Here is a 144179-nt window from a genome sequence, read left to right as displayed (position 1 = left end):
CAATAAGTAAGTCTTTTACTAAATCTTATAAACGAGCTCGAGGCTTTTTATTTTTAGCCAGCTTTATGTTGTTTTAAACAGTTTCCTTTGCCATATTGTTTCTAACATTTTTTACGTTTTACCGGAAATTCTGGCGTTGCCTTTGGTCAAACAAAGGTCAAATACTTTGAAATTGTGTTTGTAATTAGCGAATTTAATTTTCGTAAATGAATAAGTTCATAAATTCATTTATAATTTCTAAAATTAGATTCCAGTAGCTTGGGTACATGGAGATAAATAGTTAAACCATTTTATTGACCATAGGGTGCTTGACTGGGAGATTTGTACCTAGCGAATAATTTATAAAAAAAACTTTTCATCTTACTTATAATCTTGAAGTTTAATAAAATTAATTTCTGGCAACATCACTCTGATTAAGCCCAGCCCAAATTTTAAAGACAAAGTGATTGAGCGCTAAGCATTTTTAATTGAGATTTTGACAAAGCAAACTTCTCTGTCGACCTCATTTACATGTTTATTAGTACTCCCTGTCTTTATTTTGGCTTAACTTGTTTGAAGTTTCCTCCAATAAACACAAGCCCATTTTTCTTTAATCCCAGCTATATTCTTCAAATTTGTTAAAAAAACCTCCTCGTAGCGTCCTAAGTATTTTTATGATTTAGTAAAGTGTGACGGCTACTTCCGGGTACTTTTAAGAAATCCCTTAAGTATGGATCACACTTTGTGAAGAACGGGCCATTTTCCTTCTTTCCATCAAACAAATATGTTGCCATATTGACAAATGACGGTAAACTTGCTAAACCCACGTTGTATTTAGCACAGGACTAGGACTAATGGGATTTATGTAGTAATATGAGCCCACCTTGGCTTGTATTTTAGAAAATTTGCAAATGACGCATTAAACTAATATTATATAGAGAAAATATTTTTATAATTGATAAAATCGAGACATTACTTTACCGATTTGGATATTTTTTTCACCAATCAAATTAAATTTATTTAAAACTAGCTGACCCGACAGACTTTGTCCTGTCTTAACTATGTATGCACGCGCGCATTCTGTCGATCGCTGACAGTTATTTAAAACTACTGACAGTTATGTAAAATTAATATTGCCGTTAAGTTTCTTAAATTTCCTATTTTCTGCGCAATTATTTGAAGTTTTTTCTTTCATAAGAACCTTCTCCTGACAATAACAAACACAACAAAAATAATAATTGTGAAATCAATCCAGCCGTTCACGCGTGATGTCGTGACCAAGGGAAATAGGGATTCATTATTAACATCTCAGGATGGCGAGCGCAGTGGAATACAAAACAATGCTTTGTAATTGTAGGTGTTGGATGGTGTTTCTACTATTTATGGGCGGTCGTTTCTCTTACCATCAGGCGAAGCAAGCTCGTCTTGTCATTCAATAAAAACACGACCCATTCAACTTAAATTGGCAGTAGTTTACAGCAGAGACCAAGTGTATCCATTGATGGGATGATTGTACGTATGTAGGGCGTAGGTACGTATATATATAAACTATAGGCATACAGTATTTGCTAATAGCATCCAAAGTAAGCTTGTATCATGGACTGCGATAATATAAGTCACAACATAAGTGAGCTGCATGTAGGAAACCATTCAATTTATACAACTTAATTAACTATGAGCTGTATTTTATATTAGTAGAATTAGGTGAACAAACAAATAATAGACAGAAACACGATAATAAAATAATAAAAACTTATACAGAGTTACATTATCCCTGTCCGCTATAAACTCCTTTTGTCCTGGGATTTGACGTTAGCGTAAGGCGGAGCTGCGATTAAAAGAAAATATTGTATATATATTGCCTTTGGTTTTGTGGCCAAAGTTAAAGTTTGTTTCTAGAAGATAGTTGGTCTATAGAACCTTAGGATACAAAGTTTTCGGAGTAGTAGTTTCGAAAATTAATGCGTTAAAACAAACAAGAACTTTAACGTTTTAATATAAGTATATATTAGTAGAATTTATTTTAAGTAAAAGCATCAATATATATGTGCTACGTACTAGATTTGGCGTTCCGAACACTCACTGTGTTTCACTGATGTGTACTGCAATCCGGTTCTAGTTGCCATTTTACTTATACTCTATTAAAAAAGGACTGCATGTTCAAAAAGTTTGTTTATATGGACGTTCGTGTCTATCGGTAGAATATACGTGAATGAGTAAAAGTAAATTAATGTACCCACATTCACATACTAACGCCTGTTACGTAATTAAGTAATTATAAGTATAAACAAACTATTCAACAAACGAACGGGGTTCACATAAAAAACAACTCATATTTCGAAAAAAAATCCTTCCAAAATCCGATCTCAACAAATTGACCCATCGTTAACCCGGTAAAGAGTGTTGTAAAATAAATATTCCGGACCCACCAGTAAGGGTGGTGGGTGTTCATTAATAATACATTTCCTGGCCAAAGACTCCCCATGTCTGTTATGCAGATCATTCAATCTTCGGAACGTATCGTGATTGTATTGTTTGCCTCACGTCGCGTTTTGGAAATTACTGTTTCTTTTTTATGTTTTTAATTTGTGTCTTCCGGCAACTACTTTAAGTACTTATTTTAAAGTATTTCAGAATTTTATTTCGACGCTATTCGACTTTGTCATTATGGTTTCATGACTTTACGCGAATGATCCGTTGAAAGAAAAATAATTTCAATCCAATTTGTGTAATTTCTAGTCCTGACATTTTAAAAGCTTTTCAGCCTTCAACGTCAGGATTAAAAATGATAAAAATTGCGCTAAAATTACTTTCATTTCCACTTTCTGCTATGTTTCTATTTATATTATAAATGGTTCAGTAGTGCTTTTCAAACTACATTAGGCATCATAATAATCAAGTTGATAACCTTAATATTTGATAACTTTTAAGAAACTGCAAACACTTTCGTTTATTTCGTAGAATGTTATTATTTAATATTTGTATTTCATTATAATTTATAGTGGTTTTGAATAAGCACTGTTGCTTTTTCTTTGTTTGCTAATAAACTTTAGCTATATTTAGGAATATTTAGGAATTTCGTCATATTTAGGAATTTTAATGTATAGCCAAAGACATATAGTTAGTTATAGACCGGACATCAGGACAAAATTTGTACTGCAAAAGTTATTACCAACTGGTACTAAGTCGTCTTATTTGAAATATCCGTGTGACAAGATGTCACAGCGTCCTTAGATCTCTTTGCGTCGTATTCCTCAATAACGAGGGTCGTGATCTCCCTTCTGTATCACTTTCTCACGAACGAGCTTCGTCCATCTATTTCTGTCTCTGGCGGTGTGGAAGGCGCTGTAAACTGAACAGTCAAGAGCGGTGCGGATCTGGTCAGACCAACGCATTGGCCCACGGCCACGAGTCCTTCTCCCTTAAACATTAATACAAAAATAACATAGTTACTGAAAATATGTTAATATGCGCATTAAAAACGTACAAATTGCGATATGGAGAAAAATTTATGAGCGCAAAATTTTTGTATAACAGTCTCCGAATGTCCGTTCTATATTATCTTAGAACTCTTTGCATACAGCTGATATAAATTGGCCATTACGACTAGTCATTCATACAATCATATTTTCTATTTGCCAAATACTTTTAGTTAGGGCGAAATTTAAGTAAAATAGAGACGTAGATACTGACTATATCTCATTTTAGCTCGACACCTGGTAATCCTAAACGTTAGAGTACTACAGATATTGTATCAAACGAAGCTTTTCCATTTATCAGCACCTTTTTAGATTTATCCCTGAGCACTCTTGAAAATCTCCCTTTACAAAGTCTACGGTCCACAACCTTTTGGACTGTCAAAATGAATAAAGGCGTTCTTAATACATTTGTAAAATAACACGAAATGGTACGCGGTGACAAATTCCACAAAGCCCGTGAAGTGTGCTGAGGATCAAAGGACCCCCACCTTTGGAACTTAGTTTTGATCCGTTAATTAATTTTGACGGTTTTCACTGCTATTGGTAATTGTTTGGTATTCGTGTATCTTCGATTGTTATATCTGTTTGAGCCTCAAATTAATTTTGGTAGTTTGGTTAAAATTTAATTGGTATTGTGGAGAAATTGTTTGTATGCTGTATGATTTAAGTCATCGCAATATTTTTGTGGTTAATTATTCTTTTACAATCTTATTGCAAAAATAATTTTGACATATCTTTTAGCGTCTCAGGCATAGCAGTCCCAATTAAATTGAATTTGAGAAAATATTGCCAAAAAAATAAATTGGAAAATTATTGAAGAATTTGAACTTTCCGGGCTACGTTATACGTCGCAATCGTCAGATACAAATCAGAACCACATAAAACGCTTTCATTTATAAATGCTTTTCACATAGCCTATAAACGCTTTCATACATTAATTTTTCGTTTAACTTATAAAGTGTGAGTTAATACTGGTTGTATGAGTTATTTCGCATGACCGGTGCACGTTGTGGCAAAGTTGCAAACTTTAGTGTATGGGTCGCCGAACTTGGATGTTTGCGAATAAATTCCGGAACATATATGAGGGAAATATCCGCCATACAAGTCACTTAACAATTGGCCAGCAAGCTGGTATATTGCTTGCTGGGATTCGTTACGTATGTTATGAGTTATTAATTAGTGGAATATCAAAGGTTTCTGTACAAATTTGGATGTTCAAATTAAATTGGATATAGATTTTAAAGTTTCCTTGTGGGGATTAGATGTTCATATTTTGAATTGAACGATTAAAATAAAACAATAAAATGTTTTTATCCCCAGGGTCGACAGAGGTGCAATAAAGGCACCCACTTTTCATTAGTGTTCTGTCCCATGACGTGACAGGGGGCGGGCGTATCGCCATATCGGATACAAATTCTAGACTAGACTAATACTGAGTACAAAAACCCAATATCATTTTGCCCGACTCGGGGTTGGAACCAGGGACCTCACAACGGTATCGTATTGCACACGCAATAACACTACGTTATTAAAGCAGTCGATTAAAATAAAATAAGTGTATATTCTCGACTAAAAGATGAGATTTCACGAATGAAACTGAATACAAGCGTTAATGTCCATTTCTGTCACGAAAAAAAGCAATATTAAGTCACCAGTAAACCAGTGGGTTTATTCAGTCGAAAACCTAAGTCGAAAAAACTTGCGGGTCTGTGGTGTTTATTCAATAAGAAGCTAGAATTTCTGATATTCTTTTATTCTTCTTTCTTATTATTCTAAAGCTTATGGTGTTTTGTCCTTAGACAAAGGAAATGAGTGTTTCGTCACATTATATGAGTTCTCGATTATTTCTTGCGTATTTAATACATAAATTTAAATATAGAATAATGTCATAGTTTAAAGAAAGCGGTCAATGAACATAATTGATATAATGATTCAGATTATATGATTGATATTATTGATATTGATTATATGATTATATTGATATTATGATGAATATTTTATTAATATCAATAATATTTCTCATTAATGCGTCTCAAGCTCGAAGTTCTGGGACGCGGTCCGCATCCCGGCTAAGCTTGAGCAACCTGAACTATCATTAGCAAAGGTAACTTTTATGCTTATAAAATTAATATGACACTCTTAATACGTGGCCTTTCACTTTTTATTGTTAGGTAATGTCGGTTTTTATAAGAATAATTGGATGATTACTTTTATAAATTTGTGGATTGTGGAAGCTTTTTTCTAAATCAACAAATTTGTAACATATTTAGCTTTTCTAAAACTGAAAAAAAATAAAATAAATATGAAAAAAGTCTATATAATATCAAATAAGTATTTTACTTATACAGTTTCTGACTTGAACATACAATCTTAATTGCTGTTACATATTAAAAAATGTACAAAGCAAACATAGTCAAATATTCTATTATTTTCGCATACTACTGTGTGTCAACAGTAAACTACAAAGCATAATTCGTAAAACAAAATGTATATCGGTCTTTAAGAGGATTTAAAAGTGGTCGTGGTCGAGAGAGGAATATAGCCCGGGCTGTATTGTATCCAATTTTGAACATTTCTTTTAATGCATTCCCAGATCTTTTTAAAACGTTTCTGTTTCATGGATTTAAAAAATGTTTTGGTGGTTTATTTTTAGAATTATTTGGTTACTTATTCCTTAATATTTTGTGATTTTTGTCGTTAAGAAAAAAATTATATTTGAGATTTTACTTTGCCTAGTGTTGTAATAAATAAAATACGATTTGTAATAATAATTGTTAGTTATAATATGAAAAGACAGTTACAAAGGAAAAAGAAATTTTGACAGGCAATAGCATGAAGTTTGGTTCCACAAGGTTTATGTCTACATTCCAATATCCTCCCTTAGACATAATCCCATTTTTGAAGAACAATAATTAAGCTTCAGCTGCGGAGTGCCTTTGGTCAGTGCATCAGCGACCATCTCGCTCGTTTGGACATACTTAATAACAATCTTCTTCAAACGCACTTTATCACGAACAAAGTGATGCCGTATGTCTATATGCTTGGTCTTGGAACGATAGTTGATTGTACCTGCAAGATTAATGGCACTTTGATTATCACACAATATAGTTATAGGTTCACTGACTAATTGTGGCCAAAATTCTTCTTGCATCTGTTTAAGCCACATTGCCTCTTGAGTGCAGCTTGAAAGAGACATATATTCAGCTTCGGTCGTAGACAGCGCTACCGTCGGTTGACGACGTGAGTTCCATGTGATTGCGGCACCTTGATGAATAAAAATATAGCCGGTACATGATCTTCGCTGTATTTCGTCGCTACACCAGTCTGCGTCGCAAAACCATGTATTCCTTTATCATCTTTCTTATAGGTTAATGTATAATTCACTGTCAACTTCAAATATCGCAATATTCTTTTCAACGCCATCCAATGCTGCATATTTGGCTTTGAATTAAATTTGCTGAGTGTATTTACAGAATAGGATATGTCAGGTCGTGTACTCTGTGATAGATATAACAGAGACCCAATAAGCTCCTGATATAGATGTGAATCCACAATTGAATCCCCATTCTCGTCATCGTTGCTAAGCTTTGTTTTGGGATCAATTGGTGTTCTAACAGTTTTACAATTTGACATTCCATATTTACTCAATATATCCTCTATATACCTTTTCTGATCTACACATAAAATTCCATTATTTCTATCTCTATGTATATGCAAACCAAGACAATACTTCAGTTCACCCAAGTCTTTCATCTCAAACTTTGAAGATAAATGATTCTTGATATAATTTTTAGTCTCCAGGCGACTTGTTAACAAAATTATATCATCTACATAAACTGCTACGAAAGTTATATCTTCATTTCTTATTTTGTAGTAAATACAAGGATCAAGTAGTGATTGTTTCAGACCAATTTCTTTTAGAGTTTTATCTAATTTTTGGTTCCATTGTCTGCTGGCTTGCTTCAGCCCGTAAAGTGATTTTTTCAACAAACATACCTGTTTATTATTTAATTCGAAGTTCGGAGGTTGGACCATGTATATATTTTCTTCTATATCACCCTGTAGGAAGGCAGATACGGCATCCATTTGATCTATATCTAAATTATATTTCACTGCTAATGATAGCAGGTATCTCAAGGATGAGTATCTAATTACCGGTGAGTATACCTCATTGTAATCATATCCTTTTCTTTGCGAACAACCTTTAATTACCAATCTGGCTTTATACTTTGCTATTTCACCAATCTCATTCCTTTTTGTTTTGAAAACCCACTTACATGAGTTACCCAGTTACCCAGGAGTCGGTGCGTTTTTAGTAATTTCAGCAGTCACATCTAATGGCACAGGTATTTGTAACGGAGTATTAGTCTTAAATTCAGGTGATAATACTTTGTTACCTTCCTGACCATCTTCAAAGAATATGACATTCCTGCTCTTGGTAACTCTCTGAGTATGCGGATCCATTAATCTATACCCTTTGGTATTTTCACAATACCCAAGAAATATCATTTCGGTGGATTTCGAATCCCACTTCAGCCTTTTTCTCCTTCGGCACGTGCACCATGGCTTTACAGCCAAAAATTCTCAGATGAGAAATATTTGGTTTCAAACCTGTCAATTTCTCCAGTGGTGTCACATAGTTAAGGACGCGAGTCGGCGAACGGTTAATTACATGAGCAGCAGTCTCCATCGCTTCTGCCCAAAATTTTTTAGATAATCCAGCATCCTCCAGCATACATTTGGCACGCTCGACCAGTGTGCGGTTCATTCGTTCCGCCAGCCCATTCTGTTCCGGTGTATACGGTGCTGTAGTCTGATGCTTGATACCATAGCCTGATAAAAATTTTGACATTTCATTATTCATGTATTCTAAACCATTATCAGTTCTAAGAACTTTTATTTTACAATCTAACTGATTTTCCATTTCTGTTTTGTATACTTTAAAACCTCTGATATATTTGTTTTATTTTTCAGAAAATAAACATTCACCTTTCTTGAAAAATCATCAATGAAAGTTATACAATATCTAGCTCCACCCATAGAAGGAACTTCCATAGGTCCACACAAATCTGAATGTACAATTTGCAGTGCCTTAGTTGCCCTTGAACCGGCATTACAGAAAGGAAATTTGGTTTGCTTACCTTTCACACAGGGAATACAATTTTTATTTATGTCTTTGTTATCTACTAACTTCACCCCTTCAGTACATAATGGCAATCTCTTAACATCATTATAATTTAAATGTCCCATTCTTCTATGCCAAGTATTCAAACTATTTTCTTCAGAGCTTGCAACAAATGCATTACCATCATATGTATTCAATTTATACATGTTGTTTACAAGCTTGGCAGTAGCAACTAACTTCTGTTGTTTACTGAATATTTCACAGCCAGTTTTGTTAAATATAACCTTACAACCATTATTTACCAGCTGACTTACCGACAACAAATTAGTATTTAATTGGGGACATACAAAATGTCTTTGACCTGTACACGGTTAATGTTACCATCTTTACTCTCGAATTCCAGATCAACACTACCCATATACTGTACAGTGATAGATGCATTATTGGCTACCGTTATACTTTGTATCGGAGGTGCCCGGATATTATACATTCCAACAGAGACATTTGTCATGTGCAGCGATGCACCAGAGTCCACAAACCAAATTGTTTTGCTTATTTTACCTTGAGTTGCAGAAAATACGGCTGCAAAACCTTTCTCGTCATTACTTTTCCTTTTTCTCGTTTACAGAATTTACTGATATGACCATATTGATTACAGTTATAGCAACGGGGACCAGGCGATTTGATACTTTTCGAAGTCTTGGGGATATATTTATTTTGCTTTGTGTAAAGAACTGATACGTTAGTATCCTTTACTTCTTGAAGTAACTTTGTTTTGATAGAATCAGTGTTTATCTTTACACCAGAGCTCTCAAGCCCCATGATCATAGGTTTGTATTTCTCTGGCAAACCCGCCAACATTAAAGTACCCAGCCATTCGTCATCTACGCTAAAACTAATATTTCGTAACTTGTGTGCGGTGGTTACTATTTTATTTACGTACTCTTCTATACTTGCACAACTTTCTAAAGTCGTATTCACCAAGTCTCGAGTAACCCAACTTTTCGTGTCAAACCTGAATCCTCAAATGCATTTTGTAAATTTTGCCATACCTCTTTAGCCGTCGTCGCATTTTGCACGTGGATATAATTTATTGGATCCAGTAACAAAATTATTTTCGACTTTGCCTTAAGATCGGTCTTCGGATTTACTAGAGAGCATTTTTCGGTAGGTTCTATACAATCCCACAAGTCTTCGTGCTGCAAATACGTTTGTACTGCAAATTTCCACGTATTGTAATTTTCTCTTCCTAACAGTTTGTCTATATGCACATGAGACAAAGACGTAGCCATTTTGTTACAAAAATTTTATTTGTAACACCTAAAATCAGAAATGACTCGCGAACTAACTTAACTGATTACTACCGGAATCACTATTATTATTATATTACTTTATGAGACATTCTGGGCCCATAACCTGTTGTAATAAATAAAATACGATTTGTAATAATAATTGTTAGTTATAATATGAAAAGACAGTTACAAAGGAAAAAGAAATTTTGACAGGCAATAGCATGAAGTTTGGTTCCACAAGGTTTATGTCTACATTCCAATACCTAGTCGAAGATAATATTGAAAATTATTATTTCTAAGTCATAGTTAAATCTGTAATCGTGAAGTTACGGTTTAACATTTATCATTTAGGTTATTGATTTCTCTATTTTACACGCTCTATTAAAAATAGTACCTGCCATTTAATTTTGCGATAAAACGGTTAAATAGCATTTCAAATACTGTCTGGAAGGTATAAACATAAAAAGAAAGTAACAAAAACCGCGTAAACACGTCTTCAGACAACGTTTACGTAATATCCATTTCCAGCGGAGGATCCTAAAACCGCCGCGACGGTCAGTGACGTAGGTAATGCAAAACCGTTTGTTACTAAGTAGAACATTAAGAAAACTGTCTGAACAAAACATTGTGGCTGTTACGCAATTAGTTTTTGTGTTAACGTTTCCATACTTTTACGTTGTGTTTACTATTTTTACCGTTTACAACGTTGACCCGAATTTCAATTTCGAATAAGTTTTTTTTTCTATTAGTAATCTTTTTTTCTTTTTAATAATTACCTTCATGGGTTAAATTATATTAATTTGCGTTATTTCTTATATTATGCTGTAAAACTAAGACAACTTACCCTACTTAAGTATTTTACCATTTTCTCGTACCCAGATATCAGAAACACGTATTCGTTTTTTAAGTGCACCTCTCTGTCCACACCTGGACTAAAACATTATATTAACATATTAAAAACAATTGTCTCCGTATGAGGATCGTATCGTTTTTCGTTTTGGGACACAACTAAATTCGATAAAAAATCATTGTTGACTTACAGTAGGTATTTATTTCAAAATTGGCTCTCATTTTAAACGCGGATTAAGGTTTATTTGTAATAGAGCTCTTTAGAAACATTGGTCAGCTTTAATATTAGTTTATCATCTCGGCTTTTAAAAAAGGGGCTCAAGGATTTCATTTTATACTTCCCTTCCTACTTGGAAGAGATTTCCATTTACCTAATTATGTTTCAGTGTCCGTTATTTTTTCGTTTTTGGTTTCTAATAGACAATTAGTGTCTTTTATCTCTGTGATATAACTTTAATTGTCGCGTTTTCTCTTTTTGAACAGCGTTTATTATTTTTTACGTTGTATATCTCGTTACGCTGATTCGTATTTCCATTATTTGTGGAATAAGCAACGTTGGAGAATATGGCAGAGTTAATTTGGATGTTTTTTGGCTATTGTCTAGTATAAGGACTGTATGGTTCGTGCTCTGCGAATTGTCTATTGGAGGGTATAACAAGTCAAGTATGATTGTAAAGGCGGACTGATTGAGGCAAAAGTGAAAACAGTATTCTTTCTGAATAACAAAAATATTTTGCAATCAACCTGCGTACTAACAATGTAAACTGAAATATAAAAAAGAGACATGACAAATGATGTACAATGAATTACAATAAAGAAATATGAAAATGTAGATTTATTAAATGAATCAGATTTTAGGTACAAAATCCTTAATAGAAAAGATCTTAACCAAGAATGGTTATAAAATGTTGTAAACAAAATTGCATTCGAAAGTGAAGCTGATCCGATAAAAACTATAGTGTGGCTTTACTACGTAAAAAGACAAATAAATTAACAAAAGAAATATAACATAGTCCCATTTATACTATTTTAATATAAATACTTACATTTAAATTTGGTAACAAAATGCTCTAATAAATTTACTATGCAACACTTAAAGGCTGACGTCGACTAGATCAGAAAAGGATCGCATTTTTTTCGTACGCGCGTATGTTGGGATTGCAGTGTGCCGCAAGCCGTTCGTAATAGGCGATTTGATTCAACTCGACGAGCCTAGTCGACGCCAGCCATAACGCTAGTCAAGCAGTTTTACACAATGGTATAGGTTCACAGCCGGCACATCTGGGCGGTGTGTAGGGAACACAGTTCTCTTCTCCTATACAAGTGTGGTCTTCGCAGACGTCCAGCGTCTGAAGACAGGATCTGTATGCTGGGGACAAGTGATAATATTTAGTTTTTTTTACATAGGCACAGGAAAGCGATCCCATTGAACGTGCTTAGCGGAGTGATGTTCAGATAGTTAAGTGACGGGAGTTGATTATCCCTCGCCGGTCGACATAATGATGCCGGCATGTTTGATCCTGATATATAAAAGGTGATTTCGGAACGCGATATATTTGCGTGGGCCGCTATCGCTCGTTTAACACATTGTGTATGGCGGTCCCTGGGCAGTTACAAAATATGGTGAAGGTGCCAGAATATTTTAAATGATAGGATTGAATAGCTTCATATCGTCTATATTATCTATGATATAGATTAGATAGCAAGCATCGTTTGCGTGGCACGAATCGCGTTCCGGGGGTCAGTCGGTATGCACTGTACAGACAGCAAAATTAGCTGAACAACTACAAAACTTCAATCCACCTATACACGTAGTTTTATGGAAATATTGTTTTCCTATGTAAAACAAAGTAAACATAATAGTTTGATTTGTCGAAATGAATTTGAAAGTGTGTCATTTGGAGTGTTCAGTAATTTTTGCTGACCGTATATCGAGTTTCGGGGGTACAATCATAGACAAACGTGACTTTTTAAGTTGGTAACCAACCGTCATAATATTTGGACATACATTAGATTCAGTGCAGTCACTTTGTCGTACCAAGATGAAATAAAGCATCCTCGAGTGAGCCAAAATCTTCTGAACTAGATCTTGTAAAATTGTTGTTTCCAATTATTGCGCAGTTCGACGGTACTTTAGTCGTTGTTGTAATAAATAATTTATTAACGTCTCAAAATAGTATAAAACTTACATTAAACAATAGTGAAAACAAAAAAATTACCAGCATTAAAACCGTTTAATATTAAATTCGTTTATAGTTTTTTCAATGATTAGTAGTTATAAGAACAGAAAATGGCTCATTCGAGTATACTCTTGACTAGCGTCTACTTCAATATTAGCAAGATTTCGACTAGGACTAATATAGAAAGTTTGTTCAAGTAATTTTCTATTTTTTGCCCTTGGGATAGATACTTATTTTATGTAGGGTTACCAAATTTCAGAATATTTTCCCGCAAATTTTCATATTAATACAATTAAATTGAGGCTTTTGTTTATCTTTATCGTATCATGTTAATCAATGTATGCGAACATGCGGGAATAAATTAAAACTGGAATATCTCTCCATAAAATATAAATATTTATTGTATGTATTTTCATTTGTAGGGAAGTTTATTTTGTCAATTAACATTGTGTCTCATTATCAATAAGGCTCGTTTATTTCTTACTTATCTATTTTAGTCACCTATTGTCTGATTTTCTCTGATATCGCCCCTACTCGTTCAGATTTTTTCAGAAAATTAAGATTAAAACATCGCGCAGACATTCAACTTGTCGCTGTGCTCCAACAACTTCAGAAACTGTCAGTTTCATAGTAGTGTAGTGTTTCTCGACAAGTTGGCAGTGTGTGTGCGGCGCCTAAATGTGTGTTACTAGTGTATGTACTTACTGTCTATACACAAGCCATCAAAACAGCATCCACCGCAGCACTGTTCGGTGTCAGCACACTGGGAGCAAAAATACTATGATCTAGAGGGATATTATGATAACTAGAAAAATGTAGGAATTTGTATGTTAAGAACGGCGAAATCTCTTATACAAGATAAGTAGGCACTTCCGATGTCAATTGCTACGATTGTCAACTGCAATAGCATTATTATTTCAATATATAAAAACGTATATATTGACATAAAATATAATAAGTTCATGCTAATGTATAAATCTTACGAAAAGGAATAAAGTTAGATTTCTGTGTGCTTACAATGTGGCAAAACATGACACAACTCCGTATCGTTTTATCGTGATTGGTTGAGAGACTATCACGTGACCCACGCGTTGTCAAACAACTCGTCTCGACCAATCGCAAACATCGAAATTAAACGACACTTACGAGTTCTGTTTTTTGAGACAGTCTAAGAAGGCTGCTTGGTTTTCCACGAGATAGTACATTTTGATTGTACATTTTTAACCGAATTTTGTTGGGAAAGGTTACTGAATTCGTTTTAACTATTTTTTATGGTGAGTAATAGACAGAGCGACTCTACAACTAAATAAGATTTCACTTTCCTTCTATAACGTACATTTTGAAATACCCAACAACAATTTTTATTTAAGAAGCTTGTAAAATACGAGAAATTGAGTATTTTCCTTCCCTAAAGATATGCCTCTCTCAAATGTTTTTATGCTGCTGTAATTTTATTTTTATCATTCAATTGGCTTTTATCTTATTTTCTCATTCAATGCCGTCGAATTTATGAAAGTATTGTATGCAATAATGCAATTGCAATTTGCTGTACTTTAGCTAATTAAGCAGAACTAATTTTATATGCAATATATAATGTAATCGATATTTCTTATAAATTATACAATCAAGACTATAAATAAGTTTACCAAATATTTAATGATTTCTTATGTTTACGCGAATTGTTAGACATTAAAATAAAACTATATTGCGTATTTTATCGCGATTTTTGTGTAATACGGTCTTTTCATATGTCCAACACCTCAGTCCGCTCCGTGACCACGAAGGCTGCAAAGTCTTCGAAAGGCCGGCAGAAAATTATGATAGAAATAAAATCCGTAAAATAGTTTTATTTTAATGACCAAATATTTATACGTATGGTTTTACTTGTCCTTCATGGTTTTGCTTGAGAAAATCACGAACTACAAAACCCGTACTGCCAAAACGCTCAACGTGGAAACAAATATTTGTCTATCAAACAAAGTTTGTTTTACTTTGGGGATCAAACCCGCGGCTTCTTGTTCGAAAGCCGGCTTATCGTCAGCTTTGCCGCCATCCTTAGGACTTAAAATTCTACTTCATAATCCTAGACTAAGGCAATGGCCTTATATATAATGATAATTGAGAGTTGTATATATATATAAAAAAAAATAAATAAAAAAAAATTACCGCCTTTCCGTAAACTTTGCAATCCTGCGCATATGCGACAATAATCACTGCACTAATTATCACTAATAACATTATTGTATTTTTCATGAATTTTATTTAAAAAAAATCCTTGTAGAAATGCGCGGTGAAACGCGTGCTATATGCGCCTGCGCAGCGACCTCGACAATTGTGACCGAGATAGCGACTGCAAATGGTCACTCATTACGTGTATTCATAGCAATCAGTTATTATACAGGTTTTGGTAATTTCTTTAGTAATATCGCACGATTCATTCATAAACGTTGCGTAAGAATAATTAGGCATGAAATAAAATAGAATTTAATGTGGTTCATAACACAAACCGATGTCTTTGTTGGGAACGGTCACTTCCTTTAAATACACATTGATATATATCAAATACCGTGGGTATTTGACCGTATTGTAATTACGGAGATTTTGTTTTTACAAATATCAAGGAATGTTCTGGAAGTAGTGTCTCGATTCGTGGAATAATGATCGCTAACGACAACAGCGTGTTTAAATAAATAAAATGTCACGTACGGAATAATTCCTATAGCATAATAAACACATAATAAGGCAAATAACATAAATCTATCGCGACGTCTTAGCATCAGCTAAATTATTTGCTTCCATATAATCAGGCCGTGACTAAGACTCATTTAACCTTCACTGAAATGGTTTATTTGTCAATTGTTATATCATTTAAAAAAATCATTGTTGCATTTTTTTTGTTATTTTTTTTATACGGGCAGGGCGTTGTGGTCCTGCACCTGTCGGTAAGTGGGGTCCAATAGAATGTCGTCTGACGAGAGATGATTAGCCCTCGGCAGTCGCCACAATTATGCCGGCCTGTTGGAACCAGATATACACAGGCTGACTCCGGAACGCGACACACTTACGTGTGTTTTGGTGGGTTTTAACCCCTTGTATACGGCGCGGTGGTCGCTATCCAGGCAGATATAAAATATATCCTACCAGTACCAAATTTCTAGAATATTCCATACCAAATAAAATAGTAATACTTTAATACCAAAAGGAGAATTTGTATCAACATACTTAATAACGACACAGGTGATGTTGAAATACGCAGCCAAAATACATAGAGCTCTTAATAAGTATTGTGTTTTGAACTGTGACCAAATTTTAGTTTGTTTCGAAGATGATGCGGGCTCTATATTATTTGGTTTTATGTCACGCATGATTACAATTGTATAGCATATTATTCAACAACCATACAAGTTAATTACATCCTAACAATAGTGAAATACATATTACTTTGTGTCTAAAAATATGTTTCCCCATTCCAATAATGATTTTTAATTGAAATGTTAACTATAACAATGTATGGCCGTTGTTTGTATTATGGCTCGGATACAAAATGTTATAGCGTATACTCTTTAACTAAAATGGCATTCAATTTTGGGTTATTCAGTTTACTTTGGCGGAACTTTAAAACTATTTATACAGGGTGTTAGAAAACAAGGGTATCGAAAATAATCGTAGTTAAAGCGAGTTCCTTGTTAATTTTCATTAACGATTAATCTACTAATATGTAAAGATAAAGAGTTTGTTTTTTTGAAAACCCTAATATCGGCAACTAATAAATAGGTTTTTATTTTTTTTTCGTTTAATAGGAAGCTGCACTGCTCGTAAGTGTTATAGACAACTTTTTACAGAGGAAAATATTTTTCCCGGACCATTTCACGTAGGCGTAGCTGCAGGCAAAAGCTAGTCTTTTATAAACTGGAAAATAATATATATTCATTAAGTATATTATAATATTGACATTCAATAATATTTTTTTAATACAGATTTTAGAATCGCTATCCAAAATATTTATAATTATTATATTAATAATTCAATTTACTTTTTCTAATTTTTTAAAAGCTATATAAATGTCTAACCTTTTATGCCAAGATATAATTTTTACAATGTTTATGCAACACTCTGTATATAAAAAATGTGTAAACAAACGATGCCTTAAAAGGTTTTATCCAATTTCCATAACCTGTCCAATGTCCACTCTGTGACGGTAAATTCTTTTTTATGCGAATCCTTTTATCCTTTTCAGTATTATGCACCTATTCTTGCGTAAAATGTTAAAGTAGACCTTTTTGTATTTTAAATAAGTGCGTATTTAAGAAGGAACGTAAGTAATTTTGTTTATTAAGGGAAGTTGTTTTAGAGAAATAAAGATTATGTTTAAATATTTATTTGTTAGATAATTTGGAACATTTTTATACTTTAGCTGATTATGTTAATCATTATGTTATTATTGGCATTATTAATTATAAGATAGGAGATAGTAATGAAGTTGTAAGTTATAAGACTTGATAAAGGTCGTTGATGCGGGCCGCTTACTATAGGTTGATCTGGAAATCTTTGGGGGAGGCCCATGTTCAGCAGTAGACATTCTGCGGCTGATGATGATGATGCTGAAAGAAGTAGTGCCATCTAAACACCAATAAATACAACGAGAATTATATTATACTTACATCATTTAATCTTACAAAAATATATCGTTTTTCAGAAAAACAAATTAAAACAAGCGCCATAATCTTTTCCGACGTCTTTACGATTTATGAATTGTGCGCAAAATAATCCACAGCAGGTCGGTGTTGCCCATTTATCATAAAAATACTACCATAACAGAATTTGTGCCGCCATTTTAAGCCTTATGTCAGAGCGTGTAGGTTTTATATGGATAAAAAAAAATGTGAGTTGGTCAACTACGATTTAGGATTCATAGAATCTTATGTTTGTCGACATAAGGTCTATATTGGAAATTTATTTACTGTGGTTACTGGCTGGAATAATTTAGTGATATTGTTTTTTCTATTTTTGAAAAACCTTTAAATAAAACGGAATACGTCAATGATTTATCGTTGGACAATATTGAATTTTGGACAGGCTATCGGAGTCAATGTGTTCGGAATACGAATGTGTATTTATAATTCAATTTTAGAGTAATTTCGGTAGGTAGAAATATTACGTATTTTGTTTAGTAGTGACTTATATTTTTTAAATATGTTCGTCTGTCGTCAGATTAATCGCTATGCGCTCATCGGATGATTGTTTTTCAATCTTAAACTTAATCGATTCTTAAACTTAACTTTTGTTTACGATGAATTAGCTATGCTGGGGCCTTATTTTCTATGCCATACGTTATTTTGACAGTGCATAATAAGCACGTTACGCATCGCGTTTAAGACAATAGAAGTTGGCATACAGAATACCATTCCACGCTAATGTCTTGAAGATAACGTAACACGTGTTACGAGCTTACACTATAAGCGAATAAGGCCTTGGAATACTTTGTTATAAAAATTCCTCATAATTCCAATATTACATATTCCGACAATAGGTATAAATAGAATTGTTATTTAATAATAATTCATTTATTTCAAAACATAATATTCCATAGTATAATATTTTGCATTTTAGTAGTCAAAAGGCACTTATGATTTACGTTAGTATGTAATAATGCTATCTATTTACGGAATCAATTAGAGGACAATCAGATTTTGTCGCAATGACAAATTGGAGACTGTATGCAACATTTGATGAAATGGTTTCCAATTGGAGCCACACTAAATGATAAAAATTACCAATAGTATTGATACATCATCCAAACAGATCATTGGTCCCAATATTGGTAATTTATTGCAAGGTTACACAAAACTGTCATCGAACAAAGCCCTGTAGAAAAGTCTATCAAAGTAGAATTTGTTGGTTTAGGACAGCAGTGACTGGGCCCTTGTAAACGTTATCATATGGATAACAAGTGATCAAAGGGCCCGAGCCCGTTCGGGGAATCAATTTATTTTCTATTAGTTTTACTTTCATTTTATTTGGTAACTAGCTTTGCCCGCGTGATAGACTTTTTGCAGAAAAAAATCCTGCTATGCATTTTCCCGGGATAAAAGTGGCCTATGTCCTTACTAGGGCTCCAAATAATCGTCATAACAAATTTCATCGTAATCCGTTCAGTAGTTTCAGAGTTTTTTGCTTGCAGGCAGACAGATGCGGCTGGAATTTTGTTTAATATAATATGTTTCAACCTTTGCTTGCGGTTTCACCCACGTAAAACAGTTTTCCGAGATAGAAGCTTCGGTAAATAAGTTACTGAATAAAACAACAATGGGAACTATCGACTACAGAGGATTTTTTATGATAAAGAATTTTCAAAAACCTTAATAATATTATGTTTATAGTGCGTGGGTGCAGATGCACTTCCCTAAAACTAATCATGGCGGCGCTGATGGAAACAGTCTACATTATTTCATTTACTTTTAAGTGGTGTACGGCTAAAAACCCTACAAGTAATGAACCGCAGATAGCATCCGTCATGCGTGAAAATAGCATTTCAAGGCAACCGTTTAACGCGTTCCAACTAAATAATGTTATCTAATATTCGTGAGCGATTTTATTCAATATCCCGGTGGGCCGACCCTCGTCGTTCACAAATCAAGTATTTTACTTAAACCTTGGATATCGCATGTTATCCCTTTACATATGGAGGCGAATAATGGATTTAGTATCGGCCAATATCGGATTTACATACGTCAGAGACCCTAGAATTCAGTAGATCTTACAAAAGAATATGATTTAGATTATATAATTTGTGATCATAGAGGCGGTAACTTTGCGAATTTTGGATATTAGATGGGAAGATTTTCTTTTATGAAAATTTATTTCGCAATACGTCTTCAAAGGCGGTTATTTATGTCGGTGAGTTTAATGGCAATTTGTGTTTGATATGGCGGTACGCTCATCCCTATTGATCTGAATTCTAAGCAATAGGTACTTAATGACCGCACATTCGTTTTATCTCTTTCGCGCTCTGTCAATATGATTATTGACAGAGCGAGATTATTGAGAGAGTTTACGTGATCGTAACGGTGTATAGAAGACTCACAGTCCCTTACGTATGTCTCCAGAGATCTGCATGCACATAAATCATTATTAAAACACACTCCAAATAAATCAGTTATCAAATACTTAATATTACTTTACGTCCTCGCCCGCGTGAAAGTGTTCCCGGAGTAGAAAGTAGCCTAAGTCCTTCCCAGGCTGTCAAATTATCTCCATACCATTTCATCCAATGACGTTTTACAAATAGACGCGTCATACACTAACAAAATTGCAGATAAAAACAGCGCAGTATTTACTATAGTCACAACCCATTGGGTTGTGACTATAGGTCACAACCCAAGCGGCTCGCATTGATACGCGCCGAGTGAGCCCGAGTATGTCCGAACGGACCCGAGCGTCGACCGCCCCGTCGCCATGTCGGTTGAATCAAATGCATTTATTAGTTAAAAAATAAGTTAAATAGTGTATACTTATTACTAACGTATGAAATGAAACGTTTTTTTTTCATTCACAATTGGAGTATAATTTGTACATCGTCTAAAAACACAGGAAGACATTTTATTTATAAAAATACAAAAGTTAGTAAGCCGACTAGCGGCGACAGTGGTTGGAGGTTGACTAAGTGAATGTCAGGCAATTACCTTACTTTCGTCTTGCCAGTATTGAGCTCGGACTACGTATCTATGTAATAAAAACATCTTAGATTTCATCGATATCCGTTGGGTAGTAGTTAAGTTTATCGCGTTAAGACAGGTAGACAGATACGGCGGGTAGGCAGGCTTATTTAATAATATGTTTTTAGAACTTTTCAATAGGAACAATTTCGTCATTCATGATTTTTGCATAACTTTAACAGTTTACGAAGTGCACGCAATGGAAGTTCTCAAAAGGAATAAATTTTCCTCGTTTTAGCAACATTTTTCTTTGATGCTTCGCTTGTATTGGTTATGGTGTGATGCGATCTAGCCTTTATCAATAAATGGGATACCTAACACTAAAATATTTTTTCAAACAAACTTTTCAGCTTTATGTAGTAGTATAGATATCACAAAAAGTAATACTGAAAATAAAACACAAATCGCTAATTGCTTGACTAACAATTTGACATGTATGCAAGGTTTGGGGTGGCGGAACACAAAACGGCACTTAGCTTATTAACGGAGTTCCATAGAACCGACCCCGAGGACGTGTCTAATGTGATGGAGCTGGCTTACGTCAGGCTAACTCCGACGTATGATACGGTAATTACTAAGTTTCCTACCGTCGCTTGTTTGTAAGGACATAAGGTTCAAGATACTGAGGAAAAATCTTGAAGTTCATCAGATGACTCTAGGGGAAGTGGAATGATTATGGATTGATGTTTTTATGATCCAGGGATTTTAGGACACATTGGTACAGATTAAAGGTGAGTACAGGTTTTTTTATTAATGATTTAAGAAGTGTTTAAATACAATGTCACAAGATATCGTGGTTGTGTTTTATGCTGGTAGAGTATTGGGGTGGGGGTCAACTATTTCGTACGTATCCCCCCTCCCCTGGTGACTACAGAGTACGTCAATCGCTTAGCAATATGGTGGAAACAAAAATATCTTTTGGCAAGTAGGTAAAGTAATTAATTAATGATAGGATAAAACACAACCGTAATAACGGGGATACGTAGGTCTATGTCGCTTTTTGTTTCTGCATGTGGACAAGGGTTAATGTAAGAACCTTGCCATCTGCTGTCGTAAACCTCTTTAAAGAATTTATTGCTTAGAAGTTACGGCTTGCAATAAAATATGAAATGAATTGTCGAAATGTTAATGAGTTTAAGGGCCTTTCTACATGACGTTTCTAAAGTCGCTTCAAATGCAGCTAATACGAAATATATTCGACAGCTGTTTTTTTTTTTTAATTTAAATAAGGTCTGTGAAAACGCGTAGCGCAAGTAATATTTAAAATGCGCGTCGACGGCGCTAGGAAATAAAGTCTGCATACGTTCTTTTGTGCATATTTGACTAGATAGTAAACATTGTATAAATAATGAAAATTGAGTTATAATATGTTAAACTTTAGATACATTTTTCTTAGCAACAAATTGACAGCGCCTGTGTGGCGCTTAATATGTTTGTAAATTTCCTTACAGATGTGTTTTAATAGTAATCCATTTAATATGTATGGCATATATTATTGGTAATGAACCACATTTAGGAAAGGTTATAGATATTTACCGATTATCCGCTGTTCTGCTCAGCGAGATGACATGATGCCAATAAGCAGCAGTATTTATTCCTTTAAATAAAAGGGTAGGTAGAAGCCGATGGTGTATAAATGTAGCTACACTAAAATACGAAAAAGAATCCTTCACCACGCAGTATGTGCTCAAATTGTTTACCTGTTATACTATAAAAAATATGATTTTAAGAGAAAAAAACAGAAAGAGTGCGCAGGTTCGAAATCTCATTATAATGCACAGAAATTCGTTTTCATAGTCATGACATTCACTACTGTTTCAAACTAAAATTCTACTGCTGCTTGAAAATGAAATAAAAAAAACCTATTTACATAGTCTCCTTACGTGATCTGCTAGGTTAGCTGTCTAATTAATTACAATAATTTATTTTTAATATTTTGAAAGTTTTTACGCGTTATTCTTCATACTTGAAAATGAAAAGAGAATTATAAATAATTGAATTAATCCATAACAGAATTTTCGTTAAGCTGCCCTTATTAATTTTTTGAATGTGTGAGTATCTTAATTAAATGCTCATAATTAAATTTTGTGTTGATTAAAGTCAAATGAAATTAAAGTTAATTATAACGTAATTTATTTTTGAGACTAAATACAGATTGTTTTTTTATGAGCGTGGTTATTTAATTATGAATTTGGATACATTTTCCTCTGCATGTTTTTATTTGATATTAATTGCCTTATTAGCATTGTGTTTTAATGTGGTATAGGCAAAGGAAACATTTCATAACGCCAGGGCAAATTATTTTCTAAGAACAACTTCGGTTATATTTGTAATGGTAATAAATTAGGTTATAATGTATGTAACCTTAAAGAAATGTTGAGGTATGTAAAACACGAGATCAAAAATGTACAAAAGTCATTTCAAATATAAGTACATATGAGAGTCCGCCTGGGTAGGTACCACCGCAGTGTCTATTTCTGTTGCCAAGCAGCAGTGTGTATTCACCGTTGTTTTCCGGTTTGAAGGACATTGTAGCCAGTGTAACTACTGGGCATAATGAGACTTAACATATCATGTCTAAGTATGGCGAGCGCAGTGGAATACCAAACAAAACTTTGTAATTCATGGTGTTGGATGGTGTTTCTACTGTTTATGGGAGGTCCTATCGCTTACCATCAGGCGAACGACAACCTCGTTTTATTATGCAGAGCTATAAAAAATAATTGTATCGTCTCTACAATACTCAATGATAACGAAAATGAATTTTATTTTGTCAGAGTATTTTGATCTTAAATAAGGTACATAAAGAGAAATAATCCGTAACTGCAAAACAGAATGCTCTTATTTTTGCTAAAGCATTTCACTTCAGTCGCTTTAGGTAAATTTTTTGGCGAGATTTCCCCGGGCGAAGCGATATTCATACTGTAGATAAATGAAATGTATCTGAACCAGGACTTTTTCATATTATTGAAAATCTGGAACATTTAAGTATTGGGCGAACAACAATAAAAAAACATATGGGACGAACATGAAGCTGTTAAAAAAAAAACACTAAATAATTTTGAAAATTGGCTCATACATAATTGGCGGAGATATCACGTCATACATACAAAAGAAATTTATCAAAACGAGTACCTTCTCCATTTTATAGCATATATTTCGAAATGACACTTCTCGCAATTATATTATTGTTTTGTATGTAGCGGTCATAAAATTAAAATAATTTCAGAATAACAAGATCTAGGTCCAAGAAACGGAAAATTACTTAGTTTGATGATTCAATTTTGACCGTCTTAGAGACACAAAGCCAAGTGAGACAAAAATGGGGTTTGGCACAAAGTTTTGTGATACTAACCGTAATTTTAAGTTTGTTTCACAAACTAGTTTCAACTTGCATGAAACTACCATTTTGCGAACGGTTTAAAGAAAATAACTGAAGTGAAATTTTACTAACTTACCATTATGCATATTGTATGTCGACAATGTGGTTTTAGCACTTAAAATACTCGTATAATTTTATTATCAGATTCTTGGAAACATTTAAACAAACGTCTACTCACTTTTTGACTACATTTTTAGTCGTACGTTGTATTTGAATTTTGGTGTTTCGTTACTATTGCAATTCTATGGGCGGGGTCCCTTAATCACCGTAAGATTATGTATAATATAGTACCAACCATAAAATATACCAATAAGGAACTTGTATTTATATGTTTTTTTTTCTATTATTTGTGTTTATCTATTGTATATGTTTATTGAGTATGTTCGTGTATTTGTAATTTGTATTTACGTTATATTATTTTTAGTCGTTTTTTCTTTTCATATTTTATCATATATTATTGTTTCATCTCTACATCGCCCAAAAATAAATTGTTAGAAAATGTCTTCGGCATTAAGTCCGCCTTCATACATGAATATATAAAAAAAGCGTGAAAATAAACAAATAAGATTAATAAACTATTTTAGAATAGCAGAATTACTTCTAATTATTACTTTATTTAAAACAGATGATAGATATTTACTGTCTTACTTATAAAACATACGCAAAGCTTAGTTAAAACACAAATTTACTCGATCAGCTGTAAGTCAAAGCCGCCATCTTGCCTCTTAATAAGGTTTAAACTAGGAACCGGTGATGTTTTTGACAGCTATTTAAGCAATTCTTAACCACCTCTTAACGCTAACATAAGTTTATAAGTAAGACTATTATTCACTAATTCTTGTGTATTAAGACTATTGATTGCTTTACGTAACCTTATTTCGAACTATGGAGTTAAATGTTTGCTGTTATTTATGTATTTAGCAAAGTCCTTACGTATGCAACACGGACTCCGCTGCTAACTCTTACGGCAACTTGGTAACGTATTTATGACTTGCCAAGGCTTCTTCGGAACTTGATTGTAGTAGTTATGAATGGTTTATACCTGGTTTCGTTACGACTCGTGTAAGTCCATGTGATTTTGAACCCTATGAGGTTGTGGCGACTCCGTCTGAAAGGTATTCCTGATAACATGATCCATATTTTTTATCAGTTTAATACGATGTTGATAGATACCTACATATAGTAAATGGATCCACACGGCTTAAAAATAAAAGAAGATAAAATAGATGTTGTAGAGATGTTATTTTTTTGCTTATCATAAATTAGTTGCCAAAGAGCCCGAAAATTTCACGTGCTCAATTTTTTTATTGTAACTCAGTAAAGTTGCTACACTGCATCTGATGTTAAGCGAAGTGAAACTCAAAGAAAATGCCGACCTGCCTGATACGATCGGTAATAATTTTGCTAAATTTCTTAACTTTGTGCTACGGCCGGTATCAAAAATAATTAAAAATGCTAAGCGCTTCATGAACTAAGAAGAACACCGAAAGAAAATTATATTTAAGTTGTTCGACGGTTTCTTCATCTTTCGTGTCCAATTAGCCCTTAGAGGAAGAAAGATGTTTATCCCTTTTGCGTCGTCCGGCTGACATTGAAGAAAACTTGTAGACGTACTCAGTGGGGAAGGCGGGGGTCATAATACCCTACATAAGGAAGGATAAAGTTGACTAAAAACAATAAGTTTTTTATTACACTGACTTTGTTAAGATCTATGTATTAGAATTGCAATAGAAATATTTATGTTCAAATATGTATAAGAATATTCTTAAAATAAACTGATTTAGTGATCTATAAAATTGAAAGTTCTCAACTACTAGAATATAAAATTAAATTAAATCGAATGTAGAAATTGTTTTGTTGTGGCAACGCCTTTACTGTGCCCCAGCATTGCCGACTTTCATCAGACAGTGACCACTTACCATTAGATGGGCCGCTATTCGTATGTCTTTGGAAGCATTAAAAAACCCTTTACTACACTGTCATCATCATCATCATTTCAGCCGGGAATCGTCCACTGCTGGACATAGGCCTCCCCAATTGAGCGCCACAGGGACCACCACACTATACTTCAAGAATAATATTAACAGTGCTACTTTAAAGGGGCTAAATCCCCTTTTCAGATTTCTAAATCCCTACCCGTGCTGAGAATAACATTTAGGTACAACGGTCAACATTCCGCTATGTCTGATCAATCAAATGCCAATACGGTCTTTAACTTATTCTCTGGAGATAAACAAACTATACTTACATTAACTATCATGACAGTTTGTTAGTAATTAACTGAACTGCGAAATTGATTAAATGTGTCGTAGGCTTAATAGGGCGATCGACTTGCCCGCTATCACGTCATGGGACGAAACATATGGGACGAAAAGACGGTGTCCTGCACCCAACTTGGTGGTCTGTTTGCCGTGATGTGTGTTTTTGTTATAGTAATGGATATGTAGACGCAATTACAGACAACCCAAGTATCAAAATCATTGAACATTCTTTAAGATGATAATCTCGAGTTTAAGAAGCGAATAAATAGCTTGCGTACCACGACTACTTATAAAAAATAGCACCTTCTAAACTTTCAATATGAAAGTAATACATAGGAAACTTAGCATGGCATATACTAAAATATATTGTATTGCCCAGTAATTATACAAAAACAAAACAAACACAGGCACGCCTGTATCCCCGAAACGGTAGGCAGAGGTGTAACCAGTGCACCCATTTTTGCCTTGTATGTTCCGTCCCATGAAGTGACGGAGGCGAACCTATCGCCACATCTGGCACAAATTACAGCTTCCGGGTTGATAGAGCAGCAACATCCAATATAACTTTATCCAACACGAGATTTGAACCCGAGACCAGAGTGTTGCACTTTGTACTACGTCACTAAGACGGTCAGTAATTATACAGAGTAGAGTATCCTTCAAAACAAAATACAACAGTACTTCAATGTTGTTGGAAAAAGCGGTAGACTTTTATAATACATATCGCAGTCAATTCCAGGTCATAGCTTCCAAAGAGACACTAAAATAATAGCTTTTATGCCATTACAATTATGAACCATTTTCATTAGTATAAAAATAAACTGTTACACTACGACGGTAATGACTGCATACCATCCCCACGGAAATCATGAAACACCACGGAACTATTATAGCATTCGTATTTTTGTATAAACTATTGTTTCTGTTTCTCGATGATTTTTCGTTTCCTCAGCCGTAGGGAAATGTGGTTTTTCAATAGTTATCTGATTTTATTTAGAATTAATAATAATTTTATTTCATTTCCCTAAAAATGAGAATATAGCACAATAGAGTGATATGAGTTTATTTATAAATTATACTGTTTTCAGACCTTGGTAGGAAGCATTATGATAGATAATTAATTAATATAGTACTTAGTCGATCTATGTGTAAAATTTGATTCAAATTAATTCAGTGGATTATAAATAAAAATATTCACCCAAACAAAATACAGGCAGCACATCGCACCTATTAATTAAACTTACATATCCGAGCTATGAAAATCAATTGCCAATATTCGTATTTTTTTCTTAAATCTGTAATAGTTCACGAAACTCTATCAAGGCTTATAAAATCCTCAACAACTATCATAAAATCGATGTAATCCAATAAAAATGCAGAGCGAGGGAAAACAGAATTAATGAGGTAAAAAATATTGGCTCCGGCGTCGGGTTCGTCTGCTTCGTGCGTAATCAATATTCAAACGTAATGTTATTATTGCAAAGTAGTCTAGGTTTCTGAATACAAATGGGCTCGGTGACCTAAGTCGTGAGAGGCAAGAGGATAAAATAATAAATAAAATAATTAGATAAAATAATAATAAATATTTCAGTCAGTCAATCGTCCACTGCTGGACATAGGCCTCCCCTATTGAGTGCCACGGGGACCGGTTTTAGGCCGCCCTCATCTATCGGACTCTGGCGACCCTCACCAGATCGTCGGTCCATCTCGTGGGGTCATTTATATCTTAATATAAATCAACGTGCAGTGGCGAAGCCTGACTTTTTCCGAAAGCGTACCCAATACACCATAAAGGTACATAACATAACATAACATCACGCATTTTATCCCCGAAGGGGTATGCAGAGGCGCAACTAGGGCACCCACTTTTCGCCAAGTATGTTCCGTCCCATGATGTGATAGGGGGCGAGCCTATCGCCATATCGGGCACAAATTCCAGACTCCGGGCTGATACTGAGCAGAAAAACCCAAATATCACTTTGCCCGACCCGGGATTCGAACCCAGGACCTCAGAGCGCTATTGTACCGGACGTGCAATACAACTACGCCACCGAGGCAGTTAGTAGTAGTACCATAAAGGTACTACTACTAATATGCTTAAATGCGGTCTTCAAATCATTTCAATGAAAATTACATTTGACATAAGTCACGAAAGGGTAGCTAGCAGGTATTGGGTTATATGGGCCCTTCGTCACTGTTGTCTTGTTAGGAAATTCCACCGCTACAGCTCATGTCTTGTATTTGTCACATCCCCTGTGAGAAGATAATCTTGTCACGTGGCCGCCACGGCTTCCGCGCACCCGCGCTGCTCAAACGCGACACCACATTATGTCGTTACCCTGAACATAAACAAAGACGTGTGTTTATTGATGGAATCTCCGGTTTATTAGAATTACCGTTTTGTGCAAAATCACTGGTTAAAAACAGATTTTAATTAATAAAATAATATGTTTGAATTTCTACTAATATTATAGAGCTGAATAGTTGATATCGATTTTGAAAGTTATTTTTCAATAATGATATTTCCATTTTAAGGTAATGTTTATAGTACTTAACACATTTTTGAATAAAGAGAGGGGACATGGCTGAAACTGAAAAGTTTAGTCTTCTATCCAATAATTATTTTCGTCTACTGGTCTTTGATACTATGTTTTATTAAAATACGATACCACGAAATCATCATGGTCTATTATCATTGCCACATAAAAATCCAAGATAAACACATTTCCTAATAAAATTATAGGTACTTATAAATTAGGCGTAATAAGTTCAAATTCAAAATATTTCCAAGATTCTTACACAAGTAAAACTTCCACTAAAGCCGACGGAGATTTCAACTTTACAAGTGTACCATAAGTAAGGTACACGCACCAAGTATTAAGTAACGAAATCAAACTTCCCACTTCCAAAGCAGATTAAAAACACTTTCACCCGAAGTGTCACAGCTGGGGTCTTGTTCGACACGAAATTAACTTTTCAACTGGAACTTGCTGTAATCAAAAATGTTCAGAATAATATATTAATTGGTCCGCTCGCTACAAACTTTTTCGATCTGAAAGTCGCCGTAATTTCCAGTTTTTACACTAACATAACCAATACAATGTTTAAAAGGTATTGGAGTGGAAAACGTTGGATTAGTTGGAAATGGTTGCCACGCTGTGCCGTGTAGCCGTGACCAACTCGATTATGTGGAGCGAATGCAATAAAAATGTATTATAAAAATATCGATGGAAGGAAATAACAGGATTGTGCGACTGGTAACTAGCAATTTGTTTGATCAAGGATGGTCATTTAGTTCTTTGATAAGATTGAAAATCAAAATATTATAAGCGACACTATTTGTCATGGACAATATGCTATGCCTAAGAAGATAATTTTATATGATTCTGATGGTTGAATTTGTAATTTAGGTGTTGAAATTGCAGTGTTTTCCATATGTGATATTATTATCAATAGTTTTAGGGTAGTTTTTGCCGAGCAATACTTTAAAAATATTTTATTTTTATACGGGCATAATAAAAGAGTCCACTGCACCTTATGGTAAGCGGTGTGTGGTACAGACAGAATCTCGACTGAGGAGTGACGGTAACCCTCGGCAGTCGACTCAATTATGCCGGCCTGTTCAAAATATATAGGCTGATCTAGGAATGCCACATTATATCGGATTTTACACCTTGTGTAAGGTTGTTGCTATCCGGACGTATACAAATATCCTTCCATCAGCAAATATAAAAATTACCACCTAATTAAGGTAATTTTCATTATAATTCCACTATCCAATATTGTATTACTATTTACTAATTACCGGGCCGTCAGTAGATCCTAATGTTGGAATTCGAAACTAATAGACAAGTTCTCTTGATATCCACATAGTTTCGATACTAAATACGCGGATATCTGTTGGTGTTTGTATTAAATTATGACGCTTTATTAGTCCAATATTATATACGTATTAGTAAGAGTTATCATGCAAGGTTTGCTTGAACTTGCTATAAATACATTTTCAATCTTTAAGATTTGCCCGAACGCGCCATTAAGGCGAGGATTTCCTTAAGTTTTCATTAGACAAACAGTCCTATTTTAAATAAAAATAAAACACTATTTACTTTCTCATAAAAAACAAACACAACTAACTCAACATCAACAATAGATATATAAAAAGCAAAGCGTGGAGACATTACTTCCGAACAATTTAGCCTCAAGCCCAGTGGAAAAAACGTTATGTCCTTTTAAATCTGGAGCGGTGACGACATCCAGTGGAATGGAATTTCCTTTGCGTCTCGCCAGAGGCTATCTTTACCAGCGGTTTCTAAACTTGTAAGGCCTTGAAATAACTTAGGTCTTTTTGCGTCAAGTACTTTGAGGAATCTTATTAAAGATAAAAAATTGATCACAGGTAATAAAATTAATATATTGAAGTGAATCAAAAAAGAAGAGAATGTGAAGTAGTACACTTAGATTTTTTTATTAAAGGACACTGTTACGCCGCAAAAGACCAGAGGAAAAGGTATTTTAAAAATAAATAAAAAATTAATGCATTAATATATTTCAAACATTAAACGCGAACCTCACAATATTGTTTTACACTATTCATTTCATTTTATAACTATTGACACGCGACTCTGTTACTTAAGCTGAAAAGTCGAGAATGTTACAGAAAATTCAATTTTCGAAAAAGTATTTCTTTTTCGTTTGCTTTATTACTAAACTTAATTAAATGGGTAGTGCAAATGAATGAAAGTTTTCTTGCAAACAAGAATTTTGTGTTCTCATCTCTGTCTTGCGAGAGTCTCATCATCTCTAACTTGAGTTTCACCTAAACACAAGACATAAACTGTTCGGCATTTACGTGTTTTATGAAATATTTTGATGCAAGGTGTAAATATTAGGTATTCTTGTTGTTACGGCCGCGCAGCATCCGGCGCGGGACATGCTCGTAATCCTAGATCCGCCCCGCAAACTGTTCTCTGTTTCATATATGATTTATGAAGATATTTCCTTGGTATTAGGAATGTTTAGGATACTGCGATATTACTTAAGACTATGGAGTCTAAGTTTTCAATAGTTTTTAATGCTTTGTAAATGAGGGTATAGCCTGACCAGAAAAATAAAATATTTGCTTTGCGAGCGCCATTTTTATTTTCTTTATAAAGTTAATATTGTCAGTATAAATATTTGATCAATAATTTACCACAACATAGCTGTTTTTTGTTTTCCTGGGGCTATACCTACTTTAAGACCGCGAAGTTAGTGTATTGTATTACTTAGATTAGTATGTTTATATATTATTAGTCAGAACACACAAGGCGAAATGTGAGTGCACTAGGGGCCTTTCCTTCTCTTTTGCATATAAAAGGCGCGACTGTGTGAGTTACGTAGTTTTGCCACCACAGTATGCATAATGTCTCGGTAATAAAAACAACTTTGTTTTCATAATATAACATTTAATATTTTTAGACCGCAATAGATACTTTAGTTACGAAGTTATACTTTAAAATGTACTCTTACAATTTGTATAAAGTCGAAATAAAGTTTAATGATACCAGTCCTGTATTATAGGGTTCCACTGCTAGACACAGGCCTGCTTTTCTGGTATGGTTTAGGCTTTATTTAACCACGTTATAATGCAATGCTACGGCACATCTGCATCAGCAGTAGATTAGCTGGTGGTAAGATATATTTTATATCTTCTTGGATAGCGACCACCGTACACAAAGTGTTAAAACCCGCCATAGTGGCCCACGTAAGTGTGTCGCGTTCCAGAATCAGCCTGTATATATCCGGTTCTAACAGGCCGGCATAATTTTGTCGACTGCCGAAGGGTAATCATCTCTCGTAAGTCGACATTCTATTGGACCCCATTCCACCATCAGGTGCAGTAGGGTCCCTTTGACGTGCTCCTATAAAAAAAACATTTAGGATGAAAAAACTCGTACTATTATGTACTCCGACACGAAACATTTACTATGATAAAGTTTTGAGATTTATTTCTGTATTTAAAAGGTATACCAAAACCATACATATTTATACAAATATACACAAACACTGCTAAGGTTATTGTAGCTGATATATATGCCAATAACAGGTACACTCAGCATTCACCAATTATATAACGTGTTGCAGTGGCGAAAGGCGAAATTTTCCGAACGCGAACCCGACATAACATAATATGCTAATATGCTTAAATGCGGTCTGCAAATCGTTCTAAAGATAACTAATTATCATAAATTACTACATAAAGGGAAGCCGGCAGGAATCCCTTCGCCACTGACTTGTTGTGTGAACAGAATATCATGATATATAAAATATGCCAAAATATGAGATAAACAAATTTCTTACTATCATTTACTTTTGGATTGTATTTATATAAACATAGAGTTGCCGTATTATTACGTCATGTTATACAAAAATATTAAAAATATAATTCATGTGTTGCGTTCGATCTAACATTTACTGCCTCAATAATATGTTATGTACATTTTACGTATTAATTATATATATACTTATGGAATATTGGATAACACATAAATCCAACCAAACATTGATATAAAACAAAGTGTGTTAGATAATTAGGAAATAATGTCCAATAACTACATTACATGGCAGTAGTCAATTCTGAGTTGTGGTAGCAGAATTTGTAAGACGCGCAGTATATATACCACCTACGAATAGGAACTGTGGAAGGGGCTGCGGCCGGTCAGGTGCAACATCTACCTAACAGAGATTTTTTCCTTCCATAGTAACCATCTTTTCCCTAACAGTGGCGACTACCTATGCACGACGCTACAACAGTGTCGAAAATATGACAGAAAATCTCGTTTTCTGGACTACAGAGTGAGATTCTTGGTTTCATATCTTATCAATCAGCTATGGACGAGGTGAAGGGATAGCATGATGCGGCTACGCAAGTAAGTGTTCGATAGTATTCTCGTATCAGTTTAGCGGAAAACTTATGTGTATCAGCTTTATGGACAATAAATAATTTGATTAGTCTAGGCTACGTTACTCTTGCAGATGAATCCTTGACTTTAGTTTTTTGCGTCAACACACCAGCAAGATGGTTACTTGTGTACTTATACAAAATGCTAGCTCTTAGCACAACAAACGTAAAAAAAAACTATGATGATTGTATTAAGTTATTTTTCTTTTATCCTCTCAACAGAATCTTTATTATCTGCCGATGTTGTGTTTCGTCCATTTGCTTCCTTGAGTTCACTGTTAGCTGTATCGTGACTTTCCTTAAGCATCATCATCTCATATTTTTGGACAGTAGCAAATATTTCAGACTTTGCTAAATTCTGATAATAAGGAGTCAGGGATCTTAACGTGGGTGCAATACCTTCTAAAAACTTATCTATGGGATGTTCAGGTTTTTTCTCGCTTTTTTTGAGAATATATTCTACTAAATATGCTGCCGTACTTGTAAGTCGACTTAGTTCTTTTTTCTCCTTAGAAGAAGTAGATTCTGACGCTCTAGGGGAGCCAGGTCGGTCAGGAGAGAGTGGATGTCGTGCTTGGGTCCCTGAGGGTGGCATTATCGCGTTTATAGGAGATTCTAAACACACCACAGCGTGAGGAAATGTATCCATACTTGATTCAGGTCTAGAAGAATTAGACGAAGCTGCATCTTCATTATCTGTTTTTAATTGCACGCCGTAAAAGTCATCTGCCTCGTCATCTGCAGTTAGTATCTCCTTTTTTTCTCGCTCTTGGAAAAATCCATCCATAAAAGACATGAGTTCATGATATTTATAATAAGGAACTTTTTTTGCATTTTGTCCTTTCTTGGCTATGGTCTTCTTGAGGGTTTTTCTGTATTGATCTCGAATGTTGTGCCAGCGAGAGCGACACGTAGTTCCTGTGGGAGATTAGCAATAATATAAATTAACAAAGAGTATTATTTGTTGTCTAGTCCGCAATGTTGATACTCGGAAATATTATGATTAAATATTCATGTTCATTGTTTTGTTTGGTCTGTATGTTATATTATTATATTGAAGAATATCACACATTTTAAAAATTAAAACAAACTCTTTTTTATGAAACTATAGAGCAAATTCAATGAATAATTCGTGCTGTCCGTATTCCCACCAAAATATTATCATTGTTTTGTTTGCACAATATTTGCTATTAAATTTTGTGCAGGCGTTTTCATAACAATCCTATAGAAGTACTTATTATACAAACTGGAAGGGCCATCGACAATGTATTGTTTAACCCGTGAGGTAGCTGAATGTTTGCCGGCAAACATTGACAGCTACGCGTGTGACGGAAAAATAACCTTATTATGTAGTATATATGTAGTATATAAGGTTATAATCCCGTGACACACGCAAATGTCATGTAGCTGTCTTGGCTCGCCGGCGATTCACGAGAGACCAAGAGTTAAGAAAGTTCCACTTTATTGTCCTATACAAGTATTTTTTCATAAATACTAGGTGCTTGAGGATTCGCCCACATAGAAAATATGCCCAATTATTTACCATAGAAGCAAATAAACGCGACATAGCGTAGCCTATATATTAATCAAAGAAATTGTCATTTCTTATGCCAAATTTCTTTCAAATCTACTACTGTTTATTTTGTGGAACGGCAATATCTAAAATTTAATTTCCAGGTCATGATTCTTTCAATGACAAAGTGATTAGCCGGATACATATGGGCGCTCAATAGTCTTGTCTCGTTACATCATGAAATCATAATAAGGTCAGAATTGTATGTAAATTAGTTACGCCTCTGCCTAGATTTCAGAAGATACACTCAAGCATGATTATAATAATATGTAGTGTATCTTTATGGAAATAAAATCACATGCACTTAAATATATTAAATTCTCTAAAAACTAAAATTTGTTTGACTACTATGTTTGACCAATATTAATCAGTATATCTAATAATTAATATGTATTTTTTGTGATAGAAAATAATCATAATGTGTGCATTAAACTTTTTACAATCCGAAGAGTCATTCCAGTTTGTTTAATACTTCTATGTAAGAGGCGCATGCGCGCTGTATGTCAAGGCAAGGCAGCCAAGAGCCGTTCTACGAATATAGGTTATGTTAGCGTTGTTAAGTTACGATCGAACGCGAAACAAAAAAGCACAATCTATGTTAATCGGAGCCGGTTTGTTTTTGAAAGGCATAATAAAGTTTGAATAATTTTAATAAAAATCTCAACTTACCATCGGTGTTTAATTTCTTTCCGATTTGATTCCATAACTTGTTTTTATGTTCACTGTCCCAATATTTTGGATGAGAGAAGTCGTACAAGACTCTGTTTGACCGTACCGATTCAATTAACAACTCGTCATGCATTATTTATAGAAAATAAGCGAATTAGGAGTAAAGAATTACCGCACACGGACACGTCACGGGCTTGCGGATTCGGCCCGGTCACTGAACCAGCGGCACGGACGCCCCGGCCTCGGAGCGCGGGGCGGGGGCCCGGGGCCGTCACTGACATTGACGTGTATTATGAACGAGTTTGTATAACTTATCTCTCGTATTTTTTGCTCGTAACGGAACACGGACGACTCGGGCACGGTACTGATGTGTGAGAATAAAGTATTTGGATAATTGGTTATCATTGTTGAGTTTTGTTTTATTTTTTTTTTGCTTTTGTGTTTATTTTGATCTTATAGTTTGATTAGTTGAAATATTGAGTGTATGTTAATTATAGATGACCCTTGTGTAGTATAAATATTAACGTAATTGCGTAGAGTTATAAGCTAGGGTTGATTATTTTTAGTGCGTAATAATTTTTGAAATTATTTTTGTATGATAATGTTATAAATATCATATCTTTACAACTTTTCTCTATGGATAAAGCATAGCTCTACAATTTCTATGCTGGTTGGAAGTGATGACTAGCAATTTACGTTGCTAGTGGCAAGTTTTACGGATTTGAGCAATGTAGTTAGAAAATGCTTTTCATTCAGATTAAGTGTTTGCTTGAAATCTCATTAGCCTGGAAAAATATTCTATAAGACGATGGTGTTTAACTTTGACTTAACTCTGTAGCACTATAATTTTTTGTTGGAATTCGTGGGACTTTTTTTTATATTTTCTATATGTAGGTGTGCTACCGTCTCCTTGCTCTAGCCCCTGTATATATATGGCCTGTAATCCGAGAGGTCTTCGGACTGAATTATTTTTAGGCTATTCTAATACTAAATACCCAGGAATGGACTCTATATATTATGCTTTGATATAAGGCGGCAGCCAGCCGTATAAACGAAACTAAAATCTTATGCAACAAGCTTGAAGAAGTGTGTACCACAGACCTTATATTGGAGTCGAATATGGAAATTTTATTACGTAGTACATCGTGTAGATATTGACGCATCGTATGCAGAAGCAGGCCCCCAAGGTTTAAGTCGGTATGCCGTTATAAAATTGGTAGGGATCCGATCCAGAGATCATTTAGGTAACATCTAGATTAGAAGGCCAGTGGGTCCGAAGGTCGGTAAGTCCGACATGACTATTTCGGTCGCCAGGTTTAAGAATGGCATCCGTAACATGCATTTTTACTGCTTGATAAAACAAAAAAAGGTATTGTCGAATGTATTTAACATAGCATTTAAGCTTCAGTATAAAATAAGCACTTTCTGTCAAGTTTTATCATGCATTTTTGTAAATATAAACACTCTGAGTAAACGTATACGTTTGTGTACAGCCGCGCAGTATCCGGCGCGGGACATGCCCGTAATCTCGCATCCGCTCCGCAAACTGTCCTCAGTTTCATTTGCTCGCAGTCAGATGATTTATGAATGTGTTTCCTTGTTTACCACATTTTGTATTAAAGTTATTCTTTGATTGCGATCGGGGTACTTTATAACATTATGGTAAGGTCATTGATAACATTTATGAAGGAATATATAATATGTCAGGAAAATGTCTATGAATATTATTGGTATAAATTAATATACGGTTATGTATTATTTAAATTATTTGTATTTATTAGGTTTATAAGATTCTAGATGTTGCTTCCCAAAACGCCTTTCTTGCTGTAATAGATCCTAGAACTCTAGTGATTCATAGCGCCACATATACGACGCCAAAGTCATCTATTAAAAATCAGATTTAAAAAATACATTACACCCATGTGTAAGTATGTGTTAACCCAGGACATGTACCCGTGCGCCAAAGTTTATCCAAATTCGTTTAGTTCTTTCTGCGTTTACTTCTAACAAACATTCAAACATTATTACTGGCTTTCGCATTTATAATATTAATAGGATTAGTGTCAAAACGTGTCACTTAAAAAATCATTCGAAACTTCATCTTACGAACCTAATATTATTATAGCAGTAATAAAACGACTTTCTTTTCAATATTGTATTTAATGTCCTTTGACCGCTATAAACGCGTAGAGTTCAATTTACAATGACACAAAGTCGAAAAGCTGTGAAGCGACGAGTCGCTCTCCATTAAGTAGGTATAAGAGCTTCAGAATTATAGAGAATAATGAACTCTATATTTATTGGGCTTTTTGAGCTGTGTTCGTATTAAATTTTTTCATGTTTTACACTTTTGCTTATCCAGCACAATTTACATCATATTTAAAAGGTTTCGGTTAGTTTCGTTTTAGAATGCCACTGATGAAATATAATACTTAAGATATACTTTAAACCTATCGAACATCAGATTTCGCCAACATTCTGCGTATCATCCATATAACATGCCTTATTTTTACCACAAAATATATTAAAAAAGATAAATTCGTAGGTTGTTTGGTAGGTGACCTCACACGTTATATTAAAACACATAAATAACAATATTATTTTACACGTTAAAATATATTTCAATAGTAATATAAATGTAGCTATATACAAGTCTTACCTTCTAGAATATATTTCAAGAAAATATATGTTATTTGGAATTTGATGATAGAAAATGTAGTCTTACTTTTTATAGTATAGACTAGCAAGCAAACGGGCAATCTGTTATTACGTGATTTGTACTACTTAGGAACATTCATAATTCCAGAACAATGATAAAATCACGAATGCTGATGAATAAAAAGTAAATATATGTAGTTTGCTGTTCCTAGCCTTAAAGGAAAATAATTGAGATTTGGGTAAGGTTATTTGAACTTTCGAAAATCACTCAAGATACGATTTGCTGAAGACAAACATGTCAACAAAGTGACGCATAGAAACACGTTACATAGTCAAAGGAACACGAGAAAAAACTTTGACAGGTAAGAGGCGATATTACAGAAGTTTCTCGTTTCCGAAACCATGATCTAGGACACATTTGCAAATGAAAGCTCTCTCGTTTCATCATTTTGACACCTCTACTGTATACACTAACGTGCTAGTTAAAGTTGTACGTTCAAATACCAAACGCATTTCCGAGGTTGAAGTCGCAGTCGAAAACATTAAACCGGCTTTACAAAGGGTTAACTTAACCCTCTTTTACATTATTCGTTCAGAGACATGCGCGTAAATAATAATAGCTCGTTAAAACCAGACTTTACGACAATAAATTATAAATTAATTTTCTTTTATCTTCTCAACGATATCCTTATTATCTGCTGAAGCAGAAGACTTTTGTGTATCCGATACATTCGGTCTTTGACTATATAAATCCTGTAATTCCTTTAACATCATCATCTCATACCTTTGAACGGTGGCAAATATTTCCGACTTCACTAAATTTTGACAGTAAGGCCTGAAAGATTTTAACGTAGGTGCAATACCGTCTAAAAATTTATCAACAGGATTTTCGAATTTCTTTTCTCTTTGTTTTAGTATATATTCCATTAAATATGCTGCTGTATTTGTTACTTGATTGATTTCTTTTTTCTCTTGCAAGGAAGATGCTGATGCTTTTGGGGAGCCGGGTCGGTCAGAAGATAGGGGATGACGGGTTCCCGAGAGTGGCGTAGTCGCGTTTATAGAAGGTTCTAGACACACTACAGCGGGAGGAAATGTCTCCATATTTGATTCTGGTCTCGAAGAATCAGAGGAAGCGTCTTCATTATCCGTTTTTAAATGCATATTGCTATAATCATCGTCGTCGTCTGCAGGCGGAGTCTCCTTTTTTTCTCGTTCATGAAAAAAACTATTCATAAAAGACATTTGTTTGTGATATTTGTAATATCGAATTTTTTTCTTTGCATTTTGTCCTTTCTTGGCTTTGGTCTTCTTTAGGGTTTTTCTGTATTGGTCTCGAATGTTGTGCCAGCGAGAGCGACACGTAGTTCCTGTGGGAGATTAAGAACTTTAAACAAACAAGAAAGTAGCTGTTGAAATATTATTACCGTAACACAGAACATGTGTAATTTTGGTATTAGAAGCATGAGGGAGAAGATTACAAATTATAGAGGAGCATTAAATGTTCCGAATGACTGCGTCTGACCATTGCCCAATCGTTATTTAGACTATAAATTATCTTAACATAATATTAATACCACTATAGTCCCTATATGCAGGTACAATTCCAAGCACATTTAATTTCCGTTTTGTGATGTGGGAGGCGTTTCTATCGCCATGTCGAACATAAATTCCATTCGTGGGCAACTCAGGCGTGTTCTATGAATAAAAAAAACCTGATTGTTTGGTTTGGATAATATCGTTAATAGAACAGATTATTTACTAGATGTTACTCATGACTTCGCCTGAGTGGAAAGCATTTCGCGCTACAAAAATCCTTAAATTAAATGACTTAAATCCATGTAATTTGCTATAATCTATAACACAATCTGTACGACTCTAGCGCCATATACTCAAAAAAGTCTATATGTTAATCCGAAGCATGGTCTATTCGTATGCCAAATTTTATCAAAATCCGTTGAGCAGTTCAGTAACTTTACGTCTAACAAATATCCAAGTAAGATATACTTCCTAGTTCTATGACATCGAACGCGCCAAACTAGGTTATCTGTATGGTTATCTATGACCTCAGATAGAATCTAGAATAATTTGAGAACACTACGACCAATGAAACGGTTAATTATTAATATTCATTTAAAGTGAACATTTAATTACTTAACACGTCATGATAGAGTGTAAGGAATTATGATGGAAGAGCGAAAATTAATTATAAGTTTGTTAAAATTTTACCAGTCATCCATTTACTTTAGCGATAGCGTGTGTTTTGTTGCAATTTGTCTAATGTACTCATTGTGTTAGATTAATAATTGGTAGTAAAAAAATAAAATGTAGTATTGGAGTAACAAAAAAAAATTAACTATACCAATCCGTGATTTTAAGTTTAAGTTTAATTTCTATGATGCTGTGTAGTCTTAATACTACTGATAAATGCTATGTTTATTCACGAAATGTAATTTAAAAAACATGGTAACTATGTATCCTCAAAATAGGACCCAAAGACAAAACGTATTAATTCTATTTTGCTACGACTATTCATCCAGGCGCTGCACGCGTTTATAGCGCATGCGCGTCATACGTCAAGTCATTCAGCAAAAAGGTTATGTTATCGTTGTTTTTGTCAAACGATAAACATGCGAAAACAAACTATCTCGGATATCATATAAACCTATGATCTTTGCCATTTATTTATGTATTATAACATCGTTTAAATCAACATAAAAAACCTAACTTACCGACGCTGTTCAATTTCTTCCCGATTTGGTCCCACAATTTGTTTTTGTACTCGCTGTCCCAATACTTTGGGTGTGAGAAGTCGTACAACGCTCTGTGTGATCTGACAAACTGTATCAACAATACATCGTGCATTTCTACGATTATAAGCAACACGTACACGTCCCGGTTGTTCGGCGTCGGCCCGGCCACTGAACTAGTACGCACCGGGCGCGGGGGGCCCGACACTGACATTGAGTGAACTTGTTCATATTACGTGTACTCAAGTAGAGGCTAAAGAACACGTTTATGTCCCTGACTCTGTACTGATGTGGTTATAAATTGAATGCAATTTCGAATTTCAAATCTCATAAATATAAAATATAGGTATAGAAATGTATATAACAACAAAACTTCTGTAATTTTATTATTGTTAATTGAATCCATTAACATATTTTATGTAGACACGAGCGTCCATATAAACTATTTGTTCAAAATCTGAACCCAAAATGGCAACCAAAACATCACTGTTATAACCTATTTATCCACGTGAACAACAAATAATTTTACTTATTTGATTAATATTTTTTATTCAAATTCAGATTTATACTTAGACTCGAGTTCTTATATCATGAGCATCACTCCGTACACAAACACAAGCTGTAAATATTGACTATACTAAAGTCAGTTTGAATGGATTGCAGTTCAATTCAGTTGAACACAGTGAAAGTTCGGAACGTCAAATCTAGTACGTAGTACATATATATCGATGATTGAACCTAAATTGTAACCTAAAAATATATATTTTTTTTATACTAGAAAATAATAAGTTTATTCATATCCTGAATTTTTTAAATTTGCAGACCTGTGCCTTTCGAAATCGCATATTCAATTAAGTTTTGTTTAAGTTGTCTTAGTTTGATGTGAGTGAGTGAAAGTTAATTGATGTGGGGAGTATAAACATTAACTTCGAAGTGTTTTTCTTTGAAAGTAACATTGTTACTTTATATATTAACTTTTTTATTCCCGTAGTTGATTTGATCTATTTTTAATGCCTTAATTCATGTTCAGCAATGTTTAACTTTAGGCGGGAATTGAACGTTACCTAACCATTTGTCTCTTGAACAAGTCCTAATAACTAGTTTTGTAAATTATGTTTATTATCAGATTTTAAAATCTTTCATTCTTATAATATTCAGAATTCGTTTAACTTAAATATTAATGAAATCTAGCCGCGCCTCTAACACGAATTTTCACACTAACCAGATAAAGACAGCGGTGTAATGGGGACTGACCCTAAACTTTTATTAGATGCTCATTTTACGCATTCTTAAGGGTTTTAGTGAGGGTAGTGACAGTGGACCGCTCGTAAAAATACAAAGTCTCGTGGTAAATGTATCATGGCGTTCTTTTATGAAACCCAATGTATTATGATTTCAGATATCTTGTAGAATTTGAAACAATTGTTCATGTCGTTTTTTTTTATATTCAGAGCAATCTCACTTGTCTGGATTGCGGTCTTGATAAATATTTTATAATATTTGTCACCTCTTGTTGATAGTCGTCCTTTACAGACTGCAATTAACTTATCATGGTTCCCTACCAGTGACTTATTTATGGAATCGAATGGAAAATTGTTTTTGTCCATTTGAATGTTACTGTTGTGTCTCTGGCCTACACTGGCTGTTTATAATCTCCTAAATATTATAATAATGTTGTCAAAATAATGCTTTACATTTGTGTAGAGGCAAACTTTTAATTAGATAACTTTGGGATGTGAGTGTAATTAGGTTTTATAATTAATTCCTGATTTATTTCGGCCTAATTTTGAAGTTAATAGTAACTCAGGTGTTAATTTTACTAGCACTTAAACATGAGAATAAATTAAGAACATTGTACTTAACTGTTCCGGGATTAGCTTGGTTTTATTTAGTACCGCAATGTCAAAATGACCCTGTATATTATCTAGTGAGGGCCGGCATAATTCTAGCGATCATAGAGAAACAATGTTACTTGTCAACAGTATTCAGACTAAATCTTTACAGAATCAGAATATTGTAAAGGAAATACGAAACATTTGTAAAGCAATTTAATTATAATGCCAATTTCTATCCACTGCTATGCTCCCGGGGGAGCGCCAATCATCCTGGTTTTGACAGCCCGCATCCCGTTACCTGCCATTTTTCTAATCCATTCATTAAATGATTGTAAAAGCGTGCCATATTCCTCTGGAGGTTAGACGTTACTGTAATTAATATATTATTTAATTAAAATTTGTTAACATGAAGTTTCTACGATAATGGTTTAGTACTTTGTAGGCGTATTTTCCAGGTAAAGGATGATGGCCGCTTCCGTTTAAAAAATATAAACATGAACAGTCTTACTCGAAAAAAATTCAACCAAAATTAAAACACAAATTTACACTATCAGCTGTAAGTCAAAACCCGCCATCTTGTCTCTTAATAAGGTTTAAACTAGGAACCGGTGATGTTTTGACAGCTATTTAAGCAATTCTTCACCACCTCTTAACGCTAAAACAAGTATGATTGAATGTTTCTATGATAAAGATGGATTAGTATTTTGCAGTCACTAGATCCAGGTAGCTTCTAATCGATCTGGATATATTGGTATCATCATTTCAGCCGGGAATCATCTATTGCTGGACATAGGCCCCCGCCTTTGAGCGCCACAGGGACAGGTTATGGGCCGCCCTCATCCATCGGACTCCGGCGACCTTCACCATCTCGTGGGGGGCCTGCCTACGCTGTATTTGTATGTACAGTAGTAAATATATTATTGATGTTTCGTCTTAATACGGTGTGTAAACCCATTTATCTTCATTGCAATGTCTGCGCAATGTTTGATCTTTAGATCGCAATACATTCTCATCGGGCCCTTCTGTCCTAAATTCGGATCAGTATGAATAAAAGATCGGTGAATTGTCGAGGACTTTACAAAGGATATTTATTTCAATCGAGCTTTGAATGAATCCGATAATCCGTGAGTTTTTCGACGAGGCTTTGCCCAAAATTCGATAAGCACGCGCTTCGATTCGGGTGTTGAGTGAGTAGACTTTAGGATAGCTAACATTTAGTAATGACAGATAAATAATGCGTGAATTGTAAAAGGTCAACGGATTATTCAAATGATTTTTTTGATATATAGGAACAGTAAAGTGACCAGAAACCACCTGATGGTAAGTGGAGTGTGGTTTGGTAGAATGTCGAATGACATGAGATGATTAGCCCTTGGCAGTCGACACAATTACGCCGGCCTATTGGGACCGGATATACACAGGCTGATCCCGGAACGCAACACACTTACGTCAGCCACTATGGCCGGTTTTAACACCTTGTGTACAGTAGTCGCTATCCAGGTGGATATAAAGTATAACCTATCTCCATCTAAAATGGTTCCCAATGTCACAGACTTACCTTCAGATAAACAATTGTAATTAATAAAACTTACTACTTTTATTTCTGCTTATTCGTAAAAAATAAGTTAATAACGACAGAAAATACAAAGCCTATCGTTACAAAATCATACCAATGCGTGATGTTTTCGCAAATATTATTATGATGGCTATTTTATTCTATAGAAACGTTTGAACATCGTTTGTTTCAAATTTTGGTATGACCACCACGAAGTTTTGTAAACAAGTTTCAATTAATTTATTAGCTAAAAGTTGACTTTGGAAGCGACGCGACGCGCTCCGTACTCAGATTGTTGCGTCTGAAAAGTTTAAATTTTGTTTAAGTATTTCTTTACTTTTTAAAAGCGTTTCTAAATTGCGTCTCAAGCGTTATTCTACTGTTTATTTAGAGATTGGTCTATCAATCCCATACAAGATATATTTAGGATAATGTAACGGTAATAAATAAAAAAACACATGAATGTATAATAATTATTATAGTTTTGGTAGAGGTTTCTATTTTTCCAGGTTATAATTTTATTTGACGAATAACCAACAATTGAAAAATAATCTCTAAGATTCTGATACTGGGCTAGGTTATGGCCTATAAATATAATCTACTCCCAGATTTAGTAAATCACAAACAATTGAGCTATGAAAAATACATTTTCCATTTCTAATATGAGTTAATTAAGATGAATATAACGTTAAGAGTTACATTCGATGACAATGTTTGGCCTAAATAACTGCATTTTGCCGCGCTAATGAAAGCCGTCTTTGCGAAAGCCATGTTATTTCATTGTGAACACTTGTACGTGCTTGTTTTTATAGGCAAATGCTTTTGTTGATATTCGGCGATGTGTTTTACTAACAGTAGGTACAACTCTCGTATGTAAGAGTTTCTATGGATATGGGGGTAGTTGTAAGGTACACATTGAGAGTTTTTCGGAGGAAGAAAATCGTTGGGTTCTATTTTCAAAGATTTCGTAGCTAGTGTTACTTGCCATAATAAAATTAAACAAACAAAATTCACAAAAGAGGTAAATAATTTAATTACTTAAAGTAATTTAAATTCTCTTTGACCAAACAATATCTTAAGTAATCACTCTTTGTTAGGACCCTATTTCACTGACACGTTAGGCCGCACCACTGATCAATTAATTGAATGAGGCACGAGGTACTGGAGATGATTGAGGTTATTTGCTGGTAGGATACTTTTATCCGCCTGGATACCGCCACTGTAAACATATAGCCTACGTTTGTCGCGTTCGGGATCAGCGTGTATATCTGGTTCAAACAGGCCGGCATAGTTATGTCGATTGTCGAGGGGTAATCATTTCTTCTCAGTCGACGTTCTGTTGGATCCCAATCCACTTACCCTCAGGTGCAGTGGGATCATTCAAATCACATAAAAATAATGAGAGATTTATTTACAACTGAAAGTATACTTGATAGTTAGCGGTACAACTGTCTATAATATATAGAAGCAAATATCTTATTGCAGAATTTAATTATAAAGCAACGTGTGGCGCCATATTGCGGTCTTCACCATGAGAAATTGAACAACTTGTGACACTTAGTTATGCTCGCAAAAATAGATTTTCCGAACCAGACGTATTTACATCAACCGCCCTGTACCATGTATTATATTTCGAAATCCATTTTTCGCTTTTTAATTACATACATGTAGCCAGTGTAACTACTAGACATAATACTTGACATCTCATGTCACAGGATGGATAGCGCAGACCAATACTTTGTGATTCAAGTTGTTGGATTGTATTTCTACTGTTTATCGCTTTCCATCAGGTGAACGGCAAGCTCGTCTCGTCATTCAAAGCAATAAAAAAAAACAAACCATCGCAAGATACTAGATTGTGCTCGTAAGTCTGTGGCATAAGATATTTATCATATTTTGTCAGCGGGATTTAGTAAAATCGCCGTGGTGTAACGGACAACCCCTTCAGAATGTATTCAGTTATTATGTGAAGACCCCTTAAGACTTTAAATCGAATTTATCCAGTTGCCGTCGAACGCTGGCTCTTCATCCGATATTCCGATCTTAATTGACAGAGATTGATCGAAGTTCTGACGTCTGCGGTGAAAAATTCAAGCCAGAACAACAAGTATTGGATGTTTCCGCGGATTTGTTCGATATAGTTTTTCTACTTAATCAAAAATACTTGTAGACACACACTTGCGCAGCTGTGTATGTGCACGTGCATAGCTGTGCGGGAATGCTGTGTCACACCATGCCTCCCATATAAAAACAACGTGCGCCTTTGCTAACTCAGTACATCCTCTAAATTGTTACTATTATCATCTAAGTACGCAAGTATAATTATACAGTTCTAAACGTTGTCTTGTTGCACCAGACGTAACACGAAATAGCGGTATCCTTTCAATATTTTGTTTTCATTTAGATAATGACAGTGGCGTCTACTAATTGATCTCAGCGTAGCAGATTTGTGTTTTTCGAAATTCCTTTCCTAAAATAAAAAAACAATAAACCTAGCTTAACTCCAGTCAATCGCGTACTGATAACACAGACTTTAATACTTTTCGAACTATCAGAATACTATGATGGTATAGCATGAAGTAGGTACTATGACTGCCACGGTGCGTGGTAATATCACTGCTCTTGGGTCCCGCGTACACATCCCTTGTCGGGCGTAGTGATATTTGGGTTTTTCTGCTCACTCTCAGTCTGGAGTCTGGAATTTGTGCGATATGGCGATAGGCCCTCCCCTATCACACGATGGGACAGAATACACTTGGCAAAAACTGAGTGCCGTGGTTGTACCTTTGCATACGCCTTTGGAGATAAAGGTGTGATGTGTATATTACGTAGTAATTACTCTATTCATCGACGAATATTGTCTGAATATATACAATGAACAAAACAAAGAATGAGATCTTTATACGTTCTATAAAGGTAAAACAAGAAGTTCCGATCCCCCCGAGTAACGAGGGTAGATGGAAAACACACGTTACCTTTTGTCAGTTATTCAACTTGTTGTTTATATTAGACATTTATGTATGAACTTTAGTTTCTTCATTTTTCTAAGTGCTTGCATTAGCTGATTAAAGGCCAACCGGGAATTGTAAAGAAAATACTTTATAAGTTAAATTGTTTCGAGCTTTTATAATTACTGTTTATTTTTAGAACTTTGTTTTCAAAGTACTTGTGCAAGTTTAAAAAAAATAAATTATTTTATGCAATATAATAATTATAATACCAGCCCTGTATTATATATATACTTGCCCACTGCTGAGCACGGGCCTCCTCTACTACTGAGAGGGATTAGGCCTTAGTCCACCGCGCTGGCCTAGTGCGGATTGGTAGACTTCACACACCTTCGAAATTCCTATAGAGAACTTCTCAGATGTGCAGGTTTCCTCACGATGTTTTCCTTCACCGTTAAAGCGAATGATAAACTCACAAAGAATACACACATGATTTTTTAGAAAAGTCAGAGGTGTGTGCCCTTGGGATTTGAACCTGCGGACATTCGTCTCGGCAGTCCGTTCCACACCCAATTAGGCTATCGCCGCATGTGCAATATGTTGATTGTTAATTATCCCTTCTATTACCAAAAATATATTCGAACAAAAATACAAGCGAAAGTTGCTTATAAGAACCAAAAACAACCCAATTTGAAGCCTCCCCAGTTTCACCTTACTAATGTCTTGTACATGGTGTTCAAGAATCACTTCCCAAACATCGCTGACGTCACTGCAACAACAGGGTGATTAAAAAGTAACTTTACACCGAAACGACACTGTCGGCAAACAATGGTGTAGATAGAAGGTGCGGGTCGTTCATAAGCGATAGCGGGTATGAATGAATGAATGAAAATTAGCTATATGTTCTGCTGCAGAAGTGTGGGTTTTGTCCTTTTGCAAAGGTTAATAACCGAGCAATTGAATCTCCTGATGGTTTCTTTATGACTTCTTGCAGTCCTTTAAATTGTATACAAAATATTAGCTTTATGTAAGTTTTTCTAGAATACCGCAGAGGAAATTGTAGGCAAATACAGATAATAAAAATCAATTGCTTTCTGGAAGCTGTGTAAAAGTATAAAAAAAGAAGTTTAGATAATAATGTTAGGTCTCATTTTTTAAATTTATAGACGGGATGAGATCATCTCTAGCTAGAAAGTAACGGTTGCCCATTGCAAAGAACAGCATGGAACAGTGTTCGTTACTGCAAGATATAAAATGTCACATAAGATTCAATGAATATACTGGTTAAAAGTCATTTAGTCTAGAATACAAATTTGCCTCCTTGCTTAAAGACAGATATAGAAACTGTTGACAACTTAATAAAAGTCTACTCAATCCCTTAATTGGCTGTAAAAATATAATGTAATTACTAAGAAATAGAATCGAGAATCGCTAATGCATAAACACCGTCTCCCTCACCTGAGGAACAAGGAGTGGCCGCCATATTTGCGCTGTGTTAATTGAGTTTCGCTACTAAACAAACACGCGACGCACAAAACAATATGTTCAGTTTTTATCTTGGATGGACTATTCCGATCAATGTGACAGCATAAAATTGGTGAGGAGGTTGGTCAATGGATGATTTAATCACGATCAAGGTCACAATGTCTTAGGATTGAAGATGTTTTACCGGACTCTGATGAAAGGAAGACGATGGAGGAAAAGGTTTGAGCTTCGATCGGAATAAACTGTGGTTATAACCATAACAATCAAAAGAATGGGTTCTATAATTTAGATTTTAATCTGTTGCTATATTCAAGAATACATTCTAAGCAATCAACATACAAACTTAATACCAAGTAACTGCAATATAAATATTCAAAAAGTGCAAGTTAAAAAGAAAATTAATCTAACAAAATGGACTGTTTAAAGACTTGAAGGAAAACTTTAAATATATTAATTAAATATTCTGGTACTACCCTGTGCATGGAGATTCATTTTTGCATAAAACCTCTTTGTGGATACAGACTTGAAGTTTGTCGTAAGTTACAAAGGAGGTAAGTTTGAATAAGATTGCAAGAGTTGAAAAGTGAAGCGCTATTGCTGCCTTTGACGGTTTTATATAAAGGTTGTTGTTATAGCCTAGGGTGGGGGGAGGTAGAGGGGTTGCAAAGCCATAATTAAGCAATAGTCTATTATTATTATAGTCAAGGCGTCTCTCGAGCGGCGATGAAGCTATTGTTTTCAGAGACAAAAAAAATCATATATTTCAGACCATGCGTAGAATTGCAATTGAGTGATACTGTACCAGATGCGAAGGTATTTCGTCCCATATTACCTTACCACCTCCAGATACTAGTAGCAACTCAGCAGACGGCTGCACCAAATTTATTCTAAATCAAGAAAAATAAAACATTGGTGAGCATTCTGTTTGCCAACTAAAATACGACCGTTATTTAACAATTTTAACAAGATTTTCGTATGTCCAGTTTTATAATGATTTTAAGTCTACATTATTACTTATAACCAATTAGCATCTCTTTTTTAGTACATCAAGAACTTTTCTAACTCTACGTCATTTAAGATTTGCAGTTTCCCTGCAGCGTAGATATTAATTTCGCTTTGTCGCCTCCATAATGCGATTTACATAAATTCAATATCCGTTTAAATACTTGATGATGGAGTTAATACGGTGCTAAATTGAAAAGTCGTCGGCCGCAGGCGACCGGCAAACAGAATCGTTCTGATAAAACCAATCAGGTTATGCAAATCTGTTTTGTATGATCGGTTTACAAAGCTTTGTTCTGGTTTTTAATGGGACGAGGCAATAGCTTGATGGGGAAATTAGAAATATTAAGAAGCACGTAAACGTGGTCCGTTGTTGAATCACATTTGACACGAAATATGACGAGTTGTCGTTATTTTGTTTTCAAACAACTATGAAAGTGACAGAGGCTTTAAGTAAACTAAAACAATTGACTATCGACTTATTCTTTTGTCATGTGGGTAATAATGATGTAACAGCTTCTGCGTGGAGTCTAAAATAGTCAGAAATAGTGACAGATATTACTTAATTACTGTTGGTTAAGCAACTCTCGTCTAGGACACATTTACAAATATTGGCGTAGAGTTGCCTATTAAACATGCAAGAGGAATTTACAAAATACTGTGACAAACTACCATTTAATTAACCCACACGTAAGTGTACGTTTTTATTTATTAGTAAAGTCAAATACATACACTAAACCTGTCTTTACCCCCGATGGGGTAAGCAGAGGGCTAGTAGGGCACTCATTATTCGTTAAATGTTCCGTCCCATCATGTGATAATGGGCGAGCATATCTGACACAATTCCAGACTATCGCTGACAAGAACCCAACATCACTTCTCGACTCGCGATTGGAACCCGGGCACTCACAGTGGAGTTCTTCGTACGCAATACAACTACGCCACCGAGGCAAACGACCCGTAAGGTAAACCCAATATCAGAGTTCAAATAGTTTTCCAAAAAGCTGATGAAACCTGGTCAAGGTAAACTGTGATATATAGCACTCTTTTATTAACCAATTCCTCACCATACCCGGACGACATGCGATACTATGTCAACCTCGATACATCCTTTAATTGGGCCTTTAAGGAAACTGCCTCTGGTCACGTGATACTGTATCCTGTAGGCTGGTGAAATTGATCATTTCCTTAAAGATAGAACAAAGGAGACACATTTTTATTTTAGTTATAAAGAATGATATTGATCCGTTAGTATAGTTGTATTAGGGTACGACTGTCGTCTCAAGTTCGATCTGAATCAGATAGTTTTATTTCATTAAGTATCACTCTAGTATTGTAATATTTGTATCAGTGGGCAGGTTAAATCTGCAATTGAATCTTGTTGATTTTCAGCTAGATGTAAGCATCTATCCTGATAATATTTGTATGTTCCAGAAGAAGATTTTTACAATAATATAATTCATCCCATATCATAAGTAAAAAACTCGTATTTCATGTTTTAAATATTGCATTACTTGTGTAACAAAGGTCGTGATTAGCTCGCGCTTTATCCTCGAAGGTTTATCCAGAAGAAGTAAGAGTGCGAACTCAGAATCTAATAGTCTACGATCTCAAGTTCGCTTCGAATAGTACAATGATGCGAACACCAATTTTTTATTTATTTATTTACACTAACACACAGCCATTACAGGTTACACCCAATTCGACTGGTGGAACTACAATCTAAGTATATATTAGTTTTATGAGAAAATGTTTCTTTTAAGCACACGATAAATTATTCATAACTTTATGTGCGTAGAAGTAATAATTTGGAATACAATAAGATATTGTTTCCATGGCAGGTTCATTGAATAAAACCTCATGTCAAGACTTAATGGACTGAGTTCCATTAGGAGTTACAGAATACAAGCGATCCACGTTCTAATTTTACTTCGCAGATTTATTTGCACAACTTATCACCGTCAGAAGATAATCATTTGGCAGGTTTCTTGTTCTTCATTTGTATATTTCTCCATCTTAGGACAATATCGGTAAACATTACAGTTTTTACTTTCTTGGCACAACAAAGTACTCGTATAGGTTTATTACAATTTGTGTTTTTTTTCTCTCGGCATATTATTGTCGATTGCCTGACTATTCTGTCTTATCCGCTGATATTAAATGCAAATATTATTTACGAATTAAAGTTAATTATAATTATTTTAAATTGGAATTCTTTATTTATAAAACATGAGTATACATAAAATATATGCAAGCTGTAAACATTACAAGAAAAAATCCTTATAAATGGTATAAATATGACGTTTATTAATAAAATCGATGAAATAATTAATATTCTTATTAAATATTACAACATTAAAGAAGAATTTCCAAGTTGCCGTGCTCAAAATTAACAATAACGTGAAAAAAATTATGATTATTATTAGGTATTAACTATATTATGGAATTAAAATAAATATTAAAACCCTCTTGGAATAGGAATATGAGTTATGAATAAAAATTGTTATAAAACGCAATTAAACTGCATTTTCCACGTAACAAAACACTAAGCGGTAATTACGATGCAGTCCACGTAAAATGCGGTCCAATCCAATAGCAGAGATGAGGTTAACGGCTGTTTCGATGGTTTTCTTTTACGAGCGAGCCTCTAAATACTGATGGAGTCGAGTGTGTTGTGTATCTATACTATAATATTTTAATATTTTCTTAAAATTGAGATCACAAACGCGTAGTAATGTTACACACACAATATTGGTCGATGCAATGATATTAAAATTAATTATAGTTTGCATCGAATTGACTGTTAAAGAATGGCATTACGTACGCTAAACTGTTGTATGACTACAAGCCCTGACGAAATCTCGCCGAGTTAGCCTAATATCGTACATATTTCAAAGCATTTTTCATCTCCATTAGTGAAACAAACGACATTACACAACAAAGTTCCATTATTCATATTAAATTCACATCGTCTTATTGAGTAATGGAAGTTTAACGAGGTACCTGGAAATTGTTTCTACTGATATTATTTCTTTCTAAAAGATTGTCACAATTTATAGTTAATGGTGAATGTACACTTACCAGCTTGGAGCATGGTTAATAGTTATATCACATTTGCTGGCATGTTTGTTGGTGGTAGGATATATTTTATATCCGTCCAGATAGCGAGCACCGTACACAACGTGTTAAAACCCACCATAGAGGCCTACGTAAGTGTGTCGCTTTCCGAGATCAGCCTGTATATATCCGGTTCAAACAGGCCTAGATAATTGTGTCGACTGCTGAGGGGTAATCATCTCTCGTCAGTCGACATTCTATTGGACCCCATTCCACTTATCATCATGTGCAGTGACGTCACTTAGCCGTGTACGTATAAAAAAAATATTGCTTGTCCAGGAATAGCTGAGGTGGCTCGGCATTACTTAGGACCAGGTTTCACCACTTTGACCAGTGCAGGAAAGTTGAATAATGCTTTACATTTAAAATAGGCATTCCTTGGGTTTTGAGTTGAGTAACGTATCCGAGGAAGTTACATACTGTCAAGTTGAACACAAAATGATAGTCATTTATTTGTTCGTGTTATTTAAATTTCGAACCAACGAGCTACAATTTTTTTTTGTCATGGCAATTGCAACGAAGTTAACATTTTTATATTATTATATTTTATGTTCTAAGTTCATTTTAGGTCAATTATAATGTACGATATATCCTTGGTATTTGTTATATAATACAAGTTAGATCTTTATTTGGACACCAGTGTTCAATTAAACACATTTCTGAAATACATACTTAGCAGTAGTCTAATTATAAAACTTTTATTTTTTGTTTCGTTTTTGTTATGTGTTTTTATGTATGTTTTTAATTTTTGAATGAATAAATTTTATTTTATCGTATCTAAGTTGGATGTACTGTGTATTATGATGTTAAGCATGGTCTATTCATCGCTATGTAATCTATGTGGTTTTAAGTGTGCGCTAACCTTAACGAGTTTTCACTATGAGTGAGCATAACTTTTGCTAATGGTTTAAACAAATTGTACTTGTTCTTGCAACTTAATAAAGTAATTGGATATTTACTCGCGACATAGCAATATTGATAGTAATATTCTTTTCTCTGTTCGTTTACATTTATCAAGCAAATAATCAGTTAAATTGATAATGTCTTTTTTGAGTAAACATTATTTGATTTTTATGTTAGGCACATATGCAAACTAATAAAAAATAAATAAGTTATTCTATAAATAATAACTTAATACTTAGGTAATAATTTATTATTTATAGAATAACTTATTCTGCCTCGATGGCGTAGTTGTATTGAATGTCCGGTACAATAGCGCTCTGAGGTCCTGGGTTCGAATTCCGGGTCGGGCAAAATGATATTTGGGTTTTTTCTGCTCAGTATCAGCCCGGAGTCTGGAATTTGTGCCCGTTATGGCGATAGGCTCGCCCCCTATCACATCATGGGACGGAACATACTTGGCGAAAAGTGGGTGCCATAGTTGCGCCTCTGCATACCCCTTCGGGGGTAAATGCGTGATGTTATGTATGAATGTTATGTACTTAGGTAATTATTATTAGTAGTATCATTATTATTAGTAATAATTTTGAATTTTTTCAAACAGTCGTTCAAAATATTCTTACAAAGTAAACAATGTCAAGGAACTCCACTTTGACGTAAAAAACAAAAAATTCTAAATAATTCGCATTTTGACGCTGACAGAATTAAAATGACAGATATCAGCCCACTTCAATTAAGCGACATTTTAGGCAAAAAATATTTGTCATTGACCGGAACAAGAATGTTACGCACCCTGTATAACAATGTAACACTTATACAGAATGCAGAGTCTAATAACCGACTCCAAAAACCACTACAAGGAAAAAATAATTAAACTTTACATGCACATGCAAAGCAGATTATTTCTTTCCATTTATTTCTTTCGTGTTTTTATAGTATATTTTATATTATGTACATTAAATTTTTTTTTTGATACCTTAGCTAACATAAATTGAAAATCGTTTTCATTTTGCTTGTTACTTAGCTTAGCTTTTATTGTACTGTTAATGGTATAAATTTGTGTTAAAATTTTTGGCGTAACTTAATAAATAAATAAATTTATATCATTAAAATTCACAACTACTACCTAAACGATTTTTGGATAAGAAATAAGCAAACACCTCATGTGATCTCAGGAAAAGTTTCTTTCAACTGAAATTTTGAAGGCGGTTCGGCCGGTTATGAAAGCTCCACCGGCCGTACGTAAAAGCTCCGCGGACCTTCGGTTAAATATTACTTGTTTAGACAGTAATTATTCCATCATCAATTGTGAAGGCAAACTTGATATTCGGTTTAAATACAAAGTAAAAACAACAATTTATTTCATAAAAATATTTTATTCACTAAGACCTAAATAATGCATAATCCTTAGTTAAATCAGTCTGTTCTACGTAGTCTGATTAATTTATTTTCCTAAGCGACCGTCTGTTTTAATCTATCTGAACCCTTTGTTTTTTTTGTTAAAACTAATGAATTCTAGGAATTTAATGGATTTAAAATATATTTTTTAAAGTGTTTTAAAAAGGGGTTATACAAAATAACTAAACTTATGGCGACTTAAAGTAATCTATTATAAATTTGATACTTAATTATTTATTAAAATAATTTTATCGATTTGATTACATCTGATATTGTTTATTTATTTATTTATGTACTAAGTATACCAACAGCATACTTATCCGTAATCTAAAAAAATATTGCGTGTTAACAATTGGCTGATATGCATGCATCTTACAGGGCCCTTATTCTGTATGATAGTGTAAATGCGTAACGCGGCCGTGTCATGTTATCTTCGAGAAATGTGCGTGGCATGGTATTCTGTAAGCCAAATTTCTATAGTCCTAAACATGATGCGTTGTGTTACGTGCTTGTTACGCACTATTAAAATAACGTGTGGGATAGAGAATAAGGCCCCTGGTATACTTACCTAAACACAACATTCAAATTCAAATTGAAATTCAAACTTTTTATTCATGATATCGGGTAAATAGGTACATTGGTCTTAAGTAATATCGATAGAGTTTGCCGACATCTGCTTTCGTAGCATATAAATGTTTGGAAAATAGATGCTTAGATCTAGACTAGAATTTAAGTAATAAGTTTAAAGCAAATACGTAACCATCGACAGAACAAATAAAATATATATGATAAGGTACACGGAATTATGAACTTAGTTAATTTATAGCTTAAACAAAAAAATAAACAATAAAATTATATACGTAATGTGACTAACAACCAGCAATATTTTAGATGAATAAAATTAAAAATGTATAAAAACTTAAACATAATAGGAATATGAATATTGTTAAAAAGACTACTTAACCGACAAAGAGGGATGATCATTGATTATGAAGTGCCAATTTAAGAAAAATAATACGTAATTTACGTGAGAAATTGCCATATCATATACACGATATGTTCTATCATTATTAACCATTTTGGTAACAAGCTCACTTGTTCCGAGCAACCCTTTTCAATCAAACCCCAATTGTGCCAGAATTTGACAAAGTGGCAAATGTGGATTATTATTAGCAATTTTGTTATTCAAAATACGTTCTAATTTAGGGAAATTTATAAGTATGGTTCTATATATAAATATTTAAGACGCTAGCTAAAGTTTTGTTTTTCAAATGTTAAAAACAGATCTGTCGCTGGGGCGAGTTACTGATAGTATAAATTCTTATATAGGTTATACATCGGCATATCAACTAAAATTCGGCTTTGTCGTATTCCTCTTTGGCGCATTAAGGATGGTTCCAGGTTTTGCTATTTTATTTTAACTTCTTGAAAACACGCCTTATCTTCTCTATGACAGTTTACACCAGTGTTCCGCGGCACACTGGTGTACTGTGGTCATTAGTTGATGTGCCTTGGAAAAATAAGGTTCTTATAAACTTATTTTTACTAAGTAAGGGTAAACAGGCTCATGTTTCGCATTAAATACCTTTTCTGCAATTTAAAGTTTATGTTTGTTGATTAATAATAAATCTTGAATAATATTACTTAAAACTCATTTTTAATATGTGGTGTACCTATAAAAATGTTTGTTTTCCTAGAACACAAAAAGTTTGCGGAACATTGGTACCAAGTCGTAGATATCGAAGAAACAACCCCGCACAGTGCAATTTTGTCACGAGTTTGGCACCCGCGCTAATTTACTGCGCAAAACTGTTGCAATTCAATGTGAAGTGCATTGTGCTTTTGGCTCCGCGCCATACAATACTAATTCACAAGTAACCCGAGGGAAATAGAGTATGACATAGTGACATATCGTTTACACGAAGGTAATAAGGTTGAATTTACTATGAGCTAAATTGCGTTAGGTAAATATAAATGCTGACTGTCTTGGTGTCGTAGTTGTATTACGGTACCACTGCAGTGTAGAAATCTCGGTTCGATGCCCAGTTCGGCCAAGGGATATTGGATTTGCTACTCAGGATCAGCCCGGTGTCTGGAACTCGTGTTTGAGATGACGGTAGGCTCTCGTCTTATCAAATCATAGGACGGATCACCCTTCGGGGATAAAAGGCGTGAGATTGTCTGTTAATTTTGTTTATATTTATTTATTTTTTTAAACTTTGTACACAGGTTATTCAGGCGGATTTAATGCCACGGGCATTCTCTACCAGTCAACCCTCCTTTATATGTATTTGTAGGTAATTTATATTATTCACCAGTTATACTATTAAAATACTTTTTTAAATATTTTACAACGTATTGTCTTCGGTTCGGTCCGCGTGTAACATCGTTCCTGAACGAACAATTCCTTTGTGTCTTCCTAATAAAAAATACCCTTAAATGTTAAATTATGATCGATGTGTACGCAAAATTTTATCCAAATCCACGTTTACTAATTCTAGCCAATATACAAACATTTTCATAAACATTGGCCTTCGTATAGTAAAATATCAACGGTGATGTCACGGGAAAAGGCGCGTATATAATTTTGTTGTAAAAACAGACGAAATAAAATTTTCCGATAAATACCGGATGTTGCGCGGATGTGTTTCTGTGAAATAATGTATTAAAATAGACCACGTTGATGTTTATGCGACATATTCAAATTTACTTCAAAGATAATATGCGTTTAAAAATATCCGTGTTGCGTCTGACGCGAACAGGACGTGTGGTATTTATGGCAAATCATAGAGATTTATGGTCTTATTCATAATAAAACTATCAGAATTATCGGAAGTTTATCTGGGCGTTATCGGAGGCATGTAAAAAATTGGTATTCATAATGGTTAAATTGCGCTAAAAGTCTCCGATAAAGATGCTTTGATTTATCGAGCCTAACCCCCGTCTTTACACCTATGTTAAGCGTTCGATAGCAAAAAATGGCTGACGTCGGTCAGCTGTTTCGTGTTTGACGCTTGTTGCCAAAGTCAGTTTGTACTTAGAAGTAAACAACATTTCGATCATTTTCGTTTCAAGAAATAATTTTATTTAGTTACGTATTAAAAATGCAAGCTAGGCTGCTTTAGGTAGAAAAATGTGTCGTCCGAAATTAGATCCATTTTCTCTGGATAATGATGAATTCCGTAAACGGTATTATTTTTCCCAACATACGGCTGCATTTATAAGTGACTGATAGTCCGCGAAGAGTTGCAGCTTCACCGTATAAGTTGTGGCAGATCATCAGAATTGCAAGTATTAATTAACTGCATTGACATGTTGGGATCGTCATGAGGTAAGTTAATTCTATTCCATATTTATACAGACTTCGGTAAATACGTGTACCTAATGAAGAGCTACTTTTAGATTCGTTTTCTTAATAGATGTAAGATGTTGGACATCTCTATGGATTATCTTAAGCCACTACCAGTGGTATATGTAGCAAAGTGGAGCGTGCGCTCGTATTACATGCTGCAGATTATAATTATACCCCACTTCTTTTCAGAGGAACCCTTGTTAAGGCTGGAATTTCACCATGTAAAGACTTCCCATCTATAATTGGTTGTATTTATTACACCCATATAACATTAAAAAATATGGTTGTGATGCAGCCTAATATTATATAGAAAAGGATATTATTTCCTCAATGTTGTTGTTCAGGTAAGATTTAAAGGTTTGTTGTAGGTGAATTGTGATGCTAATCTTCAGATCAGAGATATTTGATGGCAAAGCAGCACTCATAACTCCCGGATATTGCAACAAGAACTTTTGGTGTGTGGAAACAGCATTTTCAATGTCTGTTTCATGGCATATCTTAAATTTGGAAATGTGAAGACTACTATTGTGGCTCTTGCAGTGTTGCACAACATTGCAATTGCTCAAAGAAAGATATATGCCACAGAAGTGTGTCCAATATTGAAGAGGTGTCAGAATCAATTATTATCATCATTGACCCAAAATCTAGACTAAAGTTGTTCACACTGAAAGGTAACTAATTATACAACATAATTAAAGTTAGTCATTGTCATTTGTTTTTATAAAATTTATATTTTTCTTTTATTAATATATCTCAATTTTATTTTTTATTTCACTGGAGCTCATTGTCCATCTGAATAGCATGTAACTCTTTCCTGTCTTGCACTTCTACTGTTGCAATTTATTCTGCAGATGTGGAACAAACCTGAAATTATGCAATGTATAAGCATTCAACATAATTTGAAATAAAAAATGTTTATTCAAATATACAACAGTAGTATCCCACAGGATTATAGTATAAAATTTAAATTACTTAATGATGATTTGTTAATACCTCTCTTATATTTCCAGGTGGAGGTGGATTATAGTATACTAATGCATCATATGCATGCCTTAATCTGTGTACTTTACAAATTGTAAATCATATTTGATTATATGTTGACTTGTCATAAGAGCCTTTTATATATATGCCTACATGATAAATAACGGTTTTTATTTATTTTCTTTCTTATTTCAACTAATAAAGACCTCAAAAATATGTTTTACTTATGACCTACCTAAAACAATAATATCCTACATGATTATAGCATAAAATGCATATATAGATATCTCCTTTATATTTTCTATTGGAAGTGGGGTCTGAGGAGGCACAATGAGCATGATCTAAAAAATAAAATTGATTTATTCCTTTTATATTTCATTGTGCTGTTTTAACTTTATTATTTGTACTGAATGCCATCACGGTACATAATCACTATTGTATATTATCCAAATATTTTATTTATATGAATATTTTAAGAGTGGCTATCATAGTGCGTATTGTTGCGTAATAGTTGCATTGACATGCGCAATGCAAGAGTAGCAATATTACATTTCAGTTAGCACAGCTCCCTCAAATGAATCTACGACACCTATATGAAATTGTAGTTCGTGTCGACATTCACGTTCAAGAATTCATATTCTTTTAGGGAGGGTTTTGGTTAGGGAGCGGGTTCATACCCGCTCCCTAATCAATTTCTTCAACGTAATCTTGTAAAAAAAGCAATAGTTAGTAATGCAGGAATGCATAGCGCAAACGTTCAAATACAGAAAAGAGCTGCACCATCTTTGTCTTCCCCCAACTACTTTTCACTTCTCTACCATTTTATCGCAATTTGCTGCCTGCGTTCTTCCAAGTTTTACAAAGAATTTCGAGAACAACAAATAAATCTTTCTCCTGTATTTATTTTATTTACTTTTTTGACAAACGCCATTGTGACAATGACAGACAATTTTTTTTTATTGTCAGTTTCCAGAGACAAAACTTGGTAGTAATTGGTAGAACTTATTTAAATGATTTTTTTCTACGAAATGGCAACATTGTGCACATTTAAAGGCCTTTTTGTTATCGGAGGTTTATGAAACCATTATGAATAAGAAATTTTATCGAAGGCTTGGTAAGCTTATAGGACGTTTTAACTATTTGCGATTTATACCTTCGATAAGGGTTTTATTATGAATAAGACCATTAAAGTTTTACAATGGCTAATATGTGTTAAATTATCGTACGGGATCGGCCCTATTCCATTTTTGTCTTCCAACGGTAGAAATAAAAAATGTATTTGGAAACGTAAAAAATATAAAAAAGCACATGCTTAAACAGATTTGATGAACGCCAACCGCTATGTAGTCTGACCAGGAAAATAAAAAACCTTGCAATGTTATAATGAAATATAGAACTATTTTTTTACAGACACAAAAAGAAAACGGCAAAAGTGGGGCTCCTTAAGCAGGTCAGGATTTTCCTAGGCCAGATACACTAAAGATTACTAAAGGCTAATCAAAATTTTGAATCTAAAAAATCTACAACATATTAAGTGAAAAGTATAGTTCTTTAAAGGATCTTTTTTCGTACCAAGAAATCACGATGTATTCATACAATCCAGTGTAAATTGGGCGGGTCGGTGGCGGCAGAGGGCCTGAATTTTTTACGATTGTTAATGGTACCGGAATCACCATCGTTTTACTTTTCAATGTGATTTTATTATTTACTCAATTAGAAGTTTTAATGTGTTGATATTTGTTGAGAAAAAGTTATGCTTGGAAATTGAAATAGGAAATTTTGAAAATAGAATGTGATTTGTTTATTTATTTGACTGACGTTTCTGGCCATGGATTGATGATACCATCTCCAAATGCTCTCGATTATCTCTTGGATCAGAGACTGATGTCTGCATCTGAATGCAGAATGCAGTATTGCTGGACCTCGTTTCTATCCATGGGTTTAAAGAGTCACCTCCGCCGCGATCAACATCTCATTACTTCTAACGAACATACAAACATTTTCACAAATTTTGGTCTTTATATAGTAAAATATCAACAATAAAGTCACCTGAAAAGTTCTTAATTGGCCGTAGGCTAGAAAGCCAGCATGGAGAAGGTAGTATTCATGGATAGGGCACGCATTTTACGGAGATTCCTCGCTTTGAATCCCTAATCACCGATGGTTTGGATCTTGAATGTCGTTATCGGACGGCGATTCATTTTAAAAATATTTTTATATGCATTTATATTTTTAAGCTATAAATAAAAATGTTAACAAAACCGTTCATAACAAACAGAACGTAATGATGGATTAGACAAAAGTGAAACGTATATTAACATATTTTTTTATGATTTTTAATAACGAAAAATTCATATCGGCCATAATTTGTATGATTCGAAAATTAAATATAATATTATGTCCTATATTCTCGCGATTTACTGCAAATATAATTCGTATTTTTTTTAACAGAGCGAAATGAATTCAGTTGTTCTTGATATTTTTTAAATCTCCGTCCTTTACTACCCAAATTTTTTAACAAACCGAGGCGATTTTTCAAAGGAACGGCTTCATTTAAACCCGATTGGTGAATCAATGTTCAGTACGTGCGCCAAACAAATTGGCATCAGTGAAAAGTTACCAATGTCTTCGGCTGTTATTGATCGACCCATTGATGATATCGGATGAACTTATCCTTTTGAATGTGTTTTATAATCTGTCGAAATATATGAAATGTTTGGTCACAAGCTGTGATTTATTATATAAATTTGCAAATAAGATACAAGTCTCTCGTCTGCTAGCGATAATCTGTTAGAGTCGACCCCAATATACTGCATAATATGGCGCCATGAAGTAGTGTCTAAGCGTTGTTATATTTCATTTAAAAGGACATTCTAGCCAGTCCATTTACAACACATTATGACTTGAGATGAGAGGTGATGTGTCATGACTTCTTAACAATATTTACTTTATGCCTAAACTATATAAATATTTTCAATATGCTTAAGAAATTTCAATAATATTTTCAGGCGCAACTTACAAGCATTTTGTGCATAACTTAAAGAAAATAAACATTTTGTTTTTTTCCAATAAATGTTTTTTTAGCTAGATATTCAGGTTAAGGGATTTGCCCTTAACCTAAAATAGCCCTAAATATCTAGTTTTCAGTAGGCGGCTATGCTTCCGGAAGCGAATATGACCGCACCTGACCGTTTCCCTCCGTTGCGGCCCATGTATCGAATTGCTGTCCTCAATTCAAATTGGGAAATCGGAGGTTAATTTTTTACCATCAAGTTATTTTCGGCCAGTGTTAATTTTGTATATTTTATTATATCGATAATTAATTAATTTTAGAATGATTTTGTTTTCTTAATTAATTAAAATAGCACTGGCAATTTGGAAGACAGACTCAGATCAGTATCTTGAGTCGTCAAATAAAGTATGAAAATAATATTGGTAGGTATTGTTATTTTCGGCCCTGCCAGGTCTCAGTGCCAGGGTAACAAACGTATTATCAGGTTAAAAAAAAAGGTAGACCCAGGCAGTGGGCCTTTTACAGACGTATCGGTCGTTTGGTTTGTGAAATTATATCTGTAGTCAGTGATACTTCTTTTTATCTTAAAAAGTCCCTTCAGTTTCTAAAAATATAATAGTTAATTCCGTCGCCAGCAATTTCATTATTTACTTGTTTCTCTTTAAATATCCTCAATAAATTTCAATTTCGGTCAGTGACTTTTGTTCCAAAGGTGAAAATCCTTGATATTGTTACTTTGGTATTGTGTTCACGTATCTCAGGTACAGATGAATGTTGCTGCAAATTGAATTGTTAGCTGAACGATGCTCTAGGGATAATATCTTTATATAATGCTTTCGATACATACCTTTGTAATTTTATAAAGTAGTGACTATTCTTTGCGGCTTCACCTCTCTAAAAGTTTTTATGGAGTAGTCTTAATGTGCACGTTATTGGATTAAATATATGTTATTATAATGATTTCTTATGTTACCGCGAATGTTAGACAATCAGTCTTATAACAATTTCGCAAAGCTATGCTTAGTTAAAACAAATTTACTCGATCAGCTGTAAGTCAAAACCCGCCATCTTGCCTCTTAATAAGGTTTAAACTAGGAACCGGTGATGTTTTTGACAGCTATTTAAGCAATTCTTAATCACCTCTTAACGCTAAAATAACTTTATAAGTAGAACTGTATAATAAAAACTATTTTCAGATTTTATCGCCGATTTTATATTAGAATTTTCTCCCGACGTTTCGAAGACTTTGCAGCCTTCGTGGTCACGGAGCGGACTGAAGTGTTGGTCATCCGAAAAGTCAAAGTCAAAATATCTACGGGAAGATCGGGACAAAATTATAACACAAAAACCGCGATAAATTCCGAAATATAGTTTTATTTTAATTTAAAATATAATATATTGCCAAGTATGAACATAAATTGAAACTTTTAAAGTTGAATTGACTACAATTACCTTCTACCACTAAACGAATTTGAAATATAGACTTTAATATAAGAAATCTAGTTTTTGTCCAACGCGACAGTTGGATATATAGCAAGGTAAATAAAAACAGCTATTTACTTTTTCATCTGCCACTTTTATAATAATGGACGCTGTCGTAAACAGTAGAGAAATTACTTCTCAAGTCACCGTCAGTTCCTCATATTTAGATCTAGTGGCGGTCTTAACTAATGCGAGGCTTTAGCCGACAGGTTTTTGCTAAGCCGACGGTAATGTTTTTTCTTTGTGCCTCTTGCAAGTTCGAGGCCCTAATTGGTCGCCTTACCTTCATCATCATCCTCTAAGACTGTTACTATGTATAACGCCAAACACACCTAATGTTGAAACTAGAAGTCAACTAAAATATAGTAAAAATTTAAAACCAAACGCCTCATTTCTCCCTCGGAAACTGTTGCTACATTGTTTAGCTGGAACAATGAAATTTCCGCGTTGAACTGCACTGAACCGGCTCGAACCGGTTCGGTTCGGTTGAATAACGTCGGTGTTCAATAGGAAAAGTTTTTGAATGGGTTCCACATGTTGTGAGCACGTTTTAGTAATTTACATCCTTTAAAGGCATCTGGTTGAGCTGCTTGATGTCTTTGACGCAAGTAAGGTATGACCTGCATAGATTTATTTAAATGATCTTTGTAGTTTAAGTGCCACCTCTTTGGACGACATAGTGGCCGTTGTGCTCTATTTGTTAAAACGAGAATACACCTGTCATTCCTCTATAAAAATTATACACGCTTCTTTTTTTCTTTCCTAACCTTAATCCATCTATTGAGTTACAAACTCGGGTCGTACTTCATTCTGCTGTATCGGCTGTGGACGGCAACCAGAGTATCGTTCGCGCTCGTCACTTCGGTTGCAAGATCGATGGGTAGTTTTAGAGTATCTTATATTTCTTGCTCTCCTCACTTGAAGAGGCATAAGTGGTGTCTGCTTGACCTTGCTATTCCTCGGCCTATTCTTTTATTTGTAGGGCTATTTACATATCTCACCCAACGCTAATACGCAGTGTAAGTTGTTTATAATTGTTTTAAATAAAGATGATTTTTGAAAAGGGTTTTGTTGTTATTTTAATGAATGTACCTACTTAAAGTTGTAAGATATTATTCTATAAGATATGTATTTTCATTATTTTGTTTAGTTTGTTTTTGTTCGTAAAACTATAATAAAAATATACTTAATGTAAAAAACTAAAAGTACATAATATGTCCCGTCTGAGTAATATTTAAAATGCATCATATTTTACCACACATACACAGCGTCACGCCTTCTCCCTTTTCTAGGGTAGGCAGAAGTGTACATATTTTGTTAGCTATGTTAAGCCCCTTATAACAGGCCAGCCGGGAGCGGGCATGTGCCATTTATCGGGCACATTTTCCAAATTTTGGGCTGATACTCATAGAAACACTAATATCACTTTTCACGACTTGGGATTCGAACTCGGTGATCTCGGTGCAATAGTCGTACCGCATACAGTACAACTACGCCACCAAGGCACATTTGCAAGAAGTGTCTAAATTACTCAAACCGTGTTCACTTTAAAAACAAATACATGCCAAATACCTCAGAACTTCAAAATTTATTTATGTTATTTATATTCCACTTAACTTCAATATTTCAATTAAGGTATAATGATAGCGAAGCTCGTTAGATACTTTACTATGTAACGTTTGATATGTGTAACAAAGCGAAGTTAGTTCGTGTTTCATTCCATTCTGGTTTGTTTAGCTGGTTATGGAAATACGCGTACCAATCGTTCGTAGATTGTTAATAGGAAGTAGTTTCAATCAAACTCACAACTTTAGTTTGTTATGGCTTAATTATACATAAATATATTGGCCTAGCCTTAGTCGAGATGTGAACAATGACTGTGCGGTTAATCCATAAGCATAAAGTTGCTCAAAGTGCTGTGGAAAGAGCTATGCTCGGAGTCTTTCTGAAGGACAAAATTCGAAGGATCGGAGAACCAAGGTTACCGACATAGCTCTGAAAGTTAGTAGATTGAAGTGGCAGTGGGCTGGCCACATATGTCGCAGAACAGATAACCGCTAGTTCCGTGTTCTGAAGTAGAGATTGTATCTTGGCAAATATAGCGTGGGACACCCTTTGGCCAGATGGCGGGACGATTTACACAAGAGGATCGGGAGCGACTGGATGCATAAAGCAGCAGACCGAGCTCTGTAGCGTACCTTGGGAGAGGCCTATGTCCAACAGTGAATTGCAACGGGCTGATGGTGATGATGATATTGGCCTGTTTTCTTCAACGAAAGATGATTTAAGCAGTATCAGTATCGTAGATGTGGCATTTACCAGAATGACTTATAAGGTCGGTATGGGAATAACATCGACTACCGCAAAACTGGCAGATGAATAAGTGATGTTAATGATTTTGGGTTATGTAAGTCAAGCCAGGGGTTGTCGTGTGCGACTATTCCTTTGCCTAAAGATTTTCATCAACAATCACGATTTGTTGCTTCTTATTCCTAACTGTTAAACTCGATGTTAAGAAGCAACATGTCGCGTTTCGCGACTGCGTTTGCGTTTTTACTTGCGTTTCAAGACTGTTCTTGAAACTGTAATATTGGGCTCAATATGGTTGAAAAAATGATACTTACTACACAATTTCATCGAGTTCGTCACTCATTATTATACAATACTCTTTCAAATATTTAGTTATTTACGTCAACAAAATACTATGATTTACCGAATACATATCGCACCTTCACCAACAGAGTGAATAGAATTATCGAGTATCCGTCAAGGGAATCCTGCGTACGTTACACACAAAACCTTTCGCGCTGTCGAGTGTGACTGATGGCTTCACGCGGAGCTGTCTGCTGCTTGCCGCGTGTTTGAGGGAAAATGTAAGAATATTGGCCTAAATGGGTATTTATACAAAGTTTGAAAAGTTTTGCTATCGTGTTATTCGTTCCATCAATGCTGACGATCGTGCCCGCAGTGGGATGAGTCAAAAAGCGTTCTTCATTGGTTCTGTCGCCGGAGGCGTAAATGCATTTTTTTTATTGATTAGAATGACGAGAGAGCTTACCGCTCGCCTGGTGGTAAGCGATTCGACCGGCCATATACAGTAGAAACACCATTCAACACCTTCAATTACAAAGTATTGTTTGGTATTCCACTGCGTTCGCCATCCTGAGACGTGAAATGTTAAGTCTTATTATGTCCAGTAGTAACACTGGCTACAATGCATTGTGTAGGCTACGTTGCAAAGGTTTTTGATTTGTACACACGATTTAACCGTGTGACCGTGACCACACGTGACCCACGGCAGCACTTACTAATTACTCCAATTTTCCCGTCGACATAATCTTCTCGAGGCTGTCATTTTTGCGATTTATGTGTCTAAAGAAAAAGAGAATGTGTCTCCTGCAGATATTTGATAGACCAGTCGTATAGATAGAACAAAAAAGAGACAAATATACATGGCGTGAGCCATTATTCCCTAAGGAGTAAGCAGAGGTGGAACTAGAGCACTCGTTTCTCGCCATGCTGCCGCATCATTAATAAAACCGGTCGTCCTATATTAGGCACAAATTTCTCACGGCGCTGTTACGAAGTCGAAAAGCCCAATATTAGTTTGTCTAACCTGACACTCGAACCTGAATCTCAGCACAACAGCTGCTCCGTACAACTCGCCATCAAGATAGTCGTAACTAATCTCTTCGTATTAGTATGTTATATTTTACAAACTTATATTAAGCCACGCTTATATTTTTAACCTATTATTTTTTTTGCTGAGCTAGTGTCTATCAATTATACCATGTAATCTCTTGATGGCGGCGTCTGTCTAGTGCTACAAAATGATTTTGTGTAAAATCGAGGCTAAGGGCACCGCATTCAAATTCATCTTCGCGCAAAAATCGCTCGTTTAAATGGTATGCCACTTTTTAAGTCTGCAAAGGCGTAGTTCAAGGAAATTGTGCTATTATAAATTTTAAAGATCAGAAGTAGAGCGAATAAATCTCGGGAGAAACTTTAAAAAGATTTACAATGAACGAAGTTACTGAATAATATTTGTAACAAATTTGCATTCGCGCGAAAAAAATGTTTATTTATTTATTTATCATCATCATTTTGACAATATCCTTACAGGTACCTTAAACCTAAGACAATATTGTCTCTATTAACTATAGTAACTATTAACTAATACACTACTTAACACTAGAATATTTATTTAGAATATTTATTATATGTGTAACAAATTGATTTTGAATTTAAGTAGCCTAGATGTTATTAATATAGAGTTTAGTCTATTGGTTGTGGAACGGCCTGCCGAGGCAAATGTCCGCAGGCTCAAAACACAAGGGCACATTCTGACTTTCCTAAAATGATGTGTGTATTCTTTGCGAATTAGCGCTTGCTTCAACGATAAAGGAAAACATTGGAAGAAGCACCTGAGAAGTTTCTAGCAAATATCGTGACATTTTAGTATATGCTACGTAGGAATAAATATTTATTTGCAGTTAGATAAAATCTCCTTTGAGACTGATATAGCATGAACGCATTGTCCGATGTTTGCTTTTGTTACGAGGAAAATAACTTCATAATGCTTTATAGATCTGAAGGTGAGTTGACTGTTTCTATTAAAGGTCAATAAAAACTAGTTTCGCTTGGCAGCGACCGGTTACTGTTTTGAGTTTTTGGTATCAGTTTTGAGCTCGGATAATTGAAATATGAGTAGGTTTTCACTTGAGATAGTGAATTAAGTTGTCCTCTATTCAGTCTTAATTTATATTTGACATGACTTTAATAAAGGCTCTCGACCTAGCCTATCATGGTAAGAAAATAAGTTTGCCGATTCATCAGTAATTCATTGAAATACTTAGGTAAACAAATATTATAATCCCATCCGGGAATTCAATCTCACACTATCGACAGTAACTACCAATTTCAATTATCAATCCTAATGTTAATCTTCGATTCGAGAATAAAACGATTAAAAAAGTCATTTGTTGTGTTAAAAGAAACAATTCTGCTTGACTCATTTTCACAATCAATCGAAAAAGCCCGGGATATTTCTTGAATCGATGGTTATCCAATTATCCTTACATATTATAAAACTAAAAACCCCGTCTATCTGTATGTCTTTATGTAGGAAACCCAAATATCCAATATACATTATTCTTATATTTTTTTTATAACATTAACCAATGACAGGTTTTGTAATAAACCATTGACATTATCACTAAACGACTCGTCCGAATTTGAAATATAGCTCCCTAAATTAGTTCAGAAGTTACATTATTGCCTACAAGGCCCATAAAACTTGGTTACCTTACAGCGCATTCATCAAATTAACTGATGTTGAGGAAACAATGTTACGCTATATTACAGCGGGCAATGCAAAAGGTCCAAACAGGCTTAAACTTGCCTCAAACTTTATCTATTAAACGCATGTGCGCCAAGTACTTGATTCTTAAATAACCCTATTTATACATATATTGAAAGAGATATGTAAACACGCCTTTTATACCCGAAGGGAAAGGTGGAGGCGCAACTGGTACACCCATTTTCCCCCGTGTGTATTCCGTCCCATGATGTGATAGGGGAGGCTATCGCCATATCGGGCACACATTCCAGACTCCGGGCTGATACTGAGTAGGAAAATCCATTGTTACTTTGCCCGACCCGGGAATCTAACCCAAGACTATAGCAATTCAGTCGTATCTTAATACAACGACGTCGTCATTTAGGAAAAATATTCTTAAGGCGATACCTCAAGGTCCATTTTCATACATTTTGTTTCGGCTTTAATCTGGGTAACTAAACAAGTATTGGCAAGTAAAGAATTTAAATTCACGTCTAGTTAGTGATTAGTTCTCGCAGTTGAAAGAAAAACGTAAAATAATTAATAATCATGGATATTTCGGCCTTTAAAATTTAATATGACGAAATTTTAAAGGCCGAAATATCCATGATTATTAATTATTTTACGTTTTTCTTTCAACTGCGAGAACTAATCACTAACTAGACGTGAATTTAAATTCTTTACTTGCCAATACTTGTTTAGTTACCCAGATTAAAGCCGAAACAAAATGTATGAAAATGGACCTTGAGGTATCGCCTTAAGTAGAAATATATTTATTGAATGTTTGCGGGCAACCTAATTAGGCATGTAATCAATGTAATTAATTATATAATAATAAGTAATCATTTTTCCTATCAAATAAAATGGGTTTAAAAATGAAACGAACAGATCGAAAAATTCTTTGGTACATTTTATTTGACACAATAATAGCTTGATTACATTATGCATTGACATTAATTACAAGGCATTTAGAACTCTATGTACATACATATACACTAGTTTTTACAGTTAACAAAAATACTCTAACGTTAACAAATCTAAACATTTATAGAAAAAAGTTATTTAGTCAATGGGCTCAAAGTTCAGTCAAGAACTACATAATTGACACAAAAACTTTTATCTCAACAAAACTTATTTACAACTTAACAATTATTTTACTGTCTGTACATTTTCTACACTTAAGCTATATGCACACGAGATACACTTGAATCTGAGACTTATTTACCTAGTTATATTTAGAATATAAAATTATAATTTATTTTTCTAAATATTATTAATGTACAAAGATGGTTTAAGAGTTACATTTGTGAAAATTCTTGTAAGTTTGCTTAGGGTTATAAATATGTAGATAAAATAACACATCACTTCCAATGACTATTAAAAATAAAATTTTACAATCATTTTCTTTAATCTGTCAACATATTTTTATTTTTCAAGAGTGTGTACCAGGCTTAATGGCAGTAGGAGTCAAACGTAGGCAGGAAGATTACCTGTAAAAAAATTATAAACCAATTAAAAGTTTGCACAAAGAATAATCTTGAACACTTGTTCGGGATTGTGAAAAAAATTGGGAAACCTCGAAGTTTATTTACATTAAAAAGGTAGAAAAAGAATATCACTAAGTTGTCGCTTGGAGTTTGTCGTTCTTATATAGTACAATTTGTTTTTTTAGAGACTTTCCCACCCTCATAACCACCACTAAAACTTTTGTAAGCCAGGATCAGCAGTGGCACGCATTTTATGACACCAAGTAGTGAAGCTCGGCGAGTCTCAGGGAAAATTAATTTGTGATTATCCTGCAAAGAAATGAAACAAGTAGATAGATAGAGAGGCCTAGGAAATATTATACAATAATTTGTTTATCCAAACTTATACTAGCTGTTGCTATCTGCTTTGCACGCGTGAAAGAGTTTTTCGAAATAAAACGTAACCTATGTCCTGCCCAAGGTTACAAATTATCCCGTTGCTAAACTTTATGGGAGTGCGATCGGCAGTTTTTGAGTCTATCGAGTTCAGACAGATAAGGGGACTTTGTTTTATAATATGTAAGGAAATGCGATAATAACTGTGTCTGATTGACCGTCTTTTACGCTTTTACGGTTGAATCACTGAATCGATTTCTATGAAGGTATTGAGATAGTTTGAGACGCTGAGGTCATAGGCTAGTTTTATGCCTGTAAAAGTATATAGCGGGATTTTTACACCGAAAAAGTATTTTACGGCGACGTAGCCGCGAGTTGCAAGTCTATTATAATTTAAGATGTAATTTGCTTATTTATGAGGCAATGTATGTTTCATGTTTAATGTAATTACAATATTCCGTCACAATAGGATGCTATTTATTGTTATCATGAATTACGTAACATACTCATTTGGGTTAGCAAACGATACTTAGATTTTAATAGTAACAGTAAGAATGTGAAGAACTATATACTTATTTATTTAAAAATTCTATTGCATTATTCTTTATTGAAATGTAAATCTTAAATAACAAGACATTCTTATATAAGTATATTATAAATTAATGTAAGTGCAGAATTAAGTAATAATTTTAAATGCCCTATACATATGTATTAAGTTTAAATGAAATATTATTACTTTCTTTGTGTGAAGTAAAGTACTTTTTTATATTGGTACATCACAGTATCCCACTGCACCTGATGGTAAGTGGAGTGGGGTTCAAAAGATTGTCGACTGACGAGGGATGATTACCCCTCGGCAGTCGGCGTAATCAAGCCTGTTGGAACTGGATATACCCAGGATGATTTCAGAACGCGTCACACTAACGTGGGCTACTATGACAAGATATAATACCTTGTGTACCGTGGTCGCTATCCGGAAGGATATAAATTATATCCTTCCATCAGTATAGTTTATTTTTATATTTGTAAAGAAAATGAAAAGGATGGCAAGAACACAAAAGTGTACCTTTCCATATGCAAATAAGTAAATACATATATAAACAATTTTGTAAATAAATGTAAACATTAAATCATTGTTTGAAATTGTCATGTTCAGAAATCAAAAATTCTTAATAATAAAACAGAGTGACTGTCGGAGTAATAGGTTAAGAATTTTTTATTTGTCTTTTATCTTAAAAGCTTTTCACTTAAATGCTTTTTTGGAGAAACGAATACTTTTTCAGTTGTAAAAAATAATGATAGTGTATCGCATTTAGTTGATCATAGACAATGTGATTAATGTCTTTCGAGTGTTATGGGTTAAAACTTGGATTGTTTAAAATTGCGCGTTTATTTTGGAAAGTTAAGCAGTGGTGCACCTGTATTTATTTATCAATTCTTATTTATTTGCATGAACTATTATAATTGTTACAGTATTCACCCTTTCACTAGCATCATCATCAGCCACATAAAGTCCACTGATGAATATACTATCACCCTTTTTACTGTTTGAAAATTTATGGGTAAGTACAATAGCGTGTCTGTAGGGCCTCAATCATTCCAAATATTTGATCCCATTGATAGGGACCAGCTTATCCCTATACCAATTCCAATAAACAATTGAGTGTATTTTTGGCGCATAAGGTAAATTACTCGTTGCCTTTTCTGGGAAACAAACTCAAAACCTTACGGTTCTAACAAACATGGTGATTAATAGGTAAGTTCAAGATCGCATTTATTAGAAGTTGAAGATTGCATGCATTATTCTAGATTTATATTGCGATAGCATTTAGTTATTCAATAAATATATTATTATTATTTATATTTCATATTCCGAAGACTAATGTTTTTATTTAATCCAGTGTATTGCAAAAGAGAAATGCAATTTCTTTACGAGTAACTAAAACGCAAAAATTGTTGAAATCATATTTGATGGCAGTATCGCGTTCACAGCGCTTGGATAATAGACCTTGTTTCTACTTTATATAAGATTTACTATCGAGACACGGATATATAATGCAGTTTCGTGTTGCTTTGAAATATTAAAAGGATTTTAATGTTATTTTCATTTTGATACAACCAACTCCATAATACTTAAAGAAATAATATCAGCCCTGTATTATATACTGTCCTACTGTTGGGCATGGGCCTCCTCTACTACTCAGAGGGAATAGGCCTTTAGTCCACTACGCTGGCTTAGTGCGGGTTGGTAGACTTCACACACCGTCGAAAATTTCTAAAAGAGAATTTCTCAGGTATGCAGGTTTCCTCTCGATGTTTTCCTTCATCGTTAAAGCAAGCGATTTAGAAAAGTCAGAGGTGTGTGCCCTTGGGATTTGAACCTGCGGACATTCGTCTCGGCAGTCCGTTCTACAACCAATTAGGCTATCGTCGCTCACTTGAAGAAAAATATAGTGCAAACGTAAATTAAACAAAAGTGGACACACACTCCGCCTTTTATATCCGAAGGGGTAGGCTGAAGCGGAACTGATGCATCCACTTTCCGTCGAGTGTATTTCGTCCTTTTTTGTGATGAGGCTATCATCATCAGGCACAAATTCCAAATCCCGGGCTGGTAGTAGTAAAATCTATCTGAAATGGAATGTTTATTATTTTAAGTAAGTAGTATAATAATAACAGTAGCTCTATAGCCTTTCTTTACTACTGAGATGGTTTTAACCATATTCGACCACGCTGGCGTAATGTAGATTTGTAGATTTCACAAACCTTTAAAATTGTACACAAGTGACCTTAGTAAAGAGATGTGCACGTCTTAGGAGTTGGTTGTGAACATTCGAACTATATATATTATCACTAGTTATATATATTAGACTGACGAAAGATGGTTACTCTCGGCAGTCGACATAATTATGCCGGCCTGTTGAAACCGAATATACAGGCTACTCTTGGAACGCGACACAATTACATGGGCCGGCCTGTTGGTGTTGGTGGTCTTCTGTCTCTCTTTCACTCTCAACTACAAGGAATTCTAAGAAAGTTGTTATGTATATAAAAAATACTTATTTTATTTGCCTAAATGTATGTTTTAAAATGTTTAATAAAAAATAAACACCTTGACAATAAATTACCATAAACAATATTAATATAAATTACGCGAGGCAGGTGTGACGGACTTGGAAAGTGTATTTAAATTAGTTATGTTTGTATAAGAAATGGGGACTAAAAGCAAAATGCATTCTCAAAAGATAATTTAATTTAGTCTTTCCATTTCTAAATTATTATATATTTTTATTTATAGTTATTTGGTTACTGTAATGAGATATTATGTTTAAGGTTATTTTCTGCTTCAATTGAAATGTGGCATTGAAATTTGGATCGTATTCGTTTGAATTCATTTCTTTTGGCGTTGTTTATAGTTATTTGTAGTGCCAGTGTATTTTACTTGTAAGTCGTCTGCTTCTTTGTTTAATTCCTAAGCGAGAAAACGGAGTTTTAGTGAGCAGTTGTTATTCGAAATGCTACCTTATAACTGGGATTGGAAGTTTCTGCTTAATATAGCTAGACAGATCTTAGGCATTTGACTTATCGACTCTACTAGTCTGTTTAAGTGTAAAAGCATGGGTTTATGTATTTTTTTTACAAATGACGAAACGAACTAGTCATTCTGCCGAAAATAAGTAGCCATTTCAACTCAAAAACACAAATTATACTGTGCACTAACCACTTTAAATTAAAATATGTATTGCGGCGCCTGAGGCACTTGATGTCTCATAAATGTATAATGAATAATGTCCAATAACACACAGGCTACAATATCCTTCGAATTTTCAGTGAAACAAAATGCTGCTTAGCGTCTGAAATAGGTAGACTCGACGAACTCTCAAACAAGGCGGAGCGACTACTTAAAGTTCTCCTCTAAGCAAAAGCCGTTGATCATATGTTCCATACTTTTACGGCACACTAGTTGCGGGCGGGTATAAGCAGATTCACGAATAATTTCCTTATAAAATTAATTTTAGGTGTTTTTGATAATTATTATTATTAAATTGTGTATCTGATAATGTTGGTAGCAAATTATAAGGACATGTACTAAAGGTGATACACGGCATGAACAATTTTAACGCTTTCATTTTGAAATCAATGAAACAATATCCAAATTGTACAAAATTTTAAACAACTAAAGTAAACATATTGCACAAATATTATGTAAGTAAGAAAATAATACTATATGTATTATAGCTTTTGCCTGCGACTTCGCCCGTGTGAATCAGTTTTCCGGGGTCAAATAGGCACTCAGAAGTAATGTAGACTATTAAGGAAACAATTTACCAAATCGATTTAGTAGATCCAGAAATTTGCTCCTACAAATCTACAAACAAACTCACAAACCTTTCCTCTTTGTAACATTAGTGTAGATCCGGAATAGATAAATCCGGAATAGATAGCTTCCAAAAATACAGTTAACGCGCTGTCTTGCTAACCACAGCTTTAATACATGAAATATTTATTTCCACCTCAACTGCGGCCATATCCTAATAAGTTGTGGAACGGACTGACGAGACAAATGTCCGCAGATTCAAAATCTTTGATTTTACTAAAATAATGTGTGTGTTCTTTGTGAATTTTCGCTTGCTTTAACGGTGAAGGAAAACATCATGAGGAAACCCTGAATACCTGAGAAGTTCTCTATAGGAATTTGGAAGATGTGTGAAGTCTACCAATCCGCATTATACCAGCGTGGGGACTAACGCCTAATCCCTCTCAGCAGTAGAGGAGACCCGTGCCCAGCAGTGGGGCAGCATATAAAACAAGGCTGATATTATTATATTATGTATTAACTTCATCAGAATCATTATGACAGAGCTACAACCTCACATGTAAAACGTTTGTCTTGTATAACCCTACTACACTATGAGTCATGAATGTCGATTTGGGTCTAACCATTACACGCATAACGCGAGTATATCATTCAGCTTCTACGTAGTTAAGTATTTCGTGTTTAACAGCCAATGAAAATGATGTACCGGCCCAATTTTGTTTGGACACAGAGCTGGATTTGGGTTTGGGCGGTGAGCCCCCTGTTTATGTTTACATTGCTCTGTGTATATCATGCCTGATTAATGAGCCGGCTGTTCATTTAAAATATAATGAGCTCTAACATGATAGATTACACAGAGTAAAGTACTAAAGAAAATAAGCGTAATTATCCGATTACTCGTTATTCAAATACAACATAACATGAGGCATGTTTTATTTTAAACTAGCTGTTGCTTGGGTTCCTCGCTTGGAAAGCCGCTATAAAAATGTTGAATGCGACGATCCATAACGCCATGAATACGTCCCCAGCGCCATCTAGTTAAAAATATTAAAATGACAATTTTTTTCACTGGAGCAAATTACCTTAAGTGTACCCTATGTTAATCTTTATCCATATGCCAGATTTCATCCAAATCTATTCAGCTGTTACAAAGTTTGGTTTTAACAAACATCCAAACATTTTCATGAGTATTTGCATAAGATAAGAAGCAAGATTATAATATATGGGTATCCTATTTCGTTAAAATATGGTTTAATTAAATGTTGTCTGCTTTTAATAGTATTATTTTGACACCCCGAAATTTCCTGATTACCTTTCTGTTCTATCTACATAGATAAACAAACGGGCGCGCGGATTGTAATATAAATATATTTTTTAAGGCGTGCGTGATCGTCTATAAAGAAGGAATGCACGGCTTGATAATATATATGTATTTTCTCTGCATCGTAAAATTCCGTTGAAATTACGTGGATGGATGAATAAAGTTGTTTATGTGAAACCTGCTTTATTATTTTTCCTATAATAATATTTAAGAAAACAAACCGTAAATACGTTGAGAACTTTCAAGATTATGATTGATGTTTTGACTTTAGATCGACTTGAGATTTGGCTTCGTAGAGCGTCGACTGAGTCATCGAATCATTGTAGTAGTTTCTGGGCGATTTAGCGTTTCTTTTATTTTTACTCTGTAATACATAAATACTGTTAGGTATTGTAACATGTGACACATAATTAAGATTCCGTCTATATTACCTCTACAACCAGATCAGAAAGCAGTTTACAACAGAGAAGAACTAGCAAGAAACTCTAGTGTTGCTCTTTTCACAATCAGTTTGAGCTATAAACTACAGTACTATACAGAGAAAAAATCCCAGAAATCATGAAAATATGCTTTAAATGTTCCGACATGATTTTATAGCGGTTTCTGGTATAAGGGTCAGGTAAAATGTGTTCATATTTTGACGTATTTCACGTTCCTCTTGTTGCAGCAATATAAAACTTATAAGGTATTATAAAGATGCAATTTAATTCTCATTTTAAGAAATCTCTATTTTTATAATATCTATTTCATACAACAGTTAAATATGGTCCTGTTGGTTTTGAGCAAGTTCTGCAACTGGCTTGAAGGAAATTATAATCTGTGTGCTTAAGTAACGTCTATTTATTTTATATCTATTTCATACAACAATGAGAATTTTGGACGTATTTTATTCTTTATATTTCCGTTGTGTCATAGGACATTCGGGCATCATGTAAAAGCCGCCAATAAACGATACCAAAGTGGGTTTCCAGTCGTAAATAACGTTACAGTCGGTGCTAAAACAGTTTTTTTTTATTACTTTACATAAGATTCTATCTTCGTTATTGCTTCCAAAGCTTCTGTTTTCAATGGGGCATGCGACTATTCCTTTAATGTTTAATTTATGATGCGATTGAAATAAAATGCAGATGTAGCTGATTTATCAACTTTAATGCTTTTTGAAATTGTTGAATATATTCCCTGTTTTCAGTTTGTATTATTTAGAATTTATGGAAGTCGCAACTTTGATCTTGCAAATTAATAAAAGTGTCAGTAACATTTAAAAGAAATATTGGACAATTAACATATATTTCGCTGTTTAATAGCATTTGCAAAAGAGAATCTATTTTAATATACATTTGCATTAAGTAATTGTATGGAATAATCTTCATGAAATAAACATGAAAATGGAATTTTGATTAAGATATATATTGGTATTGGCAAAGTTACTTTATTATCTTAATGTTTTATATTAATAAGTGCTTGCGATTTAGCAAATATTTTTAACTTTCAATCTTCAAATTCTATGTAGTATTGTGGATTTGTTAACGAAGGTTGGTTTTATTAGTCACATAATTCAGTTCTATAAAACCATGCTTAAATGCACAAAGAGAGGGAGATTTGATAAACACTCGTATATTTCATTCAAGTGGTGAACAAACAAAGAATTTATTGCCCTCCTTCCTAATGCAAATAGAGTGTGTTAGAGCTTATTCTTGAATGGCTAGCAACAAAGGCTGTGTTTACCCTTTAGTTTGATTATAACCAGAATATTCTAGGGCCATTTTCGTGTTACTAAGTTTATTTTGTATTAGGTCTAGCATGTTTTTGCGCACGGTTTTGACTAATAAAACCTTTAATATCAGAAACTAAATGTTTGTTTGGTTAATATATATTAATAAATAAAACTGAAGAGGGTTGGAGTTCTTTGAACATGCTAATCTCTGAAACTACTAAATCAATTTTGAAATAAATCACTAATAGGAACCAACATTACTGCTGAGTGCTATAGATTCCTTTTTATCCTGGAAACACTTTTTCACGCGAGCGGAGCCGCAGGCAAAAGCTAGTTCACTAATGTTTTTTTATCAATAGCAATTAATAAGAACTATAACAAAAGCTTCTTACCGTTGAAGCTACAATGCTGACACGATGGGTTCCTTGTCCGACGCGACAACAGATTTATCTACAAACATATACATATTAACACAGTCTTCGTTAGGACTCGGATTGTCCTCTGGCTTTTCATCAGGACTTATATTGTTTATCCCATCTTCGTCATAGCCTCTAAGTTTATCATTAAACTCAATTTTATATCTAACAGAAGGCATCTTGTTTACAGTTGAGGTCAACAAGGATTCTTGTACGGTATCATTGCCGTTGCAAGTCTTCTCTGATTTATACATGCCTGTTCTTTCGGATTGGTTGAATTTTCTTTTAGATTTTGTAGTGACAAACGCTCCTAAGCATGGCAATATTTGTTTGAACTCCTTTCTGAAATTCTCGTTGAGCCATGCGTAAAGAAACGGGTTGTAGCACGTGGAAGACATAGCAATGAAATGCGCAACAAAAAACAACACCATGTAGTACCTCCAGTCTTCGGCTAATGAATAAAAATCACTACTTATATTAATAAGATTGAGAGGTAGCCAGGAGAGGCCGAATATAGCAACCATGGCTATCAACATTCTATTTGTTCTTCTTTTTCTTTCTCTCTCTGCATCTTCCTTTTTACTATTCTTACTACCAGGTCTAGATTTCAATCGATCGTTTAATTTGACACTAACGCACGTGTAACAAAACGCCATTACAATGAAAGGTATTACAAACTGCATTATGGTTGTAACTGCTCCAAAAGCTTTTCTTATTTGATCTGACGGCCATTTTTCTGCGCAATATATATCTTGCAAAGCCATGTAGTAGCCGTAAGGAAATGTGACTGATAACGCAAACACCCAAATGAAAATAATTAGTCCGATACAGGTTTTGATTTTCACACGAGGTTTTGAACGGGGGTAGATGATGACGAAGAACCTGTCGATGGCAATGGAAGTGAGCGTGAGCGTCGAAATGTACACGCTACATCCCTGAGCGTACGGCATTATGTGGCAGAGAAGGCTCCCGAACACCCATCTTCCGAGGAAAGTGTAAAGAGGAGTAAATGGAACTGCAAATACGCAAAGTAACACATCGGATAGTGCGAGGTTCGTGATGAAGAGATTAGTCACAGTTTGCATAGCACGGTTCCTAATGACGGCGTAACACACTAGCGCGTTACCGAAGATACCAACTACGAAAATAATTGTATACGCAACGCAGAAGGCCGCTTGCACTGCTTTGTTTTCGATTGGATCGATGGCCGAGTCGTTGGCGCTGAGATAGGCATCGTTGGTTGTAAAATTATCATTGTAAGTTGGTATGTCAGTGGTCCATGTTTCGCTCGGCATAATTCTGCGTTCTTCTTAACTTGGCATCATAAACCTTTTTGGTTTGCTATTATCATATTGGTTGTGTTTGGTATGTATATTGCGCTTTATTTGTGAAGCAATCTGTTTCATAATGTTTAACTTTCTTATTATCACTATTATTTTAGTCACTTCTGGTTTTAAATTAACTTTCAATCTTATTTCATTTTCGTATTTTGATGGAATTCATCGATGAAACCTGTAACAAGAAGAGAAAATTGTTAGAATGATTGATTCTCCAAATTACTGATTGATTGCGTGGCTTTGAAATATCACTTAGTTCCGCTTCCCAAAATAATTAGGGTTTGGCAATTTCATTTATTATTAATGAATCGTTATTAACGGAAATGGTACAAACATTTAGGTGAATGTTATACGAGGTTATGTTTGCGGTGTTGCTTGCATGATTTAGTGTATCGATAATGTTTTGTGAAGTATATACTAGGTCTAAATTACACACTCGGCAACGGTCTATCTGTATTGGTCATACAGAGCGCCTCACGGTTACTTAAGGGCATTATAAAGTTAAGAAGATATCCAAACCTTGTCCCACATTACACATAATTTTCTAAATCATAATCAGATTTTTTTTATCTAAATAATAAGATTGAATTAATCGCTAATAGTAGGCACTAATTATAAACAACGCCACTTTAGTAAACATTTTAGATATGTTTATTTACATTCTATGTTGGGTTCGGGAACGAATTATGGACGTGTATATAAACTTCTGTCATTACATGTGTTTTATTTTTAGTATAGTGCCCGCTGTCAGCCTCAAGTATCCATATAATTCAGTACGCTATTATGGATGTCGAAGCATAGTTTATATTCCTACATAATTTAAGTGAAATGTTTGTAATACATATAGAATAGATGGATACGTACAGTCAGCTACAGAAAAACTGGATAAATAGAAAACTGTAAAACCCCTAGACGTATTAATTTTAACATTTTCTTTATTTAAAATAATACGAACTCCTTTTAAGTTTATTTTTATCAAAGAAATAATATTTTCGTAATAACGTAGATATAGGCGATTTGAAACTTTGAATCAGCTATTTTTGTAGCTAACTGTATATTTGTGAGAACCGTGGCGTGTTGCCAAAACATTGTTGAATCATAATTTCGATAGAAAAATTTCGAGTGGCACAGATATGAGTGAATAGTGAACGAGTAGAATAATAAATGTTAAGAAAATAATACAGGGTATTCCATTTTATTTTATAAATTAAAATTAAAATCTCTTTGAATGAGGTTTAATTCAATGTTTTTATAACGCGATACTTGATGTACTCGTTGAAAGCTAAAGGGTTTTTTGTTTTAATTTTTTATTCTATGTGAATTTGAATGAATGATTTTAAACTCTTGGATAATGAACGAGAACAGAAACTGGTTTCATTGTAGGTCACCTTTGCAAATTTACGAGAGCCGTCTTTTATTATTTTCGGATAATAATCGTAGAAGGGTGCGTGTTACATTTTGTAGTCTGTATAAAATGCTTGTGGAGTAACATTTGCCATAGTGGATCATACTGACTTCTGGCAAGCCGACATACTTCTGAATGTCGTTGGGAAACCAAATCTTATTGACTACCTTCTTAAAATAACGTTACTCCTTCCATGGTTGTAAGAGATTTTTTTTCAAATATTTACATATTTTCTTTAACCGAAAAGTAGTACCGGCAAGGAAAATGAGGCAATTTAGACTTGATTTTTGCCACCAAATAACGGAAAATTAGCTTTTTCGTCGTGCCATAAATTATCGATGTGCCGATGTCTCCCTGAGTCGATTCCAATTTGGGGGAGACGTGGAAATCATTTTTTATTCGCCATCGCAAATTGAGTCTCCCGTACTTTAATAAAATACGGAGTTTATAAATAAGAAAAACGTATTATATTCTAAAGACGAATACGCAATTACATTTAGTAACGCAAAATGAAAACTATCTTGTATATATTATAACTACGCCATGAAGGCCTTAAAACTAACTCAATATTTTTCAAAGTACTAATAATTTCGTGTGATACTTCAAAACTGTTTGTACCTTTATATATATTTGTGAGTATATTTTTAATCTTAGTACGTCTTTAATTATATTTTATAAAATTTTATTAGAAGCCGTTAAAAAAGCGGCGATAGCCTAGTTGGGTGTGGAACGGATTGTTGAGACGAATGTACCCAGGTTCAAATCCCAAGGCCACACATATCTGACTTTTCTAAAATGATGTGTGTATTATTTGTGAATTATTGGTTGCTTCAACGATGAAGGAAAACATTATGAGGAAACCTGCATACCTGAGAAATTATCTGTAGAAATTTTGAGGTTGTCTGAAGTCTACCAATCCGCACTAAGCCAGCGTGGTGGACTAAGGCCTAATCCCTCTCAGTAGAGGAGACCCGTGCCTAGCAGTAGGACAGTATATAATACAGGGCTAATATATTATCCATTTTTGTTATGCACCTGCCTGCGTTTCTACACCTAAGTTTGGGAGAGAATTCTAATCACAATTAGTCCGTCTACAAACCATACGTACAGAGTATACTAAATAATATAAATATGCGTCAGAGATACGTGTATGTAACGTTCCGAGTGGGCACACAGTATTACGTTTATTATCCGCATCCCTTTTTACAACTCTCCGGATGTTTAACGATCAGGTCAGGTCGCAAGGAACGGGAAAGTATAGGCGTAGTTCTTATGGACTCTTCTAGCAAAAAGCCGGTCACATGCGGTAAATGATCACGGTTATGCAATGCCATGTTCTATATTGAGAAATCAAAGCATATTTCTATGGCTGCTAACTACATCTCAAAAAGAAAATTTTGAATTTAGAATAACAAAATATAGGATTTTAATCATTTAAAAACATTGTGTAGTAAATATACCAAACATTTTCTCTGTTCAAAAATATTATAATTTTTAAATGTTTGTGCTATTTTAAAGTTCTGGATATATTCTTCTGGCATTCAAAAAACGAACGCAAAGAATTTTACGTAAGCCAAATAGTACAGAGCATTCATATTTTAAAATAGAATTCAGAAATAATAAAATTTTGCTGGCTTACAGATTATAACGCATTGATCGTCATATCGGAATTTGTGTTGGTACATGATAAAATAAAGAATGATAATATAAAACGGATCGAATAAGATTTATTTTTTTAAATACAAGTACGTACGCACTAATTTGTCATTTATTTATACTTTTTATGTCAAAGGCATTTTCTGTCATTCGATATCAGGTTGGTGGCGAGGTAAGCAAGGCAGGTGCGTCTTCAAATGGTGAGATAGATAATTTTTCTAAAGATATAATAATGATATTAGCCCTGTATTGTATACTGTCCCATTGCAGGGCACGGGTCTCCTATACTACTGACAGGGATTATGCCTTAGTCCACCCCGTTGGCCTAGTGCGGATTGGAAGACTTTACACACACCTCAAAATTCCTATAGCGAACTTCTCACGAGTAAAATAAATTATATAAATATTATTCTATATTCCGTGACATAAGGCTCAATACGGATGAAGCTAGTCTTACAATTATTATAGAGTTTGTTATTTACGCTTGATTATTGCTAAGTTTTTACAGAAGTACAAAAGAGTATTTATTACCTGTGTATTTAATGCAACGTAACCATCGCCGTCCCTATTGACCTCATTTTACTGTTTGGAGGAAAAATAAAAACGTACCTACGTAGCGTACTGGTAACTAAACCTCCTCAATGACTTTGTAAAGTAAAACATTCTTTTGTCTGTAAATGAGGAAATAAAACAAGACTTATTTTGAAAGTAAAAATGAGCGTCATTAAGGTGGTAGCTCAAGGTCCATTTTCATACATTTTGTTTCGGCTTTAATCTGGGTAACTAAACATGTATTGGCAAGTAAAGAATTTAAATTCACGTCTAGTTAGTGATTAGTTCTCGCAGTTGAAAGAAAAATGTAAAAATAATTAATAATCATGGATATTTCTGCCTTTAAAATTTCGTCATATTACTAACTAGACGTGAATTTAAATTCTTTACTTGCCAATACTTGTTTAGTTACCCAGATTAAAGCCGAAACAAAATGTATGAAAATGGACCTTGAGCTACCACCTTAAAAACGCAGTTGTATTTTTTTGTTGACGGGAACAAGTCTATAAAGTCCGGTGGACACGGGTAGAGTAAATAGTAGTCAACTAGCACTACTCTAGTTCCAAGAAGTCTATCATTTTTTAGGTTCAAAGTCTTTTTTCTGGCTAGATATGATTTAAAGTAATTTTTGTTTGAAAACACGGAATATTTAGTATTGCAACACAGTAATGCTTGATTTATATCTAGTTAGTACTAATATTGTATTATTATGCCATTAACTCTATCGTGTAGAGCAAGCGTCATGGGTGTCATTTTCATTTAAAAACCACTGAACATAAAGAATACGAAGTTAATGGAATTAGAATGTGTTCGATTTTTTCAACATTCGATATTTGACGTAGATAATTGAAACCATAATTATACTACGGTTTCGGAAGGCAGTTCTCATCAGAGAAGAACGGGCAAGAAACACTGGTGTTGCTCTTATCAAAATCAGTTAAGGTATAAACTACAGTACATGATACAAAGAAAAAAAATTCAATTTCTTTTTATTGTTATTTAGTTTAATACAATTAAAGTGCAGGTGAAGCCGTGAGCAACACTCAGCAAAACAAATAACAAGAAAATGCTTAAATAAATATTGAAAAATTACTTACAATATTCAGTTTGCAACAAACTTATCTTGTATGTAAGCCGTCCATTACATCGAAATGTACTGAACAAATCCATAAGTGATAAGATATGCAAAAAACTTTTTGAATATAACTCGGTATAAAACATCGACGTGCCGTCTGCGATATGAACGATGAAGCCTGTTCAGGAATATTGATGGTACAGTAACGTGTCTTATGTAAAGAGGAGAGTGGGGATTGTTAGGGAATTCAATTTGTACGAATCAGTAACGCGTAGAAGGCGCTTGTCTAAAATTAACCGTTAAGTACTTTTTACAAAAATACCACATTGGAATGAATATCTCTCAATAGCCTTGCAATTTTTAATTACTATTATAGATATATGGTAATTGTTTTTAAATGTTTAGCTCGTTGTATACGAGAGATCTTTACTAGGCACAATGAATAAATTCCCGTGCTAAAACAACGTATAAAAACAAAATAATTTCTGCAGCAAAAGATTCCATAAAAACCAGACTTGTACATTCATTTCATCGAACAATAGTCGAGATCTTAATGTTCATTTAGCAGTGAAAAATATTTTAAATTGCCCCGTTCTTTCCATTCTTTTAGCGCTGATTAAAATGCGCCGCTGTAATATTTTATTATAGCTAATGAAATACGTCAATACCATGCATTGTTAGCCTTCGAGCATTTGATGTCAGCAGCAGACAATGATAAGAACAGTGTCGGGTTGGGCCAGGAGAAGCCCTTGTCTGCCCTTTGAATAATATAGTCCCAACAGTATTCTCGAATAAAATATTACAGATTACGTACTAATACATTTTAGAGCGAAGACTTAAAGATTTTATACAAAACATTTTTTACCTGTATAATTCTTTTCATACTCCCATGCCTTTATTTTAAGTGTAAGCGAGTCTGTATTTTTCTCTTTACAAAGGTACTTTTGTTAGTAAATACTATTTGTACAAAGTGTTTGCAATACTCATTCTGGTAGTGAGAAATAATAGCCCATTTTTGTAACATTTTACCGTCGAAATGAATTCACATATTCCACGAGCCATAGCTATTTCTTTATCAAACTGATGTAAGTACGCCTTGAAATATCAGTAAAAGAAGTTTTAATCCTTTTTCAAAATTCAAAATACAGTTCTAAAAACAATTCAGTCCGTTCCTGTACCTAATATGCAATGAAAAATAAGAACGGAATTTTGACGTGATACTGAATATTCCCTATAGATTGATAATCGTGCCGAAAGCGCCATATTTTGGGTCTCTAAAGCTAATAGATTTCTTTAAATGACATTATGATCTATAGATTTATGTCTGATGAAATTGAATTCTTCTACGATATTTTGTGAAAAACATCTGCGAGTAACAGTTTGTAATAACTCATAAGAATTGAAGTTCAGTAAGCGTAGTTAGGTCATTTTTTATCGCAAACAGTGGTGTTTGGAACTAATCATTCACAAATATATACTGTAATATGACTGCGTCTGCGCTGTTTCATTTTATAGATTTTTTGATAATCTATATACAACGTATTTTAGAGGTATGCGCTATATAAAAGTAAAAATTTCATCGATATTTGAAAAGCCGTTACACGATGCGCTAACAAATTAACAAAGTACAGTCTAACTATATCTATCGATAGTTAGGAAATATATATGATTCTTAATAATTCCTTTTGAGTTAATGTTAAATATCGAAATAATTCTAGTTTTTAGATTTTATTGTATATTTTACTCATGACGTTTCGAAGACTTTGCAGACTCACGTCGCGGGGCGGACTGATTTACATAAAAATATGCACGTGAGAATCATAGCTAGTTCAGCCACTCGAGAACTACTTCAAGGAAGATAAGTTATTTTAGTCCAAGAATGAAACGTCACGTCGTGCGCGTGCGGCGCAAATCATGCAAATTGAATATCGTAATCATCGACAATCACGCTGTTATAAAATTCATGATAATCGGTGATAAATATTAAACATTATGGGTTTTCACGATCGTTGTTTGATTTTATCATTATGTTTTTCGTGAATTATTTGTTTTTAAAATATTTAGGAAATGAAAAATATCGTATTTTCTGTATTCTGAAAGGGACAGTTTCAGCAGACAGTTTTCTAACACCCACTTTCTTTATAGAGGGTGAAAGTAAAAGTATCATCTAAAATTAAATCTACAAGAGTTACTACAAAACAAATTTGAGCAAAAGTATCAGTAAAAGTGACTGTTACTTTAATAAAAAACTAACCTTTACTGATTGATATATGTACAGCTAGAACGGTGAAGTTTCACAAATGAAATCCTTTAGTCCTTAATCCGCTCGTGAGAAAGTAAATTGCCTACAGTGCTTACATATAATGTAGTTTCCTATCAGTATAAATATAGGAGTTCTAGAAGTAAGCGCGTTTAAAAATAAACAAACAAAAAGTTTAGCTTCAGAATGTTTGCATGAATTATTGTATATGCCAAAAAGATTATATTAGAGGTGACCGTGGAATTTGCAAGTTTATAAATATCTAGTTATATATACATTGTGTTTATATTTATATAGGTTATTGTTCTAATACAAATAGTTTTGTAAGCAAGATAGCACTAATGCAAGTAAATATAGATTATTAAAAATTATTTTGAATAAATTCTAGTAGATTTCAGATCATTCTAGTCTTTATTGTCTGTGGTAGACAACACTTTTTTTGAGTTTTTTCAATACATGTTTCCCGGGCCTAGATCACAACAAACTTTAAGCTGGCGCCCGGCCTGACTGTTAAACTAAGTCTATTTGTTCTTACATGTTTAAAAATATGTTTTGTGTCAACCCCAACCACGAGTGGGGTTAGGGCGAATAGAACATATGGTAGAATACTTGTAACCGCGCGGATAGCGACCACCGTAATCAAGGTGTAAAACACACCACAGTGGTCTGTGTATGTAGGTCAAGTTCCGGGGTCAGTCTGTGTATATCTAATGTTTGACTGCCTCGGTGGCGTAGTTGTAAGCGTACACGGTACAAGTACGACTGCCGCGTTGAGGTCCTGCGTTCGAATCCCGGGTCGGGCCAAAATAATTGTGACTGGGTTTTTCCATCTTAAAAATTACTCAGTCGCAGCTCGGAGCCAGAAAGTGGGCGGTGTGATACCCCCGTGCCTCGGAAAGCACGTAAAGCCGTTGGTCCTGCGCCTGTTCTCTCTCCGGTCATGTCGGATTGCCGCGCCGTCTCACTGGACTATGAGAGTGAAGGAACAGAGAGTGCACCTGTGTATTGCTCACACACTTGTGCACTATAATATCTCTTGCGTACGTGGCTGATCTCCGTTGAGATTGGCCGCCGTGGTCGAAATTCGGCTAGGAGGGATTCAATGTTAAATAGGCCGGCATAATTATGCCGACTGGCGGGGGATAAAAATCATTCGTCAATCAACACTGTAGACCTCATTCCACTCACCATCAAGTGCATAGGGGTCACTTTGGCGTGACCGCATAAAAATAGAAATTTTACATTATTCATTGTGAGTTAAGAGTCAATATTAAATCTAAATGGTTTATGCGTTAGAATATTTTCTCCAACCCGTGGGCGGTTTTATTTGTAGTATGAGTTTACGCAAGTCTGTTAAAGACAAAAATAAATTGCGCACTAACAACATAGTTGTAAGCGAACGATGTTACTGTTGTGTGGAAGGTAAAAAAAACTTTATAAAGCTATTTAGAAAAGCGACGATAGCCTTGTTGGGTGTGGAACGGATTGCCGCGGCGAATGTCCGCAGGTACAAAACTTAAGGGCACACACTTCTGACTTTTCTAAAGTTGTGTGTGTATTCTTTTTGACATATTGCTCGCTTTGACTTTGAAGGAAGACATCGTGAGGAAACCTGCCTACCTGAGATGTTCTCTATAGGAATTTTGAAGGTGAGTGAAGTCTACTAATCCGCAGGTCGGTGTGGTGGACGAAGGCCCAATCCCTCTCATCAGTAGAGGAAGCCCGTGACCAGCGGTGGGACGATACATTAGTAGTTAATACAGGGCTGATATTATTACTATACATGTAAAGTTATATATATTGATGAATAGTTTTGCTGCGTTTAAACATTGGAATGTCCTTTCTCTCGACTTATAAAGAAGGTCACCTAACACCTGTAATAATATATTCGTAATGCATTTCTCAATCATGTAAGAACATGAAAATGTTTTCAGTTTTATGAAATTCATTATTTGTAGTCATAAAATAATAGTTTTCAAAGACATTTCTGCCTTAAGAACTAATGTAATAAGGATCATTAAATCATAAACACTAAAGCTATCCAGGGACCTACTCCTTCACCTACTTTCTGCTATAAAGAACCGGGGTGATAAATATTCTTCAATTGACCGCAATTCTATCTTCTATCTAATAAAATTTATGGCACCAGACAAGGTTCAACTATATTTTATTTGACGGTTGTCGTATTAAACAGCTAATGTAGATAGTACTCATTTTATTAAAATTTATTTGGGAGTTTAGACAAGAGTGACTTTTGTATTTGGTCGGCTTATATATTTATGAACCGAGTAGCATTTTCTCAGAAGATGGACTGATAGTCATAGCATGAATTCTAGCATTTGAACATGAAATTTTGTATACAATGTATATAAATCGCGTCAGCATTAAAAATGGATTTGTTGAAAATTTATCACCTAATGCGGTAATTTATTTTCTTTCAATACAAGCACCCCAAAAAGACCCCGCTGCACTTGATGGCAAGTGATTTGGGACCCAATAGAATATCGACTGAGGGAGATGATAACCCCTTAGCAGTCGACACAGTTATGCCGGCCTGTTGCAGTCGGATATACACAAGCTAACGCGACTCACTACGTGAGCCACTATGACGGGTTTTAACATCTTGTGTACGGTGGTCGCATCCGGGCGGATATAAAATATATCCTATCACCAGCAAGTGTAGTTCGTCATACGAATATTATTAAATAAATCTTAGTAATATAAATACGTAAGATTGTAAATATGTTTGTTGAATTAACGTAAAGAATTCTGAATGGAATAAAATTTGGAACATACATAAGCCATATTCTGCAGTACCATAGCGTACTCTTATACCAAAAAGTACAACATAGGATTTTTATCTCGGCATGGGTGTCATGTGAGCGACGCCGCATATATATAGTTTTATATTTTCCTGTACTTCACAATCAAAAGATCCATTAGCTTCCCACTTAAGCCCTCTAGGCGTTAAGTTACAGTATAACTTAAAACATGCTAATAACATTTATATTCGTGCGTTTGTAACTTTGAAAGCATTCTTGGGAAAGGCTCGGTTTATGTAAATTCAAGTTTCCACAAGTAATTCTGTTATATTTGTGGTTCCGTTTGTTGGAGGTGCGTTTATGGGCTTAAATTGGAATTATATTTATCCTCTTGTCTTCTTACGATTTAAGATATATATTGAATTGATATAATTGTATCAATGCTATGGACATATTTCGCTAGCTCACTATGATAATGTCCTATGTTTGTTATTATTCTTATTTATATTGAAAAAAATAGATACAGAACTTTCATGTATTTCATTATAAGTAATAAAATATAAAAAAAAAACAGAACTTGAATACCTTTGTCTCACCTATTTAAAAAAAGTAAACACTATTATACAAATCATTGTAAGTTTTAAAATATTTCTAAACGAAAATAATAGATGAGCGAGTGACGTCACAGCCTGACTGGCTGTTCGGCTGTTTGCACATCCTTTTATCTTGCTGTTTGTTTGCTGTATTATTTCAATTTACGGCCTACATAAATAGACCAGAGTAAGCTTGCGATAATATAGTTTTGTTTTTCACTTCTCAACAATTTGTGTTCTATTTGTGTAGTTTATTTCCGAATGACCTGTTGGCGTTCTTTGTCCAATGTAGTCAGTGTCGATTGGTGTTATGTTAAAGGCTAGGGGGCGGCGTTTGTTTTCGATTTAGGTGTAGTACACTACAGTGGGATATGGAGTTTTGGAAGATACAAGGAAGATAAAATCTATAGCTTCAGCTTGTATTTTGCTGATGACAAGTATGGCTACATTGTATTGTATTTTTTATGTTTACGCGAATGTCAGACATTAAAATAAAAAAAAAAAAATCGGTATTGTGCAGCCTTCGTGGTCCGCTCCGTGACCACGAAGGCTGCAGTCATCGAAATGTCGGGAGAAAATGAAAATATAAAAACCGCGATAAAATACGAAAAATAGTTCAATTTTAATGTACTAACATTGTATTGATTTTTTTTAAGCGTACATGATATATTGACACGACTGCCTCTAATGGTAAGTGGAGTGGGCTCCAATATAATATCGACTGATGAGAGATGATTAACCCTCGGCAGTTTCTCTTCTAGATTACTCCGGGATGATACTGAGTAGAAAAACCTATCATCACTTTTCCAGACCTAGAAATCAAACCCGTGACCTTAGCACTACAGTCATACTGTAATACAACTAAGCTATCAAGGCAGCCTTAATAAAAAAAAATTAGAGTAAAATGAGCAATCATAATACTTAACACGTTGTTGAGCGTTTATAAAAGGTGAAAAGAAAATAAATATATGGGTCCTAAATTCTTGACCTAATTTTGAATTTAATATGCAAATAAAGGGACTAACAAAAACATTTCTTATTACCGGATACATAAAGAGTTGCTCTACATTACCTGTTTATTTTATGATTATTAATTACATTTTTTATATTTTTACCTTACATTTTTTGGCACGTTTATAGGCCTATTATTTTTAATTCGCATACATTTTCCCTAATTAAACGAGAGCAGGACCGTAGTTAAGGCAAAGCAGCGGGGAATTTGGCCCCTCCTTCCCAAATTTTGAAGATGTTTTGCATACAATTTTAATAATATTTTTCAATATGTCATTTAGTTGTTAAATTTAGTACACGTTAAGAATTGAATTACTTAATGAAAAACCTATTTATAAAAAAGTGACCTATAGAGTCAAGGAAATATAGTTCAAGTTCCTTGTTTTCGACCTTTATCGTTAGATAATTGACTCAGTTTTTGTACCTGATCGCGTGTCAATCTTTTGTACCTGTAATAAGCCAATATCATAAAAGGTATTGTTTTCTTTTCAAGAACTATTTATAAAATATTGTTTGATTTTGTAATGTGCATCGACGCTTAATGGCAACCATATCTAAGCGACAAATATATCGAAGAGTAATATAAATATTTGGACCCGCTAGATTTTTCTACGCCGGTAAACATAAGTTTCGTAGCTCTAAGATAATTTTAATATCATTAGATAATTTTTTTATTAAATAAATACTTTAATTACTACGATTTTTTTTATTAAAATCAAAACTTTAAATTGCTCTACTCAAAAGTTTAGATTGTCGCTTAGATATGATTGCTTTTCAAGAGTCGATATAGTTCCTACTAGTATATACTATACAGTATTATTATTTTTGTAGACAATTTATAGATGAATCATTAGCGTGAAAGATCTTTTTAAAATAAGTAGTTAATGAAAATACTTATATATAAATGGCAAATTTATTTAAGAAGATATTATATTGTATTTTAGTATAAGGTGAATCACTCAAAAATATCATTGTTGAAAAATAATGCTTGTTCAGCAAAATTACCATTTAATTGGCAAAAATGTTTTGTACTTATATTTTTACGAAATTGGCAGCGATTTAAATATATTTTTGTTGTTTACATTTACAGTTAATAATTTAGAAGCTCTCAATATACGTTTATCATCACTATTCGTTGTATGTAAAATGCACGCTTCAGTTCAGTGTCTCTTTACTGAAGATTTTCAAGAAAACAAGGTTTTGCACTTTTCCCTGGCAGTAAACCTATACGGAGAGACTTTTAATGTGCTTGAGCGGTGGAAAAAGGAAATAATATGTATTGAAAGTGTATCAACGTGCTATAAACAAGCGTGAAACAGTCTGGGGCCTTATTCTCTATCCCGCACGTTATTTTGACAGTGTGTAACAAGCACGTAACACAACGCATCATGTTTAGGACTATAGAAATTTGGCTTACAGAATACCATTCCACACACATTTCTCGAAGATAACATGACACGGCCGCGTTACGCGTTTACACTATCATACAGAATAAGGGCCCTGCTTTGTAACCGTCAACGCTGTACTGCGTCTTGGGTAGCTGCGCAGTGAGAGGCGGGGGTGAGACAGCCTGCTGCGCTTTAACATTTTGGCATTGACGTTTACGGTTGCAACATATTGTATTTGTACCAGATGGTATATATATAATGTGTACATGAGATAAAATATTTAAAGATGATTCATGATTTATTTCATTATGTGTAAGCCGTTATTAATAAATGGAAAGCATACAGAGAATTATATTAATGTATATATTTCATATGTAAAATATATATGTTTGTTTTTTTAACATTTAGTTAGTTATTTCGAAATAATTATCATGCTTAATTTCCATTACTACAAAATTTAAATGATTATCTATCTATACTTATAATAAATATGTAGAGAGGTCAATTCTGTACATGAAATATATTTCCAAAATAACTATCAGGGGGTGATTAGGGATCGATACTGATGCCAAAAATGCAATTAGTAAAATTTTTGTATGTCTGTCTGTATAACCGTTATAGAAACAAAAACTACTCCACGGATTTTAACGAAACTTGGTACAATTATTTGTCATACTCCTGTGCTGGTTATAGTATACTTTTCATCACGCTACAATTAATAGGAGCAGAGCAGTGAAGGGAAATGTTGGGAAAACGAGAGAAGTTACTCCATTTTTAAGCTTCCGTCGCGTGTGCAACCTTAATGGTTAAAGCTACACAGAAATCATGTATGACGGAAATGTTCTCCTTAAAATTATGTAAAAATATCCCACGACAGCATATGTCTATCTTTTATGGTTGACTCACAATAACACGTGTAACTCCCGATAGCTTAGCAGTTCGAAGCTTTCTCATTATATTTGTCTACTCTTACGTTTATAACACTCTCAGTCATCCCTAATTAAAAAGTTAACATTATTAAATATTCCATAAAAAGAATCATAGAAATCGGTATAGAAACACCAAAGTTATACATGAAATACGCTAATAATAAGCCATCATGCGTGAATACTGAATCATGCTATAAGGATTATTTTTGTATATATATAAGGTCGCGAACGCACAGGCAGGCGGCTTGCTTGGCACCTAGAGGCTAGCGAATCACCTAGCGAGTAGCTTCGTAAAACGAACACTCTCGAACGTTCGCGACCGGCTCCATTTTTGAAGTCCGAAATCCACGCGGGCGAAGCTGCGAGCGGAAGCTAGTAAATTAAATAAATATACTTATATTGCATTATATAATTTACTTACATTATAACTATAAATAGATATATGACAACTATTAAACTGTTTTAAACCAATATCTTAAGAACTATCCTCATAGTATCAATATCGTGTGAAACCGAGCTTTTGTTTTCCTTCCCCCCTAACTTCAGTGCCTACCCATGGTTCGGCTCAGCGCTCGCGGTCAAATTATATTACTGAGTTTGAAACACAGTGGAGCCAATGCAGTTGGGCTTTATGAGATATTAGCAATACGGTTGTGTACTGTCAATAGATAAATATAGTCCTTATGTTTAACCTTTTTATATACAAAGTTACTTCAAGTGCTTTGTCTGATTTCCAAATATTTGAATTTATTCAGCGATTTTAGCAAATATTCCAAATCCTTTACAAATTTTCGCGTTTAAAACCATTATTGGTAAGATTTTAGTTTGTAGGATTATCATTCCCTTTTTCCATAAAAGTGTACAATAATTAATGATTAATAATTAATATAATTATAATATATCTTGAGTTTAGAAACTATTTTCCTTAAAGCCATAAGTCCTGTTTTGTTACATACAGTTGTAGAAAAAAATATTTCTTTACTTACTGCTTTGCCTATGCCTAAAATATTAAACAAATAATTATTAAGGCCTCGATTTTAAATCCTCCTGGGGGTATTTTACGCCTCTTTAAGAACGGGAAATATGTTCCAGCCTGTCTCTCTGAAAATCCCGAGGGCAAAATAAAAACGCTCATTAATTCATGTTTATCTTATTCCTGAATAAATTTGTACATTTTAATTGTTCTTAGAATATTTTCTTTTCTAAAAAAACATATTTGGATTTTTATTGTTGTTCAGGTTTATGTCTGTATTTATAACGGCATATTCACAGTATATTTTGGTAACAAGAGGATGTTTCAACTTTAATAAATTTTGAAAAGTCAAATGTCAATAGTATGTTCCTAAGCGACAATGGGAATGGTGGTTCATAATATGCTTACAACTTGTTTTAAACGCACTAAATGTGATGCACTTGAAACTAATATTATGACCATATATCTTGCCTTTTTGTGTTGTCACGGCAATGTATCTAGGTATATGATATAGAGTATTTTCAAGAAAAATCATCATAACCGACAGTTCGAGTTTCTTACTAGACTTGCTTTTTTCTTATTAATTCCAAAATATTTACTTAATATGGTATATTTTCAGTATTTAGTTAAAAAAAATCAATGCTATAAAATACTGGAAATGTACCACAAATATTTTAGAATTCATAATTTGTATTAATTTATTTGTGTTTATTATATTGTTTGTTTCTTGTACCATGATAAAATAAAATAAAAATAAAATGTCTTTCTTTTTATGCACACCAGTTAAATTCTGCAAGTGATTTATGTAAATAGTTATGCAATAGGGTTTAAAATATATTCAGGTATCAACCAGTACAACGCAGGAGCTATTTTGAGCACATACTATCTTTTAATGTAAGTCGTGTATAAATATTTGAGTCGTTTAGTTTATTCAAAGAAGCAAACCATTTGTGCAAATGTCGTGGTATTTTTTTGAAAATATTTGCACAATCCAATAATTGAATTAGGGTATTTGCTTTTGGTAATTTACATTCTACTTTATGTCATTCGTACTATACAGTTGTACTATATGTTTTATTGGTAGAACTTATACTAGCAGTTTCTGTTTTTTGATTTTGAAAATTATTTTATTAATTAACACCTACATTATCTCTGACGGCTATGTACTGTCATATTACGGAATTTGGAAAAGAAACTAGTTATAATAAGTATGTTTAAAGCAGGGAACTAAATAGATATATCTAAAGGGGTTATCTCTAAATATACTGAACTGATTCGGAAAATTATTTCGTAAGTTAATTATATAAAGCTATTGTCCCTGAATGACAGTAATTTATTTACTAAAGTTTTTCCAGGATAGAACTCCTACTTGCCCCTACTTGCTCCTACCTTCCCGGAGTCTGGAATTTGTGCCCGATATGGCGGTAGGCTCGCCCTCTATCACATCATGGGACGGAATATACTTGGCGAAAAGTGGGTGCCCTAGTTGCGCCTCTGCATACCCCTTCGGGGATAAAATGCGTGATGTTATGTAGAACTCCTACTTTATATTTTCCCAGTATAAACAGCGGCCTACAACACTCAAGAGTAATGTAGCTTCCTATTAGTAAAAGAATTTAAAAATCTGTTCAGTAGTTCTAGAGATTAGCCACTAGAAACCAAAAAGAAACAAATAAATTTACCTACTTTCCTCTTTATAATATTAGTATAGATGATATAGCTTTTTTGTGAGGATTTATCGGATTGTATCGAGGGTTGAAAAGCTAATTGTCTTAAGCGACATTTTTTGCGACATTGAGTTTTATACATATTTAATATCAGCACATTATTCTATGTTTTTTAACCTACTTAAAAATTTCGAAAAAGTATGTCGCTTAAGACAATTAGCCTTTTAACCGTCGATATCATATTATATAATATAATAATATCAGCCCTGTATTATATACTGTCCCACTGTTGGGCACGGGCCTCCTCTACTTCTGAGAGGGATTAGGCATTAGTCCACCACGTTGGCCTAGTGCTGATTGGTAGACTTCACACACCCTCCAAATTCCTACAGAGAATTTCTCAGGTATGCAGGTTTCCTCACGATGTTTTCCTTCACCTTTAAAGCAAGAGATAATTCACAAAGAATACACACATATTTTTTTAGAAAAGACAGAGGTGTGCCTTTGGGATTTGAACCTGCGGACATTCGTCTCGGCAGTGCGTTCCACAACCAACTAGGCTATCGCCACTTTTCATATTGTTATAATATAATCAATATAAAACTCCCAATAGATCAAATGACGTATTTGCAATTCAATTAACTTTAAAGGATAACTTTGTATGAGTTTCGGTAATAAAATAATTCATTTTAATTATAGAACCATTTCCGGAATTGACGTAACTTTTATTACTCTATTAAATAAACAAGATAGTAATGTGGTCCATACATTATTTTCTTTTATTTGTGTTCATTGAAGTGAAGTGACGTACGACGTCATCGCCATCTTCTTAAAGATCAGATAAAAAATCCGTGTACATCCCACTGGACCAAATTAACGAAAAAAAGAGACCTACAAGTAAATTTATGGTATATCCGTATGCTAAATTTCATCCATATCTGTTCAGCGGTTACAGCAGTTTCTTGAACATTCAAAAATTTTTACAAACATTCTCATATAAAATTATCATTTTTTTAAATTATTAACTAAACTATCTAACTTTTATTACTTGATAGCTTTTGTTCGCGACTCCATCCGCGTGAAAAAGTTTTTCCCAAAACAAACTCTTCAGCTTCATATAATAGTATAGAAATATATATTAGTCTTAATTTTTATCTATTTCAATATTACTACTTGATCACAATTATTAATAAACTTTTATTATAATTAGATCTAAAGACGAGGGGTTAAATGTTAGGAAACTGGTTTAATTGAGACCTCAAAATTACGAATTGAAAATAATCCCTTTGAAAGCGGGTCAGTATTTGTATTAACACAGGGCTGAACTCATATAATATTTTATCTTTTACGCGGCCAATAGGGCAAGGTTTAAACAGTTTATTTATAAAGGAGAATGCCCATTTTTGTATGAAAGTTGGGCTACGCTTGCGTCTGTACAAAACCTTCACTAAACTATAGGTAATATATCCTAAATCTTATACAAATCGAAGACAATTGGATATTCGATGGGAGTTCGGAGTAATCAGAATTTTAATAACTCGGTTATTTTGAGGTTAAGTATGAACTGCAATAATGTACGGTAGAAAGTACCTACGTGCCTAATTAAGTTCAATATTGCAGTAGCTACTTGATATTGCTATAAGTAAACAATTATTGGACATTCTTTTCACTTAGCTTTAATCGCCCTTATAAGAAACTGATAGGTATTAACATATCTGATGAGACGAAGCTCCAATAAAACTTCTAAAATAGTATGGCGGAATATTAGTTTTTCCACTGAGCATATACTACCCGACCCTTTGTGTAAGTACATATTTTTCTGACTTATGACTTATTCTATTACGTGGATTAACTTAATCTTTATTTTCACCTACCATTATCTCATTTCAATATGGCGTCAACACATATTGCAGAATAGATTCAGCTTAGTTTTTATGACCGGCCTTATGTCAGACGCCAACCCTCTTTGGAGGATTCCGATCCCAGGCAAGTCATTTTAGAAAAACAGAGATAAAATCTTGCTTGGCCTGGAAATCGAACAGAAACCCAGGAACTAACTTCACAGCCTGATTAGGCAAATAGTTACTTATCATAGGAAAAGAAAAATAAAAGAAGAAATACGAAATCCGATGTATATTTTTATATAGATGTGTATTTTTGATAGATATGGCTTCCCAGAAAACAAACAAGAACTTGATGTGGCCGCAACACGCTATAATAATGCTGAAGTGAGTGAATGACTTCTTGCAGTGCTGGTCGGGTCATGTCATGTTGCTCTTGCCTGTGAACCTCTCTATTAACTGATCTCCAGCAGGCAGCACAAATTAATTCAAGCCTTGAAACCTAAAATATAATGTAGAAGTTGAGTAAACATGTTCAGATTATTATTATTGTTAAACTGTTTTCTTTAGTTTTTGCAAGATTTTTCCCACGTTGTGGGTAGGTTAAAAATAATCTACGTAACTTACAAACTGGATAGCTTGTCTAAGAAATATACTTATCGTTGCTGTGGCACCGCAATGGTGCAGTTAATACACCGTCGGGATATGTCGTCTCGATTAATTGTCCCGGGTGTAGGCTCTAGATGACATTGTGCTGCTAACTAAAAGCCTTCCGTCTCAAAGTTCGGAACACACGCTATACACCTTGTTTCTAAACAGTGAATTTCTCGACTCAACATTAAAATACATAAGAATAACACTCCGATCTTGAGTAAAATATTTTAATAATGAAATATTTTCATTCAAACAAATCTAAAGTGTCAAAATGTCATTAATTTCAGTTGCCAGTGTAATAAAAATCAGTACCCATATATTCATTTAAATAAAAATAAAGTCCAGACATGTTTTAGCTGACTTTAGTATTTCTGTCAATGCAAGTACAAGTCGCCATTTGTTTGTTTTAGAAGGATTAATATTTTATCTTTTTTACCAGCTATTTGGAGTTTGGTCATAATTATTAAGTGAAATATATTTTTTTTATAACAATATTTTTGTTTAATGAATAATATATTTAATCCATTTATTATAGATTCAAGTACAGTCACATTTATTGTGTATATTAACTTTTTTATTCCATTTAAAAGGGGAATTTGTTATAAATTGGTATCAATTCGCCATATTGGCAGTAAATTATCCGGTGTTTGATTTGCAACAATTAAATAACTTTTTTTTTCATATCTTTAAAACCCCTATTAGCTCATGACTGAAATAAATACAAATGAAGTAATAATTAAAATTATGATTTTACATGGTTATTTGGTTAAGACGCATGACTGACGCAAAGATAGCCTGGTTTTGGGCATTGTCCTTTGACCTTTAAAGCGCTTATTTTGACGTGAATGTTAACTACGTAGTTTATAAAAATAAGTCTGTTTTATTGACACAAGGACGATTTTTGTCTAAATTCCCAAATTAAGTCAGAGGTTATTAACAAACTCGTTTTGGGTTATTGTCGAGTTTGTCCCTATAATTGAGTAGGTATGTTATATGATTGATAAACTTTAGTAGGAACTTGAAATTGGCATAATGTACAATTGCCATTAAAAAAAAACTTTAGTAGGAATATTATAATTGCGAACAGAGAGTTCGAAATCACGTCTAAAAATCACGGGTATATCTTTTCCTCCTCGTATCATAGTTCTCATTGATGAGGTTCGTGATTCTCCTCTTCCTCGCATCGTATTCCTCATTGCTAAGGTTCGTGATCCTCTGAACATGGAGTAATCTTTCTTTTGGTTAAGTTGCGCCACCTATTCCCAACTTTGGCATCGTGGAACGAGTATACTGTATGTTGTTATTTTTAATAAAATCATGTCACTTAAATCTATATTTATATACTTGTTGCTAAAGCTGAAGAGTTTGTTTATTTGTTTTTGAACGCGCTAATCTCATAAACTATAAGTTCTTATTGAAAAAATCTTTTAATGTTGGACAGGCCATTTATTGAGGAAGGCTATATCACATCACGCTATGACAGATAGCGGAGCATCAATGAGAAATGTTGCAAAAACGGGTTTATTTTTAGAGCATATGTTGCCTGCGCTTCGTAAACTGTTAAAATTCCGCGACAATCATGTATGAAACAATTGTGTCTCTTAAAAAGTTATAATAAATGTCCTAAAAAGATTGTTCCCGTCGCACCAGTCTGCCTGTTTGGACGCGCTAAACTCAAAAACTACCCAACGGATTTCCATGAAATTTGGTACGGATATAGTTTGAGACCCTGGGAAGGACATAGGCTATTTCCTATCCCCGGAAGATATATAACGGGACTTATTATCCCGAAAAACTTTGTTATGAGGGCAAAGTCGCGAGCAAAAGCCAGTCATAAATAAACTGACAATTAGTGTTACATGTTCCGCCTTGACCGTTCAAGTCGCCCTTCATTGCTCCTATTAATCAACCAGCCAATCTATCAATGTCCGTTGCCAATTAGTTTTGCCTTTTTGATTTTTAATGTAAGGGATATGCGGTTTGAGTTAAACATTAATTAATTAAGACGGTATCCCGTATCGTTGTAAAAAAGTTAAGTTCTTTTTTCTTATTTTAATGGGTTCACAAATAATTGTTACACTAATCAAAATATAAAAATACATTTGCAGTAATTTAATTAAGTGCATAGTTTATAGTAACTGGCCGATGTAGTGCTTTAATTTTGGTATTACATAAAACTTTTTAATAAATGAAACCGTCTCCACGAAACAGTCCAAGAAATATTTAAATTTAAGAACACACTATAATCTGATTTCCGATTAGTATTTTTATATTTATATGCGCATTTAATATATTTTTAGCTTAGAGCCTTATAAAATGGGCATATTTACTGTTTTGTTTGTTACTCAGCTGGCAAACCTTCCTTCTTTGGAGTCGGTTTAAAAATAGGTAATTCTCTCTCACCAGCTAATATGAGATACGTCCTATCAAAGTCTTTAGCTAGAATTAGATTGTTTACAAGATTATTTACAGAAGCATACTCTTTAAGTCATAAAACCATCACATAAGTCCAAACAATAATATTTTAGTGGAGAAAAAAATATAAACAAAAGCCATTATTTGTTGTGTTCAATGGTTTTTGCCTATGGATGTACGTCATTGATAGACATTGTTTTGTAGGCGAGTCCAGAGGTCAATGCTTTATGTTTGTTTTTACGATGCTATTACGAGGAATTTGCGTTTTAAACGAGTGATTTGATTTTTCTTTTTAGACCTATGTCTGTAGAAGTATTTTATTTAAATTCGATATTGTCTATGCCTATTTTTTCATAATCAGGGTTAGTCACAAAACGGAATTGTAACAATAATGTCATTCCTCAATTATATATTGTCCTATTACTGGGCACGGGCCTCCTCCTACAGTAGTAGGAGGCCCAGCTCTTAATCCCTCTCAGTAGAGAGGGATTAGGGCTAAGTTCACCACGCTGCGGGGTTTGTAGATTTCACACACCCTTAAAATTCCTATATAGAACTTCTCAGGTATGCAGGTTTCTTCACGATGTTTTCCTCCACCGTAGATCAAGCGATAATTCATGAAGAAAAACCAAATAACTTTAGAAAAGTCAGAGGTGTGCTCTTGGGACTTGAAGATGCGGACTATCGTCTCGAGAGACTGTTTCACACCCAACTAGGCTATAGCTGCTCCGAAATAAAAAAGGAAAACCTAGGATAATCAATCCATAATAAATTTCTAATCAGAAGGTAGAGAAAGACATAATTTCTTTGAATAAAAACTATACTTATTAAAATAGTGATATTGCTAATTATGCTAAGATAGCGACCACCACAAACAAGGTGTTGAGACCCGTAATAGTGGCCCACGTAAGTGTGTCGTGTTCCGGGATCAGCCTGTGTATTTCCGCTTCCGACAGGCTGGCATAATTTTATCGACTGCCGCGGGGTAATCATCTCTCGCCAGACGGCATTATATTGGACCCCACTTCACTTAACATCAGGTGTAGTGGGGTATCGTGCTGTGCACGGATAAAAAAAAGTTCGGCGGGGGTAATACTGCTCTTACAAAATGAACATAGAATACTGCTTTGCTGTTTCTTTTCGTTCTGTTATTAAAATTGTTGAAGATCCAAAAAAGTAGTACTAACCTCATTAATTTCATTAATATGTTGATGAGTCACAATTCTCTGGGTGTTGTCGATGTTGAGAAAGAGAAATGGTCACCCGCTTGCCCGCCTCTATAACAAAACAAATTTTACGTTATAGTTACACCAGAAGGATATTATAATGTAATATTACAAGCTTTTCAGTGAAAGATTTTTCCACGATAAAAATCCATTATATTATATTATACCTATTATTACGGGATATAAATAGCCTATATCCTTCCTATGATCTCAAAATATCTTCACATCAAATTACATCCGAGCTCATTCGGTAGTTTTTTAGTTTTTCACCTTCAGACCGACACTCTTTCAACCACGCGAAACCGCGAACAGCTTATTTATAAAATTAATAAGAATAAGTTGTATGAAATTCGTTGGGTCTAGAAATGATAAAAATTGAGAACCCTACGTCAACGAGGTACAAACGCATGGATAATGAACAGTTCATTAAATCGGTGGGTTTCTCAACTGTATTCGATGCCCAAGGTCCACATAATGCGAGACACTAGAATGTCTAGCCGATCTTTACAAGCGTAATGGCTTCTAGAAGCCAGATTCAGGTTTATAGGTCTAGTTTATGTGTGCTTATAAAGTCGTTTCTTTTATCGACGTAAATTATTTGGGAATTCGATTTTCAAATTAAAGAACCGTTTTTTTTAGGTATTTATATGTTCCTAAATTAAACATGTAATTTACTATATATTAATAAGTTAATTAACATAACGCATTATTTTGTCAGTATTTTTGATGTAGAATAAAGTCCTTTCGCTAAATATAAACATTTAATCGCTTTTTTTTTAATTATCATTGATGACTTAATTATTTTTTAAATATTCAAATTTCTTCTACATTTTTCTAGAATTCCTTGTTCATTTGTTTGTTTTATTTAAATTTGAGTATTTCATTACTTACTTAATTTAAACACTGTGTAAATGAGTATACGAAAATATATTCTTCTTCCTTATATAAATATTAAAACATACAGCAAACATTTTATTTCTTTACGAAAATTTGTTTTCCCAATATAAATAACAACAAAAGTTACAGCTTTCTGAAATGAAAACAGCCTATTTAGTAATGGACTGGCAAGGATATTAAAATTAACATTAAAATATACCTTATTTAATACGCTTTAAAGTGTTTTTTGTCTTGATAAATTGGTGGCAGCCCAACGAAAATTATTCTTAGCACCCGATTTAAATAAGGGCTGTTGGACCACGGACAAGAGTTAATTTAACTGGGCGATTTCAAATTACCTCGAGAAAGGTAAGAGGGTTACTGTGAGGAAATATTTTATTATAATTATTATAGGCCGAGGCTGACTGGCGGTAAGCCTTCGACATTTGCGAAATATAAAACTATTTTTCATAATTTAAAATAAAATAAAATGCTTTATTTATCACATAGGCGAACATAGGTGCACTTATGATAAGTCAAAGTACATGAGAAAATATATTTTGTACGAACGAGTTACATTAGGGTTTTGTTCTCTATTCTACACGAAGTTTGACTGGCAGAAATCGCTTTTAGCGATAAGACCGCCCATTGTGTAACCATATTGTCTTGTATTTGTTTTCTTTATGTTTTATTTTTTTTATTGTTGTCGTTATGTTTTTATTGTTTTTTTTTGTGTAATAAAGAATTATATTATTATTATTGTTATTTTGATAGTGCATAAAAAACACGTAAGGCATAACGTTGCGTTTAAGACAATAAAAATTGGCATATAGTAGCGTTCCACGTTAATTTCATGAAAATAACGTGGCACGGCCGCGTTACGAGTTATTGTCATAGAGAATAAGGCCCCAGAAGGGGAGTATTAGGTTCAATTATTATAATAAATTGACTAGCTTTTGTTCACGTCTTCGACCGTTTGAACTTCTGTTCTTGTACTTAAAATTTGACTTTATACTTAATACCTTTTAAATCTTACTTGTTCCATAGCAAAAGTCTGAATGTTAATCTAGGACATAGTCTATCCGTTTACAAAACTTCATACAAATCTGTTCAGTTGTTTGTGCGTTGATTTTTTAACAAACATACAGACGATGAAACTTTCCTTTTTATATATTACTAGCTTTTGCTCACGACTTCGCCCGCGTTAAGGAGTTTTCCGGAATAAAAGTTCCGCTATATATTTTCTCAGCATAGAAAGTAGCCTATAACCTTCCTAGGGTCTTAAGCTCTCTCGATAACATGCAGACAGATAGAAAAGGGGACTTTGTTTTATAATATGTATAGATTAAAGGTATATTAAGATTAATTTTCATTGGGACTTGTGATTACGGCGCCAACCGTGTTCACTTAATACTTCAAAATTATCGTCATTCCATTCAAATGAATAATTTAGCAATACTTTCTCACACAGACATTTTTAATATTTTATTCTCTATAGTCTCTAAAATATGTGTAATGGTAATCTCTGACGTTAGACTCGATGTAAACGCTTTAAATGTAAAATCTTCGGAATGTCTCTGGGAAAACAAAGGGCGGTATTCGGGCACATTTCACATACAAACATTCAAAAGGCATGAAAATTATGTCATTAAAATTAGGGCAAAAAGGTTGGATGTCTTTAATCTATTTGTAGGACGGTACAAGTTACATTTTGTGTTACAGTTGTACAAAATTTTACAAAGGCTTCGGTAAAAGCTTCGGGATTCGGTAAAAACTTCGGGCTTCAGTAAAAGGTTTTGGGTTTCGGTAAAAGCTTCGGGCTTCGGTAAAAGCTTCGGGCTTTGGTAAAAGGCTTAGGGTTTCGGTAAAGGTTTTGGGTTTGGGTAAATTTTTTAAATATATTTTTGTATTAAATTTTTCGTGTATTAAATAATATTTAATCATCTAAGTGTAATATAACGCGTTAATTCACTCTGGGTGTGAAAATAACCGAATTAGTAAGTTTAGTAACAATTTTATTTGTTTATTTACATTAACAGTTAAACTAAACACGTAAGCTACAATTATTTTTATCATTAAAGTTAACTGCCGGCTCTGAGTGTGGAGTAATAACCTTTACTAGTTAGACTTATGGTCGGTATTGCTATGTCGCCTTGTAAAAATGCCATTCAGGGCTAGTAGTCTGACGAGAAATAACTTTTTATAGACTACTAGATTCGTCTAGGTGCCGTAACTCGAGACACATTTATTTGTATAATGAAGTCTCTTCACGGTGGGTATTTTCCAAAATTATGTTCTGATGACAGGACAGTAAAGTCCTTAATCAGTTTTTTAGCGGCGTCCAAGATTATTGTAGCATTCACGACGCTTATGAATTGGCGATCATTTTCAACATATTATGAAAGAAAATACTTACTTATAAAAATCATGTTGACAAAACCGACAACAAGAATCAAAATCGTGCCGATAATTCTTATTAGATGTATGTATTTGGTTTAATTTGGCTCATGAACATTGTCGGAACCTGTAAATATTTTACTACAGGCATTGGAAACGTTGCTAGATAAATTGGGATACAGCATCAATAGGTAAAATGTTGATTCAGGGAATTGGAAATATATGGCCTCAATCAGGGCGCATCGCACAATAGCCAAACATAACGTTAGCATTTAGCAACCAAGGAAAATAACATAGAAAATTGAAGTCAGTGACTGGTCATTATGAAACTTAACAATATTTCCACTTTTTATTATAATACAAGTGATGCGATGATGCTTATATAATACTTCATGGTTTCTATGCTTGATGTTTTTTTGTTTTTATTCTATTTATCTTGGTATTATTTGTAGTTACATTTTTTAATTTACAATTATATTTATATTTTGATTTAATGTCCTTTAATTCGTATTGTAATTTTAATTACATATTAATTATTATTTTAATTTTTATATAAATTTTGTTTTACTCCTGTAAGTAGACGCGACCATAACAATGTTATTTTAATGGAACAATTGTTATTTTAATGGCTATTAATTAAATAAATAAATATCTAATGTCCCAAGCTACAAGTGCAGTGAAATGCTATGCAATTCTATTAAATTAGGCGGACGACGCGCTTGTTTTTCATTAATTTGTATAAAAAAAGTGCTGCGCTAGGCACTTACACCATCCATTTGGCTACAGATCTGTCCCTTCATAGTATGTTTCTATAAATTAGTGTACAAGTATAACGCATCGTGGGCAGTGACGCTTAGCTTCAATATAGTTCGGTACATTTAATGTTGTCAGTGACGGCCATTAGCGCGTTACTCTGAGTGGGAACGTAATGAAATGCAGGCCCGTTACATTACATCTATAAATACGATTCAAGATGCTTTCATAGCTAAAGTAATTCATTTTCATTTGAGTTCACTAACCGATTTTTAAAGGAATTTTATAAATTGCTATTTAATATGCCATGGATGTGATGTTATGACTTCGTTGGTTATTTATATTTAAAATATGTTTGAAGTTGATCGGGCAGTTAAACAATTCCCTAAATTTAAAGTACATTGTATTTTTCGGAAAAATATAAAAAGAGTTTACACTTAGATTCGAGTTCTTATATCATGAGCCCCTCCATACTCAACCATAAGCTGTCAATATTGACCATACTAAAGTCAGTTTGAATGGATATCAGTTCAAATCAGTTGAACACAGTGAATGTTCAGAACGCCAAATATAGTACGTAGTACATATATATCGATGATTTAATACATCTAATTCATATGTTTATTGATATCATTACGTCACCAGATAATTTCGATGAATAAAAAAAATATCAATTAAAAAATGTGTCAGTAGAATATTGCTTTTGTGCCAATAGCCTTAGTGTTCAACTTGCAAGGCCACGTGCACAAACCCTATCCCGCATAACAGGACGCGCACAAAAGGTCCATTTGTGAGGGCCATGTGGATGCGGCAGATGTGCCTTTCATACTATGTTATTTGATATCTCACCACATTTATGGACTGGCCAGATGTCGACCAGCATTTATATCTGTGACTTAATTGGTATTGAAATTGGTGTGTAGGTACAATTTTTTTCCTGGTTTGTCCTTGAAAAACTTTTGTGAATGTACTACTTCTGATCTATTTAGTTTTATATAACTATTTATTTGAACCATATATAACTCAATACAAGATGAGTCAAGCAGGGGCCTTTTTCTATATGATAGAGTAAACTCGTAACTTGGAAATGTTTTGTTAAGCCATTGGTCATGTCGGATTGCCGTTTCAACGGACTGTGAGTGTGACGTAACAGAGAGTGCACTTGTGCCACCGTCCGTGGTGGAGGCTTGGCTAGAAGGGATTCATACATACATATTACCTAATTCATTAATTATTTTTATAGCTAAATGACAATATGGACTGTTTGTCTGGCTATTTAAAATCAAGCTCTATTACTTAATTAAGTAATCTCACAAATGGTTACATTAATTAACTACATTTTACATTACTGCGGCTAGTTGTTTTGAACTACAAATTTGAAATCAGATAATTATATAACTTAAAATGAGCTTTAAAGCCGAATGTATATTCTTTCTAAAGTGTTTTAATTAATAAATAGCCAAATTTGGTAAGTATAATTAATCTTTCTGAGTAAATTATCATTAATTACGCTCAACGCTTCTGTTATCTGGAGCGTAAAGCCGAGCGGTGGCTGGTTTATTTATTCTCTGACCAATAAGCAAAATTTTATTTATTACCTACTCTGAATGCTGGCTTCAAGTTATTTTTTTTTTGTTTCGTGGTAAATTAGCAATAAAGTCACCTCATATATTGAGTAGTCATAGTGGTCCTGAATGGCAGCTTGAGGTTATTTTTTTTGTTTCGTGGTAAATAGCTATAAGGTCACCTCATATATTAAGTATCCATTGTCGACCGCGGGGATGACAAAGATATTGTGGATCCTTTCCTTCCGTTCAGGATTAAAATGGGAAGGAGCGATCGTTTATTTTTCAATACGGTAAAGAGACTTCTCAACCAGATTAAATAAGTATAGCGTTGGTTATCAACGTTCAAGATGGATAGATCCGTGTCCATGAAGTGATAAAGATTGCAGAAAGTCACTGGATCCGTTTACAACAGATCGGTCGGCAAATTTTTGGGGGATGCCACAGGGAAGTCTATGTTCATCAGTACCTTGTAGCTGATGGTTACATAAATTAATGGAAGGGGTATTTAGGCTTTAGTCAAAGTAAATTTCGACGTTTATATAAAAACTAACAGCTACATATTATAAGATGAACTTTCCATCTGAAATTGCAATTAGCTTTTGAAATAGGTGCATGTTTGCGTCGGCTACGGTAAAGCCAGTATAATCTGATTGTTGGCACGTGGTAGGTAATGAATTTAAGTCTGAACTAGTGCTGCTAACTGTGACGTCATTGAATCACAGGAGCGATAAAGTGTTTGTGGATATGAACATTTTGTACTAAAACAATAATGCGCAAGATATGTTTGTAGTTGCATTATAAAAATAAAGTCCCGTTTTTTCTCCAAGAATTAATAGTTTTCCATGTATTTATGAGTATTTATTCGCCATTCAGAACGTGTTTCAAACTTGTTTCTAATTTTTCTACTGTGTATTGTGGCGTTTGCAATAATTTGATTAGCTTATTTATCGCTACTGCATATATAAAAAAGGTAAAATAGCTTATAGTTTATCAAAGGAAGTACAACTTAAAGATACAGCGATGTAATGACGTGGTAATGTGAATGCTAGAAAGCCATAAAATAAATAATAACCACCGATAATGCCTCCAGCTGAAAGCGTCCACGTTTCATGGCTCATAATCATAAACGTATTTTCACATTTTTATACCGAATTAATGTCTAATATTTTGTCATAAAACATCACTCCATATTTGTTCTTATAGTATTATACGGCGTCTGGTACGTATGAGTCTGTTTGGGAAGGTAGCTATTGCCTTATAGCAAAGATTTTTGCTAGAACACAATGTCGAGTCGAGCAAGCCGTTTGTTTGTTGGTAAGCGTCACGAAGACCTGGATAGTGCGATTATGCGAAATCGAGCGATATCGCTGAAGCCTCGAGTCGGTTTTACCTAAAAGTATTTTAGCCCTTGAAGGCACTGACTACACGAGTGATTTTACGAGACATTGGTAGCCAGACCTATTAGTAGTACCCATAATAGACTTTATTATTTTATTGCATTGAATAATAATACTATTGGTGTACCTTATTGCAATAAATAAACTAGTCTGTATATTTCTAAGGGTAAGTAGCAATGTAAAATGGGGGGATTGTTATGTTCCTGCTTGAATTTTAACCAGTTGCAAATATGGAACTTATGTGTCAAGGCGATGAGTGCAGCGCCGTATCTTTGGAGGACTGCTTTGTTATTCATAGGTTTTAGATGGAGTTGGTAAGGTTTATGGGCAGTTTGTTTAAGTACTCGCCAAATATGTTTAGTACATATTAAAGCTGATAAGTAAAGTTTGTGCTAATTTCGCTAGTAAATTGTATAAATACGAAAGATTTTGATGTTTGTTAAAATTAAACGCTGAATGGATTTGGATGAAATTTTGCATACAAAAAGAACATGATCATTGATCACTATTGCCATAAAGGCTAAAGTCATCTCGAAAGAGTACACGTTCGAAAGAGACCTTTCCCGCGGGCAGACATAAGTAAAACATTAATAAAAGTTAAGAATCATTCATGCCGCGAATTTTTACAAATTACATTTAAGTTAAATACATAGAAAAGTGGAAAATACACGAGCATTAATATTCCACGAACGATATGAATATTTAAACACAAAGTTAGATAAAATATAGTTTGAATAAAAACAATATCATATTCACAGATCTACGCTTGTTGGTGCATAGATACATTTTGTACTACGCTGTATACCTTACAATGACTTTTTTCATAGTCCAAGAGAGCGAAAGAGTAGGTCACGTAATGTTACCTTCTATGTCCATAAACTAAAATGTTTACTCACAAAATCGTAGGTTCGTTGCGAACTTAAATAATATGGATAAAATAAGGAGGTTTCCGGTCAAAATTTTCTTCTTTATATTTCATTTCATAAATTATGGATTAAATTCCACATACGACTTCATCCATTAACCTCTGCGCTATCATAGTTTTAAGAGCTGGCCGAGTTTCACTCGAGTCAGAAAGTAGCTCAAGCATCTGACGTTAGACTCCATCATTAAAGCCGAGATGCACTAATGAACTTTGAATTTATTAATATTTGGATGAAAAATATGAGGTTGAGTTTATTTTACTTCAGCACAAACTTGACGTTAAGTTATATTTATTCGTGGATGCGATAAATAAACGCACTTATGATGTAAAAAAGGATGAAAAAGTTTTCGCAGTTTTCTTGTGATAACGTGTTAAATTTAAGCGTTGCGTACACGTTGTTATCTTGCCGATAAATACTAAGCTCCTATTAAAGTCACAGGCTGAAGCTATTATTTCATTGTGTAGTGCATATTGGCAACAAATTAACAAGTCTATACGAAACTACTCTTGGTATCTCCGACCTTTTCTTACCGCAACTGTGGGTATTTTGGTATCTTTCATGAAAAAAAAGCATTTGCTTTACGGTAAAAGTTACTGCGACTTCGATTAAGGTTTGGTCCAGAGACTTTCCCGCTCTCGTACCCTAAGAAAACTCCTGTAAGCCAGTATCAGTAGTGGCATTGTATGCCACCGAGCGCTGAAACTCGGCGAGTCTCAGAGATCACTAATTTGTCTCTATCCCACAACGAAATTCATTAAATAGAAAGATAGGAAGGAGTTGGAAATATTAATTGTCCATTTTCCTCTATAGCACAGCGGGAGATAAAATAATAAACTAAGGTGGCATTTTAACCTCATGTATAGGGACATTTACAACTATATTTTTTCCTATTAAGAATCGCGCGTTGCGCAACTGTGGTCTTTAAAAGTGATATAGTAATAAATGGATAACACCAATCACTTCGCAGTTCCAGCCCCGACAATTGTACTGTTGCCATTCGAACACCGCAAACGATTGCTCACCCGCCCAGGGGAAGAACTTTGGGCGACAATGTAATTTATATTTGCCTTATTTAAAAGCATTGATTGATTGCCAAACGTAAGGCAGAACCCACGCCCTCTACCGAAATTCATTTAAAAATGGAACATTGTCGTGAAAAATTAAAATGTTCTTTGTCAATTAACAAAAAATGTTCGCACATTGGTAGACAAAATAGAAATCGATATTTGATGATAATTTTGAAGCACTGAATACGTAAATATTATATTTTAATTTTTATATTTGACACAATAACATTAATTCGATTATTCATTTGAATTCTACCAACACGTGTAATTATATATTTTTATGAAGCGTTTAATTAATTTGAACATGTTATCAATCATAAATTAGAATTAGACGAGATAATCGTTGATCATAATTATTGTCTTTATATGTACATAACAAATTAATGAATATCTTAATAATTTTTAATCCTTATTATTTATGATACATATCCATTTGAACATGATTAGTGGGATTAATGGTTCATCAAACTTTCAAGGAATCGACTGTTTCTGTACGATATTTATCAGTCTCTTTGCAATCAATTTTGGTGTTTCTCGCGGTACCGTCAGCAGGTAAGACAGTCCTTAGTATAAGTCTTAGTAAATACTTTGTAAACATAAAACCTATGGTAGATCTGTTTATGTTCTATATGTGTGATAAATTTTATTTAAATCGGTACGAGGGTTTCGGAGTTGACTTCGACGTCGAAATATCGTCACATTTCGAATGAATATTAGTTTCAAAGTAAGAATTGAATTAAAAAGTAAGGTATTTTAACCAATTAGGATACTTTCTCATGACTTAGACCATATCGTGTGGTCAACATCTATTCAAATGTAACAATCCACCAATTGGTATTCCTTTGTCCGTTATATTACATTTTATTATCAATTCAATGTCCACACAATAGAGTTCACACTACATAAATTGATTTATATTTTTATTCCATTTACCGTTGACGAGGGTTTAGGAGGCTTACAGTGTTGAAGACTGGCGCTTACTGATAAGATTTTTTTATAGCTCTGTGATTTCATGCTTCCTCGTTTCGAAGGAAACTCTTGGGTTGTGCGAGTGAACTATATTATTCTTATATTGGAAGCCTTAAAGTTTTGATGATTAGTAATTACGTCTAAACTACCGAGTGTATATTGCGTATCCAGGTAGTATTCGATAAACAGCCTGTGCCAGAGCGTGCCGGTCCGTGTGGAGACGTAACTGGAGTGAGCTCGCAAAATGTCATACGTATTTGTTATACTTAGTTTTATTTATGTTATATAATGTATTTTATAAACGGTTATAGAGAAAAAAGAAAAGCTTGTATGTTACTTTATATCTGAATGTTAGTCTACAATACAGTATAGCAACCTTCTTTTTATTTTTGAACTTCGTTAACTATGAGACCAAATTTGTTATTTCTCATTATAATGTTGGCTATACTTGATTGTACCTTAAGGGCTCTATCATACTTAACCTGATTTTATCTCTTGTCTTTACATTATCCCATTTTTAATTTCCCGCCGGAACACAATTAACTTTTCATAAAAAAAAATAATTACGACGTGACGAAATTACAAAATTGTTTGTTTGAGAAAAAAGAGCCCTGTCCGCCGAATTATCATTTGAGAATTAATTAATTGGGATGAAGCTCAAATATACTTTTAATTTACTTTTTCTAATTATTTTACATCTCTGGACAGCATTAATGGCGTGTTTTCAATTGAATATTCGCCCTTTTATGCTCGTATTCGCTTTGGAACGTGGATTTCATTTTACGTATCATCACCCTCTATGAGAATGTTTCAAATTAGTTTCAATTTAAAACGCGAAGAAAATTGCTTTTTATTGGGCATAATGAAAATAGCGGTGAAAAACATTTATCTAAATTACTGTACTAACTAAAAATTCTTTAAATGTTTATGTTAGTAAAATAAATTAAATCTTGTTCGTCAATATATACTTCGGATGAAATACAAATAATTAAACCTTATTTGTTTTGCGATAAGTGCGTTCGTGTTTTTCAATTGCAAAAAGAGCATATTAATTAAATTATTTAATATTTATACATTACTTTACATAACAACATTTTATTAATATTTGCACTTCATGTTAATATATTAATAAACAATATAGTTTTCATTGACTTATTCATTGCGTAATCCAAACGATAATAATTGTCTTCGTTTGTTTCTTTACAAATTGCGTTATATTCAGATGAATGGATTACTACTCACACGTAAATCTATATTGATTAGTATATTTCCCCGTAGCGTCGGCTCGACGAACACACTAATTGTACTCGTAATTCTATTATCTCCGGCAATGGATTATCCATCCCTAACATATGTCTGTACATAGTACGTTAGAAGCTTGTTAGTGGGGTATATAAAACTACTTGGATTTTGATTAGTATGTCGAATAATGAAAAGGACTCCGAAGGGTTTTTCGTACAACACCAAAACTCGAAATATTGTATCGCAGAATTACTGCCGTGTTTTTGATACACACACTTATGTATGTTATCGTGTTTACATATTTGTTATACGTTTTTATTGATATTCACTTTGTTTGAAACATACATTCTTGTATTTGTCATCAACAGTTCGAGTCACTTATTGTAAAGTGTTATTTCAAGAAGTATGCGATTTAATTTATTAACGCAATGTCAAAATATCCCCGTATGTGTGTTATATGTATCTACACAACATACGAATTAAAGAAGTATGGAAAAGTTCCACATGATGACGTCATTTATCGCTGCCCCAACAAAATCTAAAGTACACATAATCTGCCCCAGAGATAAAAAACTAATGCCATTGATATCACCGAAAGATAAGACGGATCCAAAATTGTTACGGCATATAATACCGGTTGAGTACTTCCAAGTCTTTGAACTTAAAACGGGTCAATTCTGGATATCTTAGTGAGTCAGATGCAAGGCGTGTTGGATTTGGGCTATAACCTTGTGTCAGAAATGTAAGAAGTAAGAGAAGGGTCAGACACCATGATTTTTGAGGCACGCTCGTGAACAATGGGTTTAATCCAGTACGTGTTACTAAAAGATAAAGGGCTATTAAAAGACATTGGATTACATTATATTGGGTAAACTGATGTGTGACCGTGCTTTGATTTCAGTAGTAAGAGTGTTTATTATAAATTAATAAACGATTTTTTTTTTACGAGTGGATTTTATACTTTTAATCCACGGCTTCTATACTAGAAATAACATTTATAAATATTGAACTTGTACCCCGATCCTTGGTATAATTATTTAAGGCCAAAAAATAATCGAATTAAAAATATTTACATACTAAAATTATTTATATTTATGTTTTCTATTATAAACATCTTATTTGTTGGCTACGTAACATTTATTGTCGGATTACTTGCTGAAATAATTTTAAAAGTAGAATACATGTATAAATATTTCATATTTATAGCATAGTGGGCTAATGTCTAATAAATATAATTAGTACCTACATTTTGTGTCGGGCATCCTTTCGGAAAATTTCACCCTTTGCCACCGACGGACTGTATGCTTATAATTCCCTTGCTTATTTCCCTAGACATTCTTAAAAAAATAATTTAAAATATTAGAAAAGTTATAACACAAATATTTTTTTTCATACTAATCACAATCCTGTTCACTCACGCCCTCGATGTTAAGCGATAATTCTTTATTGGTGCACTAATATTGATAACGTCAGAGTTAATCCCCCACTTAATTGCATGATGCACTAACCTGACACGTTTTATTATATAGTAGACGATTTTAAGCCAACGTTTTTATTGCATTTATTAGGCATGCAGATAAAATTGGCGCGGAAATTTTGTATAGTTGACGTAATTTGATTTATTGGCTTTAGATGCTTTGTTCTTTATCCTTAACGATTCATTATTGACTCATCAATAAGGTTTAAAGGATTTAAGAGATTTAAGTGAAAAAGTGTAGTCTATGAGTTTTATTAGAGAATTAAATGTATTGATTTTGGTATTTTGAAGCAAAAATGTTTTCTAAACTATATCCATATCTGCCGAAAATATAAATTAGAAAATATATAAAGGGCTCAAAGGGTTTCGCCTCACACAAATGAGTTTTTGTAAGTATTATAAATATCTTTTTCTGATACAATTTTTATAAGTAAACGAAAAGGGGATATCGGGACAAAAAGGTTAATTTGTTTATTGAATTCTAGATTTTTTAGATAACTTATTATTATTTGTTGAATACATAAGCCATGAATCCCTTCTAGTGAAATTTCGGTAATGACGGCCAATTTCGCCGGAGATTAGTCAGGTACGCAGAAGACATTATAGTGCGCGAATGTGTGCGCAATACTCAGGCGCACTCTCTGTTTCTTCACTCTCAAAGACCGGTGAGACGGCAATCCGACATGATCGGCGTATAACTAACGGCTTAAGTATTTTCTGAAGCACGGGGATATCACACCACAAACTTTTGACTTCGACCTGCATCTGAGGCATTTTTAAGGTGGAAAAACCCATCCACTATTATTATTGACCCGATCCGGGATTCGAACCCAGGACCTCAGCGCGGTATTTGTACTTGTGCCGCATACGCAGTACAACTACGTCATCGAGAATCATCACATATAAGTACACAAAGTATATTAATTCCTTGCATAATAAAATGGATACATAATGCATTTCTATTCCCCGTGGGATAGAAAAATCATTAGCGAAATGTATGCTGGTTTCGGAATCTGCTCCTTTAGGGAATACTTGTGACGGGATTATTATGATGGCGTACCACGGCGAATGCAGGAACTGGGAGCGGATTGAAAAGTCGGCTATAATGCAAAAAATGCTGTGGTAGTAGAACATACTAGCGCTCGTAAGCGTCGCGTTAGGGGATAGCGTATATATTATATATTTATATCAAACGGCATAAATGTGCCGACAAGCGATAAACATTTCTTGTCAATTACACTGTGGTTGTGTGTGATATGTGACGGAGTGGAGACAGATCTCTATCTGTGTCCACTCCATTTACCATTAGATGCGTTCGGGTCACTTTGTAGTGTATATATAAAAAAAATATTGCGCGTACAGATTTGGCGATTACCGATTAGTCAATGTTTTTGTTTGAGTGTTCGTGCGTTTTTTCCATGCCACACACGAAATATTTTCTTATATATGCCCGCGCATGTCGTATATATATTGTTTTGATGAGGTCGCACTATAACGCTAGCGCAAATGTACGTACAAAGTGTGAGAGAGAAATAAAATAGGTATAAGTAAGAACACGTGCTGTCATAAAGGTCAAACAACAGCAAACACATTTTGTTTTGCTTGTTTAGCGAAGCAAAACAGTGTTGACTACAGTACAGCTGAATATACTGTTCTGTGGTATATATCAGCTTTGAGACGTCTGTGATAAAGGCACTGCTTCGTGTGGGTTTCAGCGTTAAAGCAAATTATATATTATGTACTATGTATGACTTAGTCCACCGTGACATCTTCATACAAATGGCCTAACGGAACACCAGTGCTAGCTTCACTGTTAACATATTGCTGAGTTGGAACCTTTTTTGTAACAAACATAGTTTTAAGTGCTCTTTGTCTGTTTTGTTTGTTTGTTTATATGTATGAACCTTGTGTTTGTTGCAAAATAAAATCCTTTTTTTCTTTCTTAGCTATAGCTAAAAAAATAAAATTATAATTTATATAAATAAATTTAAATCAAATCTTTATTGTGTGGTTTTTGGTAAAAGAGTTGGTAACATTATAATTTTGTTGTACAAAAATCAATCCTATGTACACCCACACAATTATTTTACATATACAAAGTGAGAAAGGTAAAGAGTATTAGTTACTATGGCGGTTAGTTTAACTAGTACATACTAGGTGTTATCCGTTCTCATACAAAATATGTTTGAAACCAGCAAGCAAGTCAGCATAACAACTAAAAGCTGGTAACCTAGAGAGGTCATGTTTAGCGTCATATCGATTGACGCTCGTGCATCTTCAAATTATATTCGCATTGTGCATCGAATATTGATAAAAATAACCGCAGCGATACTTTGATCTATTCTTGATAACCTAAAAAATTAACGGATTCGAAAATGACGTCAGATGTTATCGGAACCGAAGACCGTGACGTGCTACGTAGCTCTTATGTAGGTTTTAGGGTAGAAATTGCCTTGTTTTTTTTAGAGTACACAGTGTAGTAAAATTGTAATGCACACCGGTACCTATCCCGGTAGAATATATTAAAACATTTTTTTGCACCTACATTCAGCAATAAAAAATGTTGTATTTGTATTTATAATATGATTATTGAGAAATATGGAGTGATTAGCCTCCATGAATAAGTAGCAGTGTACTTGAATTTCACATCAGCAGACTATAGATTCCATGCGGTAATACTCAGTGCCTGTTTTACACGATTTTTCCAGGTTGGTTTCATGAAAGAGGATAAATTAATGATTATGTAGACCGTACAATTTAAACTAAGTCTATTCTGCAGTGGCAAAAAGTTAAATTTTTCGAAAGGAATCCCGACAGATCTTAGGTACTAATATGCATGAATGCCGTCTGTAAATCGGTCTAATGATAATTAGATTCAACATAAAGAGAAGCCTCGGTGGCGTAGTTGTATTGCATGCCCGGTACAACAGCGGTCGGGCAAAGTGATATTTGGGTTTTTTCTGCTGAGTATCAGCCCGGAGTCTGGAATTTGTGCCCGATATGGCGATAGGCTCGCCCCCTATCACATCATGGGACGGAACATACCTGGCGAAAAGTGGGTGCCCTAGTTGCGCCTCTGCATACCCCGTCGGGGATAAATGCGTGATGTTATGTATGTATGTATGTATAAAGAGAAGCCGGTAGGAATCTGGTTATATCCACCTTTCGCTACTACTAATCTGTAAAACTATATTGTAACGACGTCATTGGAGTAATACTAATGATTTCTGTACAATAGCTCATTAGATATAAGAACATTGATATCTCTACGGCATGGCTATCCATTCGAGCACAAAACATGTTTTTACGAAAATAGCATCTATTGAACATCAAAGAATTTAATAAAGCATCTGTTATGTATAATTGGAATTTCCTTTGAATCGTTACCATTGTTTTAGATCAATCATTAGACGATAGACGGGCAAGAGTATAGTAATATAAACAAAGACTCACGCCTTTACCTCTAAAGGGATGAGAAGACATTGAAATATTGGTTTTTTATATTATATTTTTTTCCCGACATTTCGGAAACTGCAGTTTTCTTAGTCACCGGGACAGTCCGCGTAAAAAAAACCGCAATGGAATCTGTAAAGATGTTTTGTTACAAAAAAAGTCACATTATAATATAACTCATATTATATTGATTATTATGGAATCTAATGTGGTTATATTATTATGGATTCTAAATGTTAATTGTACCCGTATTCAGATTTTATATTTCAGAAATTGAATTAAGAATCTCAAGGGTTTCAGTTCAAGTACGCTATCAATATTACAATCTATACTATTATTCAAAACTTTACAGTTTGTTTGAACGCACTAATCTCAGGAATACTAAACCGATTTTGAAAATGTTTTCACTAATAGGAAGCTATATTACCCGAGTGCTGTAGGCTACATTTTATCGCGGGAAAATATTTATCCCGGAAAAACTTTACTATGCGGGCGGAGCCGTAGGAAACAGCTAGTATGATATATTTATACTTAGCATGTTTCCTATTAAATTGTTATATAGGGTCATTTTCACATTGCAGTAATAAATTTAACCAAATAAAACCATTCCTTTAATTTTTTGGTCATAATTCTAAAATCTGGGATTATACAGCTAAGCTAAGAAATACCCAACAATACTTTACGTGACCAGGAGATAGAATTCAAGACCTTAGCATGGCAGTCATGTCGCTTACAATATACGCCGCTGAGGAAGTTTTATCCATTTAATATTTTCAAAATAAGTGACGTATCTAAAAATAACTCATAATGAAGTCCGCGATAAAAGATAATACGGAAATATCTGATGCTTGAAGCCAATAAGATTTATAATTAAGGCGATGTTACGAACCGAAGATTGAAGTGACTGACATTAAAAAGAACCGAGCCTGATAAATATCAATCCTCATGAAAGTTATTTACGGCAAATGGTTTCCAAAATTGCATATAGGTTACGGCCTCGATATTTTATACCAACTAAATATTTTGTTTTGAAGCCTATTTAGGCTGAAATATTGTCATGTAGTTAAACATTATCTGATCCATTTTGTGTATAGTTATTAATAACACTTCATTTATATCTAAGTATTTTTTTTATTATTTATTTATGCATCGAATGACGATACGAGCTTGCCATTCGCCTGATGATAAGCGATACGACCGTCCATAAACATTAGAAACACCATTCAACATCTTAAATTACAAAGTATTGTTTGGTATTCCACTGCGCTCGCCATCCTGAGACGATGTTATGTCTCATTATTTCCAATAGTTACACTGGCTACAATGTCCTTCAAACCGAAACACAACAGTGACAACACACTGCTGCTTAGCGGCAGAAATAGACATTACGGTGGTACCTACTCAGGCGGACTCTCACATATGAGAGATCTACCACCAGTAAAAGTCATCTTATTGTATAAATAATATTATGGGCGTCACAAATTTTTGACAAAACTCTCTTTCAAAGTATATCTCATGGACTAAAAGTAATCTAAATGGCCTAAATATAATAAAATACTAATGTATATCTCACATGTTTATACGACAATGTCTGATGTAATTATTTTTGGTAAAAATGTTATCTAAAAAATAGATTTGACCTAGATTAGGTATAATAAAAATAGTCTTGTGTAGAAAATAATACCTTATATCAAAGCAAATTTGTGTAAATTTGATTCCACAGCTACCAAACTCTTGTGCTTACTGATCGGTGACCATATGGTCTTAATTAAGTTTTTGTAAAACAAACACATCACACCTTTATCCCCGAAGTGGTAGACAAAGGTAACCAGGGAATTCAGTTTACGCCTACTGTGTTCTTATGATGTGATAGGGGACGAGTCTATCGCCATATCGAGCATAAATTACAGACTCCAGGCTAATACTAAGCAGATTAATTAAAATTGCTCGTTAATCTAGATAAATACATGAACAAATGTACGAAAACAATGTTTAATTTTATAAGCCACCGATTACAAAATTAGTAACCAGTATTTAAGTAATATTAAATTATTTTTGATTTTAAGTGGTTTTTGAACGCGGTATAATTTTATTGTTAAAATATTTTTAACTTCTAATTTCCGAACTGCAAGTTCATTATAAATACTTGTTCATTCAGTACTATATTATATGCTATAACCAATGTGTTATCTATAGTTCTGATCAAATTCTAGCGAGATTACATAAGATACAACAATGTTTTCATAGTGAGCATAGGGTTTTTGGGTTAGCGATGACGAAGCAATATAGCTGCGTTGAACAGAATACCGGAGATTAAGTACCTTGTTTACCAGAGAGGGCTGGTGTGGACTCGGGGTTTTATGTTGGGAGTGAAATGTCTTCATTATAAGGGTTTAAAGTTTTTACTGACGGTGTTAAGTGCAGATAAAAACTTTAGTTTAGTAGTCGTGTTAGTTTAGGTACTTTAAATATTTTTTGTTGGCTGTAAGAACTAGGCTCTTAGCCATAAATTGAATTTTAGTATAAAATACTAAATTCTATGTGAAGCAGCGCTTGCTTTATTGGTTAAGGAAAACACTGTGAATAAACGTGCAAATCTGAGAAGTTCTCTATAGGAATTTTGAGGGTAAGCTAGCAATAAGCCAGCGTGGTGGAGTAAGGCATAATCCCTCTCATTAATAGAGGAAGCCCGTGCTCAGTGGAATAGTGTTATAATATAGGGCTGATATTATTAGTATATAAGACTAAAAAGTAACATTATTTTAACTTAATTTTATAGGTCATAAGTTGACTACAATTAAGAATAATGTTCTAGGCACTTTCTTACAATCTGGTAACATGAAAACACTTTATTCGCGTGTTATATATACTTAGAACTGACACTATTATTTGTTTGTTGTCATCATCATCATCGTAAGGCGTTATGATCTGGTAAAAATAATTCGATTTGTCTGGATTATCTATCGACAATTTCTTTGATGTAAGTATGCTCTTAAGGCTACACAATTTCGAGCTTACTTCTTTTTTTAAGTCTGCACAGGGTTCCTGTTCCCAGTTAGCTTGGATTCTTCAATGTAAAAATGTATTAAGTTTGAAAAATAAAAATGGTATGTAAAATTATTGTAAATTTAAATAAGTTTCACACTGATGTACTTTAAATATTTTTTGTTGGCTGTAAGAACTAGGCTCTTAACTTAGCTACGATAACACAGTCTATGATATATTGTCAGACTTTAATAGAAATTATAATAGAAATGTTTTATTTAAAGCATAATATCACTAAGACTTAGTTGAAAAATATTTTTAAGTAATTTGATAAAAAAAAAATTAAAAAACACTCAATTTTGATAACTGATGACAATGAAAATGGTTAAAGGTTATAAGTACAATATTCTAAATACTTATACCGTTTATAAACGATTTGTGTTTTTTCATTGAAAAAGATGACGCGAACGAGCAAGTGTCATGGTAATTCATGATAAGGGGGTCCAAGACCACTTCGACGAAACAGAATACACGCCTGTACGTTTAGTCACCAAGTAATATCTTAGAGTAGTATTGTGTTCTAGAGCGCAATGAATTTTACCGCGACGTTAAAACGGTAGATGCCATCTACATTTAAATGTAGACTTTAATTCGAATACGCATAAGCTTTTACTTTAAATGTGTATTTTTGTCATTCAATGTCTTATTAATTGTGGTAATGGAACTTCTGCAAACGACTTTATATGACGTATTTTTATGATTAGACTAGAACATTAAAATAAAACTATTCTGCGGATTTTATATTATAATTTTCTTCAAAACGTTGGGAGGAAATATATAATATAAAACCGGGATAAAATCCGCAAAATAGTTTTATTTTAATGCCTAACATTCGCGTAAACATAAGAAATCGTTATTAGACTAGAAGTATAGACTTTTTTAATAAGATGGTGTGGTTTTATTAAGTACGTAACAATTGCCCAATGTTTCGGGTTTGATCTCCGTGTCGGACAAAATGAAAGCGGTTTTATGGTTCCGTCATTAAAAGGAACCATTGTTCCTACAATGGTTCCTTTTAAGTACGGAATCACTCTGGTGTCCGTCTATCTGTCAAGACCCTTTTTGTCCTAAACGCGTAGAGGTATCAAGTTGAAATCTATGTCTAATACTTAGGTCTACGGCTTCAGTTCTCTGAGAAAAAATCTAATTTACCATGTATATAAAAATGTACCAGGTTTAAGAGTTGATCATAACAATTCCCATTATAACATAATTTAAATGTTAAACTTTACGATTTGGTCGTGCAATAACAATACAAAATGAAATTTCATCGCAAATTAAACTCCACACATTTATTATCAGTTTCAAAGGATTTATTAACGGTGATAACGAATTGCCACGCGAGAAGATATAAGCTTTATTTATTGTTCCGTTTTGAAGCAAAAATAAATATACTTATTAATATTGTAAAGCGGCAATAGCCTAGTTGGTTGTGGAACAGACTGCCGAGACGAATGTCCGCAGGTTCAAATCCCAAGGACACACACCTCTAATTTTACTAAAATTATGTATGTATTCTTTGTAAATTATCGCTTGCTTTAATGGTGAAGGAAAACATCGTGAGGAAACCTGCATACCTGAGAAGTTCTCTATAGGAATTTCGAGGGTGTGTGAAGTTTAACAATCCTTACTAGACCAGCATGGTGGACTAAGGCCTAATCCCTCTCAGTAGTAGAGGAGGCCAGTGCTCAACAGTAGGGCAGTATAATAATACAGGGCTGATATTATTTTTATAGGAACAATAATTAATTCCTTGTCCACGCCTCATACGTCGCTTACAGTTACTGTTTAATTCTGACGGCATATTAACCGATGTAGAAATTTATCAATGCTCTTGCCCGCAGCTCCACCCGCGTGTTGTTCCGTGATAAAAGTCCCGAATATATCCCGGGGATAAAAAGTAGCAATCAGGAGTAACGTAGCTTTCTATTAGTGAAAGAATTTTCAAAATCGGTTCAGTAATTCCAGAGATTATCCCCTACAAACAAAGTTACAAACTTATTACATAAGAAATAAATCTTGAAGGTTGTTGCTACATCAGATTTATTACAACTATTTTATTTCGTGACGTAGAGAATTCACAAATTATCATGTCTCGAACAAGTGACGATAGCAGTACAAGGTCGAATAGTTACGTCAATCAAATATTCAGTGCCATAAAATTGGTGTAATTTCGCCAATTATCGCGTCTGGGACAAAAAAGCAATGTCAAATGTAATGTTGGTAGAAGGGCCGAAATAACTTAAATTACCTATTATGGGCTAAATAATAAATGAGAAGTTAGTATCGTAAGGATTTTTTCACAAGAATTTTGAAGGTATGTGAAGTCTGCCAAAACGCATCAGGGCAGCTTGGTGGACTTAGGTCTTAACTCTGTCAATAGTAGAGGCCCGTTCACAGCAGTGGCTGGGCAGCTCTGCTGGTAGGGCTGGTCTTTATTATAAGTAATGCACATCATATCGCAAGCCCGTCACATCATAGAAAGAAATGCATAAAGTGGGTGTACTAGTTGTGCCTCTGCCTATCCTTTCCGGGCTAGAATGCGCCAATATGTCTATATGTAAGTAACGCATCAGCAAACGCCAAGATTTCAGTTGCGTTTGGGAAAGACTTACTTCTTATACAATCGGGCCTTATCTCTGTACATAAGGTTTAGGTTTCTGTTTGAAATTGTACCGTTCGCCTTTGTATTTAGAAACTTAGACTATCGTCAGAAGACTCATTTTCTTTTACAAGACACATAAAGAATGTACTGGAATTTGTTATGTAGCTTCTATGTTGATTACTTTGTTTGACTTATAAATGCTATAAATTTAAATCAAAGATAAAAACATTTCGGTAAAATGATCTCTATGTGACGTTATTAATGATTACGTGATCCTTAACATGACAATTTTATCACTTTTTATAACTTGCACAATTTAAATAAAATGTTAGTTACTACTTGCATAATATCTTATCTTACTTATATTTTAATACGAAAGTTATATTTGGATATTTTTAGAAGTAAACGCAGATATAGCTGTTTTGGATGTTTGGCATATACACCATAACCTTAGTATAGGTTGATTCATCCTTGTGGAACACATGCTTATTAGTAAAATAGACAATGAGGTACTTAACTCCGTCACACGAGAGACTTACTCTCAAATATTCGGAACGCGCTTTTATGTGAGTCAAGAAGCAAACAAGCATGTATATAGCATGACATCCTAATTCTTTATATTGAAGTGAGGACTGGGATGCCGAAAAAATCTGTTGTTATAAAGAGCTTTACAACAAAATGATAGCTTTAAATAGTCTTATGTTTACGAGAATGTAAGATATCGAAATAAAACTATATACGGATTTTATTGTGGTTATTTATATTATTATTTTATCCCGGCGTTTCGAAGACAGCCTTCATGGTCACGGGGCGGACTGACAGTCCAATAAAAGCCGTAAATAGTTTTATTTCAAAAGCTTTTAACGTTAGTCAAGATGGGAGTAAGAGTGGATTATGTATAAAGCTGGGATTCTGCGATTCTATTTAAATGAAGACTGGGAAGCAGTGGCGAAGGATGAAGTTATCCGAAACGGAAGCCGATGTAACTTATGCTTCTTGAGTCGATGTCCTCAATACTAAGAGACGTGAACCCCTACACAAATCACTTTATTCCGAACTATACTGCGCCAATGGTGCCGGTTCTCTGCAATGATTGCTTCGTGCATCTTGCTGTCGAGAGCTGAGCGGACTTGGTCCGACCAGCGCATCGGATTTCGCCCTCAAGACCTTTTATCATGATGTAACTTATAGGTTCTAATAATAATATCAGCCCTGTATTATATACTTGCCCACTGCTGAGCATGGGCCTCCTCTACTACTGAGAGGGATTAGGCCTTAGTCCACCACGCTGGCCTAGTGCGGATTGGTAGACTTCACACACCTTCGAAATTCCTATAGAGAACTTCTCGGATGTGCAGGTTTCCTCACGATGTTTTCCTTCACCGTTGACGATGTTTTCCTTCACCGACCGCATTTATGCATATTATAGGTTCTAATAATATGCATAAATGCGGTCTGGAAATCGTTATATTGATAATTAGATTTTATATAAATTACGAAAGGAAAGCCGATGAGAATCTGGTTATATGGAACTTTCGCCACTAGTGAGGAGCCAACAAAATATGCTATTATAGAAAGCATTACAAAATAGTAGCACATCTCAGATAACTTGTCTCAGGTTCGTATGCTAATGGATAGGCAAATATATTTTTAGGCAGATTTAACATTCAAAGGTTTGTTCACTATATTCTGAAGGTTGAATCTCTAGTTGCCAATTGTTGTTTATTTGAAAAAGAAAAGTAGAAGAAAATAGTAAAATAGGTGTTTTTTTAAGCGGGCATAGGAAAGTGACCCCACTGAACCTGATGGTAAGTGGAGTGGGGTCCAATAGAATGTCGACTGATGAGAGATGATTACCCCTTAACAGTCGACACAATTATGCCGGCCTGTTGGAACCGAATATACACAGGCTGATCCCGGAACGCGACACACTTATGTTGGTCACTATGGTGGGTTTTAACACCTTGTGGATGGTGATCGCTAACTGAGCGGGTATAAAATATATTCTACCATCAGCTGTAGAAAGAGATACGATAATCGCCAATGAATATCACAAAATAGTTTTAGATTTAGATAACGGACTACCTTCGGCTTCGTAAAACAGTGTCGAGTGTAAATTGTTATTTTACGGACAATTTACATAAAGTGCCTGATAGTCGGCATATTGATGTCCACGTGGGGGTTGCGGTTGCGGACGTACCACGGGGCATCAAGAGCTCATCTTAGACATTTATTTTGCAAGAACTGCAGACGCCGAAACCGAGCAGGCGGCTCGTTCTGTCGAACGGTCGGTGTTTTTATAGCAAAAAAAGGCCACGTGAAAAATACCCTCGCAAAAATATAGTGCTAACAATGAAATATACCTAATATCAGTAAACAGTGCAACTGAAAGTCAACCTTACATGCATACATCATGTTCTATATTTCATTTGTCTATTATACAAGCAATTCCCATTACGTTGGTATATCATTTCAACAAATGAGCGTTTATTTCGCGATCTTGTCGCGTCAATCACTTTTCTTTTAAAAGCTTCTATTTTTCGTGACGTGCGTTAAAGAACGTGGAATGATCTTCGCCCGTCAGCACACGCATAGCTGAGTAGTATTTTTATGCTACTTTAAATCTTAATTTCATAGACATAGCGCATGTATTTTGTTGAGACTGTAAACTGTGCTCATTTTGAACGCAATGGTTTTACTGTAATACGAACCTTACAGTCATTAATATTAAGTTTAAATAATTTTGTTTACTGAATGCTTTTCATCCCGTCTCTTTGCAAGAATTATAAAGATTTTATGCATTTAAATAAATTAAAGTGTGTCTGTTTGTTAATTTATTCGCACCGTTATACAACTAGTTCAAATAATATGGATTTCAAAGAAGAATTCATTATTGTAATAACCTAAGCTCAAATGAGTTCACATTAATTTTAGGAATACGAATTACTTGAATTTTACATGAACGGAGACATGACACAGTTAGTAATCAAACATGAACGGTAAATTTATTTACATAAGATTTAAAATAACGAAAACCATCCCGTCCCTTTGCAAAGCAGGCCTAATTATAACGATTCAGTGCGCATTTAGATAATAATGGTGCGTGCAATTATACGAACAATGAAATTACGAAAATTGCTTTTGCCTTAGGTTTATATCGTGACGAATGAACAGCGATAATAAATGTTTTTTAAACAGGAGGTCGAGAAATAAGTAAACAGGCCTGATGGCAAAATACCACATTATAAATATTTATTTAAACTTTATGTATAGTACACTTAGTAGTAGTAGATTTAATGTCTGAGGCATTCTCTAACAGTCAACTTTTGGATGATAATAGGTTATATTACTTATTCTGTAACAATTGTATTCATAACCCAGTTCAACAATACCAGTTAAATAAGCGTAATAATGTTGTTTGGAACTGAAATGATTTTGATTAAAATAAATAAATCTGCCATTTATATAATAGAAATACTTCCTCGAAGATATTACCAACCAATCGCCCCGCATGCGAGTCAATGACTACCTGCCTGGATCTAATTCTTTTTGAATATGGAATAATGCAAAAAATATTTTCATTCGGAAACATCCTTATTAAAGTCCGATAATTAATGTGTTTAAATTATTGTGGTTTAATTCTGCTTTTATAACAAAATTAACAAGGCCTAGGGTGGAATCATTATTAATATACATATAGTTATTTCTGAAATTCGTAAGTGAATGCGCTATAGAGTGCAGGAATCTTATTACTTCCTGGTAATATTATAAGAAGTTAACGAGAAAACGGCTGAATGAATTTTGTTGAAATTAAGCATAGGTGTAGACGATATCCTGGATTTATTTTTATAGATTACATTTATCTTGATAATTTGTTCCCATTTGATATAAAGGATTTTTAAAGAGATTACCCTGGCGTCGTACTGTGTTTTAGAGATTTTTGTAGCGGGCAAGGATTTTTACAGGGGCGAAGCCGCGGTTTAAACCTTGTACATATTAAGTTAAATTAATACACATAAACTACGGGACCTTAAAAAATCCACTATATGAAACACAAAAAACAGCTTATACAGGTATTTTTAACTAACGTGTTATCTTTATTGGTGATTAGTTGTGTCGGCGCCGGCTAAAGATAATCTTAAACACGTTTAATCCAAATTATGACGTGTATTGATATTTTGTAACTAAAACTCGTGCTTATATGATATATCCCGAGGTAGGCAGAAGTGAAGCTAACATCCACGGTTTATCATTTTTTTTTATTTTTTTCATTGATTTGTATGATGAGATGAGCTTGCCAATCGCCTGATGTTAGGCGATACGACCGCCTATAAACAGTAGCAACACCATCCAACACCTTGAATTACAAAGTATTGTTTGATATTCCACTGCGCTCGCCTAAGACATGAGATGTTAAGTCTTATTATGTCCAGCAGAGTAACACTGGCTAAAATGTCCTTCAGACCGGAACGCAACAGTGACTACATACTGCTGCTTGGTGACAGAAATAGACATTGCGGTAGTATCTAACCAGGCAGACTCTCACATATGCGAGACGTACCACCAGTAAATGATTATCCACATACATATCACGCCTTTATACACGAAAGCATAGACAGAGGGGTAACCAAGATACTTGATATAGAAATGGGCCTTTCGCCATATCAAGCACAAATTCCAGGGTCTATGTAGACAAGTATATTACTATCAACATATCTATCATGCTTTTATGCTCGAAAGGATAGGCAGAGATGTGAACAGTATACTTGACATAGGAGCCGACCTATCGCCATATTATATAAATTCCAGATTCTATATAGACAAGTATATGACTATCAACACACATAATATTATGTTTAAATGCCCGAAAGCATAGACAGAGGGGTAACCAAGATACTTGACATAGAAACGGGCCTATCGCTATATCGGACATAAATTTCAGACTCCAGATATTGAACAGAAAAACCTAATATCACTGCACCCGGCCCGGTATTCGATCCTCGAACCTTAGGGCGGTATCGTATCGAACAGACAATACATGGCCGAGGCAATATATTTGACTATTCCATGATGTTTGATCGCCATATTGGTTTGTTATGGAAGGGTGGATATATGTTGAGACGTGTTGTTGGTTTCAGGTATTTTATTGGACTCCCTTCATTACACTAACTTATTCATTGTAATGGTATATACACGCTAATATATATATGCTAAGTACAAACGCACTACAGGTTCTATTCCCAAAATCCGTGGATATATGTGGTTTTCGTAAAATGACCTATTTCAGAATTTATTAGTTTGAGAGCCGAGTACATTGTTATTTATTTATACTATGTTTATTAAATAATCCTATTAATGTTTTTATTCTTTTTGTACATTATAATTCATAAAATATGGGTCAATGTTGGGCACAAACATTTGTCACGATGTTTGTCACACTATCGAACATTATAGCCCGCATACACCTGCGAATCAATACGCGACAATAAAGGTTTATTCATTACCGCGCCCGCAGTTTGGCAAGCGTTTCTCGTTGTCTAGTATTATCAATGGATATTTAACTGCGTTATTATCTTGTTAATTGTTATAACTATACCAATTTGGGACATATCTCTAAATGACCTTAAAGTAATATATTTCATATTATTGGAATATGTTTCCACTGCACCTGATGGTAAGTCGAGTAGGGTTCAATAGAATGTCGACTGACGAGAGACGATCACCCTTCGGCAGTCGACACAATTGTGCCGGCCTGTTGGAACCGCACATACCCAGGCTGATCCCGGAACGCGACGCACTTACGTGGGCCACTAGGCGGGTTATACACCTTGTGTACGGTGGTCGCTATCAGCGGATATAAAATATATCCAACCACCAGCAAAATGTATGTCAAATAAACACAATCAAGCACCTACAAAACATGTGACTTATTTACACCAATCGTTTTTCGCCGTGCCCTCAGACAATTTGGCGATGTTTGAACAACATTACCGAATATTGGTGGTACGTTTCGAATGACTTGTTTATTGCTTTTGTTTGGTTTTGGTCGTCGGTTTCCTAATGTTATTTATCGATGTCCTTGGAACATTATCTATTCAATCAGTTCATAGATTTGGCAAGTGAGTCTTTGGGTTCGATTTCCAGGGATTTTTTGAGTATTTTTGGAGTCTAATTCCAACTCTCCAAATTTCTTTTTTGGTTATTCACTCACTAACAATGATAAGTGACTGCCTCGGTTAGATGTATTGCGGCATGACTATCATGTTAAGATATCGGTTTCATATCAGAATTGATTAAAGTTATAGCTGTTTAGGGATCAGCCTGTGTATCCGGTTCCAACAAGCCGGCATAATTGTTTCGACTTGCTAGAAAGGATAAACAATTGAAATTTTAAAAATTAATTCTTAAAATTTGGCGTATTAACTGACAACTGGAAAAAACAGTAAATACTTTGTATGACCACAAACTTTTAGCACGGCTGGACCAACTTGCACTAAGTATAAATCGATTTTATTTGAACTTCTAAACTTATTAACAAGTTGAAAGTATGAAAAATTAAGAAATTCCGCATCAATGAACTTTATATTGCTTACGAATCGTTTTTATTTCAAAAGTTGTAAATGTTAAAAGTCATTAATTTACACTCCGTTAATTTAATAATTTATCAAAAATTTCTTGAGGTGTATTCCAATTATATTTTTCTGTAAATATTTCTGTATAAATTATTTGCTTTCGATGTATGCGAATATTATACCTGGTGTAGCTTCTTTTACCAAATTGACAATTAACTATATTTACTTTGGATTCCATGTTTTTTATACATTGAAAATTTCATTTTTTCTTTACGCAACGCTGTTGATGTTATGTCTATTTTTTATAAAACATAATTAAGTTCGAAAAAAAAAAAAATTTTATAACCCTATTTGTAGACTTCACAAAGTTGATAGAATAACTTTGAGACCAGTATATAACATTATAGTTCTCGCCTTTCGGAGAAAAAATTCAGAAGTTTTTTAAAAACATAACATCAGGAAACTCACTAATAACCAATACGAGCTTATCGTGTTGTATCATTAAAAAGTTTAGATCGAATTCATCATTGATGTAATTTGGAGTTCCTCAGCTTAGCAAACTAATTTAACGTTGTTTACGAAGTTATACCGTCTTTGAATATTGTACATACATGATATCCTAAATAGCCCGTAGAATGTCCCTTTCTATTTATCATCGGCTTAAAGGTCTCCTTAGGCGCACCAGATTTTGACGTTTTTTCGGCTGATTGGAACGTGATCCAGTATCAATGTTTGTATTATTGGGAAATTAACTCATGATGATATTTCATGTAGTTATTAAGTCGATTATTGATCTGTCTCATATTTTGCTATAGTTATATATTGTTATTATTAACTTAATTAGTGTTGGTTTATCCGTTCTAATTGAAATAAATAAATAATAAATTATCAACTAACCAGCATACGTTGAATTACTAAAGTTCTAGAGCAATATATAGGATAATTTTATTGCATTAATAAATGTAACCACCTTCTTGAACAATATATGAGTAAATTATTCTAACTATAGATGTAAAATAAAATCTTGTTTCGAACAAAATAAATATGAATAAATAATTTTATTTTTATATGCCCTAAGCTCATGCATGAAGAGAATTTGTCCGAGCGGCAACATCATTCTTTCAGTTAGAAATACATACACACACACTATATTAGCACTGAACTTAAAAAGATAAAAGAAAATTAAAAACTTAAACCGGGATTTTTTATTGTTACTTATGAATGATTTTCAACACAATGTTGGCAGAAGAATTTAAAAATGACCCTGTATATTCGATGATAAAAATAATATATTTTGATTGCCCGGGCGCATGTAGCTATGGCATTAGGCTCGAATTCTACCAGAACATTAGGAGAAATTCAGCTCTTCTGATGGCAGTTAAACTAATGTATCTCTATCAAACCCTTATGCGAGCGTAAACTTGAATCTCAGAAAAATAAATAAATAACTTTCATCGCTTAAATACTTAAAATGTTAACGCAATTAATAAGTTTTAAATATGAGTTAATTATACACGTATCATTTACCTTTACCGACCAAATGACACTTCAAAGGGGTATCACGGTTCATAGAATTATGACCTTTATCCTCAAGACTTTAAGATTTAATAATCACGAGGGGGCAATTAACCCTCTCATAGCATTAGTCCTTAGCTACATAAATTACGCGTGAAAGGGTCTTAAATAAAATTTAAGCAGCAAAATTGTTGAAAATTGAATTATAAATAAAGGGAAACCCGACTATTTAAAGAGTACTGCACAACTGAAGATTTACTGAAGTATCGACTATAATATATTTGCCCTGTATTATATACCGTCTCACTGCTGGGCACGGGCCTCTTCTACTACTGAGAGGGATCAAGCCTTAGTCCACCACGCTGGCCCAGTGCGGATTGGTAGACTTCACGCACCCTTAAAATCCCTATAGAGAATTTCTCGGGTATGCAGGTTTCCTCACGATGTTTTCCTTCACCGTTAAAACAAGCGATAATTCACAAAGGATACACACATAACTTTAGAAAAGTAAGAGGTGTGTGCCCTTGGTATTTGAACCTGCGGACATTCGTCTCAGACTGTTCCACACCCAACTAGGCTATCGCCGCTCTCTAAGTAAGTATCGATTGTTAATTGTTAAAAATATCATTGTCTTCACCTGTGACTTGCTTTGTGTAGGGGCTTTTTTATTTAATGTCAGTTTTTATTTATCAGTTTTTGCTGGTGGTATTTTTCCGTCCCGTAAGCGACCATCATGTTCAAGGTGGAAAATACGTCACAGTCGCCTACGAGTGTGTCGCGTTCCGGAATCAGCCTAAGATGCCGGCGTAATTGTAACGACTGGCGAGGGTTGTACATCTCTTGTTAGCGTTACTCTATTTGGCTATTTTACTTAAATCAGGTGGAGTGGATTCACGCTCAGATCGAGTTAGAGCCCATTCTCAAGATAAATGGTACGTCGCTTCCTATGATTGAATAATGGCTTTTGCTCGCGGCTTCGCCCGCATGAAAAACATTCAGAATAAATGTACTGAGTTCTTTTATTACGTATTTTTTTATTAGATATTTTGCAAATTATTTAACGGTTTTTTTTTATACGTCGGTTGTTTCAAGATTATAAAATTAGGAGCCTTCAAGGGTTCCGTTACCTTATTTAAATATCTTATAATAAATTAAGATATCTAAAAGAATAGGACGTAATATTTTCATAAACTAATTTTAATAACATTAAATTATACGATTTTCCACCCACAAAATATTGTATTTTTTATTTATTAATTTCAGTACATAACTAAACATAAGCTTATTAAAATAATGAGACTAACTCGTACGTATTCGGTTAACTCGCAAGGATACTTGAACTGCTAACTCTTTGAAATAATACACGTAACAATATTTACTTACACTGTGGAAAACATGAAGTTAATGCGATGTAACTCTGTATAAAATTACATTTTATCCTTATGTCTAAAGTCTTACATATACTATTGTATAAAGCTGAACAGTTTGTTTGTGTTTGAACGAGCGAATGTCAGGAACTAATGATTTGAATTGTTTTTTTTGTTTTTTTTTTGGATAGCCCATTTATCGAGGAAGGCTATAGGCTGTATAACATCACGCTGTGAGCAATAGGAGTGGAGCATTAAAAAAAATGTTGCAAAACTGGGGAAAATCTATTTCTTTTGAGAGTTTCTGTTGCGTGCGCTGAGTAAACGGTTAAAGTTACGCAACAAAAATGTATGACAGAATTGTCCCCATAAAATATTAATAAATACTACAAAAAAGTTCTAAAACAATATATTTTAAAACAAAGTCCCCTGCCGCAACTGTCTCCTTGTCTGAAGGCGATAAACTCAAAAACTACCCATCGGATTTTGATGAAATTTGATATGGAGATAGGTTGAGACCCTGGGAAGTACATAGGCTACTTCCTATTCCGACAAAATATATAACGGAAATTTTATCTTAGAACTCTTTAACGCGTGCGGAGCCGCGAGCAAAAGGTAATTAGGTATATAGGTAGACAGTGGCTTAGATATGCTCCTCGCAGTGCCGATGTCAAGAGCGAGGATCTACCATTAGGCGGCCCGTAAGATCGTCTACTTTCGTAGGCTATTAAAAAAAAATATTGCCGATGGGATTTAATATTTTATAGATTTTACGTCTTTGAGGAATTAAAAAAAAACTTCTTTTTGACTTCATTAATGTGTTTAAGGCGATACCTCAAGGTCCATTTTCATACATTTTAAAATTTCGTCATATTAAATTTTAAAGGCCGAAATATCCATGATTATTAATTATTTTTTACGTTTTTCTTTCAACTGCGAGAACTAATCACTAACTAGACGTGAATTTAAATTCTTTACTTGCCAATACTTGTTTAGTTACCCAGATTAAAGCCGAAACAAAATGTATGAAAATGGACCTTGAGGTATCGCCTTAAAATTGAATGCAACACTTCGCGTTCTAAAGCCACCAGTTTTACATGTGTATGTGCTATCAGTAATAATTATAATTTTATTGAAACGAAGGTCACGTTCGATTTTTAAATAACTTGACCGATTAACACAAATACAAGTTTGTGTATAATATAAAAATACGTTTTAATTTTCCATTAATTACTATTTTTAAATATTTGTTATGAATTGTTAATTTCGTTGTTCAAGATCACATGTTGTATTTCGTATTTTTAAAGATAAATCTGTGTATTCAAATCACAAAGATGCAAGATAAAATGACGTTTGCATAATATTTAAGATTATGGATATCCGATGTGTGATATCATCTTGAGGTTTAGAGATAAGATTGAAAAAAAACACAGATTTTTATAGCTTCAGTAATTGCCTTGGTTTCCTTGACAAGAAAGAAGTTTAGTTAGCAAACGATGAACGGATAAACTTTTCTCATAAATCAGTTATGCGCAGCCCTTTTATTGTTTGTAAATTACATAGTTATAACTATTGTAAGTAGTATAACAAATAGGGTATAATTTCGCTTCGAGGTTATTAAATATTTAAGCATTTGATATCAAGCTCAGTATTTTTTTCTATAAATGAGAAAGTTTGAAATTTTATCCAAAAAAACTATTTCGACTTCAAGATTAATAACTCAAAGAGGTACTCACCCAAACAACCCGTTTTATAAAAAAAATATATTCTCCAAACTTTCCAGCCAGCAACGAAAGAAACAAAGGGCACATTAATTAAAAAGTTTCGTCATCGAACCACAATAAATAAAAAAAAAAATCTATTATATTCGAAATTCAAAATTAATATTCCACAAACTTTCGCCGAGAGCCGTTTGTGGCGCGCGTCGATAGGGCTTCGTCACTCGTCTCAACGCAACGATGTTTCAAGTCCGACTGACTAGAGGCCGGCCAGTGATACGGAACGTCACTAATTTACAACCGAAAAATTGGGAACTTTACGATATATCGGCTTTGTGTTTAGGCCGGGTATTTTTTCATGCCATGTTTTAGTGACTACCGTAATCGAATTATTCGAATATAGAACGTTGCTTCTGGTTTTGTCTGGAACGAAAATTGGAAATCGAGTGTACTGTTCCGCATCGCATATTATTTACGATTGGATGAATCTCGCTATCGGTTTCGACAATTTTAACTTGGTGAGCTGTTTGTGCGCAGTATTTATTTTATGGTGGCTCTTATGGTATTTCTTTTATTTAATATTTTCGTAGAACATTATGAAGAAGTGGGTGAAGGTAACCGTACACAAACTGCTACGAGGACGGTATAATACTGGAAGGTCATGGCTGCATTGTCGATTTTTGAATCTAGGAATACAATGATGCCCTTTAATTCAGATGTCTACGGACATTAAATGAGCACCTTATTTAAGCCTACGCTGTAATTAAAACAAAATCTGATTGTATCGGCGCATTACATATTGGCAACACCTCATTCTTCTGTCTACTTCGTAACTTGTATATTAAGCACTTACGAAAGACAATATATTAAGAATTTAAATTTGAAGAAAAGAAATACGTAAGACTAGGCAGTATGGTCGTAAGACTATAGCCTGTCCACTAAGGACGAAGAAAAAAAAATGTATATTAAGCATATAAGCGGTTTTGGTTTTCAGTTATTGTATAAGTAACGTAAGGTAAAAAGTGTAGCTTCAAATAATGAAAGATGCACGTGTTTCTTATGGCTTCGCTGGAAAGAACTTTATCGGTATTAAATCCTCGCATACGGTTCCGCGACAAAAGGTAGCCTATATATTAATCCGGAACTTAATCTGTCAGTGTGCCAAATTTCACTCAAATCCGATTATGATTACTCATCATTTTCACAAATTTCTACATTGATAATACATTAGGTTTTGGAAATTTTACTCAAATTCGATTATGAATAATCAATACTTTCTCAAATTTCTGCACTAATGAGATAGGTTTTGGTCGCAGCTTCACCTCTATCTAAAGCCTTCCTTGCTATAAAACTCTCTTAATTACTGCAACGATTTATAGACAAATCAGTAGGATGCCAGCGCCATCTATTTAAAAAGATACAAATATTTCACACATTTCAGTAGATTACTGGGATGAAAAGTGGCCTATATGTTAATCCAAAATATGGAATATCCGTGTGTCAAATTTCATTCAAATCCGTTGAGTCACTTCTTCATATACTTCTAATAAACATAAAAATATTCACATTTCACAACCGTCGCAATTTCGGTAGGGGGCGACTTACGTATCAAAAAACAGAACCTCGTCCCCCCTCCGACACCTTTCAAGCAAAAACATGCCCAAAAACATTGTGAAATATAAATGTAATTGTATATTCATTTGAAAGAAAAAAAAAATTTCAAGCATACAAACACTTTTCTCAAACATTTGTAATATACTATAACATAATAGCATTAGGTACTAAAATAAACTATATTAAAGTAATATTCCTATTATGATTAAAAGTATGCGGGGATCTTATAATATGATATAATTATCATCTCCATTTATCATCGCTCTGTGTGGTCGTCAGTATAATGTATGTTTGTAGGAAAGTTTTGTTTATGAGTTTTATGACCCAGCATCGTGTCTCTTAAAGGACCTACCATTAGACGGTTAATGAGTGCATAATGGTGTGTCTTCCTCAGGCAAAAACCCGGCTTTTATCCTTGAAGGGTTTGTGGATATACAATGAGTGTTAATGGCAAATATGAGTGTTGGAAATATATTCAAAAATATTTTTTTTAATCTTATAATTTTTTTACGTTGAATTAAAATTACTTTACGGATTAATATTTAACTAGCTCTGCCCGTGTCTTCGCCCGCTTGGAAATCAGTGGGTCACAACATTTTCCCTTGTAAATCCCGACCCACGAATTTTTTTACAACCACGTGATCTCTTCAACAGTAATCGTTATATTTTAGTCAATTTACATAAAACCGTGATGTACTATTAACCTTAAGAGTTGCACAATCTCTCAGTAAAAACCGTACAAAAATCCGTTCAGTAGATTTTGAGTAAATGATCACATGCAGCCTTTAGTGACATTGTTTTATAATATGTATAGATATTTACTTTCGACGTTTTGAATACTACAGCTTTCATGTACACATGGTGGACATTCTCGTAAACTTAAAAAAATATAATGTGGGTATTTTGTAAGTTAAAATTAGAATACATCCAAACAAATAATCTTGCTCCTGCAACAACACAATACTTGTAAAGTCGTGGGTAGGCATTGAAAAACATGAATGGGTACATAAAAGACGAAGTTGCTTATATAAATATACAAAGTAAAAAAGTATTCAAGTAAACATTCTTCTCGCTTTGTAGAAAAATAATTTTCAAATGAAGAACGCAAACGGTTCAAAGGCATGTAAGTAATATTAATACCTAAAATGCATAGAATACACGGTTGTAGTAGGTACTCTAAAATATGTTTACAATCTATACTATTATATAAAGCTGAAGAGTTTGTTTGTTTGTTTGTTTGTTTGTTTGTTTGTTTGAACGCGCTAATCTCAGGAACTACCGGTCCAAACTGAAAAATTCTTTTTGCGTTGGATAGCCCTATGTTCATGGAGTGCTATAGGCTATATATCATCACGCTATACCCGATAGGAGCGGAGCAGTAATGCCTATCTCAGGAACTACCGGTCCGAACTGAAAAATTCTTTTTGCATTGGATAGCCCTTTGTTCGTGGAGTGCTATAGGCTATATATCATCACGCTATACCCAATAGGAGCGGAGCAGTAATCGCTAATCTCAGGTACTACCGGTTCGAACTGAAAAAATATTTTTGTGTTGGATAGCCCTTTGTTCCTGGAGTGCTATAGGTTATATATCGTCACGCTATGACCAATAGGAGCGGAGCAGTAATGAAACATGATGCAAAAACGGGGACAATTTATTAGTTTTGAGAGCCTCTGTTGCGTGCGCTGCGTAAACGGTTAAAGTTATGCAACAATAATGTATGACGGGATTGTTCCTCTTAAAGAGTTCTACAAAAATATATCATAAAACAAAAGTCCCCCGCTGCATCGGTCTGCCCGAACGTGTTAAACTCAAAAACTACCCAACGTATTAGGATAAAATTTGGTATGGAGACAGTTTGAGACCCTGGGAAGAACATAGGCTCCCGGTAAAATATATAGCGTGACTTTTATAACGGAAAACTTTAGCCCGAAAAACTTTATAACGCGGGCGGAGCCGCGGGCAAAAGCTAGTAAGTAATATTTTTAATAATAATAAATTTAATCATTTCTTTCGTTTATGCGATTGTTAGAAATCTAAATAAAACTAGTTTTCGTATTTTATCGCGGTTTTTATATTGTAAGTTTGTCACGAAGTTTCAGAGACTTTGCAGCCGCCTTCATGGTCACGGGGTGTTGATCATTCGGAAAGTCAGTTACAATATCTATCCACATTTTACAATGATACAAAATTACAAATCTAGTTTTAGATATAATAAATTTGTTTATGCGTTCATATAAACATTGATGTCATGCTACAAATATTGTGTAAACGATCTTAACCTCTGTGTTAGCTTTTGGGATAACAGTACTTAAGTACTATTCTTAAATAAACAATTGAATCAATAGATTAACAAAACAAATCACATAAGTGTAACTAAATATTAAACTCAAACAGAACCTTAAACTTGTTGTCAATGGAAAATGTGACTTCGGGGCGCTCTATACAAACATATTTTGTGTGCAACACGTCAACGCTTGTTAAATCTGCCCCGAGGGCGATCGGAGAAATGAAAGTTATCAGAGAATTGTCCGGGGTAATATAAAGGATTTATCTTGTATTTGTAGGGAAAATTTTGCCGAAAAAGTCCGCCTTCGGGCACTTAGGAATTGTTGTCAAGGGAGCTAGAATATGTTAATTTTTTTTTATATGTGGATATATAATAATAATATCAGCCCTGTATTATATGCTGTTCCACTGCTAGGCACGGACCTGTATTACTGAGAGGGATTAGGCTTATACCACCACGGTGGCCTAATGCAAATTTGAAGACTTCACATACCCTCAAAATTCCTAAAAAGAACCTCTCAGGTATGTAGGTTCCTCACGATGATTTTCTTCACTCTTAAAGCAAGCGATAATTCACGAAGAATACACACATTATTTTAGAAAAGTCAGTGGTGCGAGCCCTTGCGTTTTGAACCTGCGGACATTCGTCTTGGCAGTCCGTTCCATAACCAATATGTGGAATATGTGTATACAATATACATGGGTAAGGCTCATATTTTTAGCGCATTTTGTAAAATGTTTGTGTCCGAAGAGTTACACTCCAAAAAAAAAAATAAAAAAAATATAATAAATCTACTTTTTATAAAAATGAAATATAGTACGTACAATTTTTTATTATGTCTATTTTTTTCATAAACATATTTCTAGTATTTATTTTTCCACATTAAAATAAAAAATGTTCGACTTTTTTCATTCCATACATTTTGTTGGTGTCTGCATACGCCCACTCCACACAAATCATTACACATATAATTTTTATCATTATGACTTTTTATTTTTCGTATATATCTCGTTCTATAGGATATTAACTACGAAAAAAAACGACGACAACTACAATTAATCACCCCGTATTATTTATATTAACAACTTAAGAGGTGTCCCAAATTTTATTCTCTTATAACACGTCAGTTGTGTAACGCGATATTTCCTGGTCTTATTTATAATCTACCATAAAGAATTAAATTATCTGAAGTGACAAATACTAGCTCATGGTACTTGACACATTTCTGAACAATTCCGCCATCTTTTTTTCGTGTTAGTTGGAAGAACGTGTTGGAGCAGACTGTTTGTCGTTAAGAAAAGGTAAGATTTATTCCTTAGAATTATCATTAATTAAATAGTTGTCCTGATTTTTTGTTTTAAATCATACAAAACAATCATTTCTTTGTTGAACTATGATAGTTTTTGAAGGCTATATTTATTACTTTACATGTTATGATTTTTTTTAGGTTAGTTCGTGTTGTAAATCACATCCGTTGTGCGACAGTGTAACACAAATTGTGCGACGTATTACAACGGAAATTATAAAGAAAAGTGTAGATTGTAATATTTTAGAACAATTAAATTTTTTATCACTTCACAAACTGTATTTATTTTTCCACAACATTTATAAAACATAATTTAAAAATAAGTCAGCTGAATCTGAAAATAAACAACTTAATAATACGTCATATATAATAAAAAATATATACAAAAAATCATGTTTTTAATTTAATATTATAATTTATTTTATCAATTTATTACACACAAAATAATTCGAAAACTAAATATACATACTAAATACAAACATACATAAAAAATGAAATATATATACCACTCACTTATTTAAAATGCAAAATAAGCTCTGTCAGTGTTACTGTCTAAAAAGGTTTACAAATTCTGTTGTAACACATTATTTCAGTTGTGACACCTTCTGTTGTGATCTCCTGTATGCGATAGCGCTAAAAATATGAGCCTTACCCACATGTCTTTAAAGGTTTTGAATAAAGCAGATATATATTAACTTGACAACACATATCATTAACAATAAATGTGAGTTTAATAACACGAGACAAAAGGTACTCGAGACGTTATACGTAGGAGGTCTTTATCCCGACCAAATCAACGTCACTTGAGTGCAGTGATCACCATGCGTCTTATCGTTTGCAAGCGTCTCAAGGTTTACTCGCAAATATTTATTAACTTCAATTACCCATTAACTATTGGATTATTAATTTGACTTACCAATTAAACAATTTAAAAAAAATATCTATAAAAATAATTCTGATATTAAAACTCTTCGTAAGGTTAAAAGCTAGTGCTGCCATTAATTTTTATTTGCTGAATCCTTATAAGTACACTGTCAAAAGAGAAATCAAACTGCCATAAAACCATTAACCGATCGGAACCACAAAGTTAGCTTCAACAGTTCAACATTTATCAATTTTATTGCTCATTTCACACGACCACTCGTAAAATGTTTAGAGCCGCTGACGTAAACTATCGGAGACTAGATTTTTTTCTCTCAAAAGGATTATATAATGTTCCGACGGCTCTCGAGCGAACTTCACGATTGATTACCTTCAGTATGGCGCAAATTCAGCGTTGAGCATTTTATTAAGTAGAATACGGTTTAAAAATTTCATTGCGTCTTTATTGAACTATAAACTTCTTTTGATATGGAAAATGTGACCTGAATGTTGTAGTTCATCGCACGAGTTCTTTGGGATAACTTGTGTTTATAGTTCAGTCATTGCGTTGTGTGAGATTGGAATTAGTGTCATTTTAGTTATTAAATTTTGAATTTTATCTGCCTGAATTAAAAGTTGAATAGTTACCTCAAATTTTGTAGATGTATCTGTCATGGTGTAAATCATTTAATAAACTATTATTATTATTAACTTTTATAGCTTTTATGGCTATATAATAAGGATTCTTATGCTGCTTTATTGTATATAAAAATCTTAATTATTTTAAACCTATTCTTTGGAGTCCTTTTGGCATAACTATGTCCAATAATTCTCTGCGAATAGCATTCTGAACTATTCTAAAATAGTCTGTGAAGCACTTAGTATTTTTAACTGTTAATTGAATTTTCTTGGTACTACGTTTATGTTTTCCACAGGATTCTAAGAATATAGTTAAAAGTGAAAAGTAATACTTAAATGCTCATCGCATTATTGAAAAATATATTAGTTTCTTTTTCGTTGTATGGGCACGGGAAAATAACCCCTAGGCACATGGTAAGTGGAGAAGGTCCAAGAGAATGTCGACAAGTATACGTAATCAAAGGTTCAATTTTCTTAGATTTTATTATCATAAGGATTACTCCCCAGGATGCCAAATTAGACCAGCTTGGCGGGACTGGTTCACTCGAGGCGATGGACCCCTAATAATAGCCTAGTTGGGTATGGAACGGTCTGCCGAGACGAATGTCCGCAGGTTAAAATCCCAAGGGCACACACCTCTGACTTTTCTAAAATCATGTGTGTATTCTTTGTGAATTTATCGTTCGCTTTAACGGTGAAGGAAAACATCGTGAGGAAACCTGCACATCTGAGAAGTTCCTCTGTAGGAATTTCGATGGTGTGTGAAGTCTACCAATCCGCACTAGGCCAGCGTGGTGGACTAAGGCCTAATCCCTCTCAGTAGTAGAGGAGGTCCGTGCTCAGCAGTGGGCAAGTATATAATACAGGGCTGATATTATTATTATATTATCATAAACATATGGTGTGTTGGCAAACTTTAAGAGTTAAAAAAGATTTGTTTTATAGAAAAAAAATACTAACACTGATTAACTATAATATTTGAGTTTTAACTCAAACTAAGTCATAATATAAGGATGAACGAACACAGAAACCTTTAAATCATACAACACATTTATTAGGTTTCCTACAGAAATAGTACGCGTACGAAAATTCCAGAAAGTTGAAATTCTACCAAAATATTACATCATTACAAGTTTTTTTTTGTGAAAAAGAAGCAATAGATCCATGGCAAGCCAACTTTAAATAGCTGTTGTGGATAATAAAAAATGTATAATGCGCTGTCATTAATTAAAAGTGGGACACACTTGTATTACGCCACGTTACGCTACTTTCTAATTTTTACAATAATACGTCAATATTTGATTTAGCTTTGTGCAAATTATGTAGTCAGACGTAATGCCAAAAGAATTATTTAGTGAAACTCATTAATATATTTGTAAATTAGTTGAATATACTTTTTTTTGTATTTTAATTTTCTGCCGATGTTTTGAAGACTGCAGGCTCCATGGTTATTGAAGGACTGAAGTGCAGGTCGTCCGAAAACTCAACTTTACAATATCTACCTACATTCTACAATTACAAAACATTCGTGTATACATAAGAAATCACAATTAAATTTCTGGATATTTGTTATAAGTATAATATGTGGCATAATTTTGGATGCAATTTGGTGCACTGATAAAACCGAATCTAGATAGGCGGGGCCTAGTCATAAAATATAAATATAATCTAATAACGTCGTGACACTGTCACACGCTAGTCGGGCATATCATGGCCGAGCGCACCGATTGTACGAAATTAGCTAACAAGCTCCAGCAAATTGGAAAATTACGGCGAAAGCGCTACGAAATTAAATACTCATCAGTGTAACGCAATCAGTCGCGAATAGCCGTCGAATTAATTATTTTGTGCGAGAATTTTGGGAACAAGTCTGTATTTAAGGGTTTCA

At 34.0% G+C, this 144179-nt stretch overlaps 3 protein-coding genes and 1 long non-coding RNA gene across 6 annotated transcripts; all 4 read right to left on the bottom strand.

Moving 5' to 3' along the window:
• Positions 1–24755: 24755 nt before the first annotated feature.
• Positions 24756–29475, bottom strand: LOC115453687. Of its 2 annotated transcripts, XR_003939589.2 has the most exons (4): positions 29351–29475; positions 29062–29252; positions 28397–28601; positions 24756–25109 (listed from the first exon to the last, which is right to left on the bottom strand). It is a non-coding gene; the product is annotated as an uncharacterized LOC115453687 (long non-coding RNA). The 2 variants fall into 2 exon arrangements; XR_003939588.2 differs by lacking the exon at positions 24756–25109 and having other exon boundaries at positions 28347–28601; positions 29351–29469.
• Positions 29476–31548: 2073 nt separating this feature from the next.
• LOC115453688 (transcription factor Adf-1) lies at positions 31549–35730 on the bottom strand. Its single transcript, XM_030182406.2, has 2 exons — positions 35445–35730; positions 31549–34120 (listed from the first exon to the last, which is right to left on the bottom strand). Exons 1-2 carry the CDS (start codon positions 35575–35577, stop codon positions 33399–33401), a joined length of 855 nt encoding a protein of 284 aa, XP_030038266.2. The 5' UTR covers positions 35578–35730; the 3' UTR covers positions 31549–33398.
• Positions 35731–37588: 1858 nt separating this feature from the next.
• On the bottom strand, positions 37589–41066 carry LOC115453686. Its single transcript, XM_030182405.2, has 2 exons — positions 40835–41066; positions 37589–39472 (listed from the first exon to the last, which is right to left on the bottom strand). The coding sequence occupies exons 1-2, from the start codon at positions 41064–41066 to the stop codon at positions 38760–38762; spliced, it is 945 nt and encodes a 314-aa protein (XP_030038265.2). The 3' UTR covers positions 37589–38759.
• Positions 41067–70147: 29081 nt separating this feature from the next.
• LOC115453951 (neuropeptide Y receptor type 2-like) lies at positions 70148–135924 on the bottom strand. 2 transcript variants are annotated; one of them, XR_005112381.1, is made up of 5 exons: positions 135599–135924; positions 102595–102684; positions 78866–80401; positions 73609–73751; positions 70148–70748 (listed from the first exon to the last, which is right to left on the bottom strand). XR_005112381.1 is itself a non-coding variant. In XM_037438821.1 (4 exons), the coding sequence occupies exon 3, from the start codon at positions 80182–80184 to the stop codon at positions 78874–78876; it is 1311 nt and encodes a 436-aa protein (XP_037294718.1). In that variant the 5' UTR covers positions 80185–80401; positions 102595–102684; positions 135599–135912; the 3' UTR covers positions 70148–70748; positions 78866–78873. The 2 variants fall into 2 exon arrangements, 1 of the variants encoding a protein (XP_037294718.1); XM_037438821.1 differs by lacking the exon at positions 73609–73751 and having other exon boundaries at positions 135599–135912.
• Positions 135925–144179: the final 8255 nt, after the last annotated feature.

This window comes from Manduca sexta, chromosome 15 (assembly GCF_014839805.1).
Source record: "Manduca sexta isolate Smith_Timp_Sample1 chromosome 15, JHU_Msex_v1.0, whole genome shotgun sequence".
Lineage (NCBI taxonomy): Eukaryota > Metazoa > Arthropoda > Insecta > Lepidoptera > Sphingidae > Manduca > Manduca sexta.
This window is presented reverse-complemented; position numbering and strand designations above follow the sequence as displayed.

Bases quoted from the DNA above. Each gene is read 5' to 3' on its own strand.
- LOC115453688 (XM_030182406.2), bottom strand. From the start codon at position 35,577: ATGCATGACGAGTTGTTAATTGAATCGGTACGGTCAAACAGAGTCTTG. The intron at 34,121-35,444 runs GTAAGTTGAGAT...AATCTCCCACAG, and splicing joins AAAGAAATTAAACACCGATG to GAACTACGTGTCGCTCTCGC.
- LOC115453686 (XM_030182405.2), bottom strand. From the start codon at position 41,066: ATGTCAGTGTCGGGCCCCCCGCGCCCGGTGCGTACTAGTTCAGTGGCC. The intron at 39,473-40,834 runs GTAAGTTAGGTT...AATCTCCCACAG, and splicing joins GAAGAAATTGAACAGCGTCG to GAACTACGTGTCGCTCTCGC.
- LOC115453951 (XM_037438821.1), bottom strand. From the start codon at position 80,184: ATGCCGAGCGAAACATGGACCACTGACATACCAACTTACAATGATAAT.